Genomic DNA, 144,179 nt, shown 5'->3' with positions numbered 1-144,179 from the left:
ACTCCTATCAGTATGAATGGGATTCAGTCAAACAAATACAGCAAGGAAATGAAGAATGGGAAGGAGAAGAGGAAGGGAAAGGGGCAAGGAAAAAGGAAAGAGAAGGGGAAGGAATTCTGGCATTCAGATATTAACTTCCAATCATGGAATTTAAAGACAGAACTGTGTTTGAACACTGTCCTTGGTGCAGACAGAGCCTGGCACTCCTGATTTTCCCTTGCCTTTCAGCAGGTGCAATCCTGGCCATGAGAACATTGCCATTCTTGTAAGAGATTTTATGCTCATTTTGTAGGAGTCACTTACTAGAGAAGATGGAGAAACAGAAGCAAAGCTCTTAGGACTGAGAACAGGATTCACATGTCCAGGGTGATGCTTCCCCCCAAGAAAAGTTCAGCCCTGAAATCATTCATAAGCAAAATACTGCAACAGTTTAAAGTTCATATTGCTGAAAATGCCTTTTGTATGAAATTCCTACCGTGTATTTACAAAACCTCTACCCCTACTAGATAATAACAGATTACAAATTACAAATGAATGCAGCTGTATTTCATTATTAATTTTAACATGTTCCCAAGCTGTTAAGTCTCATGGTCTGCTGATCGTGCCTGACCCACAAATGGAAATACACAGTGCAATACGATTTCACACACTCTCAGTGTCCTTTCTAATTAGCGAATGAGTCATGCCCTGTATCTGCAGAGCGGAACCGCGCTTCCTTTTTCCAAGAGTATCTATAGATCAGTGTGCAGATGTCAATTCACACACCACAGTTTTGGGAGCATCAGCTGATTGGGAACTGTTTTCCTCCAAAGCTGCAGGCACTTCCAGCAGTCTGCTTTTGAAGCTGTCTCCTTCAAAATCTGGTTTGGGATTTGATTTTATTTTTTTATATTAGGTACACTTGGGAGGTTTGGGCTAGCCTCAGCATAGGCTAATTCTATGCTTGTCCTTCTGTTAGTGTGTGTGACAGTAAAGTGTCCTTTGGCTGGAAGCGGGTGCAAGGAGGCTGTTTCTGAGGGTACTGAATACTGAACATCACCACATGGTGTACACAATGAGTTGTGATGTGCAAGTCACTACTCCAGCTAAAGGGCTCTCTGCTGAGAGCAAGGCTTGCTCTGCAACTGAAGGGACTCACTGACAAACAATTCACTGTTAGGAAAAAGAGTAGGCTAGTATAAATGAGGTCATTAAGTCACTCAGCCAAATTCCTACCCCAGGCATTTATCCTACGTGTCTTCTCCAATTCTCTAGCACAACTCTTAATTGATTCTGCCTGAAAGTTATGCAAATCTCACCTCTACAAGCTCTCTGAACCACCAGGGAACTTGTAAGTCTCCAACGCCCACAGAGGCCAAAGTGACTTTTTCTACATACCGCAAGGCATTGCCTAAATACCCACGGCATAGACTTACCTCCCCAGACAGCGCAACACGCAGGCAGTTAGAAATCGCCCATTGAGTTTCTTGAGCAAAAGCTGAGCTGCCTTCTCTAGCAAAGCCTTCCAGATGGGTTTCATCCGAGCTCTGTTCAGAAGGGCTGATGTGTTTCTGACCAGCTGGCTGAATTGCTCTCACAGCCCACCATGTGGGTTAGAGGAAAGCGGTGAGGTCACAGCAGAAAAGGAAAATAGCCTTAGCTGATGGATTAACCCCAACCTCACCCAATTTGCTCGACCACAGAGCTAAATTTTCCATGCTTCACACGAAAGGGACAATTCTTCAGAGTAACATCAGCAGAATAGAAACACCAACACTCCATTGGGCGACTGGCTTTTGCTGTTGGCCATTTTCCTGACAGGCAAGCTCTGAGGGAGCATGCGGACCACCTTCCTCTGAGCAGAGGTGTAGGACCACACAGCAGCTTCATTCTTTGGCCGAATGAATAGCTTGCCCATTGCAAAACCTTCATGCAAGTTCAAAGAGCTCAGCTGTTTTTCTCTCAAGGTACTTTTATCATCCCCATGTCAGCCCACAGACATAATTACCACAGAAAAACACATATTGGCATACTGGGGGCAGGCAGAGAAATGGAAATTAGGCTGTCTAGGATTTTAATGGCACTAGCATAAATTAATATGTTATTTTTCCATCAGTCCTTTTCTTCCTGCATTTTTTTTTCTAACAGGTCTCTTATAAAATTCCATCTTAATCTAGTTATGTTTCTATCAGTTCAGTAAATTTCCCTGGTGGAATTATTATGCTCATTATTACCAGCAAGTGCAGGCTGAAAGAATGAAAGAAACCCACACACAATGCATGTACGGGGCTGAAGTGAGCTCTCACAAGAGGTTACCGAACACTGCCCTCACAGTGATGGGCCATAAACAGAGCACAAACCACAGAGCATCGTGTAGCCTGTGCAGTTTCTGTGGGTGTTGGCTGGACAGCAAGGTATGGGGGAGGTCTTGCTGTGGAAGGAGGAAATCTGTGGCCTCCACACACCTGAGTCCCTGTCTGTTGTTGCTCTTTTCTTTTCATCTCAGAACTTCCTGAGAATGGTCTGATTCATATAGATCTACACAAAATGCCTTTGAAAGCCATCTCTATGTGACTTGCTTAGAGCCACATATAAGGAGTGACCCACATCAGTGTTCCCTGTACTGTACACATCTCATTGTTAAGTGAGAGCTTCCCAGAGGGGGTCTTTATGTCATCAGGAAAAAAAGAAAAGAAAAAAAAAAAAAAAAGGAAAATCCACAAATGTTTCATAGTTTCACATGACACAGGCTAAAATGTTTTGCCAAGACACACAAGCAGGATGGCTAACCATTTTCTTATTCTCACACAATTACAATTTCTGTAGCACAGGGGAAACAGCTGGTTCCCAGAATGAAGAGGAATAGACACAGCAAAGCTAGAGTTAATTACACTACTGTGGGTCTAGGGCTGCAGTGATTTAGGTCTGCCAAGATAAAAAAAAAAAAAAAAGTTCTCAAAAGATGTGCTTAGAAGTAATCATCTCTTGATTCCTCTGCCAGGTAGCAAAAAAACAGCCCAAACCCCCTCCACTAACACACCACTCAAACTGGGGACACCAGGTTCAGCACATAGGAGCTCTAGAGGATGGATAATTCCCCACTAACAAGTACCAATACTAGTGTTTTAACACCACAAGAATTTTACAGATTGGGAAAAAGTGTGGAATTTGGTTTAAACTTGGAAGATCCTTTTGGAAAAATATATTAATAATATAAGGTGGAATTCACTCCCCACAGCCACAGGACAGCAGGAGTAGCCCCAGCTGTCTCCTGATAATTGGCAGCAGTTAATCACACAAGTCCATTAAGTCGATTATTCCCCACTCAGAAATTTTTGTCCGGCATCAAAGGGGTGCAAGGTACCTCTCTCAGCCCTAAAAGACCTTCTATTCCTAGTCCTGGTTAAAGAGGTGATTTTGTGTAGCGAAGGCTTGCATGGAGCCACTGCTAAAGTGCAATTCCATCAGACGCCTTACTAAAGGCTAAAGGCGGTTGAAATTAATTCCCGTTTTGAAAAGAGGTTGACATCAGTTCCTCATTTTGCTAATGAAATAATAGCACCGCCACATTCCATCAGGAGCTGTGAGGCATAGTAAGCATTTTAAGGTACTTTGTTATTCTGGCACAGAACAATCTTGTGCAAGAAATAAGCATCATATGCACCCCCTCAGAAATAGAAAGAGGAGCTTCATATCGCAAAAGCACAGACCTACAGGGCAATTCAGGTTGGACAGACCTTGGGAGATCTCTAGGTCCACTGTACAAAGGTGGGGTAGATTCCTGATTAGGTCACGTTGCTCAGGGCTGTGGCCAACTGAGTTTTGAAAGTTTCCGAGAACTTTCATCCATCCAGTGCGTAACCGTTCTGTCTCTGAGAAGAGTCTGGCTTCATCTTCCATTATAAGCTCCTCCAAGTATCAGGAAGCTGCTCTTACACCCTCACTTAGCTCTTCCAAGTGAGCCAAGCCAAGCCAAGCCCGGTTCCTTTTGCCTCTTGATAACTTTTGCATCCTAACAATCTGTGACACTCTGTTTGGCTCTGCACAGTTTACTAATAAATGCTTACCTTGGTGTAGAAATACAAGGTTTCTAGACCCAACCAAGACATCACACTTCAGAACTGCCATACAACTGTGTGCTTGAGAGGCAGCTTAAGTGAGTTCATCAGCTTCCAAATGTATTAGCTATATGTGTCTCCATTTTAATCTTCTTAAGTCATGTAATTTGGACACCTGGCTTTACAGATGGTCAGGCAGTAAAAATAAAAAGAAAAATATTCCTGGTACATCTGTTTAAACATTTGCAAAATAGTGTCTCCTTTAAAATGTATAGCATATGTAGCCTAATGCTAATATTCCTAATTTATAACAGTTTCCAAAGGCACCACACAGTCAGGAGGTGATGCTTTCTGGGTGCCACACTTCCCTGCGGGAGGAAACCAAGTTGGCTCGAAGAATTCAGCCCAAGCAGCTTGCGAACTAGGCTACACAATTTACAGGAGTGGAAGGAGAAACACAGAAGAGGGAAATGGAATATCTTGTTCACAGAACTTGTAAACTGAAGAGCCAAAAATAAGACTCAGGTCTTCAGACTCACAAATCACTCTCCTATATGCCTCTTCTTTTCCTTTTGCCCACCTACCAGGGTTTGTTGGGACATCTGTTGAATGACACTTACAGAACTCTTCTTAAGCCTTCAGCTTTTGCCAGAATTATGAAACTGCAAGAAAAATGAAGTGGCCAAATCTGGCTTAACCATTAAACCCCTTATTCTCCATCTCTCCATCATGTATGTTTCTGCTGTGGATTCCTTCCTAGTACTGCATTTGTGCAAGGCCCAATGCTGAACACCACAATACTACCCTACATGCATGTATTTGGAATTGAATAGGGAAAGCATGTTCATGGATTAATCTTATACACATAAATAAAGGCAATATTGCTGGCCTTCAAAATGCTGCTTTCCTCTTGGCAACGCAGACAGTGAGGATGAAAGGGATTTGAAAATTCAACCAGAATGTATTAGCACCAAAAGCCATCAAATGGGTGTTTGGTACTACTCACAGGAATACAGGGCAGAGGGGACCCCTTGGCTCACCAGCTGATGACAGACATCATTCTGATGGGCAATGGCATCACATAATCTCATGCAAAAGTTTGGTAATTTTCTCTCTCTTCCTTTATTAACTCTGTATTTGTCAACCAACTCAGGTGGCAGAAAGAAGACTGACGAAGCCAGAGCCTCATGCAGGATCACTGGGTATGAGCAACGGGACTCTGCAGCTTTCTCCTGTGCCTGTCTGTATGATAAACCAGTTAGTCATCTGTTGAGATATCCACCAAGGCTGCTATTTATAGCACAGTAGTCCTCCATACCATCTTCACATAGGATCTTCATCCCCTGAGAAAGTCTGTCACGTTTAATCTAAGTACATGTTTTCCATACAGAGAAGGACTTCAAACACAGACGGCTGTTGGGGTGTATATCATCTGCTGGTGTTTCAGGTGTGAGTTAATGATTTTGCTACATCTCCCGATGTTCATTCTCCTTACAAGGGTCCCACCCATTCCAGTCGCTGGCCATGCTCTGAGCACCTTGGTGGCCAACTGATGAGGAACCCAACAGTAATTAGAAAAGCTGTTTTGAACAGTGGCAGCTCATACAGGCAAGTGGCAGGCTGGGACAGATCTGCTCAGAGCCTGGTGTATTTTAATAACTCTCCTACCCATGGCACCTGCAATTGAAACACAAGTAGTTTAATGAGAAGGCAACCCACAGTCAGAGTGAGTAGGGACCAAAGAAACAAATCTATTTAATATATTAAGTAAAGCTTCTGATATTGCGATGCCAAATGGATTATCCAGGAGAATGTGCTGAAAGGAAACAAGCATCTCCCTATTCAATATTTATATATCCCTAGATAACAGCCTTCATTGAGATGGATTTGTCAGTTACAGTGCTGAGCATCCTTTTATGGTTAGTTTTTCAATTTTATGCCTAACAATAAATGGCAGCGATGCTTTCTATTAGAAATGCACAACAGCTGGATTTGGCATGAAGTTCAAAATCTGATTCCAAAAATGGCAGAAATTTATGAAGCTTTGACAAAAATATATAAATGCAATAAGAAAATATTGATTTTTCTGACTTCCGCTTCACAGATTTGACACATGCACTTATGGCCCAATATAAATGAATAATAACAACAGTAATAATGATTAATTTCCTTAAGTCCTTTCAGACTTACCCTTTGAAACTCTGCACAGCTTTTTCCTACTTCCATTACTATTCAAATTCCCTCACGTTAATCTTTTTTTCAATATTAGTGGTTATATGTAACACCTCCAGAGGTTGCAGCAGTTTAAGGCTTCATTGTAAAAAAATGGGACCTACTTCTGCTGCCAACACATACAGTCTCCATACTGAAGAGTTAACGACCTAATTACAGGTGAGACAGAAGCAGTCAAACACATACAACATGTGAACATTTCCTATTGTCAGTTGTAATCTGCCTTAATCCCTCATTTCTCTCTTTTATTCATCTTGTTGTATCTTGTATGGATGGGATATCTTCCTACTGTTGGTGTACATGATCTGTTTTGGCTGAATTCCGACCTTAGCTTAAAGCATGTTCTTTGTGAAGCTCCTCATTGACAATTCACCAAAGGAAGACTCTACAGTGACAGAAGCATCGTGACCAGGAACTTAAATTTGGGTTGACACTGAGCATCAACCCAGGAAGAGCTCATGGTGGCTGGTAACAGTCTTGGCATCACAGTTTTACCTGGCTAAGAATTTGCTTGCTCCACAAAAAGTGTGAGATAATATTGACCAGAAGTGCTGCTAAGAACCATTGCTCCTTGTTCCAGCAGTTTGCATTGAACGAATAAGGTGGAGTCCTGGAAATCTGCATTATTTTTTTCAGTGAGGCTTAAGGCAGTCTGCCCTGAGTGAGAACTTCAGCTGACTTAAAGAAGGAAGAGTTTCCATAATTCTCCAGATCAAAGAGGAAAGCTCAGAGAAGTCAGTTAATGCACAGAAGTAAAATCCAGGAGACACAGCAAAAACACATTGCCTTCTTATTTATGGTTTATTTAAAAAAAAAAAAATCCTTTTAACTCTTGGGCCTCATTGATGTTTTCATAAGGGCACAGATCTGATAGCATGGAAGTTCAGATTCTTGGTCTGGGAATCACAAAGGACTTTGAAAAAGCTGGGATTTGTCATGACTTGTGTTGAGTTGAAGACTGCACAGAAACAATGGCACATTGGATGTTTTTGATCAGTGCTGAAACTAGGGAAGTCCATAGACATTCCCAGGAGAATTAATGAAAAGAGGGCCAAGGAGCCCTTTTCCAACCACAATTGAAGAGTAGAACAAAGTCTTGTCTTTTTAGCTAGAAATTATAGACTCTTAAAACTTGCATTTTATTAAAAAGTCTTTATAAGACTGGAAAATTGACATCAAAGAACAAGCAAATGAAATGCCTAAGAGAAGAGATGATTTTCAGCTTTTTAAAACTACTGAAATCCAATATACTGAACACAAATATCACCACCAGGCTCAAGGTTTCTGCCTTGTTTTTCTGTGTCATTCCATTAATTGTCTTTCATACACCTGGGGGAAAAAGTGCTCATAAAAAGCCTTTGATAGAATGTCATTTTGTCCCTACCTTTTTAATAAAGGTTGAACAAAGTTTATCATATGCATCAGAGATTGCCGAGTCACTCTCCAAAATCAAAGAACAGAAGTACTTTCTTAATTTATGAAGATGCATTTAAAAAAGGCATCTTTTTGAGGAAAAGCAAGACAAAAGAACTTCCAGATTTCTTTTTATGCACGGAAAGAAGCCAACTATGGGGGAAAATTCTGGTTACTTTCTTCCTTTATGAATTGCCTTTATCTACTGCAGAATGTCATCACTGAGACGTAGGTGACAACTGCATCCCATCTTGTCTGCTTTGCTGATATTAATGTTTTCTTACTGCCCCCCTGTTCACAGAGGAGGTAGGAGATGATGAGAGCCCAGCAGTCAACAGCTTTGCGGTGAGGTCGCTGTGTGTCTTTGGACTTCAATCTTATGTCATTGTCATCCACTTCAGAGCAGGTCTATTGATTTCATCCAGTGCCTGGGTATTATTTGTAAGGTGCTTTGAGCTCCTCTGAGTGAAACTGCTTCTGGAGTGCATAGAATTACTGGCTTGCCTTTTGGGGGCAGATGACTGAAAAAAATGTGTTTTAAACTATGATTTGAGAAAGGGAGAGAGATAAAGATAAGAATCTGACAGCTATGTTAATCATACAACTTGCAGCAACAGGGTTTTCCTTAATACAACAGGGTTTTGTGGGTATTTCTGATGGATCAGTCTACTCATTGGTATTCTGGAGGGGCTCTACAGGAGTTCAACTCTTATTTCTTCCATCAACACATTTTTTCAGCAACTTCTTAGGGTGTCTGACATACTATGAATATATGGCTGTAGAATCAAAAATATGTCAGGACTGAGACATATGCTTCTGACGCCTGCCATATAGAGTGAAGGTATTTTACTCTCGTAGGAATCCCAAGCATCGTTTTTAGTAATATCAGTCATAAAGAGAACCCCATACATTTCCTAGAAAGCCTTTTAAATATTAAAAAATAGCACTTAAACACATATTTAATTTCCTCTCAATTCCAGTAGCTCTCACCTAATGCTCCTTTTGATTAGAAAAAAATGTATTATTTTACTATAGTAATGAGGTTTGCAGTGCTACAAACATGAAAACAATAAAATCTTTTATTTTCATTTAGTTCCAATTTCATACCACTGGTTTCTACAGAGCTGACCACCAGGCAGACCATGGACTTTCCCCCCTATCCATTTTTCTAAGGAAATACAGGTTTTAAAGCAAACTCAGTACCTGCTTTTCATGGAAATAAAAGACTTTTTCTTAGAGGTCAGTGGGTCAAAGATTTCCTACTGAAAAAACACATACCTTACGAACACCCCCTCACAGATTAGGGAAGACTGGGCTGCAGGGATGGCAGCCTGAGGAAGAAATGTCTTTTTAGAGAAATGTTGAATATTCTGGCTTTATAATGCAGTGGTGTGGTGACGCAAGTCGAGGCGGACTGAAAAGAAACACTATGTCTGCATGGCTGGATTCAGACAAAATCACCTTTATTGTTTATACAAACTATTTATATATCTCAGACAGTACAGGTGTTAAACCCCGACAGGTTTTTGTGTCCTTCTTCTTGCTTGCTATTTGCTGTTGCTGTAGGTGCCCGTATGCTGCTGTTCTAAGTTCCGATTCTTCACACCCTGTTTACATACCTGACAATTTGTGGCAGTCTTAAAGGTACACAGCTAAGTCTTTGAAGTCAACTAACTTGTCTGCAGACCCACTGCAGACCCCAACATAGTGGTATCTTCATAATGCCAAGGCATTTTTAAAATGGATTCCCTTTGCAACAAGATCTGGTTTTGATCTTGCTGTCTGGCGATTATGGATTTTTGTGCAGCTTGCAGAAATGCCTATGGTTTGCCAAGGGAAAAATTGTTCTCAGTGCTTCAAGCTCAGTTTGAGCAAAATTTCCTTTGTGGCATGGTCTCTCCTTCCTAGAGGAGGCTGTGCGCTGGGCAAGTGCTTCAGAGGTGAACTGGCTGGAGGAGGCTGGCTCTGTGTCAGCTGGAGAGCTGGTAGCTTGGCAAGTTCAGCTTGAACTGAAGGCTCAGGCTTCTGCTTGAACTGGGCTGACCATGTCCAGGCAACCAGCAATTACTAGCATGGCTACACCTATGGCAATGCATCATTCCCCCTCCCACATATTTGGGCTGGAGTCGTTCCCCTGCATGATAAAGCTTGGAGCTGGTAAAAGTAGGTTTTCATGGGATGGCCATCAGAGCAGCTCTCTGCACGGGCTCCTGCAGGTATCAGGGCTAAGATAACATTCTCTAATGTTGTCTACTGAAACGGACATAAGGCATTTGAATAGCCCCAATAGTTTGGACCAAAGTTCAACTGATAGATTTTACAGCAGCTAACACTGGCTATTAAGAGAGGAGATTAAGAAACTGTGTGATCCTTACCCTTGGCACCTCCACAGAGCTTCTAACCACCAGCGGCACAGGCACTTCCAAGTCCCATGCTGCTTCTGGGCCATCACGTTTAATAGTACAGGAGGGATGTATTCGCCATTAATTTGTCCAGCTTCTTTTCAAACCCATTTTTAACTTTGGTTTCCCTGATAACTCATTACAACTGCCACAGTTTCACTGGTGCTTTGAGAATACCCATTTCCATTGCTCATTTTAAACGTACTTCTCAATCATTTTGAAGGTGATCCCTGAGCACAGCACAATAAAACCATAAGGATAGATATATGGGTGAGGGTCCATCCCAGTGCCGTGTCTGATGGCGACCAAGAGCTTTCCATGAAAGAGGACAAAAGTAAGACAGAGGGTTGTGAGCCATCCATGAATACTTTCCCCAGACCGAGAAATATGCGGCTTATAGGTTTCCTGACTCAGAGCCTTCGTATTTAACAATCTCTAATGGATTTGCCTTCCATCAACTTTTCTAATTTCTCTTTGAACCCCTGTAAATTTTCACGATCATCCTGCAGCAAGGAGCCACACAATTTAAGTCTATGTTATGTGACAAAAACAGCTTAGTCACTACAGCATGCCCCTGCTGCTGTGCCCTCTTATGTCCACTAGCTTGCTTTCAAACACCTGGGGGGTGCAATTCTTGATGATGAAAGAGCAAGCAGCTGGGCCTGAGGCACCTTCTGCTTTCCACCAAGACACTACAGCTCTGCTCAGCCCTGGCCCTTCAGACACCTCTATCCCAGCTAAGACTGCTCAGTTGTTCTGTACCCTAAACACATCCTCTCTGAGATGCTTGAAGAGCTCTGGCGCATCTGGGGTGTGTGGTTTCTCTCTACAAAAGTCATGTCTATGACCCCAATATATTTATTCATGTGCCCACCAATTATTTTATATTACACTTTCAGCTGATTTTCCTGGTGTGGAAGTCAAACACACTCAACAGACACACTAGTAAACAGACATACTTGCACAGGTATAGTAATTAGCTATTCCAGTCCAAGTAATTTTTCACTGGGCTCCCCAGAGCCGCTTTTTAATGCGGAACTGATTTTTAACATAATTTCTTTACTAGTGCAATTGATTCCAGTGACAGGTTACACACTGCTGCGGGTAGTTTAGCAGTTTCCTATCAGGGTTCCTTTAAACTGGAAGCCTCCTCTGGCTCACTTCCACCCACATACCCTTCAGAGGGACTGAAAACCAAGAATTTGGGACTCACTGAAGAGTATGGGCTCTTTTCCCTCACGCTAAGCTCTCTGATCCTAGACAGCTGCTGATCAGTACAGCAGGGTGTCATCAGAAAACACCTCATCAGAAGCAATTCAGGCATTTAGGACTTAATTGATATCTTTTTTCACTTAAGATTTTGTTTCAATTTGAGTTATAGTGGTCAGGAAATAACACAACCAAACTAGTAAGCAGCCAAAAGCTTACCATTGGTCAAACTCTACTGTCCATGCTCTTTCTCCATTCTCCAGAGGCCAGACCATACTCCACCTTGTCTCTGTTTCATCTAGGCTCTTTTCCCACACTCCTCAGGGCTATTTAACCACTTTGGTGTAGGATCACAGCTGCACATCATCAAAGCAAGGCCACAGCTGTATATTATCAATGTCAATCAACCCACTGTCTTCATTCCCCTACAAGGTTTCATCTTCACTGTCAAGTAATTCAGTGTGGTGGGATATTAGGAGATGGGAGCTGTCAGTGATGAAGCTCTTCAGCTCTACTATGGGTAGCTCAGGGGGATTCAGTCTAGTCTGGTGCCTTGCACTGAATGTCCCCCCAACTCGGGCATTTTCAGGCTATCTGGAGAGCAATTGTTGGTCTCACTGGACCCATATGTCTCCGTGAAGAGCTGGAGAGCACAGAGCTTGCATGTCCTTCAGAAGGAATCCAAGCTGTGCACAACGAACCCAATCTGAAAACCCAAGCAAACCCTGCATGGGGGCTGCTGCCAGGGGAGTCACTTCAAAATCTCACCAAGGCTTTGAAGCAAATGGCTAATGTGGGTGTAGCTTTAGGCTATGTGGTTTCTGAAGAAGAGTCTGCACCTTACCAGGGCAAGGCTTTGTTCCTTGCTGGGGTCTCTTGCATGCAACTTTGGTACACATTATGATCTTGGAAGTGTCACTCTGTCCATTGGGAGCTACGTACAGATCTAGTTTTGCTTCTGTTTCTGTTAACTGAAATAGGAATAGCTCCATTTCCAGGGTCCAAAAAGTGCTATTGGATCTCCATATGTATGGGTGGAAGATTAGCTGCTTGTAGAAACATTCCCAAAAACTTCTGCCCTTATCCAACATGGCATTGCACAGCAGCTTCTTTATCTTGCCCGGAGCAGGATGGGCGTGCAGGGTTCCTGCGTCTGCCCACATCCTCCCCATCTGAAAGCTGGTCCTGGTGTGTGGGAAAGGCGATGCTTGCTGCCTTGCTACATGGCTTCAGAAATGAAGCTGGAGACAAAACAGGGCACAGTCCTGCTTCCCTGAACGGCCCACAGGCTGGTCACCAGTGCTAGGAGTTGTTAAAAGCCCCGGCTCCCAGCTCAACTTTGTTCTTCACCACTGTTTGTGTTTCTGCAGCCAGCTGTAGGCATCTTGGGTGGCCCTGGGCTTCCTGCACTGGGGTGGGAGAGGTGGGCTCACCCCACGGGGCAGGCTGATGGCAGGCTGATGGCAGGAGTTTCCTGTTCCTCTCTGTTGACCAGGCAGGAGGTTGAGGCAACAGATGTGCTTTCAGACCCTGGAAACCCAAACAGGAACCTGAATGGAGATGAGCTTTTTTTGGATCTTTGTGATCCCTTCAGATGGGTATATGTTTATAGACAGTGCTGAGTTCCCCTTCTCGGTGAGGTTCTCTCGATCAATCCGAGCAGAGAGCATAAGGAGCGATGCAGGGATAAATCCTCCCAGAGCTCCATCATAGGGCAGTTCAGCTGAGCAATGGTGCTCATTCTCCAGCTGCGCCTCTAAACTGGTATATGCTTTCCTTTGAGGCACTCCTGATATGCATCAGTGCATGGACACTTTGGGTCTGGCCAGAACTCTGCAGGAGGAGGAGGAGGACAAGGAGTCTCTGCACTGACTTCAATGACTTTAGGGTCAGCCCTACTACAACTCTCTCGAAAATGCATGAAGCTCAGTTACAATGCATTCACAGCTTGTTCCTTGTTACTGCATGAGAAGAAACCACTTTTGTCTCATAACCTAAGATCCTTCACAAGGTATTTTTCAGGTAAAACTATGAAGCAGAAATAATCTTGCTCTTCGAAAGAAGTGTAAGGAAGGGCCTAACAGAGATGCTTCCCTGACACCCTTCCTGCCTGCCATGATTTACCTCCCAGGGTGTTGCTGAGCTGGGGTGATGCCACTTCCCACACTCATTGTGTCAGAACAGCATGACCATGACGGTAGCAGACAGCAATGCATCTGCCTGCAAGAGCGATGCCACCAAAATCTAGAGGTTTGCACAGCAGGGACAAGAGGTTCTCACTGTGATTGTGGGGACATTCAAAAAGCAACAAGAGATCATCAGGTCATTCAAATTCGGGTTTAGTTCTGAAGTGCAGACCATTTATTGCTGTATGGGAGGAGAAGACAGCTTTAGACATGTCTCTTGGGAGCAGCTTGCTTTGGCCAAATAAAGGATTGCTCTACGTCAGGCTGTTTTCCCAAAAGCACACTAGTGTATAGCTGAAAGAGGAGCCTGGTGCTGTGGGGAAATATTTGGTGACCTAGGTGAATCCTGTCTAGTCCCTCAGCTTTCCTCCCAGGAAGCCCGTGGCTGCCACTCTGGCAGAGGTGGTCTTGTCCAGAGGGACGGTGTTCCTGCACAAGGGTCCCACTGTTGCCTCCGCATGTCCTTGCTGGTGCTGATATTTTGGGATATGCCAAAGCAAAGGATAGTACCAAAATGTCAGGCTCTAACAAGATTAACCTTTCTTTCATGTAAACTGTGGTGGTTCCTATGACTCATAAAACACAGATGTGTCAAAAAAGACAGGCTAAACAGAGCTGCGGGGAACAGATTCCTAAGAAGGCATCCTGGAATGAGGGACATGTGTGCCACTATCCATCATGAAACCTTTCATGTGGGGAGCTGTCCTAGGGACACATGGGATACAGCTCTGAAGGGCTGTATTTGGCCCCTTTAGCCACAGGATTAAACCTCATGTGCTGTCTGCAACCACCTACAGCTGCAGCAAGAAAGGCAGGGTACCATGAGCTACCAACCCAGCCTTTTGTTGCTCTGCGTGAAAATGATGTTCAATCACACAAGAAAGCATTATATAAGTGCACTTGACAGGGACAAGATTGGGTTATAACATTGACCTTGCCCCCTCCTAATTTAAAATGCCTGATTTATCCCAATTAATGTTTCAAAGCTGTATTTTATATGTTGTGTGCAGAAAGCTAGGTATTTACAAATCCATACCTGTGTCTCTCCACCTCAAGAAAATACAGTCTCCACATATATCAGACACTTGGACCACTCTCCAGGATCACAAGGCTGCATCACACAGAGCCCTCCTCTCCCTTCAGAGAAATCTCCTAATCAGGGGACGAGCCCCGAATATCGCCCAAGGACAAGGCAGCTCTGCTGCCTCCTTCAGACCTGTCACCACAACAGAGTCCTCTTGAGAGTAAGACGTTTGTAGATGACAAATAGGAGAGAGGGAAAAGGAGCGTAATGGGGGAAGAGTTGTTGGGGAAAAAAAGGAAGCAGCAGTGCTCATTAGAGATACAGGGAAATGATGCTTTTCATACCTGCTTCACTGTCTTTTGCTCCTTCCATTCTTCAGACAAATGAGATACCCACAGTGTGCGCAGCGCACTGGCGTGCCTCCTCAATTATTAATGCGAGATGTTTTGCTTTATTTAATGCCATGGTTTTGATTAGTTTATTCTCTTGGGACATGCTTTTTTCCCCCCCTCGTCTTCTTGTTCCCTCCTCCTTTCTCTGGTCTACCTTTAATCCATCTTTTGTTTTTTGTGGTAACAATGCACCTACGTTGCTGCTTCTGCCAGCTGGTGCTTTGCTAGCACGGCTCAGGTGAGTCAGGCACAACAATCCTCCAAAAGGCCGTATATTGCTAGAGCCCCTTCTTGGGAGAGAGTGAGGCTTGCTAGAAAATAATGAGAACTGGCAGGTCTGATGATCCAAAGCCGAGAAACATATGCCTGGCCTGCCTCTTTCATCTCTGTAATTGGGTTTTTCCACTCCTGTCAATTAGGGCTTTTTTTCCCTCTTTCTTCTGCCCCGGCACGTCTCCTTTCATGGAGCACAGTGTGTCTGCACTGCTGCACAGGGGTGGCCCTGGGGTAACTGGCACAGGGGGGGAATGCGCAGGGGCAGGTTTGTACAGGATCACGGAAGCCCACTAGAAAATCCTACAATTACTTTGACAGGAGAGGGAGGATTGTTTCTGTCAGAGAGAGGCGAGGCCTCTGGGCACATGGAAGTGGGGGTCTTACTTCCTCTTCAGCCTGGGTGCCATGTGATGGCATATTTAAAGACAAGGTAAGGTGGGTTTTTTTCTGCTTCCACTTCCAGCCATGAAATTTACTCCCAGCAGTACGCTTATGGGGGATCACTCCTTGCTACAGCAAAGCTCCTGTGTCAGTGGTCAAAGAGGGGCTTAAAACAAGTTGCGTCTCTTTTGGGAGAGCAGTGTCTGCAGAGGATGACATCTTACCTCCCCTAGATTTGACCTTGCACCTTTTCCCTAGCCCTGGCCCCAGCTCTCGATACCCGGGGCCGCGAAGCTGTAGGCAGCAGGCCAGCCTGCCTGCCAGAGCCGGGGGAAGCCTGCCTGAATTCAGCCTGGAGGTAGGAACCATCCACCCAGTGGCTCATAAAGACAAGCCAGGTAGAAAACTTATTTCTTGCTATTATTTATATTTCTCAAACCTTTTAAAAAATCACAGACTTCTTTCCACGAATGTGTCTCGTAGTGGGAAAATGTCAAACTCAACAGCTCAAGAGTCAGTGAAAACGGTGAGGGCTATAGTTTAATTCTGCCAAATAATTTGAATAGCTCACCCTGTTGCTGAGCAGGAGAAAAGCTTGTCGCTTTCATCTCCCACCGCAAACAGCAGCTCATTTCAGAGGGGAGTGTGAGGCTGGGGACCTCAGCTGCCAGGCTGGAGGTGGTGACCCTGTGCTGGCAGCAGCAGCACCACTGCTGTCACCAGCTCGGGCGCCGGTCTGCACACACTGGTACGACTTGAAAACATTGAGAATTTTTTCCAATAAGTGGATTTGAAGGTATTTTTGTCCCATAACAGAAAAAGAGGTTAAAGCTATTAATTTTGAAAAGCACGTCAAATTTCACATTGCTTAACATGACCTTCTTCTTCCTCATTTTTTCTTGGAAAGCTAAGGTGAAAAATTTATTTTCTTATTTTTCATTTTTCTTGGCAACTGCGAAACAAGTTTCAGAAAGGGTTCCTTACACATCAGTGTAGGCAAAAATTCCAGTTATAAATACAGCTGCCGTAAGCTGACAAAACCCTTCCTTCCTCTTTATCTGTGCTTGTACTTTTTGATCTTGTGCTCAGAAGTCTGCTGAAAGTATCTGATGTTTTATGACTTGGGATGTTTTGTAAGTGGCCAGAGAGCGGCTGCCCAAGGACCCTTCTGGACTATGCATCTAACACCTGGGTGTTTGCAGCTATGGATCCAGCAGGGTCCAAACCCTCCACAACTGCCTAAAGTAAGATACTGATTTTCCAGAGAACCGGGTGATATTACAGAAATTGTAGCTAAAACTCTTCCTCTTTTAACCAGAGACGGTGGAATCACAAATTGGACTTAAAAGACAGTTACTTTGGACATTATACAAAAAAAAATCTGCAGGAATTTTACCGTGCCCAGAAGGCACACACAGGGGTGGGTGGCTGTGCACATCTGCCTGCATATGCACAGGAGGAGACAGTGCTCTTTATACTTCACCAATTTTTCAACTGGAAAAAAAAAGCTGAAATGACGAAGTACTATCTTATTTCATATAATACTCATCTTTGCACAGCTAAATAGATTTATCTGAATGGCTTCCAGTATCAGAGGTCTGGGGGTAGCCTTTATCAGCCTGGCTGATAAAAAAATGTGTTCAGAGTCAGGGAAGCCAAATTATCTCACAAGCCTCAACACCAATTAAATGTGTATTTCATTTTCATATAATATATTGCAGGTATCTGCAAAAAGAGTGAAGGAACATATTGCTGGCGGTCTCCTTGTCTCTGTATGTGACTCCCCCCGCAGCCTGCTCCTCACCAGGAGCAGCAAGGGCAACGCACCAGCAGAACAACACGGGTCCCAGCCCAGACCTTTGCTCTGAGCAGCCTGCAGAGACACGCTGCTGTTCAGTCACTCACAGACACTGGGAAGAGGAAATGTGACGTGGAGAACACGAAAAAGGGGCTTCCCAGAATTGGGCACTGCAGTAATTAAGGTTTCCGAAGAATGAACTCCAAGGAGTCTGTGACTGAGAATAGAGACGTGCTGACATGTCTGTTTAATCAGGGCAGAGAAATTAACAGATCCGCAGAGTCTGTCTAGATCAAATTCCACTTGGATGCTGTGATTGCAATTACGCCAGGCTCTGTTGAATCTTGAGGAATTATTCTAATATTTTAAGAAAAAGTGCCCTACCTACAGGGGGCTGACATTTCTCCAGATCTCATGGGAGTAGGTGAAAATGAGAGAAGAAAACTGAATACAGCAGCTGAGTTCTTCTGCTGATACACAACAGTATAGTTAGGCTAAAACCTTTGAAGCTATGTCAAGGTAAACCAGCTGTCGTTCTTGCTGGCCACTCTGCCTGACCACCAGGCACCCAAAGGGCCACAAAACCAGGTTTTAACCTGGACCTCTACATCTGTCAGAAGCCAGTGGCTTGAATAATAAGCTCAGCCTTAAAGCTATAGCTGGTGTCATGCTGCCAACCCGTTCTTCACAAAGTGATGTTCTGCATAATTAATTTTTAAAAAATTGGCAACAAAATGGACTGTATCAGTTGAAAATCTAGCCCTGAATTTTCTTTAAGAATAAATGAGGGCGTATAATTAGCTGGAACTTGAAGTATTGAGCCTTTAGATAATTTACACCTTTTCAAATTCGTATAATAATTTTATAATGCTTTACATTTGCTGCCCCTCCCAGGCTTTCTCATTTATTTTACCTTCCTCCATCGTCTCAATTATCATGGAAAGTGGATAAACGCCAGCAGAGACAGACACAGCTTACGACATCTTTGAATGCCCAAGAGGTAGGTGAGTCCCTGGGGAGGCAGGAGCCTCGAGTTAATGCACTCTTCTAGCGAAGCAGCAGGGGGACCAGCACCTGGCTCTTCCACACTTGAGAGAATGACCTACTTGCTGGCTATTAATCCTCTATGCAACTCAAAAATCTGGCTGTGCCCAGTGCTTTTCCCTCTTACCAAGTCTAAACCCAGGACCTAATCACTGGAAATTGGAATTAGATGCTTAAACAGCACTGTAGATTTGGCAATAAGTCGGGGGATGAAATCTGACCCTGTCCTTTATTTTGTGTATTGGTTTCACACCTGAAGCACAACCACAACTCAGCTTATGTTGGGCACAGGGGCTTCAGGATTTTTCGTCCCAGTTCTCAGGCACATCAATTTCTGCTTTGGCAAGTAGATCTGATATCCAGGAGAGGCCTTACTGCTACTCCAGAAACGGCAAACATCAGTTTCAGAGTTGCTTTCCAAGGCCACGATGCTTTTCTAAGAAGTGCCCCCAGGTCACATCCCCATCATCTCCTGCCGGTCACAAGGAGGTCCCTCAAGCTCACTTGTCCAAGTGCTGACCCTGACCATACTCTGATCCCTGGCAACCAAATTCAGCAAGATGGGGGATATCAAAAACACAGAACATACAGCTTTTGTAGAAACCAAACTCCTTCACCTTTACCAAAACTTGCTGGATAACATCCAATGTGCAATAGCCATAAAAACAGCAGAGAAGTTGATTTCCCATTACACCTCTGTTTTTATCTTCTTTCCAGCTTGCCTGAAATTCTCTGATCAGCTTCACTAGGTCTTGACAGCTCCAGCATCTCGGTAGCGAGAGAAGAGTCCCACTGAGGAACAATTGATACCTACCTCTCTGCAAACCCTGCCACTCAGTGTGGACCTCCCAGGTCTCTGCAGACTCCTGGTGAGTCCCACCTGTGGTGGCTGGTGAACTCATGCGCTTGAAAGGGGCAAGCAGAGCGTCTGAGAACACCAAGTGCTGGGAATTGCCTGGGGAAGGAGCATACACCATAAAGCCATGGCCAAGCTGTGACTCCTCAGCCACCTCTCCTAGCAGCTGCAGTGCCCATTGCGCTCCCTTGAGACGCAGATTCTTCTTTTTATCCAGAATAAACACGGGAAGGTCATGCTGTGCTAGCTGCAGCGAGATAAATCAAGCACCGGTGTTTCATAACTGAGAAATGTGTAGACACAGGAGGCAGTGGGGAAGGAATGGCTTTGAAGTTTAGCTAATCTATGTGTCCCTCTGGGTTGGTTTTTAGTTTTTTGTTTGTTTTTTTCTTACTCTCATTTTTCACTTTTTAAATATATGTATTTTAAGTGGTTGTGTAAATAGACGAGGATCTGGGAGAGGATCTTCCACAGCATAGAAAGAAAAGAAATTTCTATGCACCAGACAAAGAAAAAAACCATGCGAGTACGTTGCACAGCCCCCTCTCTCGGCAGCAGTCATTAACAATACCAGGCTGGAGCGGCAGTGTTTGCATGTTCACACCTTTGGTGCCCTTCGCTGCACTCTGGTGTACTTACTACTCGCAGCTCCTAATCAAAATTTTTCTCGTGCTGATAAGCTCCAGGGAGGAAACGCCAAGAAAGGAAAGGTCTCCTATCTGCTACCAATCCAAAGTTTGGGGGGAAGCCACCCAAAATCCTTCCTGCCTTTCCAACAAGCTGTAGGGTAAGACATAAAGAGCTCCTCCAGGATCTGGAGTCCCAGTAGTTTGGGATAAAAGAAAAAGAAGCAAGAAAAAAAGCAGCAGGAGGAAAGAGATTCTTGCTCTATTCCATAAGATTGTATTTGCTTCTTAACTGAATTAAAAATCAAACCAAAATATATTCTCTTCAAATGAGAACAATTTTTTAAATTGTCTTTCCAGATTTTTTGGCATTTTAAAAATTCAAAACAAGGAGAAAGGAAGTATTAATTACTTAAAACAAACAGAGCAATGTGTAGCTGAGATCATTCAGTGCTGTGATAGACACACTGCTTATTCTTTTACATCTTCTCCTTTTGAACTGGAGAAAGAAATGCTCATTAGGTGATGAAAAGGAAATCAGAACTGTTCCAGCACTGGAGCTCGATGCATTCTGTGAGATTTTAAGGTCATCTTGTAACACAGAAAAGGAAATGATTACAGGAAATATTACACTTCATGCTTCTGCAGCTGGATTAAGTGTTTTATTACTTACCACTGAGGACACTTCTGTTTGACACAAATATATTTGTTAGAGTATTTTATTAAATTATAGCAAACATCTGAATTCAGAGTGGGGATATTGAGAAGCTAAATGTAAGAAGAATTGACATTACAGTGTCTCAGCAGCAGTAAAGCTGTAATTGGTTTTGACAGATCTTACTCATGTGCTTTAGGCTCAATGAGAAGTCATTCAGATACGACCATGGAGAAGCAGAAGGGAAGGAAATTTCAAGAGCTCCCTAGAAATGCAGCACTATGGAGAACAGCTCTCCAGAGATACTGCTCCCTATTTTTTTTTTCACCAACAGCACTACAAAACTGAGGGCTGTGTGTAAATAACAGTAAATTCTTTGGTGTTAGAAAGATTTAGCATGTTTGCTAATATTCCTGCCTCCTGACCTTACACAACTGCATGGATGGCTTATCTATCACCTTAAAAAAAAGCTGCTGGCCCCCAGAGCTATAGATAAGCTGTAGGCAGAAAATAAAACAATCCCACAGAGTATTTTTCAAGCTATTTTTTCAAGGCTTGTTTCATGAGTTTTGTAGTCCTCATTTGATTTTTTCAACATTTGGAACCAAAAACTTCAGGTCCTTGATTTTGCTGTTTCTGGCAGGACAAATAAGAGGAGCAGGTTGCTGGTGCCTGCTGTACCCCAAAGCAGCTTGCAGCAGCCTGGCAGGACCAAATCCCAGGTACTGAAGGGCAGTGGTCAGTTCTTTCCTTCTCCCTTGGACATGAGATGCAGGAAGAGAGGCATACAAAAATGACGGGCATCTCCCTACCAAAGATGGGGGATCCCCAGTGTTATCCTCTGCTCAGATTTAAGTGATTTTTAATTCCAGGTTGGAATTAAATTATATTCAGCAACACTTAGACCAGTTCTCTGTAACCGTGTGGCGTGCAGTATGACCTCATTAATTACTAGCTCCCACATGAGAACTACTGTGTAGGGAACATTTTTCACATCTGCAGTTTGTAGGAGACATTTTCCAAGGGTTAAAAGCTTCTTGCTCATCACAGGACAATGAATTTCCCAAAGGAATGTTCTCAGACTCATCCTTTATTCCTTTCATTCTGCTTTATAGTCCTGGGAGTCATTAGAGCACAGGTACATCCTGAGTAATTTTTGAAATACCATAGGAATTGCACAGCTGAGATTGCTTCCTCCCTCTAGCATGCAAATCATCCTTAAAAGGGCTTTCCTGGAAAACAATTCCTTACATTTTTTCCCAAGGGTATGCGCTCCTTTATTTGTCAGGCATCAAAATGCTCATGTAACGATGCATAAGGAGCTATTTAAACCTAGAGTACTTTGAGGTGCTAGCAGCTTTTTCTCCTCTTCATTTTTTCTCATTCTTTTACCCATTCATAAGATTGCCACTGAGCCAGAAACTTAGAATAAATCTTTTAGTTGTTGTTCAATGTCTTAGTGTGCTGAAACAAGCTACTTTCTCTGTAAAATTCACTTAGGCACCAGCTGACAAGCTTTTCCTATATAGATGCCTGGAACTTCTATTTTCCCTACTCAAAGTTTGTATGTGACCAAGGGTACTCTTTAAATAAGCTCCATCCTACCTAGGGTCATTGGTGCAGGATTATCCTCAGGCATCTGCTACATTTCTGTTGAAGTCTCTTGGCCATAACCACATCCTTCAAGTCTCCATCCAGAAACAAGCAACAGGTGCCAGACACATCAACCAGTTGCTACACATATTTACTCCTAATCACAGAATCACAGGATCACAGAACCGTCAGGGTCAAAAGGAGCCTCTGGAGACAACCTAGGCCAACTCCCAGGTAAAGCAGGTTCACCTAAAGCAGGTTGCATAGAGTCATGGCCAGGTGGGTTTTGAATATGAAATCTCCATCTCTAATGAAAAATCCTCTTAAAGTATCCAAACCCCTTCCATAGTCAACGGAAAGGGAAAGGTGTCTTGGAAGATGTCCAAGGATCAAACCTAACTGAGGACCCTTGCTGAATTGCATCTGTCTGAAGACAGGCACAGGTGGTCTCTCCCAGGGTGAAATATTCTAGACGGTGATGTTAGATATTCCAGTGATTTCCATAGGAATTAAAGGCCCAGACCCACGTCACAAACAAATTGCAATTTGGCCATTCCCATCAGGACTGAGACTTACCTACCTAGGCAAGAGCTTTGGTATCAAACTTACAGAGCATTTCAGATTCTCTAGTTGTTTCTGAATTCAGACAGATGGCCAGCTCTTTGGGTTGGGTCTTCTGCCCAGTGCCGAAGGCACGGGCTGTGCTAGCGAGGAGGGAGCTGCTCCCTTGACTAATTCCATGGAGAGTCCCTCCTCCAGACTTTGCTTTCTTGCTTCACAAAAATAAAACTGTTAAAAGTTCAGGCAGGATTTCTAGTTCCTGGAAGCCTCCCTCAAAATAAAGCTGACTAACAAAGTTGTGCATTGTTTTTAACCTGGTGTTAGACACTCGGAGTCGGAGCCACTGGAAGTGATAGCACCATGTAGATGAGTTCAAGGTCTAATGCAACAAAGGACCTGTGTGTTCAGCTCTTTTTCTCCCTTACAGGAGCAAAGCCTTATTCTTTTTTAGTTTCCTCTCTGGAGAGAGCTTTATTTAAAATTCTGTTTGTACATTATTATTTTTATCTTTAGTGCCTTTGGGCCTTGAGACATCTGGAAGCTCAAGAATTCAAACTTCAAGGAGGTTGTTTAGAAAAACTTCAGCATGCTACGGCATTTTCTACACCCCAGATGCAGGCTGGTGCCTTTGATTATCAATACATGCCATTCAGACTGCCTCTGTCAAACATTTTTTATTTCCACACTGCTGGGTGAAAAATTCCCCACCTAGTAGTCACCTCATGAAGCAGAAAGTGCAAATGTTTGTGTCTATTGCAATGACCTCAGGCAAGGAAAACAGATGCTCTGTGCAGGGAAACCTTAGTGTTGTCAACCCCACCTTTTCAGGTAGAGTGTGCACCTATATCACTTTTTTCATACAATCACTGTAGGTTAGCCTCAGCAGAGAATAAAGAGCTTAAATTTATGGCTTGCCTGACTGTGGTTGTCCCCTGCAGCTCATCTGAGTATTCATCATGCTCCAGAGTTAGCCCTCCAGCTGAGGATGTCACCTATCCATGTTATACCTGTACGGAGCTGTACCCTTGACTGTCACGTCCTGCTCAGGTTGTAGCTCCTGTAATTACAAGGTATTCCTGCCACAACAGGCCAGGCCTTCAACTGGGTGAAGAGCCAAACCCAACGCGATGCCACGGCTGCAGCTCTGCTGATCCACAGCAGGACGGACCGGCAGCACCATCCCCACCTCCATCCCACCCGGCAGCTCTGGGGGCTCCTGCTCCAGCTCTCTGGGACTGAGCCCAAGCTCAGCATCACCCGTGTGCCTCGGGCAGCCCAGCGCATCAGCGCGGTGCATCAGTGCGGGGAAGGAGGTCAGACCCTTGCTGGGCAGCAAGAGGCTGGGAAGCTGCGAGGCCACAGGCACTTTGGCCAGCCTGCAGACACAGGAGATGCCACTTATCACTTGGTTGCACAGCTGTCCATTGGCATGGTTGTTCATGCCCTCCTGCCGCGCTCCCTGCAGACACTTGAGTTGCTTTCTCTTTAAGATCATGACACCTCTGGCTGCTGTTGCTCCTCAGGCGATGCCTCAGAGAAAGCCCCATGGTATCCCCAGCCACACCTCCGCCGGTGAGCCCACGCTGCCCAGCCACAGCAGCAGTCTTGCAGGACAGTACCACAAGGACCGCAGCAGGGCTGAGCACTGCTGGTGCTTTGCACAGCAGGGTGGTCTCCATCAGAAATATTTCTTGGTCTGGGCTGCCATATAACCTCCAGCTATCCCCACCTCGGGCCCCAGTACAACCCTGTGAGCGGGTATTACCTGAGGTGACAGCCCCACTGGCACTTGAAATGGGACTAGATACCAATATTTAGGCAACTCAAATCTGCCAATGCCCTAACCATATACAAACCCAGAAGGCGAATCCAGGAAAGCGTCTCCATGAGACACTGGAGCAGGCTGCCCCAAGAGGCTGTGAAATCTCCACCCTTGGAGATACCAAAAACCCAGCTGGACAAGGCCATGAGTGATCTCCCTGGGGCCGGCCCTGCTTTTATGGTGCATCAGAGACACCCAGAGGTCCTTTCCAACCTCAGTTATGCTACAAACCCATGACCACAGATGGGACAGAAAAATCAAGATGAAGCCCACATGAAACTGGGGCTGCTGATGGCAGGTCTTGCTCTGGCTCCTGCAAAAGACAGGGAGGCGATGCTATGCATCGCACCCAGTATCATGTTATGGTTTGATTTCCCAGAGAGAAACTACAGCTTAAGAACAAGTGGATTTACTTGATTTTCATTAGCTAGGCAGAGAAGTAACCTGTCTCACTCGAACTCTCCTCTTGCTTTTCAGTTTTACAGATTTTTTTCAGAAAGCTTCTGAAATTTAGAAATATTCCCAGGCAATTTTCCAAAACTCAGAAAGTAGAGAATATTGAACACCGTTTTCCTTCCCCCAGACTACCTCATCAATTTTAATCAGCAGGGAATATATTTTCAAAGTGGCACTTAAAGACAGGCAAATTGCACTAAAAAGTAAGGGGATTTTCATCCCTAAATCACCATGACCAGCTTTAAATCATACCTGAGGGTGGCTCATTTTTCTGTCCAGGCAAAGAGCAAGGAAGAGGGAAAAGCTCTGGGTACAGGAACAAGCTGGAAGCTTTCTTGCTTGAGGAACCCACTTTCTTTGCAAGAATGTCTAAGAAGGATCCCAGGAGCAGCTGGGACCTGTGTCCGGCAGGACCTCTGTGTGACCTGGGTTTGCTACCCGCTCGCTGAGGCGCTCGCTCCACACAACATCAGAGTGTCTGTGGGTTTTCAACATAGGGTGAAAGAGCAGATGTTAACCCTGCAGGTCCGCACCTATGTAAACAATAGCTCAGCCAAAATGGGATCTATCTTCTCGGTACTGCAGACAAGACATCAGCTTTAATTGGTGTTCTGGACTTGCTTTCTCAAGCTGCATTTTTGTTTTAATTGCACTTCGTTAATTTTTGCCTTCTAAACCATCACAAATGGCAAAGAGAAGCTCAGATGCAAGAACATTCACCTCCTTTTTTCACACACATTCCTATTTTTTTTTCATTCTGGGTACATGATATACAGAACATACGGACACCAGAACGCCTGATACCAGGAGATGAAGACCCAAACACAAAAGCGTTTAGTCTGTTGGCTTCCCATTGAACTCAGTGGGCTGTTCAGAGTCTCAACAGGAGCAAAAAGCTGCAATGGTTGGCTGCATCAGAGCCTCAAGGAGGAGACCAGGACCACACAGTGAGCTAGAAAGAGTGCCAAGAATAAAACCCAGCAGCTTCTTGGCTTTTTGTTCCCCATTCAGGACATGGGATCAGGCTTCCTCACTCCACTGTTTACATGTAAGAGCAATAAGGGGTGACATCAGGAGGCTACACACATGGCTTGGAGATGGGCTGTGCCTCTTTGCACTCACAGTCACCAACAGTCCAGGTAATCAGCAGAGAGAGTGCTTGAGGAGAGGGATGTAACCAAATCTGAACACAGTTAATTGAGAGAAAATAAAACAGAGCTGCACAAAGAACTAGGTTGAAAGCTAAGGTTGAAAAATCATAATATACATAGGTCACAATATTATTTAGAACAGCAATATGTGATTAAAACAATGGACTTCTAGGAATGCAACATTTATAGATTTGCAGGATTATTAACAACTTTGTATGAGGCTTAATGCTGTGTTTCTTCAACCCTCCTTACAAAACAGAAATGTCAAAATAAAAAGGAACACTGAATTTTTAACAGAAACTCTTAAAGTGGCTATTCACGACACAAAACTGCTCATTAAAGCATTTTTTTAGCACAAAGGAAAAGAAAAAAATATATACATGAGATGATATAAACAGCGGCTTCTACTTTTTTTTTTGTAATGAATTATCTTGAGGCAGTTTTCCCCTGGCACCCATACAAAACCTCATGCCGCACGAGCCATGCTTATACTACTGTGGACTCAAGCCACATTTAAACACAATGGAGAGAGCTGGAGTCACATGTGTGCTGGGCACCATCTGCACACATCCCCAGCTCCGCTCCTGGCAACTTCCAAAAAACACTGGCGTTTGCACTGCCGGCAATGCAAACAGCTCTGAACTTAAAGATCAGCTGAGATATTTCTGAGCTGACTGCAGCGCACTTTCCATGAGCTAACCCTTGCCTCAGAAGAGGGGAAACACAATAATCAGTCAGTCCCAGCTGGAACAAGGATCATGCATGTCTCCTAGTCCCATTCTCACCACATTTGGGATAACTGTGACATTTTCAAGACAAGGAGTGATTCTGGACAATTCCTCGGCTGAATACTGGCCTGTATGAAGGCAGCTGCTTCAAAGGAGTTGTATGTAGAATAGCATTGCTTAACTATGCAGGCATTTTCTTATGTGCTTTCTGCTTATTTGGAAGCTTATACATTCCAAGTATCTTCAACTTTAAATTAGCCTAAGTATAGGGATACCATCATCGCTGCATACGAACTCAGTGGTAACAAAACCCCACTGCAAACTCAGCCCAGAATCCAGAATGAAATGCAGTAGATTCTGCTAAAATCTTTAAGAATCAGAGCAACTGCTGATAGAAAACCCTTATCTTTTCCTGAATGCTTGACTGCACAAACCCAACGCAAGGTGAGAATGAGCAGATCTGGGGGAAGTTCTTTGACACAGGCTCATTGACGCAGGCCTATAAAACAGCTTTTCTGAAGCGTTGCTCAGGTCTGAAAGCTTGCAGCCAGAGATTGAAACAGGCATACAAGCTATTGAGCCTTAATGCCCTCTCATGTTCACAGTAGCAACCCTACCTATCATGATGATAGTAGGGAACGGAAAAAAATATCCAGCCTCAGAAAGCCACAACTTAGCATAGCCTGGCATTCTCAGATGGATCCTTGTTTTGTGATTTGTGGTATTAAACACTATAAAACTCGTTCGGATAGTCATTGGCTGAAGGCAGATTCTGTCTGATTCTTCCACAAAAAAAACCAACCCACATTTGGAAGTCTCTGCTAATGTCCAAATTGAAGAAGAAATCATGGATTGCCAGAGGAATAGATCACGGATTGGTAGAAGAGGAAGCCCAAGATTGCTCTAACCTGGAACGGTAGCACGAGTCTATGGGGGACTCTGTCCCTATGGGAAATGGTGCACAGGACCAAAAGAGTCCAAACACTTCACCCACATGAACAGGTGACTCTCAGATGCTGTGCTGTGAGATCACATGGGCAATCCTTAAACTAGCGAGGAACAAAGAGACTCAGGCTATAAGAAAACACGGATGCTTTTATGAAATTTTGACGTCTCCCTCTAAAAGCTCTTGAAATGGCAGGTGGAAAGCCAGGATCCATTGTACATACCTATTTGGGTGGGCTCAAAGAAAGAATGATGCTTTCTCTAGAGAAAACAAGTGATGCAGGATTGCTGGTGTCAAGGTGATCTGCTGCTGGGATTTCTTCCATTTCACTGCTTATGTCAACTTGGGTCAAGGGATATCTTCTGTATAGCAGACCATGTCACTCCTTGGCCAGCTGCTCTTGTACCTGCCTCTGGGGCATCCCTATGCTGGGGAAGGCAGGCCAGCACAACTGGAGCTGGAGATTCAACTGGGAAGTATCAGGCTGGTTGACCAACAGGTGTGAGGACCAGAACATCTGGGCCTGCTTGCTGCTATCCAGATGGCGCAGCCTGGACCTGCCACGGATTTCAGCTGAGCCTGCTTAGAGGCACAGAGCAGCTGAGGGTCTCCACTTATGGGAGCAAAACTCTGTCTTGCAAGAGAACCCATAGTACTTACCAGCTTCATCAAAGATATCCTCATTTCTTCCTTGAAGGATGGAAAACTCAGCACAAAGGGGCACTATCCCCTGTGGTTACAGGAAGAACATATGCTTCCTCCTGATGGAAGAGTGGCAGTAGCATCTCAAATTAATCAGGAGCCTTCCCCCAATTATCAAAACCAGCCTGTGTGTAAAGTCCATCTGTACACCGAGGCAAGAGCATTTTGCACTAAAAGTTGTTTTAAAAAAGAAAAGATCAGTAGCTTTTGGAATAAGGGAGCTCTTGAAACCAGCAATCCAAGATGAACTGAAAGAACAGTTCTTTAATCCAAAGCTCCACATATAAGAAGTAAATTTATATTGTGGTTGAGGCCACAAAAACACCAAAAGTATCAGTAGCTGATATGTAGTTCCAGCTGCAGGCAAGGCTGCAAAAACAGTTCACTGCTACAAGGAGCAGAAATTGCCACGAATACTCTAGCTTGCTTTTTAATTTGCTGGTTTTGAAGTGATTTCACTTCAGTTAGTGAGGATGAGATACAAATGTCAGGGGCTGGAGACTTTAAAAATGCACACAAGAATACTTTTTGGGAACAAACTCTCAGCAGGTCTTTTTGGCCGCGTCTAGGCACCTTGCTTGTTGTACCAACACAGCGCTGGAGGAGAGCAGCTCCTGAGGCCCACTAGCCCACCAGAGGAAAATACATGACGGTTTGTTTTGTGAAACCCACAAACTTCCCCTGACCTACAGCCTGGCATGGAAAATGCTACAGGTAAACCAACAGCTGGAATGTTTTGATATCCTGAGGTGATGATATGGCAAAGGACATAGAACCATGGAATCATTTCGGTTGGAAGAGTCCTTTAAGATCATCGAGTCCAACCTTTACCCCAGCACTGCCAAGCCCACCACTAACTCATGTCCCTGAGCACAATATCTACATGTTATTTAAACACCCCCAGGGTTGGTGACGCCACCCCCTCCCCGGGCAGCCTGTGCCAGGGCTCGGCCACCCTTTCCATGAAGGAATTTCCCCTCACACCCACCTAAACCTCCCCCGGCACAAGGTGAGGCCGGTTCCCCGTGTCCTGGCGCTTGTTCCCTGGGAGCAGAGACCGACCCCCCCTGCCTACAGCCCCTGCCAGGCAGCTGTAGGGAGCCACCAGGTGCCCCTGAGCCCCCCCTCTCCAGGCTAACCCCCCCAGCTCCCCCCGCCGCCCCCCCCCAGCCCCTGCCCCAGCCCCTGCCCGGCTCTGGACATGCTCCAGCCCCTCTGCGTCCCCCCTGCCCTGAGGGGCCTGACCCTGAACACGGTACTTAAGATACGGTTCCTGATGTCCCAGCAGCCTGGCATTAGCTCAGGAGGCTGTCCTAGGGCTCCTTCAGCACGGTGGGTAGAAGCCCTCATGGCGGGACTCATCCTGGGAGCAGCAGCCTGCCAAAGGAAAGGCTGGAGCTGAGCCAGGATGAGGAGCTTGGTGCCGTGCCTTCCCTGCTGGAGGGGAACTCGCCATTTCCCACCTGCATCTTCCAGTCTGCCACTGTCAGCCCCAGAAAGGCTTGGAGAAAGGACTTTTAAATGGAGCTCATGATCCAGGGTGGAAAACCCACCAGGGATACCTGTTTGATGCTGGATTTTGCCAGGCCCTCAGGAGCTCCCGGAGCGTATGGCTGGTTTTCATGCTCTCTGCAGGGACAGCAAGGTCTGCCTGAAGAACCCTATATCCAGCTTGCAGTAACAGCAGGGCTTCACCCAGCACCAGCAGATACTCCCTGGGCTGGACTCGAGGCTCAGACCATGGGGCAGAGACTCCCAATGACTCTGCTTTATAATTACGCTGCTGCACTGTGCTGGGCATGCCTTCCAGCTTTCAGACCCCGGATAAAACCCTGGATGTCTCTTTCTCACAATATTTCAGCAATCCTGCCATTTACATCTATTCATAATTCAATCTGCATGGCGTTTATGGGCCAAAACAATGGTGTTTTGCGTGGGGCAGTAACTGTGATCCATGTCGTGTGTGTGAACCCGGCTGGGGGGCTGCAAGCAGTGGGAAGGAGGCACACGGGGGTTGCAGAGGGCTGGCAGCCCCCCGAAGGGAGCAATCTCCCCCTTGTAGGCAGATGGCAAAGACATGAGAAGGAGGCGAGTGTGTTGGCACTTCGGGAGGTGGTTTGGGTGCAGGCAGGGAAGTGTGGCAGGGTCTGGCCGATTTGGCCGGGCTGCTGCTCGTTGTTATAGCAACAGGAGTCGTCTGCTGTCAGCCCAGGGGATGGAGCCACCATGGGGAAGCGGAACATTTTCAGGAAGCACAGGAGGGTGTCTGAACGGGTGAAGAGAGGGACAAGGTCTGGAGACCAGCATGGAAACTACCGAAGGATGGGCAGGATGTGTGGGAGTAGAGGATTCTCCCCACTTGCATTCGGATGGTGGCCCATCGCCCCCTTCCCCGGGACAGACCCCTGGGGTCCCTCTCCTGCCAGAGAGGGGAAAGCCTGTCAGGTCAGGAAGGGCACAGCAATGCTCTCCACAGCAGCAGCAGGACAAACACTGCTGCTGGTAGTGTAGCCGGTGGGAAGGGGGCAGAGGGGAGGGAGCATGGAGGCGTTGTGCTCGCTGCGGAACCACAGTGGTACGTCAGTCCTCCACCACGACCCCCGAGTACAACAGTGGTTGTTCTTGCTGCTTAGGGTAAAGCTGCTGGAGAAGGCTGTCCCAGCCACCACCCTGGCACACCTGGGCTTATCACACCTCCAAAACCACCTGGTAACACCTTCCGTCTCTGCAGTGATCAGCTGGTGTGAAACGGCTCTCGGGACTCCACGACAGCCATCAGAGACCTCTCCACGGCAAACCAGACTGAGTATTCCAACAAAAAATGAGGCACCAAAACAACCTTTGTGAATCCAGCTCCTGAACTACTGAGGTCTTGAAACCCACTCAAAGCTTTTTAGCTTCTTAGCACAGTGGAACAGCTAATGACATTTGCATAAGAAAAATCCCTAAATAATCTTGCATTTCGCCAAGGAAGCACCCGTTTACAACACAGCAAGCGGCAAGAGCTCAGCAGCGCTATACTTTCGGAGGAAAGCTTTGAAGGGGGAAGGAGGAGAAGCCTTTGCAGAGCTCCCCCGCAGGGTGAAATCCCGCAGCCCGCCAGAGCCCCCGCTCCGCAGCGCTTTGCCCAGGAGATGGCAGCAGCGTGTGCGAGTTCCGCGCGGGGCTGCATCCCACAGCACCCCCAGAGCATCCCCAGAGCATCCCCAGGGCATCCCCACAGCACCCCCAGGGCATCCCACAGCACCCCCAGGGCATCCCCAGGGCATCCCCACAGCACCCCCAGAGCATCCCCACAGCACCCCCAGGGCTGCCGGGACTCCCGCTGCAGCATGAGGGCGGGGAGATCAGCAACCTGCACGGTAAATCATTCAAAGAGGCTTTTTATCACTTTAAGTGGGACAATCTGACTTTGCTCAGGGCTTGCTTCTGTGTATTTTAAGGCTTCTTACTCATCACACAACAGACTTCTTCCATCCTCCCTCTCACCCCCATTGGGATGTTACAGTCATGGCCCTTCTTTTTAAGAGGAGCTCTGAGATAAAAAAACCCAACTTTGATGCAACTATACTGGTTGCTCATTTATGCTGTCAGACAGCCGCTCTGAATGTTTCTTCCTACCTGCTCCTGCCCCCAGCATACACGGTGTTTCTCGTTTCCACTCCCCACACGCCGAGGGCTTGGGCTGGGTTTCCCTTCACTCAGCACAGCAGCCTCAAACACCCATTTTAGGATCCATCCCAAGGATTCCTCACTAATAAAATGCCTTTCATTACAAACCAGTCCTGGGAAATAATCCAAGAGCAGGGAGGCCTGAATAGGCAGCAAGAGCTTGGGGTGAAAGGAAACAATAGGAAAGGAATCAAAAGTACAATGAGGCTTCAAGGGTGGGGAAAAAGGCACACGGTACATTAGGTGTGAACACAGGAACACACTGTGCCGTACGCAGGCTGTGCATCATCCTCAGCTTGCTGTTTAACCTTGGGTACGAGATGGAAATCTTCATCAGTCAGGGACCTGCCTTCCTGCTGTCTATTCCTCCTTTTTAACACCACTTTGCTTTCCACCCCCAGCAGCAATCCCTGCTCTTCAGCAGCAGGATGGAGCGGGTCTGCCCGCAGAGGGGCCTCCTCAAGCTGTAGGTAGCTTGCAGCTCCCCTCCAATCCGGTTATCAGCATGATTTCCTAATATGCGAGGAACAGACTTCGCAAGGAATAGACTTCTTGGTGCAGAACAGAAGCAACTCCCTTTCAATAAGGAAATGACAAAAAAATGCAAGATCTGTGTTTTGAAGAGAATTTACTCCTTGGTATTTAATGAGTTAAATTTGATTTGTATTAGAAACAGGAGGAAAAAATTCCCTAACAGACCAGCAGCTGTGAAATATAGGGCCCACTGTGCTCAGCGAATTTCCAAAAGCCACTTTTTTGCGCTCAGCTCGCGCAGGTGGTACCCCAAAGCTGTACAGAGAATTCACCAAAGCCCTTAGCACAGAGGTAAAGCTAAAGACAAGTGCTGAATTTGTACATCAGGGAAAATTACTCCTTATGGTCCAGAACCACAGCGATGAAAGGCCTTCCAGGTTTGAGAGCACAGCTTTAAAGGGTCTCTCTTTCCCTGCTGCTACTGATTAAAGCAAACTCCCGATCAGCTTTTCATCGGAGAATCTTTTAGGCTTCATTTACCAACAGAGAGTTCAAAGACAGATATCCTATTGGACGCAACCCCTTTGTCAGGGAGACCATTTCGGCCGGGCAGGGCTGCCGTGCCCCGACCCCAGCGCAGGTGAGAGCCAGCGCTCCACAGGCAGCTCCCTTTGCCTTTCCACACGCCCTTCAGACGCACCCTGCTAAGTGGCTTCGGCCTGCTGGGCGCTCTTTAATCTTTGAGCACAATGAAGCGGACTTGGCATTTCAATTGCATTATGAAAGATTTGTTTCCGAACAGCTGAAAAGGGGGAAAGAAGTACGTTTCTTCTTCCCACCTAATCAGGCTGAAGGTTCCCTGTGCCAGCCTCAATCTGTGTTAAATTGCTCATGCCATCCAGCGGAGAGATTAGATTTGGGTACATAATAGAAGTTAATTCCAAAAACTATTACTCAGATAATTAAGTACTACAGCTGCAGTGGGGGATTCTGGCTACTGGAGCCCCCTCTCAGGTGCTTTATGTCCTCCTCCCTCCCTCACCAACCACTGTGGATATGCCCCCTCTCCTCCCGCCAGCACTTGGCCTCAGCAGGTCCCTTCTCCCCAGCCCCCCGCAGAGGCCACGTGTCCCCCCAGCACCTCAGGGGCTCAGCTGAAGGCTCCACGGCACCAAGCGCCAGAGCCAGCAGGCACAGCGGAGAGGTGGCTCATCATCAGCTTAGGAACCACATAGAGATTAAGGACCAAATTTACTGAAGGTATCCAGGTGCCTCATCTTTCCTGGGGAGCAAAACTCCATGGAAAAGAATGGCTGGTTCAGAGATGGCATTTGAATTGCCCAGCTTCAGAGTCCTTGCAACATAGATGACATTCCCTCCGAGTCAGGCGTTGCAGGATCCTCCACAGACAAAGAAAGGATCGGAACTGTGCTCCAGAGGGACGATTTTTCTGCATTGATATAAATGAAAAGCAGATGATTATTAGCTCAAATGCACCTACCTGAGGTTCAGCAAAGCGGACCCCCGCAGACCCAAAGAAGCAAAGTAGCCCCCATCTAACCTCGGAGAGGCAACACTGGCAGTGTGAGGGACCCAACGCGGCCTTTACCCAGGTCTAAAGCAATGCCAAAAGGGCTGTGGAAGACAAGCACCGGCGTGGGAGTCAGGATGTCCGTCCTCCACTGCCACTGCCAAATAGTTCCTCTGGCCATGGTTTCCACCACCTCCATCGAGGAGAGTCATATTGACAAGAGCACCACAAACGTTTACTCTGACAGATGAAAGATTTCAAGCAGAACACAAACGGTTTGAAGTGGTGGGGTGAGAGGAGAGTTAACTTTTATTACCAGCCCTCCAGATCTCTTCAAGTATTCATGCTCTTCCTACTGTGATGACTTGAGAACCCAGCTTGCCCTCCTGTCCCTCACCCTAAAGATGTTAGTTCTGATACTACGGAAGTGGCACCACTGCAGCTGTTCTGTCTCCAGTTGTCTCTCTCTGTTATCTTCTGAAGTGTAACTGGTCACCCGAAGTGCCATCAGCCATTTTTCATTACTAATACCATCCACGGACCCTGTAACAGCAGCTAAGGGACCTCAAGGTACTTCTTTCCACACAGCTATGGCATGACACAACCCATCTGCATATGGCCACAGGAGCACAAGCAAAGCCCCCAGCAGACCACTGCTTGCAAAGCCACATGACAAAATGTATTAGCTCAATGCAATCCAAAAAAGCATAGAAAAGGAAGATCATCTTTTCCACCGGGCACGCTACAAAAGCAGATCACGTGCCCTCACTCTTTTCTTTCTGGAGCTGGAGTGAAATATCAAAGGATAATTCAAAACACATTTGGACACACTTGAGGTAGAAGAGCGCAGGGCAGTATCTCCAACAGGCCATAGAAACCCACTCCTCATTAACTCTGTTCTTTCCTACCTCCCCCACATTTGACAGCTCCTGGAGTGGGTCCAGTGCCATTGCATCAGCAGTACTGCCAGGACCCATTACACATGCTGAGCCGTTTCTGAAGGAAAAAGCATTTCCTGACATCTGTTCTGAATTGACTGCCCTTCTCCTCCCCCACTTGGTTTCAACCCCACGCTCCTCTCCAGCTCCCCCTCCATCACCACCTGTCCCTGGCTGACCAGGGCTCATCAGTAAGAGCTGAGTATCTTCCTGGAGATCTGATGACCCACGCCTGTTCCAGCCCTGCTCCTCCTCCTGCTAATTCTCTTTGCCTCCTGTTGACACCAGATTTTGCTCTCAGCAATGGCACTGAGCTATCTGACCCTAACCCAGTGAATCACTTGTGCATGCACTTGCTTTCACATGTCCAAGTTTTTCCTACGAGAACCACACACTTGAGCACTGGCTAAATTAAATGGACTTTGCAGGACTGAACCCAGGACTAGGTTCGTTACTCCTCACTTTCTTTCAGGATAGAATTGTTGCAATGCTAACAATTCCAAGGCTGAATTTTTCCTGGTGCACTTTGATGAAGTTAGCAGGATAGGGAATGATTTCCACAATTATTTGATTTCCATCACAACTTTTCCTTCATGCTCTGCCTCACCTTGAACTAGCTGAACAGCTACATAATCTTTTCAAAATTTTTCTGCATCAAAAATAATTGAAAGATAATAAGACTATGAGACACAACAAGCTTTTTCTGCCAACTGATTTGCCGATAATTTTGCATATACAAACAAGGGATGCAGTTTTAAGGAAGTAAAACTCATCATGACCTTGATACCTCCCCCTGCACTGCAGAATTTTAAATAACTTGGATATTTCAGCACAGTCCCTGAGGTTTTGTTTTTGGCCGGACATGACAGACACCATCGCAAATGCCAAGCATGTAGTAGATTTTATTAAGCATAACTTTGGTTCTAAGTGTTCCACCCTCATTTTCGTAATACCTTTAGTTAAAAACAATTATACAAGAGCAAATACAAAAAATATTAAATTATGAAAACAAATCCATTAAGGCTCCCTTTTTATATTTATATATATTTATATATGTACACTCAAACAAGTGCAGATATTAACAGAAGGTTAAAGCCACAAAAATGCTAAAAAATTTACTACTATACTATCAAAAGCAAGAGTTTTAAAAAAGTACAAAGTGGTAAGTGAGCTATTTTCAAATCACTGAAGTATTTGCCAGATTGCTTCAAAACTCATATAGCTAAAGGGCAGATCAGGAATTGCTTACGCTCACTGGCAAGCAGTTTCTTACTTGCGTAGCCGCACAGGACACTTGTGGTGTGACTAGCTGACCACCCATTCAAGGGTTGCCCATTCTAGCCCAATCCTGACTTTAAAGACAAGCTTTTGCCTGTCCAATTGACAAGAAGGTGGCTGGGATTCCTAGACTAAAGGATCAGCAGGATTCAAAGATGTTCTAACACACACGTTGATGTTCTGTTCACACAGAGAATTAATTCCAACTGAAAACAAAAACCTACTTCACGCTGTATGTACAAGGGAGTTTTCTGGCCTCCTGTGTTTCAGAAAGAGAAACTCTACCCTGAATCACAAGCTAACACGGAGAGAAAGCAGAATGCCTTCAGCCTTGAGGCACCCAATCCAACACATTCACTGAAGCCAAAGAGAGGTCCTCGTCCCCGCCGACTCTGGTGCCATTTGGATTGCACCAACTTCATTTCACTGCACATGCACGGTAGGATTGCCATGTTCACCAAGGGAAAATGGCTGAGAAGCAATGGTCTGCTCCAGCCAGAGAAGGGTTTCCCCACCAACTTCTAGATTCTTCCATACTGAGCAGAAGGTTAATTGTGAAGTGGAAACCAAGAGGCATGAAGTTTGGTAGGCTGAGAGCAGCTAAGATAAAACATGAGCATGGCAGGGAAGGCTCATATATAGTGCTGTCTCAACAACATGAAACAAACCCAATCAGTGCAAGCGTTTGAATAATGTGCTGCCAGAAAGGAAGATCCCCTCCTTCCAGGAGAAGGGAAGGAAGAAGGGAAGAACCTGCAACAGCCAGGGCGTTCCTTTGTTGAGTAAATACATGGAAGAGTCTTACGTTTTGCCTTTGTCTTCTATATGTCCATAATCTGAATGGTCTGGTAGACCATTTTCACTTTTAATCTTCTAGACATGAGTCACACTGCAACTCTAAATCAACGGCAATACACTTACCACAATTCAATTTACTCTCAATCTGATTATGTCCTGATAAAAAATGCCTGGATCTTGACAAATTGAAGCCTGTATCTAGGAAACATTTCTAATTGTGAGCATTTTGTTCCAAGTGCTATGCTGAAATTCTATTTTAAATGTTCAATACTTACAGGAAAGGCAAAAGGAACTAAAAAACAAAGCAACAAACCCTCCACCACCTTTACAATACAAACACGTCACTCTTGATATTAATAAAAAATGTTCTCAAACAGTTATGTCCCATGTAATTACAAAGTAGAAATGATTTTGTTAGTATCCTAAGGCAAAGACTAGGATTAGATCCTCAGCTGATATGGGTGAACACAGCTTCAGTGAGAGCTATGGCTGTGCCAATCAAGCAAGATAAGGATTTATCCCCAGATTCAGAAGATATCTGTACCCATTTGCACCAGGTAAGAATCCAGTTCTATAATCCTACGTGATAATCTGTTCCCTCCTCCTCATTCCAGGCTTTTCTGGATAACTAGTAGTCATAAGCATGAAGGATCAGATTCTGCCATCCCTGTGCAAGCTGAGCAAAATGTTTTATTTAATGGCAAGTCACAGGGGCAACTTGTGGAAAGGCAGAAGGTGACGTAATTGGACCCTAAGACTCAGTGGTAACACACACCTTTCTTGAGGCCAAAGGAAGGATGGGATAAAATGAATTTCATTTTATGCCTCACTTTAGGGAAAAAAAATCCATTTCAGTAGATTCCAATGATCAGTTTGGTCTGGCTTAAACACTGCTCTGTTGCAGGAAGTGCAACAAGTTCCTGCAAGCAAAGAGAGGGAACTGATGGCAGATCAGATTCCTGATTTCAGTTCCAGCAAATGAGTTTAAACACTACCATGTAATGTATTAACACTGTACTTAATTAACATCATGTCCTTGGCGGAGAAAGGCCACAACAGCAAAGTAAGCAGGATCTCAAAACACAAAAAGTAGAAGTCAGGTCATTTTGTACTGAGAGGTAAATTCACATGTATCACTGCACAGGCTTGTACAAAAGGGTGTAAGTTTAGAGACAGAGATAAATTAGCCTCTGGATTCTCCCTGGTGAGAGGTTAATCAGATTCCTGCTCTTTCACAGCCCAAATTCTACATGCCAAACAGGGAGAAATGGGCTTTAAGGCTGCTTAACTTTTCACTGCTGGTGAATTTTAAGCATTCTCATCTTGCCCACACCTGCCTATCCCAGCGGGGATGGGCAGTAGTGATCAACATACCTTGTATCTTCCCAGATTTCATAAAAATTCCAATTAAACACAAATTATTGTGGGATCTACACAGGCTGTAGGTCTAGATGGAGGAAATCTACCTGCACAGCAAAGCTTCGTAAGATATCACAGGAAGATTTTTGTTCTGTTTTAAAGCAAAATACAATCTGTGTATCTCCACTAAACTAGGATCACAAGAGATAAAGCAGTGCAATACTGAAGGAGTTTCTCTAGTATCCCTGGTTCAAATCTCTGAGTAAGCACGTCAGACTGGTCCATGACACTGAACTGACAGACTCCTTATCCACTCATCTCAGGACTGCATTTGGCAAGTCAATCTGTTTATGGTACTGTCTTTTTTAATCCACACATCCCAGGAATTAAAAATCTCATCTTCAGTAAGTGTCAGCTGGATGCTGTTATTTTCCCCTCTTGGGGGGCAAATCTGAGACAACCTGCAAAAGCCTCTCTCTGCAGGAAAGCTGGAAGTCTTAGCAGGCGCTGGCTCTAGGAGTCTGGCGCTTCTGTGGCTTCCTGGACCGTCCTCCTCAAGTTGCCCTTGACTTTGACAAACTCAGGTGCATTTTCCTGCTCTTCCTGTATCTTCTGTTGCTCCAGCTCCAGCTTAAAAAGGATTCACATGTAAAAAAAAAAAAAATCATTATATGTATATAAAAAAACCAGATCATCGCAATACAAGACAAACACCTAAAGGTTTCAATAACTGGCCATGCAAAACTCTTTAAACTGTTTCCTTTCTTTCTCTCATGGAAAAGATAAAGCTGCATTTCTTTGGAAGCATCTGTTCTCATAAACGATCAACCTTTTCAAATCCTTGGCTCTGGTTCATTCCAGATGTCCACCTTTGCCAGATGGACAAAAACTCTGCAACCCCGGCATGAGAACAAGATGAAGCATTTTTTAAGAGATTCTTGATCTTCATCGAAAAAACAATAATAATTCCCTCCTCTGGCTTTTACAACAAGACAAAGACAAATCCGCCTTGTGGGTGAACACATGCAAACAGCCACTACTGAGCATGCTGGTAGAATTTATTGCTGAGTGTCTAGGTATGTTTTTCTCTACCTAACTTGAACCTTTTTTGGTGTATCTGTTTTGTCTACCACAAAAAGCAATTAAAAAAATTAAAATCCTCCTTAGCCCTTAGTTGTTCATTTCTGAGAGCCTATTCACTAACATTTTTAACCCAGTTGGAGCTGCTGCCCATGCAGACACTCAATTACCATGTGATGTTAGACACTGCATTATGAGGCAAGGCTATACAGTGTCCATACAGAACATGGCTTACACATCGCACAGAATACGGATTGCTTAGCAATCCTCAGTGAAGGCAGATAAGTCAGCAGAAAGGAAGAAACAACCCTTTAGAAAACTAACAAAAGCTCCTGAAAGGAGCTGTTTTTTTTAATAGACCAAGGCCTCCCTGATTAATGGGGACAACATACTGCTCACTTAAATAATCTCTCCTTTGTCTCTGTCCCCCCGCTGGCAAGGGACATGCCTTGTTGCCATAAATCATGACAATGTTCCTCTATGAGTCGTGTTGTCAATTAATGCCATTCTTATGATGTTTTCAAAGTCACAACATTGTTTGCAATGGGCAGTCTTTTCCTCTTATAACAGAATTTTTTATTCTACATACGTCCTTGGAAGGCTCAGTTTCAAACAAAATCTTCCCACAATCCAAACCATTTGAAGCTGGGCTCTTAAGATCAGAAAGGAAAAGTGACAGGATGATACACTTAAAAATACAATAGCTTACTCCCTCAAAAAATATTTCTAAGCCAAATTAAAAAAAACCACAAAAGCTAAAACAGAATCCCCAAAGCCTAACTAATGATTGAATCACACTTCATTTTCAATGAAGTAATTATTTGGCTTAATTGATTTCCATTCAGAAAAACAGGAGTTACCTTTTAAAGCATTTATTTAAAAATAAATGTAACGCTTGATGCACAGTGACTTGTTTTGACGAGGTGTTTCACTGTAGAGATACTTCCTCACAGGTACAGGAAGTGTGTTAAGAGGCACTGACACGTTTGGTTGGCCCTGCGCCTAGCAGTAAGGTTCACCACAATGAACTTCAGTTCCACATCATCCTCGTACTCGGGGCCTGAGGACCTTTTCCTTCATTTGAAAATTTCAATGGGCTCACACATTTTAAAGTTATGAAAGATCTTTTTAAAGTCATCTAATTTCTTACATAACCCAGGAGAAAGAATCAATTGATTATTTTTTTTTATTCATTAAGTATCTACAAGTTTTGACTCACTATAACCTAACAGCTATTCTTAGTGGATCATCTCTTAATAGTTAAGACTACAAAAGTTGACTTATTCATCACAGTTTCCATGGTTAAACACGTTTAGTGCTCCACACACATTCCTGTCATCTGGTGCAGGATTCATTTGGCCAAAGGCAGGCACTATATGCAGTTCCTATATAGTAAGCGACAACAAATAGGTAACTGTCAAGTGTGGTTTGACTCATCCTAAAAAAGATATCTGCATTTGATCAGAGGAACTGTGCCAAAATTCAGCTGCTGCTTCTTTCCTGTCTGCAAAGGGAGCCTCGGGTGAATAGCTCAGATGTAGATGTGCAAAGGTAGTGTTATCCCCACCTCACCTGCTCCAGTTTCTGCTGCCGTTTCAGTAGCTCTATTTCCAGATCTGATTTCTTCTTTTGTGCTTCCTCTTCTTTTTGTTGTTTAATAACTTGATCTCGTTTCCTTTTCTCCATCACCTTCTGTAGCTCAGGTTTGTTTTGAGGTGCAAGACCCCTTCAAATTAAATGGGGGGGGGGACACGACAACACAAGGGGGAGCAGGACAGGGAAGAAAGAGATCAGTTTTAATTAGCAGAAATTGACACAGAATTGTAGACAGATTTTCTAAAATCAAGTAGTTGCCTATTTAGATACATTGGAACAGAAATAATTCATTACAAGGAAAAAAAATGCAGACATTTGCCTGGTTTGTAAGCAAAAACCTGAACTAGAATTTAAGCTCTATTATTACTGAGGATAATAAACTTCCCTTTAATGTGCATGCTCGTATTTCTCCTGTATAATTCACTGTTTTGACTTCCACCTTTACTCTTCCCTCTATTCTCTCAATTCCAGAAGAGCGGATTTAAAAAAACATCACAAACAAAGACTCTAGCAGAGCTAGAAACAAATTTTGGACAAAGACTCTTCCCTTGCTGGCCGGTAACTTGGACAGATTGTGTTCAAACACTCCTATGCAGGGTATTATGCCCATAGAAGCTTGCATGGACAGACCTAAAAGCGGTCTCTTTCTGGATTTTGTCACACTTCTCCTGGAAATCATGCGTTCTTGTCCTTCCTTGAGAATATGAGAGCTTTTCCCATGCCTGGCTGCAAAACTATTTCCAGTGAGAGGTCCCAGGTGTTACTCAAAATCACAAAGAGGCTAAGACAACAAAAATCAGGAATAAAAAAGTTGCAGTCACCTTGGAATCCAGGCAAAGGGAGGATTCTCCCTCTCACAAGACTTTAGGCGTTACACCAACAGAATGTTTCGAGTCTGTTCAGCACAAACTGCTTTCCAAGCCAACCACTCTAAAATGAGAAAGCTTACTCTCTGGGAAGATGCATGGCTCTATACAGGCGCACACACACAGATACACACTCACTCCTACTTAGTTTTGTGACTTCAGCTATTTCTTTTATCTCTGTTATGCTATGATGTTTTCAAAATTTGTTGTAAGATTCAAAGCTCTCCCTGTTACTCAGATATTAGCATCACTTAAGTCAGAGCAGAAAGATCTGAAATTTGCCTTTGTTAGTGTCACCTTCCCTGGGAAGACTACTACATGAAAACATCTGGCACTAAGTTTAACATCAGCTGGTTTTTTATTTCAACTTTAAGAAATTCAATAATCCGAATAAGCTTCCAGAAAGCCTATCTTTACCCTTCCCTACTTGCTACCTATCTGATTGCCTACTTCTTCCGTAATACGCATATCTGATAGCATGTCCAATAATACATTAAAATGCCATTTTACGGTGACATCTATGAATGACTTCATGTATTATGCAACACACTATCCCTGTACATACCCTGACAGCAAAATCAAATATTTAGCAACGCCAAATGCTGTTCCCTATTTCTCATAATAGATCTCATGGCCTGAATGCCACAGAAGCTACAAGACTGTGTTCGTATTTTATGTTTCATGTTATTTTAATTACATTTTAACACATAAAGATTAAGTGAGGCAGAGAAAAGCTGGAGTGATTTTTTTATTACTACTACCACTACTGGATCTAATGAAGAGGGGCTGGTAGTCAGACCTGTAACAGAACCACTGTAATGTCAATCCTATTTCCACTCTTATATGCAAAAAGGAAAAGCAACAAACAGACAACTGCTGGATTAACTGGAAGTCTTGTATCACCTCTTAGTGATTGTTCTTGTTAAATAAAAAAATCCTAAAGCTTTGATCTAGAGTAAGCAAAGCATGCTATAACACAAGTTAGAGCTGATAGGGTTAAAACCTCTGGAAGGGACAGGATTAATACCCTGCAGAGCTGAGGTTTACCCCTAAATAAGTAAAAATGGTTTAAGGTAAGTGACCAGTGCCTTGAGGTACCACTACCTGGATCTTTGTTTGCCCAAAACAACTACCATTTCTCCAAGTAAACAACTACATCAGTGCAAGAACCTACAGATGCTGCTCACAGTAGACATGGAGAGGGATTGAACCAGCACTGGCTAACACCTTCTAAGATCCAGAAATGGCTGTTCAGAGCTGACTGGTCAAAAAGTGAAGCTGTTGGTGCCTACACTAAGTCTTCACAATAAAATAAGGTGTGTGTTAAGCTGACTTCTATAAGAGGAGTCCTCCATACATATGACAGTTTTCCATAACAAAATAGAACACAAGCCTAATATTTACATTACTGAAAAGCCTTATATCAGAGCTAGCAAAGTGACACAAAGCACAGAAAAATAACCCTCTTCTCAAAAATACCAGTTTTTCTGCTGGTAAAAACTCTCCAAGTATTTCATTTCTGCACCAATAAATAAGAATTTAAAATTTACAGCTGCAGCTAATCAAAATCACTGGAAGAGAAGAGTGGGTACTGAGGGCTGCAGAACTCCTCTGTGTAATAGGATATTCTACTAGAAGAAAAGAACATACTATTTAAAAGTTCTTTATGCTTTCATAAACTTAAAAGCAAAAAAAAAAAAAGCCTTAATTTACTGCAGCCTCCACATCCTTTAGAATAAGATCCTAAGTTGGGAAACTTCATCTATCTTTCTTTTAATGACTATACACTTCCTCTGACTTTGATGTTTAATCCCATTAACGAAAAATAGGACAAACACCTATTTAGGCCAGTTTCTTCCAATTCAGTTGGCATTCTGTAAAACATTTCTACTTCTTCACTAAAGAAATGCTGTATTGTGCATGCAATTCATTTAGCATTAAGTACCTAAGCCTAGCATTTGTAAGGATTTTGCTAACACACATAAAAAAGACCCCCTCCCCCCTCAAAATACTACCCTGCCAGGGTGGGGGTGGGAAGGGTGGGAAAAGAGAGGAACTTTCTTAATGTGACTCCTCCTGCCAAACAGACAAATCCAGTTGTGCTGGAGTAGTCAGAGCAATAGTTTCCTCCTCTCCTTTATCAAGGCCCTTGGTCTCAGAAAGTCTGAATGGCTGCTACCAGCAACTTTATTCTCAAATGCACTCCGAAATACTGCTCTTCCTCTTGTGTTTTGTGGATGCCCACATCTTTGTCTTTGGGAAGTCGATTTTGGGTGGCTTCAACACACCAAATCACTAATTTATATCATAGTTACTGTCTGTTTAAAGGGAGAAGCATTCACAGGCTTGGTGGCTCTTTCTCCACTGTGTGATCTGGTGGTTATTTTCTTAATATGATCTCTAAATAAGTCCTCCCTTGCTGAAGAGATTTCATAACAGAACTTCAGCTATTTCTGGGCCAACTGCTTGTATCTCTGAAGTTCATGATACAAAGTTCCGGTTATTTACATCTTTAAAAGCAATATATAGAGTAACAGCTGTGCATCCCATCCCAGAATGGAGGAAGCAGCATTTGCATAACATACAAAGAGACACTTGTGCAGCAGCAGAGCAGACATCAGACTATCACACTGCATTGCAAAAAAGATCAAGTAAGTAAAGAACTGTTTCACATGAAATAAAATATATGATTTCTTTGATTTAAAAGTGTCTCATAAACTCAGTGCACTGGCAACAGTGAAAACCCACTGATTTTATGGTCCTGCTGGTAATAGTAAAAATTTTTCAAATACTTGATTAAGTTCAGAGTTCAAGACAAACTACAGTGCCAGGTAACCAATATGAAATGTGACAAGGGAGAACTGAACCGCTTCCTCTTGAAACTGACCCTTTGTGAGTATTCACAAAAACAAAATGAGAAGCCTTTTTCAGGAAGTTTTTGCAGAGCAACTGAAATTCAAATAGAAATAAATGCCACAGTTAAGAATCAGTCTTTTCATCTACAAGCTCTGAATCAACACAAAGTATCTACAGGGTTTTGGATAAAATGTCATTTTGATGAAACTAAAACTCAAGCTGTGTGTTTGGGGTGGGAGGGTGGCACAAGCGATTTTTAGACTTACCTTTTCTGATTCATAAGCAGCTCTCTATGGAGATCTTGATGATTCCGGGATGACTTCACAGGATTAATTAATTTCTGAGGTCTAATTAATTCAGGATTGTCATCATCTATGTAGTCTGGTTCAGCCATAATCTTTCTTGGAATAGGATATGGATCTTTGGGTTCAGTGTCTTTGTTCACAGTATCTGTAAAACAGTCCAAAAACTGCCATAAATCTACATTGAAAGACCTGTTAAATATGTATTAAAACATAAAGGCAGCATATTACGTTGGTAACAGTTATGCTTTTCCTAGATTAATTTTGTCTGTAGCAAACAAAGGCTCGCAGAGCAAACAGACATAGCATCTTTTTAAATAGAGGGCAATTTCACAACAACATCATCTCCAACTGTCTTCACCTATGGACTTGGAGACACAGATTCCCCTGTTTTAAGAACAACTAGACAAATAATTTAGGTTAAGTGCATGAAGAACCCTACTGATTTTAATGAGCTTACTCAGATGAAGCATTTTTAGATCAGCAATACTGAGACCCTAAAGATATTTTAAATACTGACTATATTAAATAGGATGAAAGTGCACCAAACCCACACCAATTTCTCATTTTCTGCCATCAGTATCATGTCAGCTATGGGGAAAATGCCTTCTGTGGATAAGCCCTGTACTGTACCAAGCAAAAGCTTCCATGTGGAAATCGCCAGATCTGCAGCTGCTGGGATGAGGGTCAGATTTCTGAGCGGAAAGGTAGAGGAGAAACACTTGGGTATGGTTGTTTCTTAAACTCCATGTTTCACCCAGTGAAAATCCACAGAAATCCACTGATCTGAAGGCAATGAAGTCTTGATGACTTGTATCATCTGGAAATGTGGCGTTTTCCTATCCTGCTATAGAAAACTTACCTATACACCAAATGACAACACTTTTAATCAACAGCTGACAAGTAAACTATAGTTTTCATCTAATTTATATGTGACTATTCATACCCCTTTCCATTAAAAAGCCTCAGTCACAAAGAGTTCAGCATCCAAAACAAAGCACATTCAGAGCAATTCTGCCTCCATTCGCTGTTGTGAAAACCTGCACACAGAATCTGCAATTATCAATTTGATGAAACACTGGCCCCTCAAACAGACGTCCCCCCAAAAAAAATCTCACAGCATGTGGGTTTACACAGACAAATCAATGAGACGTGAAAGAAAAAGCGAGAGACTTCCATGAGCCTGACTGGCAGAACAGCTGAATGCCGCACACTGTATAGTACAGGGCTACGAGACAGAGAATCACTGGGATTTGCCACGTATTTTCCAGTAAAAGCTGAATATGTGCTTTAATTTAGATCCCATTGTTACCAGCTCTTCCCTCCCTCTCTTACTCCACAGGCTGTAAAACCTGTCTAAATTCAGTCTCAGTTTAATCCCTAAACTATTTTCTTTCATTAGGAATCACATTGTTGCTCAGATCTGATTCAAAATCTGCTTGATACAGTGGAGATTTCCATTAATCCTTCAGTACATTAATACTGCACAGTACCACCACTGCCCTGATTGGGCTGCATGTGCACTTACAGAGGAAGCAGCCAAATAACAGGACAAAGTTTTCCGCAGAGGCAGGGAAGCCACTCTGGATTTGAATGTGTCCAACGAACCCAGAATGGCCCTTTCAGCTTCTTTGTTTGAATGATGTGAATGTTGCTTTACTGGTGCTGCACCTCACACACAAAGTTTCTATGGAGCAAATCTGATGAGAAACAGATTACCAGTGTGAGCTGCTCTCAGGGCGGCCCCTGCAATAGTTTTTCAAGGCAAGTTTATATGTACTGGTTTTGAACCCTGTGGGGGTGCTAGTTATCACAAGGACCTCTGAAACTAATATAAAAATTGCCACAGTTCAAAACAGTGTAAGTATATTGCTGTACATGACATAAACCTCTTACTGACACCGACTGTGCAATAAAAATACTTCTCCCATCGCCCCTTCAGAGTCCTCCTTGCTTCAATCAAGCAACCAGCTATCACCACAGGTGCCAAATATACAGCATCATTGGAAAATTGAGGTCAGAAGAAACTTGGAAGATTTCTAATCCAACCTCCAGCTGAGAGCAGAAACAGCTATGAGATCAGACCGGGTTGCTCAGGACTTTACCCAGTAAGGTCCTGAAGTCCTCCAAGCCTGCACAGCCTCTGTGGGCAACCCTGCTCACCTACCTTTGTGGTGAAGTTTTTCCTTACACCCATATGAACCTCTTGTTTCAACTCATGCCCATTGCCCCTCACCCTCCAGCCATACACCACCGTGAAAAGCCTGGCTCCATCCTCTTGCCCAGGCACAGTGGGCTGCAGTTAGGTCCCCCCAACCCTGCCTCTGCCCTGGGCTGAGCCAGCCCCAGTCCCTCAGCTTCTGCCACAGCGCCTGTGCCCTGGCCCCCTGCCCATCTCCGTGGCCCTTTGCTGAACTCGTATCTCAAATCCCTCACTGTTTAATTGCATCCACATAAAAAACCTCCAAACCCTCAAAATCCTGAACCACTGCATACTTCTCAACACATACCACACAGCAACACGCCATTAATAAAAAGTGCGTGGAAGTCTATTCTCTTTACCATAGACAATGAATAAACTAGCTACAGTTCTTTATTTTTAAATAAGGACACAACGATTCATACTTCCCCAGTGTTCACATCAGGCTTATCACAACTAAAACAACTCATATGTTACACATCCAACCTCCACCCAAAATAAACCTGCTCTGTAAATACTTGGTTTTCTCTAGTCCTTTATCAGTTCCATCACATTGATGGGGCGGCAAGTCTTCTAGAAGGCATTTATCATTGACAGGTCCCTGTTAAAGTAAATCCAAAAATAACCTGCTGGTTCGTCAAGACATTTTCTATTTGCTTAGGTGAAGATGAAAAACACAGAATTACCCTACAACTGCCATAAACAATGTACTATTCTTTTAGCACAAGCTCCTGAAAAACAATTTCACTCAATGATTTCTCAGAAAGCTTGATGTAATATTTTGCAGCACACTGATTTGCTTTTAGCAAGCCCTTAAAATGAAGTCTATTTATTTTTCTTTCTTCTGTCCCATCTCTATTTTTAGAAACACGTATTCATAAAACTCAGAGGTCAGGAATCGTGGTTTCCTAATGTAACATGAACTCTACTAGCAGCAAACTTAAATAAATAAAATTCCCTTGGGAACTGAAGACGCTTTCCACGTGTGATTAAGCTGCAAATGATTCCAGCTAGGATTTCCAAACAGAGCCAGGGAAACAGGGCACCCAGTTCCCACTCAGCGAATCCTCTCACACTCTTTGCAAACTTCAGTCTGGCCAGTGGCCACCAACCCAGTCCTGCAGAGTCACAGTGTAATACTACATGCAAACAATACAATTAAGATAGTGTGATTTCTACCTGTACCCTTTCAAAGCAAACATTTACAAAAGCACGGGAAAGTTTTGCATAAAAAGGAAACTGAGGCACAAAGGATTCACCACATCAACGGCAGACGGGAACAGAGCAGGCAGTGTAGCCCCAGAGTTTCCTTCTGAGATGCAGGCTCACACCAATAAACCAGTCAAGCTTAATAACAGAATCCCTTAAAAGTCCTTAAACAAAGTTTAATCAATGTTCAAGCAATAACAATTAAAAAAATATTAATTCCACGAGTCTCTAGTGCTCATCACCATAAAAGTCACAACCCATAAAGCTGCTTTCAGATCATCACTAGGTGCAACAGTGGGACATGAATAATCCAGATAATCACTTAGCAGGAATATGCTGCCTTAAGAGCATCCAAGAGTCTTCTTTTAACCATCTGCTCCTACATGATCAATTCAGAATACACAATCTATTTCTGTGTTTCCCCATTACCTTTCTCCAAAACAAAGGAAAGAGATTTGGATTCAGAGGATGTTTTAGCTGAGCTTGGCTCAAGTTTAATACAGCCGCTGATTTGGCAGGTGCTTCCCCAGTGCATTTGCTGAATTAGCTGTTCCTGCACAAGCAGCACAAAAGTATTTATCTACCGTATCTCATCCTGCCTGAGTAAGACCTTGTCCATGGCTTCTTATGTACACGTGGATTTTCATCAAGAAAGAATAAATTGGGGATCCTGCATGGAAGAGGAATTTTAACTCTTCAAACAGAACTGCAAAGCAATTTCAATATCCCACTAGACAAAGAAAATGCCTCTGTATAAAAATAACTTGAAGTATTCCCGAGACAGAAGTTTAATGTTTTCAGATACAAAGATGCTCTTAGAGCAATCATGAAGTACCATGCCAGTACCCGTCTTGGAGAGCCAAGACCAAGTGGTCACATACTTGCAATTCTTTGATTTATTTTCCTTAGAGTGCAACTAAATTCAGGGAGAATGGAAGAGACCCTTTGAGTAGATCATTCTGGATAGATACAACTAAACTGAGGCATGCCAGAAGCATGCAAGTTACATTTGGGGGAACATATCCAAGAGACATGTTTGCTTCCAATGTTACTTATGTATTATTCTATCTATAGAAGGGTTTTTTTCAGCAGAAGTCCCTTAATGGTAGTAACACTGGAAACACACACAAATAGAGCTACAGCCAGCCACTAGTGTTTTTAACAGATTCAAAGTAGATCTCCTTAACACCACCAGGTTACGGATTCAGCAGCTGCCAGAGCTTTTTCTACAACAGGGCTCCCATGGCATCAGCAAGAGGGGGAAGTTCATGCCAGAAAAACCCTCGTGTTTATATATAGCATTTAGGGAACTGCATTTATTTTCTATCTGGTATTCCTCATACCAGAAATCACTCTCTACATATGGAATCTGAATGTAAAAATTCCTGTGAGGCATCATATATTTATATTGTTGTACATATATATGGCATTTTCACCTTTCAAATTATTCCTGCAGTAATTTCCAGCTGTGAAAGCAGAGGTAGAGTTGAGGCCCCTTAAAAAGCAGACAAATAAATGCCTAAAAATACCAATGAATGTCAAAATAATAGACTAGTCCAGGATCCAAATGCTACATTAAGGCTAGATTCACATTATGTCCTTTTTGCCTTAATAAATTTTTGAATTAATATCTTCCACAGAAGCATGAGCTCCAACACTGAATGCTTCCTGGAGAAGATTTTATTTGCAAAAAAGCTTCAACATCTGTTCTGAGCTTTGTTGTAAACCATCAAATGCTATTTTTTAAGACTTACATTTTTAGCTCTTTAAACTACCACATAGACTTGTGGTTTGTTACAAGTAACCCAAAGGCATTCTTGCAGAAGAAATACGGTTTTACTCTCCCGCTTCTGATTTTGAGAGGAATTGGAATAAAAATTCTTCAGCCTGTCTCTGCTCAGATGTTACATGACCAGCACCACCTCGCATCAGCCAGCTTGGGTGGAAAGCAAAAGAGCTACTTAAATGCAGTGTGCTTTCCAGGCACCATCTCAGCACTGCCTGCACATGAAGGCTCACCACTGCTATCATTTTTATCTACATGCTTTCAGTGCACTGAGGCACTTGACTAGAGAGATTAGTTTGATTAATCCTTGATTACAGATATCATTAATAACTTCCCACAGTTTACCCTTTAATTCAAAGTAAGAGCTGCTGAAAACTGAATACAAAACTCTTTCCAGCCAAGATGCTCAAGCCAGCCACCATCCAAGGAGTCTGGCTCTTATTCACACATCCTTCAGGGCTGAAAGGGCTGATGGGGTTTGGATCATGGCAAAACACAGCCTATCTGCAGAAGAAGAGGGAAGGACCAGAGAAGTCCTTGTGGCTGCAATTCCTCTCAGCCCCTCACGCTTTGTTCAAAAAGGTTGCACTTCCCAGCTACAAGAGTTTTGCTTCTAGATCAGAAGAATGCCTTCACCTACCTCAAACATGTTTAGGGCAGCATGTACCTACTGTACTATAGGGATCAGTCATCAAACATCACCCTGATACCAGATTACTTACTACACTACTACTCTTCAAACAAAATGAAGACTTTTAAACCCTTTGGCAAGCATCTGGCTTTCATTTATGGCTCCAGCCTTGCAGGTTTTTTCATCCCTGTGTACCCCAGCTCATGCACATGAAAGAGAAGAGCATCTTAAGAACCACCACAAGCTTCTGAAGGCCCATCTCGTTGCTTCCTGTCATGCACATCAAAATCTTCAGATCCCAGCAGACAAAATTAAGTAGGAAGACTGAAAAAGTTCTGTCCATACTATGCCAGGACAGTTTAACTCACAGCACCTGCCTTACACTGGGTATCATCAGTTAATGGCTTCATTAGTTCCATGGCTGCCAACAAGACTGACAGACCATGTAGACTTCTCTCAGGAACCACTCACTTATCAGGGCAATCCAAAGCAATCTCAGTGACGTCAAGGATATGGAAAGATGCAGAGCTTGCTGGCTACCAAAGCTGTTCCTATGGTCACTTCAGAGGATATTAAAATGAACCAAACTGCTGCAAATCTCAAGGAAATCCAGTTAATGCTCATTGTCTTCCCTTAAGTACTGCTAAGAGTGTAATGTCAACAAAGCACACATAAAACATGCAGTAGATGAGAAAACAGAAGAAAGAGGGTCATTTTAAAGATGTTTGCATTGGCACTGACACCTAAAGGGAGACAGAGTGCAAAATTTGGGGCAGTGCTCCACACTGTTACAGTTCTAGCAAATGCGAAGAGCTGCTTATGGCTCTCGTTCAACCTAGCCACCACCAGGCAGTTTCTGTTCCTGTGCTTTGAAGTTCAGTCAAGTCTTGGGTGCTAAGGGAAGAGCCTAGATCCCCCCCAGAGGCTGAAGGCTAAAGAGCAATGCTGGTAAGGACAGTCTACTTGGAAAAGAGATGCAGAAAGACACAAATGGCTGTAAGAATAGCCTCACCTTCCATTAAAATCACCAGGCCCACTGAACAGGAATTTGTATTAATCCAAAAGAAATGTCCCTCAGGCTGCAAGATCTGTGATGAAACTCTCTGCCACCAGCTCTGAAACCAGCTGGAAGTACCAGCTCTAAATAGTTGCATTTCTTTTTTCTCTGCTCAGTTAAAATTCTGAAGAGGTATCAATGCTGTTTAATTAGAGGTAGAAGATGAGAGAAAGCAAGTGCCTCTCCCCTCCTATTGCAACAGGAGGTCTCCAAGCAAGGCGGGCTGTAAGGGCACTGGGAGAGGAGATGGAGACCTTCGTTCATCACCCCAGGCAGATACTAGATCCCCTTTTTGCCAGACATGGGCAAAACACGGATATAGACTTTCCCTGCAAGAAACTACTTAGCATCTAATTTTTAATACAGGCAGTGGGAAAGACAGAAAGGCACAGGATGAAGACTAGTGCACTGTGAACAGTGCCCATCTTCCCTAAATCCCAGTCTGTCCTTAATGCACTGTAACATCACGGTTCCATCTGAGACCAACAGCAAATAAAGCAGACTATGCATCTTACATCACTTCTCTTCCCAAGAAGTCCTGCATGTTTATTAAGGCCTTTATATTCTCCATATTCATTTTGCTCAGGTTCCTGTGATTACTGAAATCCCTAGACAGAGTTGTGGATGCGGAAAGCCATTCTGATGGCAATATGACCCAGTGTTTTGGACACCTCTCATCAAAAAGACCCTTAGTAACTATATTGCTTTCTTCCTGCAAAACAGCAGCATGTCGTGCACATGACCTCCCCTCCATCTCATCTAATGCCATTTGTTTTAAAGGAATAAATCACGACTAGCAAAGGCATGCAACTGAATATGCATCTGGCTTTCACCAACACACTATGCAGGCAATTATTACACCACAGTAAACATGACTTTCAGGAGAAGATCACTGAAATTATGCCTCTTTGGAAATGTACTCCACAGCACAGTTTGCAACTAGATTAATCCCAGAGGGTAACTAGCCATTTATTTACACATGGGTCAACAATGATCCATATGTGATTCTGAAATTATGCATTACTGGAAGAGATTTTAAGATGAGAAAAGCAAATAAGATCAAGTTATACTCCCTGCAGCTACAGTGCACCACCATCAGTGTTCTAGACCAGTCAATTTGGACCACTAAATTAAAAATCAGGGCAGGTTTGGTGTAATCAAATTTAACTACATTAAAATATGGTGGGTGTTACGAAAACTGAGCCTTGATTCAAAATCACAAGTCCAAAGAGTCAGAGAACAGTTTCTTCAGGGCTTCACTGTTGCAAATGTTAAGACCTATCAAACAGTGTCACCCAGTGGTAAAGGACTTCATGCAGACAGGAACAGAGCAGAGAAAGTCAGGGGGGAGAAGGGGGAAGACTGACCAAAATCCATGTTTATATACAAAACCACTAAACTTAAAAGCAAACAGACTAAATCCCACACCACATTTTAGCAGAAAATCTTACTTATAAGTTATTCCATTTCTGAAAACATCAGCATTAGAGGACAGTGATTCTTCAAATTTAAAAGTTTTAACACTGAAGAGGTATTTCTGAGGGAGAGGGGGGAAATCCAGAGCAGCCAGCAGCTTTATTGATTGAGAGAGTGGAAAAATGTCAAACATCTGACTTAAGATGCTTAAAAGGAGACTGGTGAATCTTGAATGCTCTTAAAATACAATCTACAAGACTTCAGCAAGATTCTTCCAGGGAAAAGAGAAACACGGAGGTGGTGGTTGTTTCTGCACTTGTTCTGCATTTTCTTCACAAGATCTAACAAGCAAAACAAGTGAGTAACGTGTGTCCCAGTTAGGCCAAGCAACATCCAAGAACAAAAGAGCGTAGCTCATACTCCTGAAACAGAAATCCTGTTCTAGATGCTATGATGATGACAGATGACAATGATGGAGCATCCTAGCAAATATTCAACCAGGCAGAATCTATGCCAGATTTACGCCAAAAAGTTATAAAATGACCTTTGATAGATGTGACAACATTTTGGGGCAAGAGAAGAGGCAAGTTACTTGGCAACCATGTAAATATGATTGGCACAGCAAACAGTTTTCTTGTTTATAAATAAAATAGGAAGTTAAGGAGCAAATGGAAGAGCAGTATCTATGAGCTGGAGAACATGCCTATTGAGCTATTTCTAAGAGCTCTGTTCATCTGAGTTTTAAAAAGTGAAGATTAAGACCAAACTGATTATCCTATAAGCAACAAGTCTGACAATGAACTTAGAAATTTCAGCGACTGGAGACTGAGGCTAGAAAACAAGTTCCTAAAATAAGATATACGCTTTTATATTGAGGGGAGTAAAACACTAGATTTAGTAAAAGATTTGTATTCCATTGCACAGAGAGACCAAATCACAGGATTATAATTATCCCTTCTTGTTTTACAAATGTATAAATCTATGAATGCAATTAGTAAGTGTTTGCAAGGGGGTCAGAAGATGAAAATCCCTGCATTAATCAGGTTGTTATGCATTCAGTGGCTACAGCAGGAAAAATGAGACCAAGCGAGCTAAGCATTTCACATGCTGCCTAAGTTACACCAGCACTGTAAACCCCCGAGTCTTGTCAGTCAGTGAGCAGTGGGGCTGGTGAACCTCCAGATTTTGTTTCATGCCACATGCTGTTCCTTAGGGCACACCAGCATCCTGCCCAGCATCCTGCCTGGAGTTACAACACAGCACGATCTGCTGAGCTGTCACGTCTCCCCTCCCCTCTGGGTGTTTCTACAACTTAAAAGGAATTCTACCACCCATAAAAGAAGCCTGTTTTCAACAAATTTAAGAACACCAACATAATGAAAAACACACAGTCCACTGCAGCTTGCCAGCTTCCTAAATATATTCATAGGTAGTTATGCAAAAGTTAAGTACTTCTTCAGACCGGGCAGATATGTATCAATTACCCGCCAACTCAACAACGCAACTTCCCTTCATTTTCTAGGAAGAAACCCCTTTCCTAGGAAGGAAGGAGAAGAAAAAACAAAAATAAGGGGGGATGACAGAAAAGAAAAGATAGAATTTGCTTTCATAAAGATTGCTCCTTTTTTTCCTCTCTTTGGTGGCATACAGCGCAGAGCAAGCATCCAGCCTCTGTTCTGATTTCTTAACATAAGGAGTATCTTTTCTTAGAAACAGAGAAAAGGAAACAAAAAGATTTTTCTTAAACCTATTCCTACGCCAAACTAACACACTCCCAGCGTACTCACAGGAAAAAAATAAAACCTTCACCTCAAGGAGTTAGTCTTGGCTCAGGCAACTACATCCACATTCCAGCCTGCACTGTGTCCACAAAGAGACACCCTTCCTTGCCCAGACCTGTTTTATCCACCCAACACTGGCAGAGATGTTATTTTAGGTATGTGGCTCCTCACTGCAACTCAGTCGAAAGTGCCACCACTACAAAGGCAAGGAAGAAAGACCTGAAGGAAAAAGGCAAAAATAAGGTCACCAGTGATGACCTGATCATCCAAAAGTGGAGCAAGAAATTAATGAGAAGGGCTGCTCCACTCCCTTCTCTACTCATGACCTTACCAAAGGCATGGTACCCTAATGGGTTTAAAAGGAACAAGTGGGTGTAAGAATGCATGTCAGTCAGAACAAGCCTCCTGGAAATGTATGTTACAGGAAGCAGGGCATAAACCATATGGGTTTAGGACAGCCAAGCATGATACATATAAAGCTATTAAACCGCAACAGTGATCAACAGGAGACCTGCAAAGAACATGACATGCCACAGGCCATTTAGTGGAACATCATCTTCTCCCTGTTTGATGGAAGAAACGACAGTTCTGAAAAACAAGAATTTATAGAAAACATAAATTGAAAAAAATGTTGACACTGGGTCACATCTGTCAAAGCTAGTGACTTTTTACATGCTCTTTATTATCAGCTACAACCAGCAGCTTCTACTGCAACCTCATAAATCAGGAAGCTCTGACGCCAGGGCAGGGGCTAAGTATCAGTCAGTATGCTGGACATTCAAGGATAACACAGCTTGCCTTGCTCCTCAGACAGAAGGGTGTTGTTTTCTAAAGAAACATGCCTCCATCTGAAAAGTATTTTGATGTGTTGCTCACACAACTGAGTTGCCTTTTAGCCTCCCTGGAATGAAGAACCCAGAATATCAACACCTAAAACAAAAGCAGTCACATAGACTTAGCATGTACACAGAGGAGATTTTAGCTTATACCCTGGCAGAAGAAATTGTGTACAGTGACACAGGACTGTTTCTAGGATGTTTTTTGTCATCTTGTTTTGTTTTCTCAGAAAGGTTTCAAGAGGTTCAGGAAGGGAGAAACAGACCACCACTCCCTAATTCCTCCTGAAAGGAACTGCTCAACAAATTCCAAGTACTTAATGAAGAGAAATAAGAAACTAGAGGGATGACCCCAGTCTCTCCACAAAGGGATTGTTTGTTGAGCTTGTGAGCTGGTGACAGGGAAGGAATTTCCTTCAATTGTTACCTTTCTGCTTGACAGACCACCTGGAGGAAAGTCTCAGACTGTCCTTCCTCACCAGGGCTCATGAAGGGGGCCAGCCACACCACCAGAATCAGTAGGACCACTCAGCTCTGCTCCTCACACCTTGTTCCGGGGCTTTTGAGAGGACAGTTCACTTGCTTTATGTGCTACAGAAGTGGAACTGAACTGTTCTTGATCTGGAAGAACTCTTAAGTATGTAAGTTGAACATGCAAGTAAAAAACCTGAGTAGTCCTAAGAGGCACTACAGGGATCTCCATCAAATTGTTAAAACAAACCACCTGCATCCCAAAAAAGTCACACACTAGTTCACAACGGTCTCATAAAGGAAAATAAAACGTGCATATTCTTATATTTTCATGCTCAAAAATAAAGAAAAAACTTAAAGAAGCCAAAACCCAAAGGACTGCAAAATAAGACTCAAGTGAAGCCAAGAAAGAGGCTGAAAGTCTTTGTCATAAGGTGCCTGCAGCTGAGGAACAAAAGCAGTATTAGGTCACAGCTTGGCTCTTGCTAGTCAAGATTCACAAAAGCAGCGTACAGAGCTTCCAGAGAAGTGAATGCTATTTGTCATTCACATATAGACAACCCGACTGCCAGGCCTCTGAAAGAGGGTGCTGTCAGCCTGAAGAGAAAAGGGTCTAAAAAAAGCCTTCTCACAGGCCTTGAAGCCCTCTTATTAATACCATTTCACAGGTGACTCGGCTTACTTTACAACAAGCAGGCTGAAAAGCTGTCCCCTAGCTCCGGTTTTAACAGCAGCAGCTTAATTAATACAATGAATACCTATTGATAGGCAATCATAACCGCCAATTGCCAGCTGCACCTCTTCACGCCTGAAGCCAGCCCTGCTTTTTGTTTCCCTGCTGAACAGACAACTTAGCACCTGCTAGGGTTGCAACCGAAGAGGGAAAGTTTCAGGCGCACAAACTTTATATGCCGACAACAAACTGCATGTTAAGGACTCCTTAAAAATGTCACCATGCAATGTCCCCAGCAGGATACCATCTTACTGTCCCAGATGTTTGTAGAATGAAGGAAGAGGAAGAAAACAATAGCAAGAGGGGTTTCTGTGGTCTTCCTGCTCTCCTTCAATAGCTAAATGGTCTATTAAAAAAAAAAAACCAAACAGAAAAATTCTAATTAAAAACCCAACAAGCCTGTATGACCCCCCATGGTTTTAAAAAAGTATACCTCTGTTTTGCAACCAGAAGGTACTCCAACAAATGGCCACGGGTGAGTACCCAGCACTCCAGTGAACACATCGTGCCCTATCACATCCCAGCACACACTGCCTTTTGTATTTCCTATCACTAATTTAATTACTAGTTTTCTCCATGACTGCATAACCTACAAAAAAATTATGGATTTATTAGAAGGAGAGGAACTATCTTTGTGATCAAGGGTGAAAGGGGAACTGGTATTTGTGTAAGCATCTCATGCATTCTTGATTCCTCAGGTTGTGCGTCACTACAGAAAAGTGGTCTGCAAATGTGAGCACTATTTCTAAAAAATAAAAGGAGGTGGAAGCCCCTTTACTGTAAATTCTTGACCTGTTACTAGTTTTTCCACAACCCTTCGGAACATTTTTAACCCAAGTTGCTCAAGTTCCTACACACACCACAGCTTGTCCAGCATCTTACAACACAATCACTTTCTCAACCTGCTTGCTTAACAAGTGGTGGAGAATTCCAGATTGCCAAAGTAGAAAATTAACGTTGCTTCTTTTTTTTTAATTAGACAATCAAGTTTTACCACGATTCACTGAGGAATTATGTTTTAAAACTGAAAAAAATTACTGAGCAAGGGGAATTCATCAATAGATAAAGTGCGACCTGTTCATTACAATGGGCTTGGTCACAAGAGAGGCTCGCTCACTCAGCAGGAAAGCTGCCCCGTAATTACAGCGAGGAACCAAGTCGTGACAGAAGAGAGAGGCTCTATTCTCAACACTACCAAAAACTGGATTTGTGATGCTGAGCAAGTCGCTGAGGCTTAAATTAATCTGGAACAGGCTGTGGTTGTCAGCACAAGACAACATGTCGGATACCAAATGCTGAGAGCGCAAGACAGGCTTTTTTGGATGAGCAGATCAGTAAGAAACATCATAAATTATGACAATGCTATGCTTTGTTCTATTACAGGCAGTGTTTTGTCAAAAATTTTGGAGCCATTTCATGTAAAGCACTCATTTTAGGATTGAACAAATGCTTGTTTTAGAATCAAGAAGCTAAATCTAAATAGGTAATATGCTGAATGAATTTTAGAAAATTATGATGTTTAAAATAAGCTAAAAAGTTATGGATTAACAGATACACAGATGAAAAATCAGAAAAGATGTTACAATTAATAACACAGAGGCTGTGAACTTCTTGGTACTGCAAAAGGAAAACCAGGGATTTACGAGTCTTATGCCTGAAGGACCGACGCCATTTTCACCCCCAGGCTATTTTTATTATTATTTTTCCTTCCCAAGTTAGTACCAAAGTCCCTAGTGTTTTCTTTCTTGTTATTTGTCTACATATTTATAATCTTAACAACAAAAAAAGACACATTAAACACATGTTTTGTAAGCTGCACTAGTAAATATGTTCTCAGAAACTACTCCAAAACGAAGATCCACATTGAAAAGCCAGAATGAGAGCTGGGTGCCGGAGGGCTTTCCTATCCCACTGGTGAATACAGCACGTTCTTCTCGATCATGTTAGTAATAAGACAGAGGCCCATTTATCAAAATCTGTCCTCTTTAAAACAGTATGTACTCCTCAACAGGCTCAGTGCTCAGTAGGGTGTAAATACTGCATCTTCAGTCACTATGTTAATGTAAGTCTACCATACATTAGTGTTTAAGATTACAGCAAATGTTTGCTACAGTTAAGGCCCATTTCATCAAGAGAATACTAACAGTCATCCTTTAATGTGAACACTAACAAGTCAGCCATAGATGTTTTTCATATTGAGATATATGATATCATAAACACAGCATTCCTACCCACTAGAATGAACCCAGCACTCTGCCTGCACAGAGGACGTTGCCCCACCTGCTTGAGCATCGATCCCAAAAAAGATTGGAAAAGCTGCACAGAAACACAACAAAAGCAGCACTTTTACTGCCAGACAGCAACAGGATCCACTTCCAGTTTAGAAACACATTTGGTTATGAAAGCAAACAGGCTATCAGAAGTAATCCAGAAGCTTTCCCCTGCACAGATTTGTCATTAATACTTATTTTTCTCTCACCTACACATTTCCAGCACTGCTGAGAGCATCGTCACGGGTACCAACGGCACCAAACTACAACTGGTAAATATTTAAATATGTTTTGAACATAATGCTAGCTCAACTAGATCTGCATCTCAAGGATCTTCCAGCAGATGACAGCTTGCTCCAGCCAGTCCCAAATCAGCCGTATTTGAGAAACTCTACAGCAGTGATCTGCTCGTGCTGCACCCACATGAGCAAACAGGCCCTGCCAGGAAGCAAAACCCCCAGAAGAGACAGACGCAGTCAGCTGGGATCATGCAACTTCCTCCGGTGCAACGTACTAGGGAAATTCAACACACACGTCTACCTCTGTCAGTGTCAAGCAAAGGTACTCTAGACTGGGAACAGCTATGCCAGCATAAACACGATCAGCTAGTGGGGAGAATCATACCACTTCAACCCCACAGACAAAGCACTACAACCTGCAGGAAAAGGTTAGAAACCCAGTAACATGTAAGATCAGACTAAAAAGTGCAGGTGGAAAAGTGAAAGATGTCTACCAAGGATGTGGTCAGAGAAAAAATCCCAGCTCCTTCATCTTTCATGATATATGCAGGCCATGAGGAAGGAGTTACAAAAAGCTGAAAAGACAAGATTTCAGTCATTATTGTTCAAGTTTCATAACAGCTCATGTTATACATTTATTTTACAAACAGCAATTAGAATCAAAATTACAGCACTGTCCACACACACCTGAGAGAGTCATTATGTCCACAAGCTTACAGTCTATGCAGGGGTGTGAATCATTACCCTCATTTTATATCCTGTATCTTCCTGGAAGCCTTTGGGGCTTACAAAATAGGAGAACATTTGGAAATTTTACCTTTGACTGCCCTCAGCCAATATTGCATCTCTCCAGAGACACAACCCTCAGCTCGTCTTTCACACAAAGGTAACATCCTGCTCACATTTTAGGTAACCGTTTAGTTTAGATTCTCTAAACAAAGAGATGTGCCACCTTCATCCCCAAACCTCACCTTCCCAGCACTACTAACCTGTTTGCTGCAAAGTCGGGCTGCATGAGATGCAATATTATGTGTCTTAGAGCAGGGTGACAGTCACCTCCGTGAGAGTCCACCAGCAAGGCATCATCTTGTACATAGCTAAGCTAACAACTCCACAGTTTCAGGTTAAACACCTTCTTTCAAGAGCCATTTCCCTCTCACAAACAAACCTACACCTCAGGGCCTGGTGGAACAAACAGCATGTCTCTGGTTGTACAGGGATTCAGATTTTGATTCAGGAAGTATATGTCTGCAAATTAGTTTTGATCCGCATCCCACTGCACTCACTGTTTTCCTACAGCTTCTATTCAACACAAACATTTACTACCACTGCAAACCCAGTGCTTCCAGGAAACCAATGTTTAGTTAAACCAACACAGTGATTAAAAAATGACAATAAGACCATCAAAAGTTTTAAGTCAATGGATGAACTTCGCAAGACAGCCACAGTGGGTTTGCTAGAGTGCATGCCACCAAATGTGCCTGCCCACCATCAGAAGTACCAGTCTCACTAGTAGGGAGATTAACAAACTTATTAGCTGTTTCCAGTAGAGTCAAAATGAAAGTGTTTGTAGAAGCTAGCGCACAGGCTCTTATCAGGGAAAAGAGATTTATGCACAGAGCTCTTTAATCTTCTCCAGAGGGTATTCCCATTGCTAGAGGGTGCTGACATCAATTTTAGAGAAAACCTCTGAATATGTTTTTTAAATACCCCTTCCCACAAAACTCCCATGGGACAGCCGCATTACTTCCACAAGTGACTTAAGAAGCAGGAGGAGGCAGTATGTTATAATGAGTCAGGCAGCCACATGGAACGCCAAGGCAACAAGAACGTCATCCAGATTCTCACATCTCATTCTCCCCTTCTTTACATCAGATAAATCAACATAGTTCAGTCGTAAACACCTTCTATTAATCTTACCCAAGATCTCAGCTAAAGACCAAAGACATCAACCACTTCCCTCTATCTCACTTCAGACCTTTTCTCTATCCCACTCTAACCCTTGTTTATACCATTATGATTATTATCTATTATAAAGAATTGTTTGATTAAAACATACATACTTACAGAAGCATTCATGTCACCTACCTTTAGGCCTTTAACTGCTGTAACTAAAATAGGAAAACAAGCTCCTTATAGCATTAGCATGGTTATCCTGAGGGCAAATCAAAGTAGCTATACTGAGCACTAATGTTAAATATCACCACTCTCAGGCAGTTTCCAGACACACTTGCCTTCCTCCACTGGGGTTATGAGAAGTCCAGGGAGCCTAGACTCCCAAATTGTTTTTTAATAGCAGTGGGAAAGGTCCCTTCAAAAATCAAAACAGTTAGAAGTTCCAGATTTCATAAACTACAGTAATACTGAACAAATCAAATCTGCTACTGTTTTCTCCAGTATCTCCAGTATGCCAGTTACTTCCAGCTTCACATACTGCATAATACAAAACCGTGGAAAACACTCAGTTTAACAATTTCCTGTATTTTTCACCACATTGTGTGCAATACCTTGTGGATTAATTATCTAGATAACAAAACGACTGCAAGTGCCATTAATGTTGTCAGTCTGAACTAGTCATCTAAAGAATCACAGCAACGTGCTCCTACAATCCACGGCAGGAGGGAAGCTGAACTGAAGAAGAACCCCTCCTACCTGCTACATATGGGGGAAACAAACCCCTTCTTCCCAATGCAGGAAGGTGACTGTGACTAAACCGTTATGCAACTGTGCAGAGTCCCAATGACTGGGAACACTGAAGAGAGGAAAGGGCTGTCATACCTGGAAGCCAAACTGTTCAAAAGAATGGGGAGAAGGGTCACTGAGTCTAACACATTTGGGTCTTCTTCATCAGAAATCCAGTGAGGACCCAGAACTTGTTATCAATTATTGCACGAAGTTACTACGTAGCAGATGCTATACAGTGAAAACTATTATTTAGTCCTGTATGTAGAAGCCCAAAGAACAGTGGAACAAATCCATCCCCAGTGGATTCCCCAGTACTGACTGCTCAGAGGATGTACACACACACCCTACTCACCAAGCACCCAAACTTAGCGAGAAATGCTCATCTCCTGGCATGGAAGTGGCTAGCTAAACACCAGGAGCAGATCATGGATGGAACAAAACCACAGTCACTAAGTGGGACAATCCACTACATCTAACAGTGACATCTACAAAGATACGTAGCCAGACTAAGCTGGTCCTTTCAGCCAGTCTAAGCCAATCTAGACTTTTTCTCTAGAGGAAAAAAAAAAGAGAACAGCATCTCCAAAAACTGACCTGTTAGAGCAGGTCTAGAGGAGGGCCACAAAAATTATCAGAGGGCTGGGAGAGTTGAGGTTGTTCAGTCTGGAGAAGTAAAGGCTCCAAGGAGACCTGACTGTGGCCTTTTGATACTTAAAGGGGGCTTACAGGAAAGATGGAGAAAGACTTTTTAGCGGGGGCTGTAGTGACAGGACAAGGGGCAACAGTTCTAAGCTGAAAGAGGGTAGGTTTAGGTTGGACACAGGGAAGAAATCGTTTATGATGAGGGTGGCAAGGCACTGGCAGAGACTGCCCAGAGCAGCTGTGGGTGCCCCATCCCTGGGGGTGCTCAAGGCCAGGCTGGACGGGGCTGCGAGCAACCTGGGCTGGTGGGAGGTGTCCCTGCCCCCGGCAGGGGGGCTGGATTAGATGAATTTTGAAGGTCCCTTCCAACTCAAACCCTTCTGTGATTCTACAACCGATCACATTTATATCAGGATGGGATAAACATGTTTTTGAGAATGCTTGCACTGATCAACAAAAGCAGTCCAACACTGAAAGAGATACTGCACCCAAGGTGACAGAGCCCTCCTGGTCCCAGGACACCCACACGAGTGAAGGAAGCCCTTGAGCAGAACTACTGCTCTCCACAAGCACAGATGTGGCCACCATCACCAGGTCAGCTCGCACAGCTGGAAACTTCTCACTTCTGTGCATCCTGGTTAAGCAAGAGGCACAGAGTTCTGCTTGAAGGCAATATAAATTGCACCACTGGAAATACCGATGGAAATATTTCTGTTATATCCAGGCCACCAAACACAAGTAGTACTTAGTAGTTTACTACTCTGGTTTCCAGTTTGAGAAATTACTTTAATGGAAGTGTTTTTTTGAATACATACCAAATGCCAATGAACATAATGTACCTAAACTGTGTCTCCAAGAGATGCAGTTTTTAAATTCAGTTTGAGCATGTTCTAACCTAAAAAGGGAGGAGGGGAGGAGAGGGAAAAAAAAAAAAAGCAGAAAAGAAGAAAGTCTCTTGTGGCATTTTTCTTTCTGTGAAGATAGGAGGAAATAGGTGCTGGTACAAGCAGAAAGGAAGACAGATTTACATCTCCCAGCTTCAAAACAAAGTGCTAGCAGCAAAAATATTAGATTATTGATGCAGAGAGAGAGGAAGTTGCAAAGCTGCTTAACGCTTCAAGAAGCTGCGAGGCTTTTCAGTCAGTGCTGCAGCTGGGAAAATAAAAATAGTCTTATAGTATCATAGAATGGTTTGGGTGGAAGGGATCTTAAAGATCACCTAGTTCCATCCTCCTGCCATGGGCAGGGACCTCTTCCACTAACCCAGGTTGCTCCCAGCCCCGTCCAACCTGGCCTTGAGCACCCCCAGGGATGGGGCACCAACAGCTGCTCTGGGCAGCCTCTGCCAGTGTCTCACCACCCTCACAGTAAAGAATTTCTTCCCAGTATCCAATCTAAATCTCCCCTCTTTCAGGTTAAAGCCATTCCCCCTTGTCCTGTTGCTGCAAGCCCTTGTAAAATGTCCCTCCCCAGCTTTGTCAGCCCCTTTAGGTACTGGGAGCTGTTCTCAAGTCTCCCTGGAGCCTTCTGGGCTCGCCCCAACAGGTCCATGTCCCCTTATGCTGGGGGCCCCAGAGCTGGGTAGATAGGAGTAGGATTTAGAAACTCAACAACAAAAGTCAAAGAGATTAATTATAATAACAGATACAGCATTTAAATTAACAAAGTACTAATAGAATCATGCATGTTTTCCCCTTGTGTACCATACCCTGGGGAAAGATGTGCTGTAGCTGTACATATTTCCTGTGTTATAAATTAAAACACATGCCAAATTCACCCTTCCTGCAATGCTATTAAAAATAAAGGAAAATTACTCCAGGGATAAATCTGGCCCAGAGACGTTTTTCAACAAAGATGAGTTTCAGAATAAATTCTACCAAAATAGGTCTGTGTGGAAATACTTGAAAGATTTTCACTGCTGTTCCCAGAGCACTCATTCAAAAACACGTTTGAACAGATAGTTCCCAGTATTAAATAGGTGGAAAAATTTGAAGACAGCGTTTTAAAATACTGTTTCCAGGTGATCAACCTGATATTCTTGCAGTCTGGTTTTATGGGGGGCAGTTTTGTTGTTGTTGCTGTTTATTTTGTTGTTGTTGTTTTCAGTGTTTTGGGGGTGTGGGGAAGGATTGTGGAGTTTTCTGGTTTTCAGTTGTTAGGATTTTTTAATACTTAAGTATTTGCAGTCCTGAATAACGGCCACTTCATACGCAGCTCAACGTCATTACCAAGAATTGAGGAGCTCAGAAATTACAGGTGTACTTGGAGAATCAGACCCATGCATTCAAGAGATTTTGAATTTTGACATTGAGATACACTCAAAATACTACTATAAATAGCATCAGGTTAGAATGCTCAGCTGGCACAAGCTGGAGCCAGTCTACTAAAATTAATGAATCTTCCTCATCTTATCTGACACACTCAGGAAACGTGCACTATATTAATATTACAGTTTTCCACTGAGTTGCATAGGCAGAAGTGCTGGCAAGGTCAACGGCCTCAGTTAACCTTCATACACAGTAGCACGATGCTGGAGACCTGTATGAATGCACCTGTAGCACTTTCCCTACATAAGACTGCATCAACTACAACGATGAAGAGCCATAAAACACACACAAGTTGCTGAAAGCAATTTATCTACAGCAATTTGCACAGCTAGCAACCACTGTAATCACATTTTTGCAGAATCATAAAAAACTGGGCTGGAAGGAGCTTCAAGAGGCCATCCCTTCCCTTCCCTGCCCCAGGGTGAGCTGTAGCACACCTACACACCCCTGACATCTCTTCCTTCCTCAGAAGCATTTGAGCCAAAATCTTTCATTCTTGACCTCAGTCCAAAACAAGATGTGATTTAAACCCAGTTGTTCATCTTGTTTTAAGCTCCAGGTGTTGGCTTTTAATGCTAAACATACAGAACATCAAACTGGCTGGCTAGTTCCTACGTGAATACAAAGCCAAGCCTTTGCTAATGTGGGGACAGCAGAAGATACAAACAGGTCGGATCAATGACTTTTTTAGAGCAAGATCAAACATAAGAGAAATAAAAAATAATCATCTGTTCAACAGATCTCCATTGCAGGAGATATTTTTAGCACATCTGGAGGAGACCACAGAGGTCATGAGAAAATCTGCAATGCTTTCACAGAGGCCATCCTCTCCATGACAGGCACTGAGAGGCAGTGGGTGCACATATCCTCCTGCTGCCATACACAAGAGACCACTCTGTTCCCAGAGAGCACTGTTCTCTCCAGAGTTTCTCTGACCCAGCCTGTTTTCCATCCCTCAGCTTTTACAAGCCCGTGACAAAGTTCCCTTGCAATGGCACTTCTCCCTTATGCCTTCCCACCAGAAGAAAGTCCCACAGATCAGGCAGCTCCTGACTCCTCTGTGGAGGCAGGAAAGGGCAGGCTGGCAGGGAAAGCCATTAAATGTGCCATTTTGCAAAAATAGTGCTTGGATGGTTCTCATCAGCACAGAAAATTCAGGACTAACTGTGCTACTGATGGTGCTTCTATAGTAAGGTAAAGGGCAAAGGGTCTGGACATCAGATCCTAGTCTTAAGAAAGAACTAAATTATTAAAACAAGGCATCTGTAGCTTATTTAAAGAAAATAACACACTAAGAACATTTTCTTTCCTTCTACATCTTCCAGGCATGGCAACACTAGGATTTGTTTGGAAATGTTTCCATTGCTTCTGCCACAGCCCAGAAAACAATCTTGTGCTTGTAAGAGATGCAACCCAGTTTCCTCATTGAGATTCTAAACCAGAATCCATATTTCTTCTATTTTTCTCCCCGTATATTTCTTTGTATGCAATTATTCAGACAAATCATACTCCTCAATCTCCTGGGACTTGTTTTATTCCAATAATTGAGAGGGCTTTTTTCTTCTCTGATGTTCTGTTTCTCAGGGCAAGGTTATTTTTTGTGTGTATGATCCTTTTTCAATTACACAGAACTCAAGGCAAAAGTGTAATAAAAAATGCAACTCTATTGCTTATTTTTGTGGTCTGGCATTTTCATTTTGTGCATAATGAGTCTAATCAATCTATACTGTACTACATACATATCACATTCCTAACCAGTAGCAATCAGAAATAGATACCCAATTTCTTTCTTCCAGCACTGTATGAAAATTAATGTCACTTGTCACAAAAAGAGTTCAGACTACAGAGCAACACACAGAACACTAAGTATTTTAATTTGACACCGTTCATCATACAGCTGCCAAATCAAAAGCAACAATGTTAAATTCTATTATTAGTCATCCTGCTTGGATCATCACCCTGAATAAAGGCATTAATGAGATAGGGACCTGCAAAGTGTTGTCCTAGAAGTCATTAAAAAAAAGGTTAAAAGTATAATTGAACAATTTGATCCTCAGGATTAAAAATCCTCAGTGAATCACGTAATTACCAAGAAAAGGCTAAAGTATGGAACAAGAAGCATCTGTAGTGGCTCTGTTCCTTTCTGTACAAGTGACAGGCAGGGCATCTCTCGGGTGACAAGCGCGAGAGTCTTCCCATGACCCATATTAAAGATGCTGTACCCGTCACGGACTGGGAGCCAGGCTGGCAGCTTTCCATCCCAGGGCTCAGATTCTCACAGCTGCCTACACACGGACTTCCCTGCTCTCCTTCAACACACTTGCTCTTATTTTCTGATAGGCAACAAGCACAGTTGTCCCAGTTAAGCAGGAGGTGTCCTGCACTAGTTCATGCCCTTCCCAAGACCCAACTGGTCTCACACTGGCAGCTGCAATAAAAACAACTGCTCCACTTCGGCAAGGAGCTACCAGTTGCTGCAACAGCTGGCTCCACTCCAGCTGATGGAACTGGGAAGTGGTGACATTTCTTCATATTGGTTACAGAAGTCTTGCCTTCAACTTCACTTGGGAGGTCCTCCCTGCCTATTGGGTTTGTTCACTTGATGCGTTAGCCACTTCTTCCTTAAAAAGACCAAATGAAGGAAAGAAAGGATGTAGAAGCTGGAGTAACACTGAGTTCTGTCTCTCTGGAAGTGGCTGCATCACATCCTGAGTATGTTGCCTTACCACCTCAGAAGTCAGAGTGCTGCCCCAGTTTCAACTCCCAGCTCTGCCATCACCCAGTTGCACACTAACTGTGAAGTACTCTGTGTCCATCTTTGCTGTGGTCACAGTCTGTATTAAAACCTCAGTGATGCAGGCTCAGCTCTCAGCCATCTACTCAGATGTTACATCCATTTCATAAAAACATCCGCCTGTTCTGCAACTGTGTTAATGGGGAGTAAAAAAATTGAGTTTTGCAGCTGCGCAAAGCTCAGACAACCACGAAACAGGTCACTGGTCAGATAAACTCTCAGTGCTTATTCACAGTGAAAGAGGGCGTGCATTTTGTTTCATTGCAAGGTAACAAGACAGAAGGACAGTAACATGTATTACAAAATTGTCTCACAAAAAGCGGACACAATGAGGAAACCAGGTCATTTGTAAACAAACCTGTTTAAGCTGAATCGCATGTAGCATATATAGGAGTGGGGGTGCAAGAACTGCACAGCTGTTGGCTTGCACATTACCTGAATCTTGGACAAAATGCCTGTGGCCAGCCATCCCAGGGATTTCCAGAGCAGACTTACGAAACTCCCACAGCTCACCACTGCTACTAAAACCTGTGTTCAACAAGAGGCTAGAAAATTACCAGGTCATCTCTTATTAGGTGCTGACTTGCCATTGAATAAAGTAACAAGATAGGCAGGATCCAAGGAGTCTCCTTTATTCCAGCGATCACTTGAGGCCCAGTTGTCCAAGAAGTACAGCAACCATAAAGCTTTCAGCAGCAAACCATTAACCTCATAGTCACCAAAAACCTAAAATTTCATGTAGTATGTGAAATTATGATTTAGAAGGGTATGCAATTCTTTCATACCCTTCTAAATCCTTTCTATTATCCATGTATCAGCAATTGCAAGTTACCAGTTCTATTTCCATATAGCAAATGAAATATAAACCTGGTAGTTTAAGAGTCAAATAAAGAAACAATTGCAGCTTTTGAATACCGATGCCCATCCCCCTCCCCTCCCCCCCCCCACCCCCCCCATTATATATATCTTCCAAACACGGAGTAAATCAAACCCAAGAGAGAAATACATGCTGTGGGCCAGATCTTTCAGCAGGTATAAGTCAGCATGGTCTGAATGACTCTTCATACATAATTATGCTGTCAAATACTTGATGAAAAGAACTGAGAGGATGTCAGCATGTGCTTCATGTAAAACAGAAAGAGGACCTTTGTCAGACAAGAATTAAATTAAGATTCACTATAGGAACGGTATCATACGGTTCAAAAGAAAACCACACTACAAACACATGTGCAGGCCTGAAAACAGGGGTAAAAAGCATGAGAGATGTCAGCTGAGGTCTGCTCCTTACAAGGAAGGAGATTCAACAGCAAGAGACACTATTATCCATTGCATCCAGAGAAGTGGTTTTATAGGATCCAGCAGGCTTGCCGCTCCAAAGCAGCTGCTTGAGTATTTAGCTTGAAAGGCAAACTATTCCTTGCATTTTCTGTGGTGTGTCTTTTCACTGTACTGCTAAACCACTCTGCTGACACAGCAGTGCCAAATGGCAATGTGTTTCATACAGGACCAGAGTGCCTTTAGGCTGAATGAATGCCTGGTAAAAACTGCACATGGTTTATATGGCACACTGAAGCAGAGACCACAGCACTGTACCAATGCCAGAGGTGCCTGGAAGCTATAGTGTGATTTTTCAGGATGAGGCTCAGCACGTTCACATCAGCAGGGTGGTTGTACATGAGCCATTTTCAGTGCTGACTATTTTGTCTTAAAGACAGACAAAGGAGGAAGTAGTCAGTTAAGAAACAGAAGCCTGTGCAGTCAGGAGAGTAGTAAATGACTCATACACCATGCGTTGAGATGTATGCAAGACTAGTCCATGCTAGTCAGAGCTAGGTATTACAAATATTAATTCCAACAACCTGCATTACATAGATACCAGGTTTGAAGTCCACACATCTGGCCAGTTTTCTTGCTAGATACTGAAAAACAGCATACATCTAATCACCAGCAATAATTCCCTTTCCTGCTTCAGTCTCCAGTTACACGGTTGTGTCTGGCCCAAGAGACTTGAAATATATAACAATATCTGATTTTTTGCTGGAACAGTGAAACAAAATAACTGATAAATTGAAACTTAAAAAAAAAAAAAAAACAAAAAAAAACCACCCACAAAACACTGAAGTTCACCAACTGAAAATAATTTCCAAAGCAATGATTCAGCTTAGCACATGATTTTACACACACACAGATACAGGTTTTCCACATATTAAACTAATGCTACCTAGGACAAAAAATGTGCTCAGCATTCCTTTGAAAAGCCCATCACACAAGTAGGTATCTAATAAATAGAGAGACAACTGTAGTCTGATACAATATGGCAATTTCAATCTAACGCAAAATCTTGCTGGCACTGAGGCTGAAGTCACACACTTTCAAGGAAAGCTACCAGACCTCTCCTGGTGTGAATATTCAATGTTTTGAGAGAAGCAACAGAATTTTGTGTTTAGAAGTTACTGCATCAGAAGCGCACACAGTTCTCTTAAATACTTTGTTTTAAATTAGGGATAACCAACTTGTAAGATTGCTTACAAAATCTCCGAGCCCTGAAGCAAAGCAAGAACTTCTCAATCAGAAAAGCTGTGAATATGATTACCAGTCTGGCCTGCAAGTGAGAATAGCCTGTTAAAAAAGGCAGAATACGGAAAACCTTAAAATTATTATTACTAAATATAACACCTCAGATTCCACACACACCCCCCGTTCATTTACAATAATACATGTACACTCATCCCTGCTTGTTCCATTAGATAACAACAGGTAGCAGAGCTAAAGTCACATTCTTGTTCAAAATCACTTGGGATCTAAGCACTTGAGTGCTCCCTCCAAGGTTCCCTGAGGTGGGGGGGGGGGGGGGGGGGGGGGGGGCGCGGGGGGCAGGGAGCAGCAACCGTGAGACCACAAGGAAACAGGCAGGCATGTGCAGAAGAGAGGGATAGGAAATACCTGCATGTGGCTTTCAGACCCATCTTCTTCACAGGCCTCAAAATATCTACAAGGTAGCCAAAATTCCCATACAAATACAAACTGGGGAGGGGGAGGGAAATGCTCAAGTATTAGGATGTTCCAATTTGAAAGTGTCATTAAGAATTATAATTCTGAGCTAATTACATTGGGGGTGGGTGGGGTTGTGTGCATAAATATCTAGCAAAGAGGATCCATTTGATATGACACCTAGATGGCAAGAGAGAAGCATTTATTCTACCACACTGATATATTTTATATTCGCAGTCATCGCCACAGTGTTGCATAAGTGAAAGAAAGTGTTGCTGCTTCTTCTTTGTATCATTCTCTGCTATGGCACCCTCTGCCATCCAAATTCCCACACCCTCTCACACCTTTACAAAATGTCACTGCAGTGACTTTCTAGGAATTTGGGCCAAGTTCAAGAATCCCCATCTGCTCCTACTGGAGAGGAATGAGATCAGACTGTAAATGCACGGCAGATTTCTAGCAAGGAGACATGCGAACACAATTTGGATACGTATGAAAGTCAGCCCCAGCTTTCTTCATTCAAATTGAAAACTTCAGGCTCGCGTCTGTCTCTCTGTAATGAAGCATTCATATATTCAGTTCATCAACCATTTAGGTTAAGTGCATGTACAGGCAAGCACTCTCAAGACATTTTGTTAATCTACATTTATCTTAAAGACATTTAGAATTGTAGATGTGCATGCACAAGATGGGTTTTTTCAAGACTTAAAAGCAATTAGCTCTTGAGAAAAGTGGCTTTGGTAGCATGTGTTCTCACATTCAAATCAAATAAATTCAAATCAAATTTCAAATCAGCACAAGACTTCTCATTAGACACCAGTGTTTCTTCCGGTTTAAAGAGCTTTTTTTGAATTGCACTGCGTACTTCAGAGCATGCACTTCTCCAGGTAGTCAGCTCGCAGGATGGCTCCCCTGAGAAACCTACATACACACAACACTGGTTCAAAAACTGAATTTATAAAAATTTGTCATTATAGTTGGTAGCACTACAGAAATATACGTACAAAAGATGTGCTTCATAACAAAACATCAGTCTGCCAAGTGACTTGCAGAAACAGAGCCAACAACTGAAGAGCAGAGCAGCTTGCCTACTTGCTGGAGCAAACCTAGGTCAGAGACTCCCTGACTGCTTGGAAGGAAGCACCCAGAATAGACAAAGGCTGTAACAGTAGAAAGGAAAGAGAGAATACACCACAGCTTATGGGCAACTCACATTCACTTCCTCAGTTATGCTCTGAAGTACATAAATCTGGAGTCACTTTCTGCAGACATTTCTCCCCACCTGACTGGCTATCATGGCAGCCCAGGGCTAAAGTTAGGAGCAAAAGCCCATGTTCATCCACTGAATGCTTCCCAAACTACCTTCATGGCGCTTTGTAGAGCTAAGATCAAACTTCCTTATCTCGCAGGATGGAGAACATTAAAAAAAAAAAAAATTAAAAAGCCCAATCCAAACAGAACTCAAGCTACTTGCCCAAAGCCATATGAGAAATTGAGTAGAACTGGAAACTCATGGTGGATCACGCAAGTCCCACTTGAGCCCTGTAAGATTAGCCCTTCTGCAATTGACCATCTACCACACTTCTAGATGTACAGTAATTTCAAATCCTGCTTGCTTAAACTCTAACAGAAGACTCCATCATTGGGAAAAGACAACCCTAACTCTGCTGGAGAATAGCAGACCTCCTTATAATCCCAAGTGCCTCTCTTGCTTCCATCTATTTATCTTCCTCTTAAGTCCATTTTTGGACTTAGGAGAATAAATAGTCCATTTCTTGGCCAAGAAAAATAAACGTGATTACATTCTCCATGTGGTTAAAGCCTGAAGCCTGCTGTTTTAAAACAGACACATAAACATACATATATGTCACACACACATCTAGCCTTTGTTAATGATCAGAACAGATCTTGATGAAACACCTCTATTTGATATTTTTTTTTTTAGTTATCCTTCTAAAAAGCAATTCCCCAAATGTGCAAACTATTAGGAAAATATGTGAAAAAACAAGTCTGACTGGCAGACTGAAGTTGTAGGCTGAGTAAGATGTAAGCCTGTTTAGCATTAATGCCAGAAGATCCCCTCTCACTCTAAAAATCTGACATACCACTTGCTTTATTAGCTCTAAATCAACTATTCATTTAATTGACATTAAAACCAGGAAATTAGAAATTAATACAGACAATTTAGAACTGGAATAATGCAGAGACAGCACTTCTTTCATAGATTTTCAGTTTGAAGTCAGTATTACAGCACACTGCTGAATTGCTACAACAGTCCACAAGGCCAGCACTAGAAGACTGTCAATAGAACCACGAAGATTTCATTTATTAGGAGTTGAGTAACTCAAGGCTTCTTTTTTTACTAACTTAGTACCACAGACTGCCTCCAACTATTAGAGGTTTAGATCTGGGTGTATGAGCAAGGAACGACTATCTTATGCAGCATCTAGAATTATCATTTCACAGATGCAGGAAAAGAAACTTTTTAAAATTGGGAAAAGGAACAGAAAGGCAAGATAGTACTTCACCCTAGTCAAAAGGTCACTGCAATCCAGATTAACTTAAAATTCATGCAACTTTAGTCAAGAAAGTAAAAATGAAAGTCTGACCCTTAAAAATAAAGGCCAGATGTTCCATTAATTTCCTCTTCCATTTTTCTGAAGCACATGGTTTGAGGTCCCAGAAATGTCTATTACAAGTCACAAACACACCACCAGTAAAGATCCAAGAGTTTCTTTTCCAAGCTAGAAACAGTTACCAACAAAATAGAAGACATGACTCCAGCAGCAAGCTGAATAAAGTGAGCTAGAGCTCTTCATTGGCAATCACATTTAATAGAAATGATAATATAGAGGAGTAGCTCTGCACCCAGAGCCTGCGGTTGGCACAGTTCCCAGTGCACTGCAGCAATTAACTCTAGCAGAACAACATTACTCACTCATACCACCTATTCACTGCAGGAGCCTTGCTAACATTTGTGCTTACTACTCTAGGTCAATGCCAATAATTTCACAGTCCTTACTTAATGTTAAGAGTGCTACCCCACTCTACCTTTAACCACCCCCACATTCCCACAGCATTTAAGGACATTCCCCTTTACTCCAAGCACCTTAAAGTCGCATCTATGCCCATTTTAATCATGCACAGAGACTTTCTTCCCTTCCAATATATTTCATGAACATAACACTGGAAGAGGCTGAACATTTTTCCTTTCTTAATTTTGACAAAACCTTTTTCCGCTAAGTACTTTGTAACAGGGCTGCAGCACAGTACCACTGCTGGAAACAAGGGATTTATAATGGAAATGGTGATGTAACCTTAAACACAGCATCAAGCTCCATGAAAACCCTGTCATGCTTCTGGAAAAAAAAAAAAAAAAAAAAAAAAAAAGCATTTAAAATCTAACAGGCTCTGTCATCATCATAAAATGCACACCCTACTGCTGCATGCTCTCAAAAAACTTCATTAAACGGGGCCGGGCACTGCAGCAATGAACTGTGGACTCCCCTGACTTTGTACGGTACATGGGCTCATTACTACCACCAGCTGTGACCATCTCCACACTAACAAGGAAGGGGAAGATAAAGATCTGCACTAAATTAGAATCAAGTTTTCTGATCACAAAAAGAATAAGGGAGAAGTCAGCACCGGAGGGTTATTCTCACTACCTGGCCATTATATGCTTACTTATTCTTTGCCTAGCATTAACACCTACCCATTTCTCCAAACAAGTGACTCTCCTTATCATCCTCATTCCTTTGTTACAAACTAGCCTTCCTCTGGTGAAGCTTTATCAGCTGCAATGAACACTGGCCACTGTACTTAGCATAAAATTTGGGATTTTTTAAATTATGACAGTAAATCACCACTATCCTCTGCACATAAGAGACGAGCCCAGATGTGAGAAAGATATAAGGATGCTATTTTATTACATGAGTAAAAGAACACCGAAGAGAAGTGAACAAGACTTGTTCTTAGTGAACACCTGAAAGTTAATAACTCTACGTTAATAACCGTGAGAAAGATATAAGGATGCTATTTTATTACATGAGTAAAAGAACACCGAAGAGAAGTGAACAAGACTTGTTCTTAGTGAACATCTGAAAGTTAATAACTCTACGTTAATAACCCTGATGAGGACTGCTGTTACAAAGACAAAGATCTCCAGGAATTTAACATGGGGGAAGTTTTATTATTAAACCTATACGGGCACCTGAGGTGCTCTGGATTATTTAAGATTTATATAAGTGAGAGCCAGGGGACCTCACCTGATCAGCAATATGCTGTAATAGCCTCTGATTCAGAGGCTATCAATTTACTTTGTGTTCAGAGACTATGTACAACATATCATAAAATGAAATAATAAAAAGAGGTAAAAGGAAAGAGCTGATATGCCAAAGGACTCAAGCAGTAGCAAGAGAGGGGGAAGATGTTTAAAGACAAACTATCTTCATGCACCTTTCCGAAACTGTAATTGCCAACTCTCCTATCACATTACTGTGAACGCTGTGGGTGAAAAAAAGCAATGGAGAACAACAGGGCCATGTTGCCTCTTTTGAAATGAAAACTGCCATCATGAAAAGCTAGTAAAGAGAATAAAAGCAAGAAGCAATATTAAGAAAGCAGAGAATGAAAAGTAATAGTATCGATTCAAGTAGTTCATTTTTTATTCATGGATATTCTTTACAGTGGATAACATAGAAGCATTTAATGCTTAATAGGTGCCATCACTGTGCCAACATTTTATAAAATAAAGACTGATTTCTTCTCAAGTACAGGAAAAAAAACTGTTACCAAGGTATTAAATGGCTTCATTCCCCCATCCAAAGCCTGCACAGGAGGAGTATATGAAAAAAAGCAGGTACATGCACGATTTGTCATCATAGGAGACAGCCCCGTGCAGAATTCAAGAACCAAAATTAAGTGTGACCCATGTAAAGCAAAAGAAAATTTATCCTCAGTGAAAGCCCTTTGATGCTGAAACAATTTAATAGAAGGTGGGTACTACAGATGCTGATGTATTCTGTTGTTTTAAATTGCAAAGCAAATTAAAATATGTTTTCATTTTGTAACCGTGGTTAATTTGTCTGTTGGTGATGCTTGACTTCTCTGAGAAGGCAGCATGTGTGTTACCAACCTCCTTTCAAAGGGCTTAAAAAAAATGCATTCTGCATTCTCAAAGGGCAATCGAGATCTTTATCCAAAGCCATTCTGGGAGCCTCACTGAACAGCAGATGGTATACACACGTATTCTTCCCACCTGGTCTAGACCAGTCACCCCAGTTCACTGCAGCTGCTGTAGAGCTGCCACTCTCTGGAGGTGCACCTCTGGCTCAGCTTCACTCTAAAAACATCCTTCTCACCAACTATAAAGGAAGATAGAGAGAGTTCAGTTGGATGGATAGTGCTAGATGGGACGAACACAGGCCTGTATGAACTCTTAAAGAAACCATCAGGTGCTTATGGTACTGACACGACACAATATTGAACGTAGAACATTAAAACTTTGACAGTTAAAAGATGATGCTTTTTGCATAAACATGCGATTCTCCCTTTCTCCTTTTTGCATAAACATGCGATTCTCCCTTTCTCCCTGCTCCATTTGCTCTGTTACCCACTCACTACAAAGTTTATACAAGAACCATTCAACCGCAGGATGACCAGCTGACTTGCAGGGGTATCCTGACAGCAGCCCTCTGTATCCTTGAAGCTCTAGTACACAATAAGGCCTCTTCTCTCATGCCTTAAAGTGCTTGCTTTTTTTTTTTCTTCCAGCCCAAGTTTTCTAACAGTTTGCTGTTCTGAATATAGCTCTAACACAGGAAACACGTCTGTTGTACAGTTAATCACCTACAACGCCAGACAAATCACAGGGATTCACTGCATTTACCCTTTGTAACACTTTATAGTGTTATATTTAATTTTTTGGCTTGCCCCCTGTGTTCAACTGTATTAAATATACATCCGATTTTGATCAGAAGTTTCTGCTTCTTAATTAACCTTCTGTTTGCATTTACAATGGCACATTTCTTATAAATATGAGACACTGTAAACAGAATGTTAACATAAATGATGTACAGAAATAGTATGTTGCTGTTTTCTGTTATTCCTAGAAAAACATGCATACCTTGCATAAGTTTTTTACTTCCTTAAAAGAAAAAAAGAAACGACAATATTCAATAATCAACATGACTGGGAGAAAAAAAAAGAAGAAAAAAACCTACAAAACCTTCAGTTGCATACACAAGTCCTAGTCTCAGGGCCTTACAGAGAGCGAGCCCAACTGCTTCCTACTTCTTTCCTCTTCCTGCTTCTGGTTTAAATACTTGGAATACTTATGGTTCAAATATTTATCCCTAATTCAGTCTGTTCCACATACTTTAACTATAACCCCCTAATTCAGGTAACAGATTAAATCCCACTGTTTAAACTACAAATTTCAATCCATAATTAACGTGCAAACCAAGGTGTGCCTCTATTGGTTTTGCATAAATTACTGTCCTCCTCCCCCAGTCTCACAATAGAGGTTGTCATTCATTGATATTTTACTTCATAATCTCATTAGCAGTCCCTTCTTCCCTCTCCTATCGGTTAGGTTTTGTATTTAGACAGAAATATCTTCAGATATTGCCTGACAACAATTACAGCAATCACACCCAGCTGGAACTGAAAACACTATTTAATCTACTGTGATTTTGTCCATACCAAATATTCAGATTAATAGTCAAAGTGGTGGGAAATTATTAACAGTTTGGGAAGGATGTAACATGCTTGATACCCATTTCCTTTATTTACTGAGCAAACATGCAAAGCACGTGTTTTCCTCCAGTAACCCCAAAAGGCACATGAGAGGATCACAGTGACTGAAAGGAGACCGTGCAGAAGCAGGTCCCTTTCCTGCCCATTCATCTTGTGTGGATCCATGTGTGCCCTGCAGGATGCTGGCTGGAGAGGACTGGGGGAAGCATGAACACCAGGAACTGTCCTTTCTGCTTCCCTTAGCGGTGCCATCCATTACACTAACTGTTGCAATGGCTGCGCTTGGGCGAACGAATACCAGATGACTAATAGTCTTCTGTGCAGAAAGGAGCCAGGAAGCAGACTGTTAACAAAGCCCAAAGGGCACTGGCAAGAGGCACTGGGATAGGGCTGACAATCTTCTTTCAGAAACCAGAGCCTAACTGGTGGCAGCTGACCTACATTCTCCAACTCAGCCTGGAAGGCCTAGCCAAAACATGCATAAATAATAGGTCCATATCAGCTGAATCTACAAGCATCCCATGCTGGTAAAAATAAGTCATCTCCCCTAGTGTACTATGCAGTCACCAGCCACAGGTGCTAAACATGATCCCAAACTGCTCTGTTTTAACTTGCATAAGGCCCTTTACAAACCAGACTGTGTCTTGCCAGAACCTCACATCAGATTGCCATTTGTTGACCCTGGTGGTGGTGAGAAATCCAAGGCTTTGAACAATCAACATAACCCTCACCTTTGAAACCTGATTCAAACCAGTTTTAGGACTTCCCTCTTATGACTAATTCCCTTTATCCAGGCATCTGTTAGATTTTGGTAGATCTAGATCCATTAGATCGTAGAGAGCTTCAATTTTCAAACTTGTTTTTACCCAAGGCAGTCCTTCCTTAGAAGACCACAAAGTTTCTTCATAATCTGCACATCTAAATATCTTCTTGCACAGCCAGGGGCAACTTCTGCATATGGAAAGCTTGCTGCCTGTGGGTTTCAATGTTTCACATCAAGAGCAAAGTACATGCAGGCTCAAAATAATGCCATGCCTCCATTTTTCACTTCAGCTAAAAAGGATTCGGGAAGACATCTCAGAGGAGAAAACAATGGTGTTTATTTGCATTCTAGAAACGAACAAATGCTAAAAATGAAAATTATTTAAGCAAAAATCTTTATTGATAAATATCTAGCATTTTCTACGTTTCAGTTACTCTCTGCAGAAGGGTTGCTGTAACATGAGCCTTTTGTTTGCTGAAGATGCAGATAAATTGCACCACTAATTGATCACATATAACACTTACTCAAATTCTTTATTACACATGGAAAATTACTCAGTTTTAATGTTCTAAGTGAACACACTTTCAGCTATTCCTATCAAGGTTACCTTAAGAGAGGTAAGTGAAGGCAGACGAAGTTCACAAAACCATTAGAGTAAAACAGATTTTGTTTACTTAGATAAAAATCACCTGAAGCAAGCTAGGTACAAAGTGGAACAGACATTTTGTTTATAGATCAGATGTATTAAATTATTATCTAAAATTACCAACTTGATTATTTTTGGTCCAGATTTTAGAACTAGTAGAGGTATCTTTTTCTATCCCAACCATATTCTTGACTCTTCTTCACCTTCTATAAGCAGTTATTCCAAAGCTGAGAATTGAGATAACTAGTTACTGAATTCACTGAATGAAATAAAAATCGAGGGTATCTCTGAATTTGATAGAGTACTGATAAATGTTGCTTGTTTCTCAGAAAAACTGGTTCCAACCTCTTAACCAGTAAATTTCAACAGGTTACAAAGGGGGAAGCCTTAAGGTGGTTAGATCAGGGGGTAGGGGAGGTTAAGTTGGGCTGAATATTTAATTGTGGCTAAACTATACATCTATTTTAAAGTTATTTGCAAATAAGATTTTTTTCCCAATTACTTTTATGTATTTCCAAGCCAGTTTAATGTTTTGATCTATGCAATCCTAAATACCTACCCTCATATATACATTCAACAAAATACTTAAAGATCATCTGAAAGCAGACAAACCAAGGCAGCTCATTCTAAAATAGGTCTTTGCCAATCTTGAATTTACAGTTAGCATTTAAGTCTTACAACCCCAGTCAAGAACCTAAAGTACACTCCCCTGACCTCATTCTGGACAAGACTCACTCCTGTATCACAACACCGGCAGGATGCTTGTACAAAGACAAAAGCACAAATGCAGTGGATGCTTTCATACCTCACTGAGCTACCAGTTAAAACAGCAGAGCAGCAAAGCCCATAGCAGTGCTGCTTTACCACACACCAGGTACCCAGAGCAGGATCAAATTCACATCAGACTACTGTCCAGCAGAAAGTCTTCTGGCTCTGCTCACCTGCATTAATCCTCCCTGGAAAAGCAGAAAACGATTCTTTGAGAGGCACACTACCCCAAGAGCTAGTCTTCCTTTTCTTCCTGCTACAGCCCAGCTACCTGTATTAGGGCGATGACTGCTGCAGGTATTGGGTAGCCCTTCTTTCCCCACGTACCTTTTATCCTCACTTTTACTGGCAGCAACAGGAACCACCTGGCTCACTATATCAGATAGCAGAAGCTGTCCTAATTGTCCTACAGCAGCTGCCACCTGCTTTCCCCATCCCCTCTCTTTTCCCACCTCCCTACATCAGCCCTCCTCCAGGGGGCTGCCACAGGAGTCAGTAATTGCAGAAGGGATGTGAGGGGCATGCAGCTCCAGCCCGAGAGGTTTCAGGGTCTAGAGCAGTCCTGTACAGAGAGGTGGAATCACCTTGTAATCTAGGCCTGTGTTGGCTAAAAAGCACAAAGCAAACATTGTATTGTGTGCTTTTGTGTACAAATCAGAATAAAGGGAGGCAAAGATGGCCAAAAAGATACTGCTGCATAAGTGACTGCAGGAGCTTTTGAGCAAATGCATAAGTGCCAGGGGCACAGCAGACAGCCAGCCAAGACAGGCGTGTTACAATGAGAGCAAGGATAACAGCACTGTAACAGAGAAACCTGAACTGGTTTAATTGGGTCCTTCTCCTTATAAAATAGTTATAGAAAGAAACATGAGATTACAGGACCAGCTGAAACTACCGTGCTAATAAAACACAGGAAACCATTGATCTCAGTAAGAGTCATTTACTGAATGCTTACAGAGAACTGAGTCTGTACAGCTAAAATATCTTCTTGTTTCTCATTTAAATTTTTTTGAACATGTACAGGTCTTTGTAAAAGTCAAACATAGCAACTGGAGACAACGCATACCCAAATGATTCTGCAGTGATCGTGGGCTCACTAAAATTCTGAAGGCAGAAGATACCAAAGCTTTTCCTGCATAAATGCAAGGCTGACCGTTTTAAAAAGCTTTTCACAACCTGCCAAAACAACTTAGACAATATCACGCCATCTCAAAAAACAGGGGTAACAAACTCAACTCAGAAGCATATACAACTTTTTTTTTTCTTCATATGAATGACTGTGCAACTGAAGTCCCTTTAACTTAAGCATCACTAACAGATTTGCCAGTAGCACAGAAAGCCAAAAAGCAAAACAAAAATACAAAAGGAGAGATGGAATTTACTTAACAAGGTCTACAATAGATCTTGGCAAATCTCTGCCTCAGGAAAAGATAAAAATTTAAAGAAATGAAGACACTTACCACAGGATTTTGTAAATATGGGTTGATGCTTGCATACCACTCAGCATTACATGCGGTTGCAAATATTCACTCTGTCTCATGAGATCATATGCATACACTCTAAGTTATAAATTTATACAGGCTTTTACCAGAACCAGTCAGACGTTTTTTCTTTATTTCCACAGCTGCTGAAAAGTATTATCGCATCCATACTCTATCATGTCCAAATTTTCCTGGCTTTTGAAACAATCCACATTTCCTATTTAAAGCTTGAGCTGGAATGGATTGTTTAACTCATTTCACAAAGAGTTTGGTTGTACATCTCCCTTTACGAAAAATTTAAATTGTTTGGCCAAGAAGCAGTGTCTTTTTACCCCAAGATGCTACTCCAGCAGCAGTTAAGTAAATAATACGCAACAAAAACAGAGAAAGGAATCAAAGTGTTTTGTAACCAACACAGAAGAGGGTTTTGGTTTGTTTTCATAAAGTTCAAACAGAAGAAGTTTTATGACTTAACTAAAAGGAGTGCAAAAAGGTTTGCAGAAGGAAGGTTTCCATTAAACAGATCCGAACTGGTTCAACAGTAATTTGAGCTCCGTATGAGCTCACTTTTTGCCCTGCCACAGTCAGCAGAAGCAAGAACTTCACAAAATACAGGAGGGAGCTGATGACAGATGAGAGGGCAAGAGGCAAAGCAGGGGCCATCTCTGGAATAATTACTAGCACTACATTACAGCCTGCCACGAGACCACCTTTCCCACATTTTTAAAACTGCAAATGTATATAGCACTTAAGAGGAAATTTAACTTGAGTGGTGAACCAGGAAATGAAAAAAATGGGCTGGAAAAAAATGATGGATTTTCCTGTGCCCCAAGCAGCAGCCCTGGGAAGTCCTGGCTCTCAACGCTCTCTTCACAATCACCAGGGCTCTCCATCTGTAGGGAGCGGGATTTCAGGGTGATGTCTCCCTTTCCCCACCCTTTGCTGGCTGTCATGAGAGGCTGTCAGCTCTGGTAAACCCCCCCTCTGGAACCAAGAAGCTGTAAGACAGTTCAGGACAGCTAATGTGCAGTAAGCCTCAACTGCTTTAGGGGTCTGGAAGAGACAACCTGGCTTAGGGAGTCATCCCCCACCTGCATTTAAGTCAGCTCTGATTCACAGCAAAGTAATCATTTTGATGGTGAAAAGCAGCTACTAAAAATGCTTTCTTGCAACAACAGCACCAAGAAAAGCTGAGTGGGGAGACTGGCAGCATCTGCAATTTATGGTAAGTGGGCAACCAAGGAGCTGGCTCAGGCCAGGATCAGCAGTGGGTAATGCTGCCTGGAGCTCACCCCTGGCTGCCACACTACAGAAGGGCAACCCGAGCCCAGCCCCACCGGTTCCTGCAGCAGGTGAAGCGGGTGACCCTTTGGAGAGAGGGCCCCACAATCCCACAGCATCAGCCCGCAGGAGGATGACTGGGGGAGAATCACACCAAACACGCAGCCGACAAGAGCCCCAGCTCCCACCTAGTGTCAGGGCTGCACTTAAAGTACAGTGCAGATGCCGCCCCGGCGCTCTCCCCTCATGCGGTACAGGACGGTGCCTGGGGACCACTGGGCTCTGGAAGGAGACAGGAACATGCGGTTTGCCTGATGGACATGACACTGCTTCATCTCAGGCAGCACAGCAAGTCTCCGTTCCGACAGCTTAATGTTTCACCCACAGATCTGCATGTAATCAGCTCAGTGTTAGGATCTGCGGTTAAACCTCATTGGCTGAGCCTGAAGATTAGAGATAAAAAACCGGGAGATTTGGGAACAAAAAGTAAAACAAGGCAGTCAGAGCTGTCATTTCCCTCCTCATTACTCATCGCTGTAACTGCACCCAAAGGACAACCACTTGCAGGCAGCACTGATACCGGTTCAGTCCCTTCTGGAGAGGCAGGCAGGCCATCACCGGTTTCCAGCAGAAAAAGTTGATAACTACCAGAAAACCTCGCACAGGTTTGGAGCAGGAGAGGTTCATTTCTCCTGGGGGAGGCGAGACAAGCCGCCATCTGCGTTGGCAGCCCAGCTGCCCAATACCCGCTCAGACAGTTTAAATCCTGACTTACTGGGTTGAGCAGGACTTGCAGAAAGACCTTGCATCAACAAGAACCAGGTTAACGGTATAGGAGGAGGCAAGGCACTGGCTTTGCTGAACAGGAGTTTTCCTCTCCAAGGAATACTGCAGGTGGCAGCCTGTGTATTGTAGTAAATAGAGACAACCCTGGGCAGACCTTACAAGCAAAGACAACAACAGGGGTCCTGCGGTAGGATCCATACATTTTGTATACACAAAGGTGTTTTACATACTTACTGGCTTAATAAAGGTCACTCTTTAGGACATCAGCGCAAACACACAAGTGCAGGGAACTGCATAACCTAAATAATCAAGTCTCTGCATATAGAGACTTACTAGTCAATTTTTGTTCAGCTTCACTGTGGGATGAAAATGTAAACGGAAACATAAGTATTTTTGATAACAGGTAATGATGATTTAGGATATTCTCTCTGATTTTTATTTATTACATGGGCAAGAGGCCAGGCAGAGCATTTAATTAATTAAAGTTTTATTTACAGTAGTAAGCAGTACATTTCTGAAATCCTTCTTTTTTCCCCCTTCTGTAAGATGTGGTCCTTAGCCTTCCTTTTATGTACAACAACAATAAAAAAATAAGAAAAAATAAAGATGTAACTTCCTGCAAGATCCAAATAAAAAAGCTACTGCTAAAATAAATAAAATAAAACCCAGAATTCATCACTCAACATAGTCACCCCCATAGAAAGACTAGGATGCAGATGAAATGGGAAAGAACCTTGCCTAGGCTGTATTGAAAAGTTTCAAATAAAAAACCAAAGGCAGGAAGTAGGAAAAAATAATGAGATCCTTACACTCTGCACGTTGGCCAAATGTATCAACCCTCATTATATTTGTTTTTCATGTGTTACTCACTAGGCATGTTCATGCACTGGGAAGAATACCAGATAAAACATGTGGTTATTGGCCAGCAGAGATAACACAGTTAGAATGCAAGCTCAGGTCTGCAGCAGCTTTCCTTAATAAGTATTTCCTACTTAAGCAAAGATTGATCCTACATGATGTGACAGGTCACTGATACAAAGAAATAGCTTTACGATGATCCTTAACCATAAAAAAAATCACCCAACATATACTCACTGGGGGCTTACTGAGTTTCATACCACTGTGTCTAAGTTTCCACTTCATGTAAAAATAACTTTCATCTTTCTGTGAGTCAACACAGTAGAGTGCTGAATTCAATGGTTAGTCTCTCAACTCAAAGGCCTGCAGCCAGTTTACAAATATGTAACAATCTGAAATAACAAGTTTCTTAACCGTTCTCATTTTCAAGACTTTGTTATGCACATGCCCTTGAATTACAGGAATAGCTCATTCAGTTACAGCAAGCTTCTAGAAGGAAGTGATAAATGAACACTACGCCCTTATGTTGTAACCAAATGAGGGGACTGAAAAACACAGAGATCTTTCCCGTCTTCAGCTTTACAAAATTTTCATGTGGTTCACTGGTCAGAAAGTTAGCAAGAATGAAAGCATATTTAATGTTCCCCATCTCAGCTACCCACCAAATGACAGTTAAACAGAGCTGAAGGAAATCAGTGTGGTTTGCATGTACAACAGGCTCTCTAAAAAGGTAGCAACCATGTTGTAAAGCGTTTAGACATGAAGTAGAAAAAAATCCAGAATGGTATTCCCATGCCCACACCTTAGTTAAATCAGTATGGCTCTAGGAAAACCGAACTGCCAGAGCTGGGCTACACACAGGGAGTTTCCCTGGTGAAAGCTAAGCTGCAAAAACATATCCAGAGAGACTGTTTCACAGCCAAGAAGCAAATACAGGACCACGTCAGGTATTTAAGTTAAATGACCTTCTTAGATTTCCTGTATGGTAACGCAAGTGGGCACTTGCACCCCTCCTTGTAAGTTTCTGCTTGTTTCAGCCAAATTTTTAAAGCGTTTGATCCTACAAGATCCTACAAGATACAAAGCTCCCCCAAAATTTCATGTAAACTGCTATTTGAGTAAGGAAAGACTCCAGCCAGGAGTCCAGGCTCTGACAGGGCTCATTCCAGTGCTGCTAGACAACAGGAAAACAAAACCAAGGTTTCTGGAAGGCAAAATGGGAGGATCCCAGCACTGACTACATGTGATCTGGATGACAACAGGGAGTTAGTTGTGCAGCATGGAGGAGTTCAAACTTGTGATGCTGCTCTGTAAGGTCCATGCAAACTTATCTCACGCAGATCAGCTAGAAAGTTTACAGCTTCAGTTTGTAGCAGAAATACGTTGTACATGAGATACAGATATATCGCATTTTTTATTTCTTTTTGTTACCTCGCATTTCATTTTCTTTTCAGTCTGGTATTACAGTCTGACCAATTTTCTTCCCCTATCCAGAGGTCAGGTCAAAATTTATTACACATGATGATGATGAAAAGGTCAACTCCAATGTACCTACCTGCCTGCATCCCTTCTGAAAGTAGGTGTCTTGTAGGACACCTCTGGCTTCTGTGGCACATTTAAGTAAAAACACAAAACCAAATAAAAAAGCCCCAAAAGCCAAACTTATTCCAGCTTTAGGTACAAACAGCTCTTTTATTAGGAAAAATACAGCATCACTGCGATGAACATGATTAAAATTTCAGATTCTTGCAAGAACCACTTTCAGTCATTTTACAAACTTCCTGTCATTGGTCAAGTACATAATTGACACCTGTCATCTAAAGCAACTTCCATTTTAGGGAAAAAAAAAAAAGAAACTATTAACCTTTAACAAATTGTCTTATACAGGATAATGCAACAAGATCTAACCCTGCTGCAATGAGAACAAACCCAGTTTAATCCCAGGTCAGATTTTCTGCTGACAAGCAAGTCCTGTCCCCAGAAGTCTTTCCAGTTACTGTCTACTTCACCTTCACTTCTCTTGTTTATTTTGATGCTTACAGCAGAACCAGGCACAGACCCAACTGCAGTCCGACATCAACATTTAGTTCTGGAAGATCCATAGATGCTTGTAATGAGCCACATAGCTTTGCCTTTTCCTAGGCAGGGCGTAAAGCACAGAGCAACACATGGAGTCCAGAACAGGGCTGGGAGGAAAGAAAGCCCGATGCCATCACGAGTTAACAGCTGCAAGGCAGCCTGCCTTTTTATTTAGTGCACACATATGTCTACACCTTAGCCAGATTTCAGCCAAGGGCCTTTAACTTCTGAAGTTAGCTTTTCAGCTTCAAAACAGCTGGCTCTAGATAAAAAGTTTCATACTCTTAACACTACTCAGGCAAACTGGAGAGAAATTGCACTGTAAATTCAAGTAAACTCCTAAAAAAGACATACAAGATATGCACATCAGAAAAAAACCCAGCTCAAAGCAGAGACTATACTGTTAGTGTTGAGAGGAAAACAGAAAAATCTGATCACTGAAGTTGACCACCCTACACGTGAATAGATACGCCCACTCCAATGCCAAATCGACCCTGTAAACTTCAGGCCTTAGATTCAATTACAAACCCTAGGCAAAGATCAAGAAAGCCCTTTTAAAAATGCTCTTGTATTCCCTTTCCATTAAGGACTTCAAAGTAATAACACTTAAGTCCAATCTAGGCTTTCAATGTTCCAAACTTTAAAGATTCAGGCTTTTAAACTTCCATTCATTCGCTCTTCATTCAACAATTGGTTTACAGAAAGATATTTAAATTGTTTTAAAAGCACCAGGGCTCACGGTAGGACCTTTTGATTCTTTAGCAGGCACTACTACGTATTTACTTTCGGCTTTCCATTCGTCACGTGCTGGCTAGTTCACATTCAAATGAATCACAAGCACCAGAGCAAACAAGACAGGTAATGGAAAGGAATCCAATTCAAACAACGTCCAGTACAGTAGTCCAGAACGCTGTTTGCTTCACTTTTTAACTTAGCATGTTTAGAAACAAGAAGTTATAATTAAGAAAGTCTGTAATTGCTTAAACTTATACAGAAACGCCACTAAAAAACTCCCTATCTATTAATAGTCATCAGTGACAGAAAGGCATTGATGGAAAACACAAGGTACTGCAATTAATCAAAAAATAATCAAATTATTTCCAAATGTATCTCCAGAAGAGGAGTGGGGTGGGGTGGGGGTGGGGAGTGTGTGTATCCCAAACCCTGTTACAGAACCACACTATTCTCCCAAAATGCACAAATGCTAAAGCAGTGCAGTAACTATATGAATACTACCACCCCCCAGCTTGCAGTTTACAGAAACAAGCAAGCATTGTGCTTTAAGATGCATCATCCTTTACATAAAAAAAATAAAGCTCATGGCCCTTGCGATCTAGAGAACTCACCAAAAGCAAAAGAGAAATGTTTGTTCTAGCTCAGCTCAAACTGTAATGAAAATTAACATCTGACCAGGACAGAGAGAAAACTGCAGTTTAATGAAACTGCAGTTAGTGACATCCCATAAAACAATGACAATCACTTGTCTTTGAGTCAGCTATATTTCCACATCTAGCATAACTGCTCTGGGTGACTCACACCAATAATCTATCCGAGAGATAAGTAAAGGAAATCTCTACCATGGTTTTGTTGCAGCTTTTCAAGATGAAACGTAATTTGCCTGGTGCTCCTCATCTGAACTTCAGTTATTTGAAAATTGAATTTGAATTCCAATTCGTCTTTAGGAATTTTCTCAGAAGCAACAAGCTTAACTGGGGTAATGTAAGATGCACAAAACTGGCAAGTAAGATCATGGTCTAACCAGATCCTGTTTTCAGTAAGAAGCAGCTTTTTAGGCTGCCTACAGGCCTTTATAGGAAGATGATTTCTGTATTGGGGTAGCCAGTTTCTGCTTTAAATACAAAGTTTATATTATCTTTTCATCATGTTTCCATCTGCAGTGTTTCATTTTGTTTGTTTTTCTCTTGGTTCAAAGTCCCAAGTTCGAATTCTGTTCTTGCACTACTTAGTTATAGCTGTAGGCAAGTCAGTTCAGCCTTTTTTTTTCTATAGGTCTATTTCTATAGATCTATTTCTCAATCTGTAAAAGGACAATCATAAACATTTATCTACTTTAAATAGATATTGGAAGGACTTGTTTATCCTGACAGCTTGTTCTTTGAATACACCACGACTCTATAAATAAAGTCTAAGAAGAAATTACCTAGTTTAACAACATTAACTGGGTTCATTATATTTTTTGTAAATGGTTTGTTACATTTTCATATCCTTTCCTTCCTGAGGGATACTGTTTCCTACAGTATGCTTCTAAGCCTCCCTTCTAGTGAACCATGATACCCTAAGATGAGTTAATGTTAATTATGGCCATTAAAAAATAAAGGGGGGTTGGGTTGGGGTGCAAAAAAACCCCAGTATATTGAAATATAACCATTCAGATTCTTAAAATTTAATACCAGTTTAATCAATGTATAGAATTTTTTTCCAGTCCTCCTCCTGAGGGAAAGTACCCAATAGAAATGGGAGCTCCTTATTTCATTGCTTTTAATGTTATCTCTTCTATTCACTGTTTTGCTGACTAGTATGTGTAATCTCATGCTTTCTAATTCCAGTCTTTGCTTGACCTCACAGCACTCTAAATGTGCACTTGGAAAGTAAACTAACTGTATCTGTAGCTGTTTTAACAGTCAGTTAATCAGCTTCCTATTAGAAAAAATATATTACTCTAAACCAAAGCGTAACTCTGGAGATGAAACAAAGATGAATCTCAAGCCTTGTAAAGCTTCAAACCTGAAGTCAGCTGAGGCTCCTCATCATTAAAGATAAAAAAAGGAATAAATGAACTCACCACAGCTACTAGTCCTGATGTTAGCTGTAATAAAGAGATTAAGATCCAATACTAAAATGGGAGGAAGGAGTCAAAATGATCCCTTAGAGTAGTCATTTAATGAAGCATTGTTTTATCAGTGCGTGCTATGCCCAATTTGATGGGCCTTTCTTTGCAATAATTCAGTTTCAGTCAATGTTGGAAGGAATAAACTTGAAAGCACACCCTCCTCTATGTTAAAGTTCATTCTAAACTCTTGCCTTTCAGTGCACAGAACAGGCATTACAAATGCAGCCCTCCCTTGTATGCTACCAGATGATGGCAGTCAAAAAGAATTGAGCATTAAAACAAAGCCTTCCATCAATACAGAAGAAACACAGGAAAGTAAAACAGGGGACAGCATTGTGCTTCAGCAGCTAGAGCACCTTTTTTCGTGCATAATTGGGGGGGGGGGCGGGGAAGGCTCCAAAAAACAGTTTCACTGAAAGCCAATATGGGGATGCTTCAGCAGTTAGGAATTTTGTACAGCAGACACCATGATGTTAATTAGCACAGCACTGTAAAACCTGTGCATTCTTCTCATCCTTCTGGGTGCAAAGCTAGGTACATCACAGGCTGAGCTGACCACAACCTCAGCATCACAGAAACGAGAGCCTTTCCCAGGCAGATGCTGTCTGTAGTCATCCCGTGCTAGCAATACTGTGACAGCTTTGAGGAAAGGAAGAACTACTCAGCCATAGGAAATCATGGCAGTGGATTAGGAAGAGATCAGATACCTGAATTACAATTTCAGCAGAAAAATTTAGCTACTTAGGTACCCATACGGCTCACTACTACAGCATTCAAGAAGTCCCCCAGGATCTCAATACTTTTGCTTCTTTTTGAAGTTCTTCACCCAGTTCCTTCAAAAGGCTGTATTATATGCATATCACTGATCGGATCAATCTGACTCTGCAATTCAAACTGGCCTCCATTTTTAGAGTTGTCTGCTATAAAATTTCACGTCACAATGAGAGTGACATCAGTTGCAAAAATTTTCTAGCAAAGAATACTGGTCTAACTTTTTTAAGTTCTGCTTTCTTTGAAAATAAGATTTACTGTATAGACCTGTGCTTTTCTTCCTTGCAGTGTTTTTGACTGAAGCTGGCAAATGCATTACATTTAGTTAAAGGAGCATGTGGTCTTGGATCTGTTAATCTTATTAGTTACCGGGAAACAGGTAACAAGGTTGAGGAGATGCCTTTTTAGTGCTTCTACAGAGAAAAAGAAGGCTTTAACTAGCTGGAAAGTATATAGATCCCTATAGTGCAGCTTATAGTGTTAAAATTTGTTCCTGTAATGCAATGAACATGACTGATGAGGCATCTTTATATAGATACATAAAGTTACGTCTACAATGGAAATTTTCAGTGAAAATCTGTCTCTCCAGCAAAGCAGCCGTACTCAGTGCAAAACTGATCTCTGACGCAAGACAAATTTTTCTGCTTCAAGTTTGCAAAAGCACTGAGCTGGTGTCACAAAAAATCCCAACATGCTTCACCTTTTTGTGTGTCTACTGTCTGTTCGGTCCCTCTCTTTTCCCTATTTAAACTGTACATTCCTTGGGGCAGAGACTGTCTCTTTAGGACAGTGTTATGCAGTAAGGGCCCTCACATAGCTGGAAAACAAAATAATAGTTGGCACACTTGCTCTTCTAACTTGATGTGCAAACTTGTCCTCATGTCCTCGGACAAGGAAATTTATTCTATTCTGCTTACGTACTACAGCGGGGGGAAAAATAAAAATAAAAGCCACAGCACATTCAGTAAATTCTTGGATTTTTACGGGAAACTTTGACAGTACAGCACTTTTGCAGGATTAGGAAAATTATGTAGCTTGTAACGCAGCCAGCTGGTACCTCCAACATCTCCCTCTTTTTGCTCAGTTTCATCAGTTACTAGTTACAGAGAAAGCAAGACAGACCCAAGAACTCAGATATGAGCTTCCTCAAGAGACTGAGTGTTTTAATACAATGGCATCTATAACACGTGCTTCAGCCTTTTAAACTAAATCCTGCACCTGAGACTGCTTGGCATGGACATTCAGAGACTACAGTCTTCATTCAAGCTTCAAGGCTGGCCTTCCAGTTGCTGGAACTCCAAAAAAATATTTTTGTAAATATTTTCAGTGGGATGCGGCTTCATCCGCTTTCTGCTTTTCAGAGACATTAAATTTCTTGAATTCTAAAGCTAGCTGTTCAGGTATTTTCTGAAAAAGGAAGAATATGTTTGCTCGTATTTTGCAAGTTTGTGACTTGGCATGCTTAGGCTGTCTTTGAAGAGGCACCCTGCTCCCCACAGTTGCTACCTGTAGTAACAAACAGCATGCACAGGGCAAACCAAAGCACAGCCAGGGCTTCCTTCCAGAACAGACAACTCTGCACCTGAGTGTTTCTGAGTGGCTTCTGGGTCGCTGCACTGCTCACTATGATGAAGGACACAAGAGAAAGTTTGGAGAGCAGCAAGGCAAGCCGTGCTTACTGCCTACCCTTGCCCTAGCAGCCACCTACGGAAGGTCATCTCTTCACCTTAAAAAGCCTACTGCTAGCACAACTGGGAAGCTGGTTGCAATCCACAGCACTTCGGTTTGGTTCTGCACATCATGTAGAAGGGCGGCCTCAAAGGTACTTCTAAGGCTTGGAAGAAAAAGTTGGTTTACTTTTAGAAATATCAAAAAACCACCTCCCATCCAAAGAAAATCCACCATCACCCTTTCCCCATCCTCTCCTCCATTCTCTTAAGATACCCACTGGCTATAAATTTCTGCCAGTGTTTTCAGGGGACAATGGTGATGTACCAGGTATTATGAGAGTTAAATATGTGTATTACTACAGCTTGCATTATATGACTTAGCTCATCTTCAAGGACAAGTTACTTCAAAAAGCTCTGGGATTAAGAAGAAAAATAAATTATCACATAATGCAAAGACTACCATAACCCAATCAAAACTCCTCCCTGTTCCTCCAAAATTAAACCCCCCAGATCCCAGTGGCTTCAGACAAAAATTGGCTTTCTTCCTTTCTTCCAGCCAAGCCCCAAACTGCATCACAGGGCAAGCCCAGACACCCACTCTTCCCTGAAGGGCACCAAGGAGCTCAATTACTGCAGCAAGTCTGAAGGACACAGTAGCTATGCAGTGGAATACTCAGCAAGTCATCTTTTTCCCCAAAGACACTTACGAGAAAACTGAGGCAGTAGAGATGTATTTCAGTTGAAACAGTACAGCAGTGCACGTAATTTGAAAGGCTGCTCAGCAGCTCATCATGCCAGGAAGAAGAAATTTTCCTTTGGCTCAAACTAAATTCCTTGCTCTTCAGAGGTACTAAAGAGTAAAGCTTTTCCTCTATGGTCTTATTAACATGTAAAGCAACTTAAGACCATCCATTCTGATCCCCATCCTTAAGTGCTCTGCTCAGCTAGAGGTGCATTTCACCCACCTGACAGCAAGAGCTCCAGCTCCCTGAAATCTTTTCAGCTTGTTCAGAAGCATCCTGCACAGGCACTGGCCTAGATTAAGAGTGCAGTTATGCACACACGAATGGTGTTGACCCACTTCTTGTCACATCATCTTGACTACTGAGGACTGTGAACTCCGTTTTATGAACAGCACCTGAACAAAAGCCTGTGTACATACATGAGGTCTTACGAATGCCCATTCACTGTACAGGCAAGGAATGAAAATAATCATTCTGTTATTTCCCATCATTACCCTCCTCTCGCCAACCCACCCACAGACCCACTGCATGCCATCACTATTGAAATACCTTTCACCAGCAGTGTTGGGCTCCTATTTGAAGCAGATGCCACCAGACACGGTGAGTTAGCTAGCACCAGTGGGCACAAGCGTGGTGAACTGAACATCTTTCCAACACAGACAGGAGAACTCTTTAATATTAAAGGAAGCAAAAGCAGCTTAATATAGGTTTCCCTCTACACAACGACAAATAATTTCAAGACACTGTTTCCCCTCCCTAAAATATACTGCAGAGCAAAGTAGAGGGTCTGCTTCAAACCGAAGTCAAACATGAGGGCAGTTTCTCCTTCAGAAGCATTTTTGGGTTTTACCTCTCCAGCTTACAGAAGTAGTAAATAATTCCTGGGTACAACGTAAAAAATAAGACCCATCCCACCACAACAAGCAGCAAGGTTGCTGTCCAGGACATTAAAGTACCCCTTATATCAAGGGCACATTTCATGCTTCATCATTGTAAAGACAGTCGTCTACAGGATTCTTAATGCAGCTCATGTGGAGGAGCAGTGAATGGTAAAAGCTGAGATGTGCTGAAGGGCAGAACAGAGGTTTTACAGTTCATCCTGCAGGCACATACACTGCCTAAAATTGCAGTATAAATGTAAAAATAAAGAAATTTATCTCATCTAAAAGAAAGGAATTTGTCCCACTGTTTCTAAATCGCCTGTGCTATTCCTCTCTTGAAGAGAGCATGTATGTGCACAAAAGGCAACCTTCCAGCTTCATGTTGACAGAGAAATTTTTAAAACGTAAGCAAATCCAGGAGTTTTGCTTCTAGAATAAGTTAAACAAGGCAAAGGTTATTGCATTTGTGCTCCCTACTATCATCATGAAACTAGGATCCTTGTCCCATCCAAGCAAGCTGATGACCTGCTGAAGACTCAGTTAACTCCAAGCCAGGCAAGATCTATACTAGCAAGCAAACTGCACCAAGCCACGATAAACCCTATAGACCCAGGCTAAAAAAATCAGAATAACTGCTGATTTCAAATGTTATTTTAAAATGTGATACAGTGGACAGAGCACTGCACAGAACTGATCAAAAAGTCTTTGTGGCTTATTCTTTCACAGACACAACTTGGAAACACTGCTCTCCCACCTGTGAGTTTCCTGCTCTTCATTGCACAAAACTTAAAGTGTTGGCCTAAACACAAGTAGTAGGCTGCCAGCTCAAACCATGTTTTGAAACTAAAGTTAAAGCTATGACAGACTTTGCAATTATAACAGTCAACCACCAAAGTGCAGTAAGGAAAAGCGTTACTTCAAACTTCAGCGTTCCCAATGTGACAAAACAAAGAGGTAGCAGGTATCCTCTGGTATTTTCAAGTTATATAGAAAGGGGAACAAAAGACCACATCCTTCCTTTTCTGGCTCCCTGTCCATATAACCCCCTGTAAGATTTTTGCCACAAGAGTATCGCAACACGCAGCTGTCAGGCAACACACACAGCCCTTCACACCAATGCCCTGAAGCAGAAGAGCAGCCGGGTGAGAACAGAGCTACGTGTCTGTGCATAGCAAAAGCAAGAGCAGCTGCCCTTCTAGAAATCACCTTTGAAAAGAAGTATGAGCCTGGTCTCTTAGGGTGAGGATCTGCACTCGCATCACCTCACCCAGCTGCTGGGGTCACAGAAAAGCAGTCCTGGTCTCACCACAACCCTCCTGGCTCTGCAAAACCTTCTCTTCCCTTCCGCTGGTACCTGCTCACATGCAACTGTACAACAGGCTAGACGAAAGACTTCCCCAAAGATCCAGCCAGAGACACATCTGTAAAAACAGCACTCCTATTTAAAGGCAGGTGTAGAAGGGAGAAGAAATATGTCCCTTACTGTTTTTTCTCTCTCCTGTGTACACTGAATGTCTTTGTTTAAGCATTTATCATTACAAAACCCTCCTGTTTTTCATAGTCTAACTAAGACCAACATGTGTGGTGTTGGTGGAAGAGCAGTCAATCGACCACTAATTGCATCACAGCCAGGTAACCAAACCTATTTTCATGCCATGCCTTTTGGACCATGCCTCTTCTCCTATTCCATTGTGCAGGGGGAAGTTCTTTCATTTCAACACTAGTCAATAGTTCAGGAGACACAAGTTCAACTTCTTGCACCACTACAATTCCCATGCACTCACAGATGACCCATTTATTTTCTTGTGCTTTTATTCCCCATCTGCAAAGGAAGGTGTCTTCCCCACAGTGGGAAGACACAGCACCTTTCCTTCAGCACAGTTTTGACAGGACTGATATAATGAAGCATGCACAGAGATAAGCCTGACGAGAACAAGCAAGATGTGGACAGAGGAAATTACCACTGAGAAACACAGTTCTAGCCAGATAATTTATCTTACTCCTAAAATGTTTTTCCCATCAAATTTGCAGCTTTATGTTCAGGTTAGCATGGGACCGATTCCCTTTCCACAGCTGAAACCTCCCATTGTCTGTTAAAATTAAGCATCAAAACCCCCAACTTACATGCACTTTATGTAAATACACAAGAGTCACAGGCCCTTTGCAACATGTTAAGCCGCAAACCATACTTCCAGTAATACTCCAAGCACACACCAGGTCTGGCCAAGCCAGAATACATTTTACACTAATCACTAAATTGAAAAAGAATTAAGCACATTTTTTCCGAAGTTAGACAATGCATGTATCTTGCTCTTTGACGCTTGATTTTTCCAAGAGCGTCAGGATGGCATCAGCTGTGAGTTGTGTCAAATATGCTCTTTTTGTGTACTTAAGACATGCAAATAGATGCAAAGTTGAACAGCGCAAAGATGTCAGATACAAAAATGGCTCAGCAGAGACTCTGCAAAGCTGAGCAATGAAACTTGCTCTATTTAAAACTATCATGGTGCCAGAACAGCCTTAGAGTTGGCCACATGTATTTAATACTGTTAACTGCATACAAAGATAACAGTTTTACTCAATAAAATCTTTTGTTGTTGTTGAAACTTTGATGGAGCCAAAATTCTGCTAAAGCTAATTCCTGGTTAAACAGTTCCACACTTCCTCCCACAGCTAGCAAAAAGGAGTATTTTCTTCTATCTTCTTTCATTTTTCCCTTTTCCCCAATTTTTAGATATTTTCCTGTCCTTACTGATGATATGAAGGGCCGTTCTCAAAAACAGTTGTTTCTCAACATCCTGAGCATGGCACTATGTAAAAACTGAGGGACTCCCCAAACCCCGCACTACTCGGTTTCTCTCAAGCCTGGTTGTTCCACTGCGTGACTGTCAAACAATCTGCCACTTCAGCAAATGCACTGACCATAGCCAACACATAACTCAGCTTGTAAAGAAGAGGCACGTGCATGTACGAGAAAGATCTCCCAACTGCAGCTGCCACACAGCTAGCTCCTCACTTACCCTGTCACCCAGGAGTGCTGTAGGGGTCAAAACAGTCTCAAAAGTTTTAAACGCTCAAGGGTGAGCTGGAGTTCTGAGAAATTATCTTAATTTTGAAGACAGAAAAAAAAAAGATGCTAAGACTGAAAAGGAAAGAAGATAGTAACTTAAGGGATGTAAGAGCTGAAGCAGAGGACAAAGCAAGTGGGAAAGCATTTAGAGGACCTGATAAGATAACTCTCCCACTCCTTCCTCTTCACTTTTTGGGAAGCATCAGCAACCATGTTAATTAACAATACTTAGGTGCTGGAAGCAAAACAGCAACATTACTCTTGAGCATTTGGGACTCTGAAAAACAGAAGTGACACTTCACCTGCCAAAATCATCCCTGGCAAAAGTCCACTGACATCAGTGGAATTACACCAAGCATGAAATTGGCCCACAGTTGCTTGAAGACAATAAAGGCTTTGTTTTAGGAGATATGGGGTGTTTGTGGTTCTTTTTAATAAAGCCCAGTAAAGTTTTTTAATGTCCCTGAGCAAATATTGCTGACAATAACTGAGCAGCTATCACATTCATAGTATATGCTGTCCGTCCATATATTGCTAGGAAAACATCCATCAATAAAGCAAGAGATTCTCAGCATTCTGCTGATATCACAGGGAGATCAAAGACTGTTTAAATGCCTCTCAAATTGTCCCCAAGATCCACATGCAATTATTCTCATCTTTAGAGACATTCTTCCACGCTCATACTGCTCCGCCAAGTCAACAAAATTTAAACATCCTCATTGGTGCTACAGGATTTAGCACACACATATATGTACCACAATGCAGAATAGCACTGCTGCCAGAGAGTTATTCAACAATACTCCCACCACAAACTATACACAGCAACCACACTATGCTCACACAGAAGCATCTCTTCCTCATTTTGTTGCATTTTTGTTTGACTTTGCGAATTCTCAACAAAACCCAAGAAGCTCACAGGTTCCCACCTCTCTGTTGAGTTTGCTACAAGCGCGCCCTGAACTTCTGGGACCAGACTCTGCTCCAACGCCAGCCACGGGCATACACTGCAATAACACAGTATCGATACATGCCAGAACTCATGAAGCCATGAAAAAAATCCAGCAGAAGCAAACAAGTAGTTTAAGCTACACAGAGCTCCTGTGTTGTGTCCCTTCCCTTTGTGAACCCTCAAAACACACTTATCCATGCAGTCACGCCGGCCAGCCAGGCTGGCTTTCAACCCAACCTGTTAGGAAGAACTGGATATTGGTACTCTCAGGGCCCTCGAGGGAAACTGACAGAGCCGCAGCAGGAGGGCCGGCCGCAGGGTCAGCGCAGGCCCTCGGGGCTCGCCGCGCTCCAGCTCTTACTCTTTTCATAGGTTTGTAAGGAAACATCCACTGTCCGCATCAGAAGTTCAGCTGCTCTGAATTCTCATTTCACAGGGCAGGACATATAGGAAACAACAGACATATCTATATATATATATTTATTTGCTGTTCCTTTTCCACCTCTTCCTCCTACCCACCACCACACACCCCACCAGGCTGCACCCACGGACCCCGCCGGGCCGCGCCAAGAGTCGCCAGAGAAGCTGCCCCCGCCGCACGCCGAGGCGCCCCGCCGACTCCCTTCTACTTTGCCCCCCCACCATCACCCCCTTTTGTTTTTTTCTTTTGCAGCGCCACGGTTAACTCGCCGCGTCTCCCTGATGAAGGAGCAGAGACGGAGGTCTCCCGGCGGAGCCCCACGGCCCCCTCCCACCAGCGGCACCCCGACCCCCGCCGTCCCTCACACCGCGGACCCTCAGCGGGAGCCGCCTTCTCTCAGCCCACCCCACCCCCCCCCGGGCTGTCCCGTCCCTCCCCGCCGGCGCCGCGCCTTTGTGTGAGGAGACACAAAACCTACCTCGCCGGGGCGGCTCTCCCCGCCCGGCAGCGCGGGGGACGAGGGCAGGGGGACCCTGAGGCGCCCGGCGGGAGCAGGGAAGGAGGGAAGCCGGCAGCTGCCCGCCCGCTGGCTGACGGACTGACTGACTGGCTGGCTGACTGACGGGCAGACTGCCCGCCCGCCTGCCCGCCGGCGCGGCCCCGCCACACGCGCGGAGCCGGCCCGGCCTCGCCTGAGGGGAGCGGCGGGGCGGGCCGGGGGCGGGCCCGCCGCTGAGTCACCGCCGAGGCCGGCCGCCCGCCCGCCTCCTTTGTTGTCAGGCGTGGAAAAATCCGGGCTGGGGGGGCTTGGCTGGTTGGAAATCCCGAGAGAAACGGGGGGGAAAGGAGGGGGTGTGGAGGCGGCGGTGAGCGCCGTGCAGCCCTGCCGGAGCGGGGCGGGGGGCTGCAGCCAGGCCCGGCCGCCCCGCACGGGAGGGACCGCAGGCGGGGTGCCCGAGGCGGTGGGCCAGCCTGGCTCCTCCGAGTGCTCCCTCACCTGCAACGGGAGGCTCCCAGCTGCGCCTTCCTTTAACTTGCCCCGAGCGGTTTCTTCCCCCATTCCCGGGCCTGGAGCCTCGTTCCCTGTGGATATTTCCACTGGTCCGTCTAGGAATCAATGTCCCCACTCCGGGAGCGAACCCATACAAATAAAAGCCAAGGAACCCACGGCCGGCCAGCCAACGTGTGCCTCAGCGTGCCCCAAAGTCTGTTTGGTATCAAGTGATACCCAATGGCAGCATGACCGAGGGCTTGGGACACAACACAGCCTGGACAGACCTTGGGAATGAACACACACACAGGAGAAAAAAAAAAAAAAAAGTCCTTTGGGGATGAAATGTGTATTTATACATTGGTGTGCATACTTGAGTTGAATCAATTTCTTTCATACATTTATCACTAGGGTTATTTTGCGTCTCTTCAGAGTAGATGACTTGAATCACAGCAAAGTGACGGAAGCAACTTGAGTCATCCCAGGGATGGAAAGCGTCAGACTGATGTGAGGAGCTCAGTAACTTGAGGAGCTGAGCGTTCAGTGTCGCTTGGGCTGCCTTTCCTTCCAAAAATTCCCAACCCCAAAGAATCCCTGTAGGAAGGATGTTGGGTTCTCAGTAGATGGTGCTGTTTCCGCCAAATCTGTCCTCAATAACCCACTGCCCCAGCATGGCAAGAGGAGCCAGTGGGTAGAGAGAAACATGTTTTCTGCAGGGCAGGGCTGCAATCCAGAGTGCTCGTTTGTCCTAAAAGACTGCTCAGGTCTTTGTGTGTGGCTGTTCTTTCACTAGGAAAAAAAGGCAGCCCGGGTGAAACCTAGCAAATGGATGAAATGCAGAGCATGGGTGGCCCCTGTTAGTTCTGGTTCAATTTGAGTCTGTTGCCGAGCACCGACATAAGCCATCAGAGCTATGCTGTGAACAACAGGAATGTTTTAAAATACTACACGTGCCTCAAAAAGTCACCTATGGCATGCCAAGTTGGACACCCATTTGTGTTGTCCATGTTCACAGTGTCAGCCCTGGTTACGGGCAGCTTCATTCACCAGGTGCTCTTTCTTTTACAGGAGTGTTGTGAGATATAGTTGTTCTGTATGTGGAGCCCATGGATACTGTATGGAGAAAAACCTCATAAAAATTGATTATTTTTTTTTTATTAAATGCAGTACAATGATGTGCCTAGATGAATGAGGGACTATAAATATCGAACAGTTCCCTGTTCCGTAAGCAGCCCTCCATCCGAAGCATGGGAGGGGGAAATGGTGTATGACTAGGGAACTGCAAACAGCAAAGAAATAGAATGAACTGCAAGGCCAGCAGGAATGCCAGATTTCCCTATCTTTTGCATTCTTGACCTTATGCACCTCCCCGTATCATTTCTGTGTGTAAGCATTAACCATTTGTATTCTAAAGATACTTTGTCATCCTTTTATCTCCATTGCCTTGGACACTGCACAGGCAGTTGTCCCTGCTCTGAAATCTGACACTTTACATCAGTGTTTCCCAACCCTTTCTCAGCTCAGACAACTATCTTTCTGCGATATGTACCATCTCCCAGCAGATCCTGCACATCCACACCTTTAAATGGAATGTAACACTTTGCAGAAGCTACCAAAAATTTCTGGGTATCTTGCCATGACTTGTCAAAGGAGCACAGGCATTTTTCATGGTGATAGTTACTTTGTTCCAGTGTTACATTTAGTTTAGGTGTGTGGTTAAGTGGTGTTGTCTTGGCCTTACCAAGTACAGGTTTAGCAAAGTCCCTCCCCACACTTACTGTTGGCACGTGTTCTGTGAAATGACTGTAATGCTGTGCAACTCCTAAGCTACCACAGCTGAACCGAGACTTGAAAACTATTGCTAGGCATAAGCAAGAAAGAGGAAAATCTGGGAGACACAGAAAGTTGAAAAGACTGACCAGGAACATATCTGAGGACCAGCAATGGCTGAGATCAACCTGTTATCCTGGTATCTTAATTGCTCACTCAGTGCCTCACACAAGACAGTGGTCAAATGACAGCTCTGAGTCAAACATTTCACAAGTAATTTAAGGGATAGCTTGTATCATCAGGTTGCCTAGCTGTGGTGCAAGAGCTGCTAGGTGCCCCAGACTCCTGGCTGGGGAGAGAGTGATTCAGCCCAGCTCAGCTGCAGCCCTTAAGGAACAGGGACACATTAGGAGTCGGTATCACCTCCCATCTGTGAGCCACTCAGGTTCCTGGCCTTCCTGTTTCTTCTTTAAGGCACAGTATATGTGCCTCATGGCTCTTACCCACATGAAAATTATAGTGCATGGTTCAAGCAACAAAAAAGTTTGGCCACAACTGCATTTTACTTATGACAAGCCTTCTTCCTCCAGCACTGTGGGTACCAAAACTCCAGAAAGCGCTTGAGAAGGCCTCAGGGGTCTGTCTAGATGAAAAGTGCTATATAAGTGTAAGATGTTACCATTTTATTTTAAATCAAAAGCAGTGTATTGGAATCCAAAAAATGAAGAAACTGGCTGCGCTTTAGAACAACTCTCAGGCAGAATGATGCACTGGAAATACTTAACAAGATAAATCCCTTTTTTATTAATATCACAGCCAAAAGTATATAGTCATTCTATTGTGTAAGTGTCATGGGACGTATGTAGTATGTAATTTGGCATTTTGGTATCTTGCGAATCAAGTATTATGTATTTTAATTGCCTGTTGGTGTTTGCATTTCTTCTCAGTCAAACTGCAGAATTAAAAGCAAAATCATCCTTTAATTACTCGAGTTGTCCTCTTTATGGGGTAGAGGATTGCATTTTACTCTGTGCCTGCACCATACCTGGCCTTTGAGTGTTACCATAATATTACCTTAAATAATAACAACAGTTTCACTGTGGTAGAAACAAAGTGGAATACAGAGTCAGCTGCTGTGGGATTCTGCTTGCTTCATTTCAGCTGTCTGAAAGCAGGCGTCTCGTCTGAGCAGGTCATGTAGGCTGGGGAAAGGCAGGTACCTCCAGAGGGAGAAGCATGCCTCCCACCTTCGGTGTCTGTGCTAGAACTGGCTTAATTGCTTCTGGAAGTGCTTCTGCTGGTTATACAAGGCAGAGGCCTGACAAGCTACAGCTAGATGCCTTCCTCAGAAATTCTTTAACTGCCTGTAATTCCTTTACCCAAAGTGGCAAAACAATTCCTCATTATCTGCTCCCATTTGTAAACAAGAGACGAGTGCTGCCTGTATACCAGTATTTTTACTCATAACACGGAAAAGCGCTGACTTACATCACAGGAGAATGTGGTTTTCCTTATTCCAAAGTAGCCAATTTAAATGGGGGAGGTAGGGGGTGGGGGTGTCTAGATTTTTAATTTAATCAAAGTAAATCAACCAGAATGCAGATTGCTATGAAGGTTTTTCCATACCATAATTCTGCAGAAACATCAGTTAAGTATCTGAAGAAACATCTGCTATGCACATAGATGTATAAATATACATAGGAGCTGAACAATATGACTTTTGAGTTTGAAGGGTTTTCTTTACACAAAGCCAGGGGCATAAAAGGGATTTCCTCTAAGTTTTCCTGTGTATTAATAATGAAGATCAGGATGCCACCTTTGTTTCCTCCGCTTCTGAGAATACAGTGAAAGGAAATGGTTCTGGATCGAATGACAAAGAGCAGTGGAAAAAAACAGACTATTCTCCACGCTGGCACTCAGAAGTTTAATTATCCAGCATGCTGCATCTTTATGGAAGAAGGAGACAGATAAATCCCATATGTTAATAGTTGGCCCCCTGTAGCTGACCTTTGGCTCAAATATTCCATATTGTGATTAATGTTGCACAGTTGGATCCAAAACATGCTCATTCCCCAGGCTGCAGGAAAAAAAAAAGGAGATTTAATTTACCTTCCAACAGCAGAATTTCATTTGATCAAATTTTTGGAGACCGGTTTTATCCCTGCTTGTAGGTTGGCCTCTGAAAAGCTGTTCTGCACTTCCTCGTCTAGGACTCTCAAGACCAAGCTTGTTGTATTGCCTTGACTACTGGCTCGCTGGGCAACCTGAATAAACCATTTTGCCACAGTTTCTGGTCTAGTAGAACAGCAAAAATAGCTGTGACTTCCTTGCTGACATGGTTTGATGTTTGCAGATACAAGACAATAAACAAGGTTCATCTTCAGACAAAATTAAATACTGACCTCTTGAATCTAGAGGTCTCACAGGAGGATTAGGTCAGAAAATCATAGCTGCACCTGGATCATGGTTTTCTGGACACCTTCTCCCCTAATCTTGCTGTTCTTATGTGCCATACATGATATTTGCCTTCTCATGTCATTGTAGCAATCTCAGATCATTCTAGTAATGCGAACTGTACACTGGCCCTGACACAAATAAGCAGGCCCCAAGATCTCTGAGCCTATGTGTCAGTTTGTTCCTGAAGGACACAGGATCTGTGGACACAATATGCATCCCATACATTACAAATACAGAGTGCATAGCACTCCATGGCACTTCTCTGGGAAATCAGATCCTCAAACGCATGGTAATAGGTGGGCTTAGAGTTGTAATGCAGAACATTTTAACAGTTTCAAACAACGTCACTGGCATCTGCTGTAGGCTTGAAGACTTGAGGTGCTGCAATTAATAATATCAGAATTCCTCCCGATTTGACTTCTCTAGAGTCAGGTCTAACACAGAAAGCCTCACCCGTAGCTAATTAAAGCCACTGCTAAAACTGCCGAGAGCCCTCAACTGAGTTCAGACCAAGCCCTCATTTCTGCCTTCCTCCTGGATGAAATGAAGCAGCAAAGCCTGATGAAGGCTTGGAAACTGCTCCTGCTCCTGTGGAGATCACAAGGAATTTTGCTTGGACTGGGCCTATAAAGGCATGCCCAGCTGTCTTCCCAGGGATGACACAAAAAGTCTATAAAAATACAGCTGTAATAGCTGGAGACACGGAAAAACGTGAGATGAAGCCTCTAAGGAGGTCTGTCTCTACCTCCAGCCAGGACACATCTGGACCGTTGTGCAGGCTGGGCAATTTTTTCCATTTCCAAGCTGTTTTATTTACCAAAGATGACAGGCTATTAGCTGTACTCAGGGTGGCTTATGGCAACTGGAGCAGACAATCTTGTATCATTTCCCACTAAAGCAAATAATCAAGTGCTCTTTCCCCCATGAAAGATAGACAGATATTCTCCGTGCTGTGAACCATAAAGTACCTGCAAATTGCAAGTAGCCTTTTTTCTGTCTTTCATATAGTAACGATTGTGCTCCAAGGACTTTCCACGGGCCACATACACACTTGCAGAGGAACATGCACATGGATCCAGACTCCACAGCATCTTCTATCACAGGATCTCAAAGTGCTGGATAAACCTAACAACTGTAAGAAATCAATAACCATGCCATTTCCATCATGTCCAACACCAGAATATATAAGCATGTCAAATTTAGAGATGAAAAACTACAGATCTTCATTTTCCGAGAACTGCCAACTCTAGCGGAACTTAATGGGAGCCTTAGAGATCACCACACCTAAAATAAAATGAAAAAAGAAAACAAAACCCCCACATCACACCTGATGGCATTTGATATTTAAAAGCAGAAAGTTTAATCTCTAGCTGTTGAGTTCCCTGTATTTCTATGTGGGATTTCCTATGCAGAAATCCATGAACACCGGTCATGCTGTGCCAAGCAGCAAGTGTTGTGCGAGCTCAACATCTCAGAACTTCTATGCAAGGTCTGCAAAACTGGTGTGTATGTGCATAGCATGCTCAGATAGTTTTGAGTGTGTCCAAGTCCTCTCGTGTGGGCAGATTAGCTCTGTTTATCATACGTTAACAGTTGCGGAGCACCTAGAAATCCTTAATATTATCTAAATTGCTCTGGTTTTCATAAATTCCTGGATAAACAGAAAAAGCCACAGGAAGGCAGATGACTTAGAGAAGTAGTAGAGCTGATAGAGACATCCAAGTCAACACACTGGGCTAGGAGCAATCCTGAGAACAGGAGTCAGAGCTCCTGGTTCTCACTACCCCAGTAACAGGGCAGCCGCACACTGGAGTGCATCTCCACCCCAGAACGGGTTCAGGTCTGTGATCTGCATGTGACATCTCTGGCTGACTCAGGTATGTCTTAGGGAGCCGCACCATGAAATTCTGCCTGCAGTATCTCTGGCCCTGCATGCTACTAGGACTTCTGGGGTCATTCTTCCTGGGGAAGTTGTGCTAAAATAAGTTCAAAGTCTCTCTGATTCTTTCTCAGTGAGTCATTTGTCATGGGAGTGCTTGCCTTGGTCTTCTAGGCACAAGGGGAAAACTGGGAAGAAACTGAAGAGACAAAGTAAATGAGAGCATCCCAGGGGAAAGCAGAGCCATAGCCTGCACTTCCAACCATGGCTTCAAAGCCAGGTGACGGTGTATTGTGTACGATCAAGATAGAAAATATGGGGAACACTGCACCAGAGACTTCAACAGTGGGTCGTGAAGGCACAGTGTGAGCACCGTAAATCAGATTCAGCTTAGTCTTATGAAACTGAGTGTCTAGTCACCAATTCTAATATAAATAGTAAGAAAGAGTAATGACAGCAAAACAACAATTAGCAGAAACAGGTTTTCAACGTTTTTCCTGGATTCCCACTTGAAATAAATCATTATTCTGTCCCTAACTCTTTGTTTTTATTGTCCATCCCCTGTGGTTTAGTAACCAGCTGGCATTCCTTATAAAGAAATCAGCAGGTTGATTGAGGCTGTGGCTACCCTGAAGCCCTCTGAGGTTTTGTTATTGACTGACCATATCTTAGATAAGGTCGCCAGTAAATTATAGCTCTGCTTAAGAGCATCTGCCTCAGGGCTGCTTTTCCCTCATTATAAAACCTGATCTAATCCTGCATGTCTCTTCAATTATTGGAGAGTACAATTCAAGAATCGGCTTCCCCAGCGAACACGAAATGAGATAAACTATTCCTAAGTAGGGTAAACATGAATACTCAAGAGTGAAGCTAAGCGTTTCCAGGCCAGTCTCCTGATTTCCATGTGGTTTCCAACAGAATAACCTATCACCACTCCTGTTAATGCTGACTGTTATTTCACCACAAAAATGAGTTAAAAATTGGATGCCCACACACCTGCCATTAGAACTATTTGTATTTCTGCCTGCAAGAACCACGTGTGTGACAATTCAGGTGGCAAAGCTAGGAAAGCTACTAGATAAGTCACTTCCTTTGGACTCCCCAGTCTGCTGCAGAAAGCCTTGAAGATGCTTTATCTCCACGCTGAGATACAGGAAGGACATTTAGTTTATGAGATCAGTGAATGTCAGAGAGCAAATGGAAAAGGAACAAGCTTATCTTAACAGTTTTGTACATTAGGCAGACAAATTATGTCCTGGATTGCAGGATGAGCTCAACACATCAGTGCTGATGGAGATGAGTTAGTCCAGCTTATAGCTCCGTGAAAGACAATATCTCAGGTTATGGAAGCATCCTACTGTACGGAATAAAACGTGAATAAAGGAGCCTGTTAGTGCTTCTGATGGGTCAGTACCTGCTCCAAGTTCCAGTAACTGAGACAACTGCCATCACCTTCTTGTGGCCTTCCACACCCATCACAGCACCAATGCCCAGCTTTGCAGGTCCTGCCTGAGATCTGGCCTATATTGGACCTCGCCTTTTGTGAGAACCTTTTCACTGGAGAAAGTGTTCAGTTCCATGTTGTCTTCATACAAATCTAAGAAGTATGTCTAAGCACTAGTAAACGGATTACTTTTATTTACAGCTTTGTATTTTCTTCTGGATAAATAGGAAGAAACAGAAGGGTTTATTGCATTCAGGGGCAAATGTGCATCTAGCAACAAAACTAATGGAACTGTGAGCTCACGCCAAAGTTATATGGCAGTTTGACTTGATGTAACATTAATGATTTATTGTAATTGTGCATTAAAACCCCAGATTATGTTTATTCCACAGCATTTCTTGCTATCTAAATGAAGTCTGTTCCTCACTCAGCTCCAAATACAGAGTGAATTTTGCCATCTCTGATGGGAAATGAACAAGCTGCCTCATTGCCGCTATCATCTGTATGCTGTTCATTAGATCATTAATTTATGCCAAGGAGGGCAAGCTAGATTGGGATGTCAGGTGGTGGAAGAGGAACACTCATTTGAGGACACAGTGGGACTGCACGTAGATAATCCTTCCTCCACCTCAGGCTACGCTACCAGCCCAAGGAAGCACTGTCGTGTGGACAGGCCTCATAGGATCCTCTTGGAAACTTCTTCTCTTCCACTTCCTTCTTACTGGTCATAGTGTAAAGATATAAAAAGACTAAGATCAGCTGCAGTGTGCAGATTAAAAATTTGTATAGACAAGTCTCTGCCAGTGAGCAAAAATAGATGCCCAGGGAATACTACAAGGAAAGGGGACAGATACCTGATACCCCAATCGCAGCCTCCAGCCACCTGCAGCAAGCTGAGCTGTGCGTAGATTTCTTCTAATTTCTACAAATAAATGTTGATTCCTATTAATACCTCACAATAGATATTTGTCTCTTGAACATGTCCAGCCTCCACTTAAATTCATGTAAGATTTTCGCAGTGTCTTTCAGCAAGAAATTGACAAGCTCAGTAGTCTTCTCATGGGAGAGGATACTGTGCTAACACTGGTTAGAAATATGTTTTGTAAATGTTAATCACTAGCACTTAGTATAATTTTTCTTATAGGAAACATAATCCTACAATCAATGGAGGCAAACTTTACAGGCTTCTCTGGTGCTGGATCTCAGCAATACAGTCTAACCCAAACCCCCTCAAAATCAGCATGAGATTCTTAATTTTGGTTAGGTCCACAGTTCCTGGCTGCTGGAAGAAAATATTCCAAATTAGTCAAAGTGAGGTTTAACCTAAGTAGCCAGTATCCTTTAATGTAGTTCTGGCTTTGTAATACTGCTTTAGTTTCTAGCAGGATTCATCAAAACACTGATTTCACTTCAAAAAAAGCTACAGTGTTTCTTAAGGAAAGATTAAAGAAAGAATGATGAGTGGGGCTGCCTCACTACAAACAATTGCAGAAACTAAAAGATGCAATAAAAAGCGCTGCTCTCATGTACATGGCTACAGTGCTCATCTAGCTAAATTGTGGTCCCTTTTGTCAAAGGATTTAAATCCGGATGATCTCCTTGTAATTCCCTCAAATTTATACCATTTGTATTCTGGTTTTGATAAGCTATTTTCTATTGTGTGCTATATATTTTATATTATTATATCATATATAATAACATATAATATATAATATATTATATTATTATAAACATGTATTTTCTATTGTGCGCTATTTTCTGTGCTATTAAGGCAGAGGTGCCCTGTAAATACAGTATACTTCAGTGAAGATGACTTCCTTATATACTTACAGATGACTTCAATATTTCCCCAAACTAGATGTGCCACCATGACCCATATAGTCAACATGTATTGCATTTGCATTCTTTTATAATGCAAGTCAGTTGCAGCCTTAAGTACAAATAGACCTCAGGGGGCCCCGGCCTCCCAGCTGTATTAAATAAATCCCCTTAGCACAAAAGAGGAAGAAAAGGAAACAAAAAGCTTCCTGCTTGCTTTTCCTGGAAGCATAGAGGTGAAATAATTCACTTTAGTGTCCTTTGGAAATTAAGGGTAGTTAGAAAACGTCAGAAATGAACCTTTACAAAAATACAGTCCTAGAAGTGCCTAGAATGGAGCTTTTCCAGTGCATTCGCTCACCATCACAGCCCTGCAGAAAGCACTTAAATCTTTACTCAGACTAAATGTCCTTGTACTGTGGAAATCACAAGGAGAAAGTGCACCACTTTGGTGGACGTAGTTACAGGGTGGGTATTTGGCAGTTGTCTATATATAAATTCCTATGCCTGGTTTTACTGAGATGCAAATTTATGTGTTTTTTGGTACATATACAATATGCAGGCTGACTCTGGTTTGATAAAAGGAGCTGTTTAGACATAATTTCTGGTTTTCTTGCAAAATATTTAAACAAAACCTTGAAAATTATTTTGTTTCAGCTTAAAATCAAACAATTTTTCAGGGTTTGTTCATGTATTAACCAAAACCCACATGCCTTACTAAAACTTTTTAAAAAATATTACCATTTAGTCTAAAAACCTGTTTCTGGGGGGAAAAAAATCTTTTGGAGATACCAATTCTTCTAGAAAAACTGATGTTAGATTTATGGTGATCTCGGGCAGATCCTGTAATGTGGGTGATTCTCAGTTTGTTCTTTCTTGTGGGCATCTTATGGGGCCCTCCCGTGCATTAAGCCCAGCACAAATGGCATATCCATTGCCTTTTACACCAAGCCCTCCCCTGTGTGTATCTCATTGTCTGTATTCCCTGGATTTAATAGCAGTGGCGGGATATTTAATTCATCTCCTATGATGAGTGGTGTTTTTCCATATGTCCCTTCCCAGAAAGAGACAGAATGGGAAATCAGCAGGGGGTGTGTGTTTATGTACATGTTACAGGATAGATTTTGGATAAGGAAGCTCAGTAACATTTAGTCATGGCCATTTGGTTTTGTCCACTGATTTCATTGTCCTGGTCTCACAGCATCCAGAATCGAGACACACATTTTGTTAGTAATTAAGTGAATGCAAAAAGGCTGGCAAAAGTTTGGCCCATGGCACATTTCATTTCCCAGGCCATTGAGATCAAGGGATGAGAGAGAGCAAGCTGAAGCCTACCATGTGTCACTGCTCTCCTAGGACATGCCACGTCTTGCATACAAACGTGATTTTACCAGTCTGAGCACTGAATCTGAAGCCCTGTTTGCATATGACAGCATGTGCCAGATGAGTTTTGTTTTGCAAAATCTGAAGTGGGAATGACTGGGATGTGATCAAAAGTCCCTGACTGGGAAGTGTTACACAAATGGTTCTGGTTTCAATCCATCTCCTTTGTTAATCTTATTATTCAATGACTGCTTAGAGCCATCCCATGCTCATTTAAACTAAATACATAACCCAATTAAAACAATCCTGAGCTATTTAGAACTACAGAAGCAGGCTAAATTTCAACGCTTCTGACATTTTAGATTGTTCAGACCTACAGAGCTAGAATATCTATGCCGTCAGTTCATCTTCTCTCATCTCAACCATCATTAATAAATTGTGCCGATGGGTTAGGAGGTTGTCATATTTCATATATGATGCAATAATTCCAGCCAATTTCCTTAATAAACCAGCACCTAAAGAAAATACTGGATACTGAAATCCCCTGATACAGCTCTATGTCCAACTACAGGATACAGGACTTGGGTCTGCAAATCCACTTGGGTCCCTGAGATCATAGGAAAGTGCTGAAGTGATGGCAAGAAAGGACAGAGGAAGAGGATGGAGCTGAAAGTATTTGGTCCATCAGCTCAATGGATTTCCTAGCAGAGCTGGAGACTCAAAAAAGACCTGATGGCTGTCTTCTGCTGTAGGAAATAACCTGCTAACTAGAGAGTTCACAGTGGAAGGAAACAAGGAGAATGGGGCAGTTAGACTGAAACAATGAAATGCTTTTCTCATCATCTGTACTTAAAGCCAGCTGCAAGTTGATCTGTTTGCTAAGAACAGGCGAGCAAGGTCTTTCCAGGGGATTCTCACAAGGCTGTGATTAAAAACAAGGTATGCTCAAGAAATTAAAGTGAGAACTTAACTAAAACAAGGGCAAGAAACTCATGGCAAACATAGAGCTCAGCAAATAACTGCAGGCATATAATTTGTTCCATGGATTTTGTACCATTTAAGTTCACAAACTGTTCATGAACAGATTGCAAAATTAAAACAATAAAACAAATGAGAAAACATTTATTCATTTTTGGAATAATTGACATACAATATGTTACGAATTAGAGATAATTCATGGTCTCCAAATTATATCAACCAGGATTGTGTGACTGTCATAATTTGCACAGAGTAATGTTGTCACATGAGTCAGATGGCTCTGCAGGGCTTAAAACCAGCACAATTCATCTCAGTGACGAACAGGAAGCTTTTATGTATCAAAGACAGCGGAGAACCTAGAAAGGCAACTGAAGTCAAGGGGATGGAGCAGCTGCCTTACAAAGAGCAGTGGGAAAGGCTGGGACTCTTCAATTTGGAGAAAACGCAGCTGAGAAGGGATATGACTGAGGTCTACCAGCTCACCAGGGTGGTGGGTAAGGTCATAGGACAAAGTTATCCTCAATGCTATAACCAGTACAGCTCCCTGAAAGCACCAGCTGCTTCTTGGGGGGATCCACTGAGCCGATGCACTGCTGCCAAGGGTGCTCTGCCTGGGGACACAACACACCAGGGGAGGTGAGCAGGCCTCCCAGACAAAACAATGGTCATGGCTGGTAGGTGGGGGAGAAAGACTTCCAACTGGACCTGATCTGAGCATTCAGACATTTCTTATGTCTTTTCTCCATTCCGAATGAGGTGCCCTTCACACAGTATAACTAACCTATAAACAAAATGAGTCACAGTTGTATGAATTTCCACAGGTGTGGAAGAACATGCAAGTAACACCATCATAGAATTGCCCATCTTGATTTTGGTTTGAATCATTCAGGTCAGATCCTACATCCCGGCTCATGCGCTTGGGCTAGTACATGGATTCCTTGCTAGTCATGCAGGAGCTGGGCTTCCCAACATCAGAAATGCTATGAATTAAAAGTGGTAGAATGAGTAGAATTCTACTGCTTTCATTAGTAGAATATAAGGAACTCAAAAAGACGGTATATCTGATTTAATTGCTGTATGCACAAAGGCGCAGCTATAGGACATTCTTGTGCCCATCTCTGCTCAGTAGCAGATGTCAAGGGCAAGGAGTTCATTAATCAGCACACAGCCCTCCACTGTGTTTTATCTTCTTGCCCTCCTGCTTTCCTGACACAGCTTTAAATTCCTTACAGTACTGATGAAGGTACTTCTCTTTCTCACCCACGCCTTCTCCTTTCTCTCCCCCATGCCCTTTCACCCCCTAATATGCATTTGAACTTGGCAGATACGAATCCCTTCTCTGTGACAGGGCCTTAGCTTTTTTTCATCCTTATTAATTTTTTTCTTCTTTTGCACCTGCAGATGACTGCAGGTGTGATTTTCTGTCATCAGTTACACAGGAGTATAATTTGTGCCTCTCAGAGGACTTAGCAAAGCTGCAGACACTGCTTTATTTGTGCCCAGTTCTGGAAAACAATGCACCTGCAATTATGTGTCTGCGGGTGCAAATTTTAAGGATAATGCTTAGACGAGATTGAGAATTTTCCAGTGAGGCAGCTTTTTGCTGGGAAACAAAGAAAACAAAACTGATCTACCTGAGCTGAGACTATTTTTTGGGAATGTTCACACCAGTTTCAACAACAATGGCATTTCTGGGAAAATATATACAGCATGATGATCAGCTTGTCCTACCTCAGAACTGAAAGAACTCAGAACGTTTACTTAAGATGAGGGTGCCACCATCAAATCTTGCTTTGCCCAATTCAGAACAAGCAATTGATTCTGAGGTCTCACATCTCCAGTGCATGCCCTACTGTGAGGCTACCAATGATTACTTCTCAATATCTTTGATTGAAGTTGTCTCACTTGAAATACTGAGTCAGCTCAAGGAAGTCTGGTTGGATGCCTCAGCACTCAGGACTTATTAAGACTGAGAGTCACAGCAGGGTTTTCCTTTAGACAGGGCTAAGCCCTGGATGGTGCACACCCCAACCTTTCTGACAAGCCATAAATGAGTTGAGGTTCCAGGTGATTGTCTCCTTCCAAGCATTGGCCTAGGGCTCCTTTTTGGAGGGGTTCACAATGAGCAAAGAAGCTCCCAACAGTCTCTACAGCTCATGCAATTGCCTAAAAACATATAGTATTCAGGCAAAGCACAGAGACCTGACTTCAGAACAAACCCATTAGACTGAAAACGCTATAAAATTTTTCAAACCCTAAACACATTATGCATCTCATCTTCTTGAGGCAGAGCAAAAGAAAGCTTTACTGGTGTTGGTTTCTTAAAATGTCTATTAATAACTATTAAAAAAACTTGAAATTCAGGGAGGGTTAATCCAGATGGGTCTAGGTACTCCAGGAGTATGCTGTGGGCCATTTCTGCTTCCTTTTTTCCAGTAAGAGGATACACACTTGCATTTTTCTCCATGTGAGAAAACAGTGCACATATTTTACAACTCATTTCCCTCTTCTTAGAAGGCTGTAATCACATGAGAAGAAACTAGATGGCCTAGCCTCCAACAAATAGACCCGGCCAGCCGTAGTTGAGGGAAACCTGGTAGCAAAGCCATATGAAGAGGTGCCCATGGCCGTACGTTGAGCTCCTGCTTCCCTTTCCATCCTGCAACATAGCTGAGGTGTGGAGATGAGGCCAAGGCAGGGAGCGAGACACGTCCCTCAGAAAGTTTTGCTGATACAGGTCCTTCACCATGGATGTCCCCTCTCGGATGCAAGAGTGCTACTCCACAGCCAGAACCAGGTACCAGAGCACTTTCCCCCACTAAGCTGCAGACTAGTCCTGACCTATTTGTAAATATGGTGGTGAAAAGCTTTGGTGAAAAGAATGAAGAGCTTAGAAGGAATTTTTTTGTGGTAAGAGCCTCTTACTTCTAAAGAACTAATCAGAACATGATAAATCTTAACCCAGACACTGCTGAGTCCTCAGAGCTTCATTGCTCAGTGGCAGACAACATTTCTCCTCCAGCCTTGTCAAAAAAGAACAGCATTAAAATGAAGCACTGTCTCATCCTGCTTCATTAGAACATAATGAGGCAAAATTACAGGGTTTGCTGGCACTGCTCAGCAATTCAACACTGTGATCATCCTCAAAGCCAGCAAAGTAAGAAAGCTACCAGCCCCTCATGCAGCACCTGGCATTGGCTTGGTCTCAGTGTAGAAGACACACTAAAGCTTTTCTAAGGAGTCTGCCATCATGATAGCATCTGGTATACTAACAAAATCAGAAATAGCCCCAAAGGCACTGGGGGCAAACAGGGCAGATGTAGCAGCTGAAAGACACTGGAGCAGAGCTGCTCAGGCATTGGCATTCCTAAGGGCTGCAAGGGGCGTTAATGGGCCCCATGTGCTACAGGAATGCAAAGCTCTGCGTGGGCCGGGAGATTTATGCTTTTGACATTGGGGGGACTTCCTGACTAGGAGCTAATTGCTTTGGACTGTGAGTGTCTCTGCTCCAAATTACTGTAACTTTATTGAACAGTAAATGTAAGGGAGCAGCAAAGCCAAGGACGGACGGTTGTCCTGTGTAAAATGCCACTGGTTTAATCTCACATTCCTGAGGATGTGGAGCATGCAGTATTTTTGTTTAACACAGATCATATTTACTTGTTGTGTAAGTGTCATAAAAAAAAAGACTGGTCTCATTACGGTTGATTTCTAGTTTATGTCTTCAACAAGGGCCAAAAGTGAACGTATGTGGAAGAACATAGGGGCAGAGAAAAGCTATAGTGCTTTCCTAGTCCTCAACAGGCTATGGCACGTGCTGAGCCACAGATGGTGTCTTTGTGTTTTAGTAACCTTCAGTCATTTCAGTGTTCTTTATGAATTTGTCCATTAATGAACTCATGTAAATTGCTAGCAGCCCAAACATCCCACAGCTCAACCAAATATTGTGTGAAGGGTTTTCTGCTTTTGTTTGTTTTGTACTTGCTGTTTGCTAATCACTATGCTTCCTAAATGGTATTTAGGTGGTTGTGGGGGCTGTAGCATAGTTTAGTTGACAGAATTATATACTTAAGACCCACAGAATAATGCACTTGAGACCAGACTCAGAGATCCAGCTGTCCCACTTTTCGTTCACCTCTGACTGCTAATCATCAAACCCAAAGTGGAACTCCCCATGGGGAAGGAACCAATGGTTTTGAAGGATCTGCTTGAGGTGAGATCACCTGAAGACACGGACATTCAGTAATCAGCTCAATGGTCCAAGAACTTTGCTTTTATCTGTGTAACCCATTGAGGTGCACAACAAAGATTTAGATGCTCAAACAGTGAGAGGAAACATGAAAGCAGGTAGAGGGACATAATGCAAAAGGAGAGAAAAACAACTCTGCAAGAGGGAAAATGAGAGGCTTTAAAAAGATCTGGAGAAAACACATGCACAGAGGGACGGTAATGGATGAAGATGTCAATGGGCTGGAGACAGAAAAAAACCACAATGTTCAGTGATTTAGATTGGTCTGTGCTCAGTTTGCAGTAGTCTGATTTGAATGTGTATGCAGAATTAAGAAAATCACAGACTGTAAGAATGACAAAAACTGAGGAAAACAAGGTCCCTTTTGATGGTACACACACACCCCCCTTTTGCCACCACATGGTTATCAGAACCTTCATTCCCCACCCCCTTATTAACGCATAATTGTCAGGCTTCACTGTGAACATTGAATATTTCTAATTCATTCCTGTGGTTCCCTGAGCATTCAAACAAGACAGAAATTTAGTCAGCTAACTTGTTTAGGAAGGCCTTCTCTTCTTTCCTGTACTGCTCACATTGCAGTATATTGCTGGCATTGTTTGAAGTATTACTGGCAAATAATATTGCTTTGTGCATTATAAATAGAAATCAGGCAGCAAATGAAATTAAATGTGGACTGAAAGACACAAATTCCTGACCAGAACAGTCTGTGTGTCTGACAGGAAATAGAAAAACTTTGTTAAGTTTGCCTGTAACCAGCCTAATTTGATCTTGGATTTCTATTTCTTTCTAACTGTGGTATTACATGTCTACAAAATCTAACAGCTCCTTGAAACCAAAACCAAAACCACCAACATAAGATCTCTCCAGGGCATCCCAAATTACTTAAAACTAAATTTGTTTGAATTCTGCTTTTCTAGTGTTTCTGTGCAACAGATGACAGTAAACAGCAGGTTAAAAATATACACCACCAGGGTTACACAGGCAAAAAATAACAGCAGACATCTGTGAAGGACAGGTTAGCAACAAATCCCTGCTTTGGTAAGAAATGCATTTCATCTGTAGGAAAGATTGTGGTGACGGGACATTCTTTGATGACTGTAGCCTGATAGGGAGGGACAGGATCCACCTGTTCAGAAGAGGCATGGGAATCTTTGGCAGCAGGCTGGCCAGCTTGATGAGGTGGGCTTTAAACTGAAGGACTTGTGGGGGCGAGGTCCAAAATGGCAACACTCACACTATTGAAACCAACTGGGGAATAAGCCAGGCTAACCGGAGCAGCGACAAATGTTCCTTAGCTGCTTCCCAAGATGAGAACCAGAAGATCACCCACCTCAAGTATATGTATACCAGTGCACACAGCCTGAGGAACAACAAGGAGGAACTGGAGCTCTGCACCCAGTCAGAAAGTTACAATATAGGAATAACTGAAACATGGTGGGACAACTCATGTGGCTGGAGGATTGTGATGGATGGCTGTAGGCTGTTTTGTTAAGACAGGCAGGGAAGAAGAGGAGCCGTGCTCCGTGTTAAGGAGAACCTTGAATGTATACAAGTCAACTACAGCGACTGTGGAAGCCCTATTGAATGCCTGTGGGTCAAGATCAGAAGGGTCATCTCTGAGGGGGATCTTATAGTAGGCATCTGCTACTGACCTCCAAACCAAGACAATAAAGTCAATGAAGCAATATTTGGGTCACATAAGCAAGCCTCAGTTCAACAGAGCCTGCTTCTTATGGGTGACTTGAACTACCCAGACATTTGTTGGAAGAACAACATAACACCCCACATGTTCCCATCAAGTTCCTGGAATGCACGGAGAACTGCTTCCTCATACAAGGGTTAGGTGTGCTAACAAGGAATGAGGCACTGCTGGACTTACTACTCAAACCCCAAGAAAACCTGCCTGTAATATCTCAGTTAATGATATCCTTGGTGGCAGCGATCACAATACTGTGGAGTCTGGGATCCTGCAGAGCACACTGAAGGTTAGTACTAAGACAAAGGGTTTAGATTTTAGAAGAGAAAATTTCAGTTTGCTCAGAGCTCAGTTGGGAGAGATTCCATGGGAAGTTTCCATGGAGGATAAAGGAGCTAGCAATTGCTGGGAGTTTTTCAAGAATGATCTCCTGGAAGCACAAGAACAGTTCATCCTCTTTAAAGGGAAGGGAAGTAGGTGGAGAAAGAGACCCCCCTGGCTTAATTGCGAGCTTCTGAGTCATCTCAAAACCAAAAGAGAAGCATACCAGAGATGGAGAAGTGGATGAATACCCACTAGAAACTACAAGGGCTTTGCCAGAGCATGCAGAGATGCAGTTAGAAAAGCAACAGCTGAGCCCGAATTGAAATTGGCCATAGATCTCAAAAACTACAAGAAAGGGTTCTTCAGGTACATAAACAACAAGCAGAAACAGAAGGAAAATACTGGCCCACTGTTAAACAGGAGAGGTGAATTAGTCACCAAGAATGCCAAAAATGTAGAGGTTCTCAACAGCCTGTTCACCTCCATCTATACCAGCACTGTTGGGCCCCAGGCCTTGGTAACAAAATCCAGGTTGATACAAACACAGACCCATCATCAGTGAAGGAAGAGTTGGGATGTGAACGATTACAGAAGCTTGACCCCTGAAAGCTGATGGACCCAACAATATCTACCCAAGCGTGCTAAGAGAGCTGGCTGACACCATTGCGAGGCCACTCTCCATAATCTTTGAGAAGTCATGGAGATTGGGGGATGTCCCAGAAGACTGCAAGAAAACTAATATCACCCCTATCTAAAAGAAGGACTTAAAAGAGGATCTGGGAAATTATAGGCCCATCAATCTTACTTCAGTCCTTGGAAAAGTTATGGCATGGATCCTCCTGGGGGCTATCACAAGTCAAATGAAGCACGTGATTGGGAAAAGCCAGCACAGATTCACGAAGGATGAATCATGCTTGACAAACCTGATCATCATCTACAGCGAAGTAACCTGCTCCGTTGATGTGGGGTGAGTGGTGGACACTGTTTACCTGGATTTCTCCAAGGCTTTCAGTATGGTTTCCCACAGTCTCCTCCTAGAGAAACTGATGCATTACAGTCTAGCCAAGCGGTCTGTGCAGTGGGTGGGGAACTGGCTGACTGGCTGCACCCAGAGGCTGGTGGATTCCCACTGGACACTTTTAAGATTTGGCTGGACAGGCTGCTGGGCCATCTTGTCTAGACCATGCTTTTGCCAAGAAAGTTTGGACCAGATGATCCTTGAGGTCTCTTCCAAACTGGTATTCTATGTTTCTATGACTGTGTGACTTAAACTACATAAAACACCACCTATACTGCAATTTAAGATTCCCTGCAGTGAAGTGGTGGGGAATCACCCATCTTTCAGAATTTTCACTTGTCATCAGGTTCTGTACGACTCAGGCATCTTCCACATAAAATATGAATCAGATGTAAAAGTCCTCACTGAACTTCTGAGAATCTTCAGCTTATTTTTGTATAACTGTTGATTAATTTTAGGGATTTTTTTTTTAGTTTTTATTCCAGTTGTAATTTTCACGAGAACATTGTGGATGTTTTTGACGGCAATTCGAGCGAAGGATGTTGACCTTCCAGCAGTGTCTATCATTTTCTGCTGGGGTAGTGAGGCCTTTTAGAAGATTAAGATTAATCTTCACTGCTTCCTGGCTCCTAAAGATAGCATCCAGGCTGTCCCCTAACTGCACTGCAAGTTCATTTCACAGCTAAAAGCTCTCCCATTATCAATGATCTGTTAGCACCTCTCCCTCACTTCTTCCTCAGCTTGTTTCCTCTCTGGCATTTTAGAGAAAGACTTAGCCACCCCAACAGTTTCTATATCAGTACCCAACCTTGCTGAGTTGAAAGAATACAGTCTGGTAACTGCTAACTGGATGTTTACAGGCACCTTTGGGGTGTTTTGTAAACCTAAAGAATCAAAAAAAGTCAGGCTAGAATGAGATCATTTCAGTTTTGTATTGCAACCCTTGAAACAGAAAAATTTTCATTTTTCTGAGATTTACATCAGAAGTGTCTTGGAAAACATATTTCCTCCAGAAACAAATTCTCTCCAGTCCTGCTGGAAAAGCAGGAAGAATTGATGTCAGCTTTGCTTTGCTGGAAAAAACTATTGCAAACCCTGCTAGGGGATGAAGGGCTGCATGTATCCCCAAAGCACAAGGAGAGGTATGTAGAGATCTGAGCTCTTCAACTTGGCTGGACATGAACCTGCCCTGATCTGAAAGCCAAGTGGCTGACCATTCCCAAACTCCTCGTCTTCACGAGCCGACTGCTCCTGCTTTCCCACTTGGTGTAGCAAAGGAAGAGGCACTGAGTGCAGACACCCAAAGCGGGTGCAGCACTGAGGCACAGAAAGTACAATGCAAGGACTGAGTCACCCTTAGGGCTGTGCAGAAGTCAAAGAGGTTCCTGTGCAGACCCAGACACCTGGAGCTTATTTTGTGGCCATGGCCCGGATCAGTGCACATGACCCTACACGTATGGCAAAGCTCCCACTGATCTTCCTTACATAGCACAAGGACATGAATGAGCTGGGGCAGAGGGGGCAACGCACAGGAGAGCTTTCTAAGTATCTTAATTACAACCTCTTGTTTTAAAAATGTAACCACAATCTACAGTGGTAATTTATACTGCAGATTCGTAGTAAAAGTATTGCACAGTCAGTGTGATACTGCAAATGGGAGTTTAATAATTGCTGATTACTTTAGAAATGTTGTCTTGTAAAAAAGACATAAAATAAGCGATAATCTAGGGTGAAGGGATTACTGCTGTTGATTTAAAAGCTTGCTGAGGCATATTCAAAATCCCAGAGCTAGAGCATTTTTTTAGCAAATAAAAATGCAAGGAACAGAACAGACTGGTGGAGTCCTTGTTTGAACAACTGGCAGACAACTAGCAATAAATCATGAAAAAAATATTTCCTAAATTTCCCCTTTTAATAAATTAGCTGTTGTTTGTGAAATAGCTTGGGATAACATGTTAATACAGAACTGCAAGCTAGGTAACGAGCCAAATCCATCTCTGCATTTTGGCCAAGTTGCACCAGGGATGAATTTGGCTCTGTCTCTCTACAAACATGAATCAAGCTGTTTGCATTTTGTCATTATACTATCCCTGACCCAAGAGGATACATTTCCTTGGCAACAACAATTAAAGGCCTGACAAAACCACTACACATTATCTGCATAATTTTTTTCTTCCTTCACAAAAGTTGGATTTTCCCACCTCTACCCCTCCCTAAGTAAGGAAGATTAAGGGGCCCATCTGATTTCCTGTGAAATCAAATATAAAATTTCCAGTGGTTTTGATAGCTACAGCAGATCCTTCTTAATTTTGTAATTATTTATGGCACTGATAGGCTGAGCCAGGCAGCAGTCCCAGCTCCATTGGCTCTGGTGCTTGCATTTTGGCTTATAAAACTTCTCTCATCCACGGTGAATGCAAAGAGAAGAGGAAGGTGGCTGCACCAGTGATGTGCTGGGAGCCTTCTGGGTTTCCGGGTGTTTGTGGGAGATGACAGCAACCAATGTGGATTTCTTTGGGAAATTCACCAAAAGTAAGAGCTACACAGGTATTTTGGGATCATGCACACATATTTAACCAAGAGATTCGCAATACGCATCAAGGCTTTTCTCTAATCAAACCTTTGGCCAAATGGCTCCTGTTCGTGTACAAGTGACTCCTCTGGCTGTGCAAAACAGCTGGCCCAGATTTTGGGTCCTGCTCTCATAGATAGTCCCTTAAATACAAGTTATGTATCTCACAGATGTTGCATGAAGGAACATTACACTTGGTGGATGTGTCTGACTAAATTTACCATTGGGAAAATGGGGTGAGTCAGCTCTTTCCTTTTCCTAGACAGTGGGATCTTCAGGATCATCTCACAGTTTGTATCTGTACCTCAGAGCTTGGATCCTGGCTATCCCTTTAGGAGCAGCTGTAATCTTCACCACCATTCTTCTAACATGACAAACACAGAAAATCAGTATATATCCCTTCATGTTTTTATTCTCTATAAAATATTTTGATGAATGTAAACCCTCTCCAAAAGCCTTATCAGACTTCTCTTCCTGATCCAATACAAATCAAGACTAAATATAAGTGTGTAGCTAATAATTGCAGGAATTTCCATCATGGCTTTTCCCAGCTAGATACTACATATCAGGATGAGGGGAACAGCATGTGCATCAGTTATAACATATAAGATACTAGTTATTGAGCATCAGCAAACCTTTGCTCAGAGTTGTGCAGAATGCAGTCCCTGTCTTTAAGGAATATTGTATGCAGGAAGGCTTAGTCCTGTCAAAATTCATTTTCAGAGGAAACTTCAATGAGTGTTTCAGGGTTATGTGCCCAGGCTTTAGGCGATCGCTGCATCTATAAGCAGTGTATTTATTCCCTTGCAGTGAGCTGAGCTGTTGACAATGCAAATTGACTGTAAAGAATGCTCACTTCTGTGGGAGATAAAACCTGCTTCTGCTTACTTGAGATGGATGAACCTAACTCATAGCTTTTTAGCTGTCATTGCAAGAGCTGGGACACATGGACCAGCCACCACATCCAGCGGCTGCAGTCAATGGTACAGTATTTCCACATAAAGAACAGTATTTCCATTGACTGCATCTGAGAAACCCATCAAGGTGCCCTGTGAAGTTTTCAGCTGACTGGTGGTAAGAAAAATAGCAAGATAACAAAAGAAAATCTGTTTTCCTCCTGCCTTGCTTGTGTGCATGGCAACATGATAACCCCACTATCAGGATCGGCAGCCCTTTTCCATCAGCAAAACTAAGAAGTCATTACCACCACACCAAAAAAGAGCCCAAATCTGCTTTGTGCTGCTTTTGAGCGATAGTCTGGGGGCAGGGGGAGGATTTTCCACATCTGTTTCCTCCATTCACTTCTCATTCGCTGCCGCGGGGCAGGAAACGCATTGCTCTGTGCACCAGCCGCTGACCCCTTGGGAGTCAGCCTGTGAGCAGGGCTGGAAGTCCTTCACACTTCATCTGGTGGAGCTTTGAAAACACGAATTGCTTACACCCAGCCCAACTCGCTGTTTCAGGGCAGGAGGCTGAACGGAGAGTGTGTTTACTTTGGGTACAGTAAAGAAAAAAGAAAAAGAAAAAAGGAAAAAGTTCATGAAGGGAAAAAGTATTTCAATACCTGTGCATGTCAGTGTGAGGAGTCGGCTCTCTCATGGGTGTGCTCTGGCTGTCCCTTCACACTGCTACATATCAGTGCTGACAACGGTTCCCTTGTTGCCCATCTCTGCCTGAGTCATGAACCTCCCCCAGGATGTCCTCCCTGCAGGAGGAGCTGTGTTTGAGTCATTCCTGCTACGGACAGGTCCCTAAAGGTCTGTCACCTGATGGAATGACCCTAACACCTTCCCTGTCGAACCCCAAAGAGCCTAGCCCTGAAGCAAGGTCAGCCCCTCTCCTCCCTCTCCACCAACTCCTGTGAAATTCATCTTCAACCACTACGTGCTTTGGGGTGCCACTAGCCAGTGTTACCCCCCAACGTGATCTGCCAAGAAACTCTCCCACTGGCTTCAGTGCTTCCAGTGCTGCATGTGGCTGTCACATCTTGTGAGTGTGTTTGCCCTAGCAAGGATGTCTCTCTTTTTCTAAGGCTCCAAACCTCACCCCACCCAATCCCCTCCTAACAAAGAATGCTTATAAGCAAGGAAATGTAAACACCTGTCATTCAAAACCTTTTTTCCCAGTAACTTCTAGGCATCTGCCCCCGTCTCTTACTGCAAAGACAGATAAGTTCCCTTCCTGATTTCATCCAGCTTGTTTTCCCACTACCCCAAACTTGAAACTTGCACCCTGACTGATTAAAAATAGCCTGTGTTAAGCAAAAACACCAGCCAGATCTGCACTGTCCAACAGCTTGTCCCAGAATCTCACGCAACACCTCGCTTAATTGGGTGGAGGCTGGGGTGTCACTTCAGAGGTCAGGTCTTCAGCTTGGGTCTCCCAGCATGACTTGTAAGTGCTGTAAGGGGTCTCCCAGCATGACTTGTAAGGGGGTGCTACTGGAGGCTGACTCCTCTCACCAGCAGGGGATAGGAGACAAGAGGGAAAAGAGGTTGTACTTTAAGAGATTTCTAGCTCCTACAACAGAAACTGAGAAGGCAACACTACATTGCGTCCATAAAGAATGCAACGGCTTCCTCTGCAAGGCAGGCGGAGAACGCAGACAGACCATCGAGGTCTTCCTGCCAGTGTTGTGCCCTTCTGCAGACAGCCGAGCATGCACAGATGCCTGCCTCTGGGTAGCAAAGAGAGCATGCAAAGTGGGCAGGAGGGCAAGAGATGCAAAGGGTCGCAGCGGAGCAGGGGCACAACAAGGTGCTCTGAGATCACATCGTAACTCCCTTCAACATTTGTTACTTCACAAGCAAAATTCAGTACAAGGCAGTGGTGTTTGCCACCCCGCAAAGGATGTGCTTTCATCTTCACCTCACCCTGGCCTTTTAATCCCTGACATTTTCCTTAACGAGACATGCTCTGAATGCTCAGCAAACACAAGTGCAAATGAATCCCTGGTGTGCACAGAACTGCAGGGCTTAGTGTGGGGTGTTCACTATATGTCTAGGATTATATACAATTAGACTGTCTAGACTACATTCAGAGGGGATGTAGATCAGGTGAGGATTACCAGCTGGGAAATCAGATATTCAGTGAGAGGGTGGGGAGCTGGATTGGGGAGGGAGAGGAAGCCAAGTGGAAATGTAAGAAAGCACCAGATAAATTGCCACTGAGCCAGATTTGTTGAACGCCCTCAGATTCCTTGCATTAGCTATGTCCTCTGCTCCTACTGCAACATCTGAGCCCTTTCCAGTCTTGCATGTCTGCCTTCCTCCACACCCCTGTTAGCAAGGAAAGTGGCATTGCCTTTCATTAATGGTGGGCTGGTAAGACACACATTGGGTGATGATGTTCAGGTATGTCGAGCTTCACCTCCCATCTGCCTTCTGCACATGTCCTGGTGCTTCAGAGGGACCAAGCTTAGAGATCTGGGGAAAAAAGCATGTGGTCTTCTGTGTGTGCCTATTCTGTCCTCTTGGTTAATACAGAGGGTCTGTGGCAGACCAAAACCTGAACCCAGGTCCCCAGGCTGTTCTTCTAATCCTTGGGCCACGCTTCCCCCCATGGCCCTTCCCTTCCAGTGGCCTAAGATGTTCGCCTTATTGCCAGGGGTAGGAGTATTCCTTAAAGAAATCCGTACAGAGTCACGATCTATTTGACATGCCACAGTGAATACTTCTCACACTGAAAACAGAAAAATATCCTATTTTGTTCCTCTTGGTGTTCCCTGCAGGCAGCTGGGCCCAAATCTACCCCTGCTCCAGTGCTGAGTACCAGAGAGACACACCAGGGAGATGACTTGTCCCTCCTCAGCCGTGGCTTATGGCAGAGAGACTGGTTTTCCTGGGGCATATTGCTTTCCTACTTGTATCCTGAGCTTTAATAGCCTAATGTTACCCAGGATGACATGAGGTCTCCTGCCTCCGTGGGGCATTCTGCAGGGAAGTCGGTATAGATGTGCTTCGTGGACACTTTGCATGGGCTCTGTTGGGGCATGGTGGCCACAGACCACCCTTTGTGGATTGCTCCTGTTCTTGCTCCTTTGCAATGGACTGTGCTTTGCCTGGTGCAGGTGTTTCGAAGCCAGATGGCCCTGAAAATTTTTGCTTCTTGCAGTCAGGCTCTGCCAGCCTGAGCAGATGGATTGGAGGGGCCTCGGCAAGAGCAGAAAACCATTTTTGCTGAAGCATAGGAGCTATTTAAAACACAACAGCAAAGTCTAGCGTGGAGAAGACCCTGCTGCCTCATAAGCATATTTAGCCAATCTGATACTGAAACCTGGCCATATTTTACAGAGTGTATAATTTACCCCGCTCCAGGCAGGGCCTGGGTTTGGGATGCTTCACGCAGTTCCAGCCATTAGCAAGGAAAGCCCTTTCTCCCACAACCTGTTGAAGAAAAACACATTTTTCACTGGATGAGCTGGAAACCAAGCACCTTAGTTCACCTGCTTCTTTATTTAATCCTCCACCAGTGCTTCTGGATGACCTGCAGGTACCTCTTGGCATCACTCTTGTCCTCTCCCACTCTCCTCATGGAAATGGGAAAAAAGATTGAGGAAAAAGATAAAAATTTTTTGCAGACCTGTTTAATCTATCCGTGCTAACCCCTGTGGGCAGCAGCACTGCATGTAGGTATCCTGCCTGCTCTGACCTCAGAGCAACGGGAGCCTACATCCCTGCCTGGGCTAACTGGTCCTATGCTCAGGGCACGCCTTGGTGCTGGGAGGTGTGGGTGCTTTGATACCATCTATAGCAGAAAATAGAGAAGCTCATCTCTCTCTCTGCTCTCACCAGTCCTTATATCACAGATATTACACAGTCTCCAGCTCTTCATAGTTTCCACCATTACTCCTGGGCTTTGTGGAACATCTCAGTGATTTTCCCTGTCTCCTCTTGGCCCTTAAAGGAGATGTACTGCAGCTCTCTGACATCTCACTTTCTGCAGGGTGGATACAGGAAATACTCTCCTAATCTTTTTGGCACTAAGGAGGCATTTTCCATTCCGAACAAACCCAGGGAGACTTGGGGTTTTATTCTCACTGCATGACAATCAGCAGGCGCCATAGGTGTGGGGTGCTTGGGATGTGTCCCACTGCACTGCAGCTGGCAAAACAAATCTTTCCACAAAGTTTTCACCACCTGTCCAGCTTCCTCCCTACAGGAAATCCAGCCTCCTCTGCTCCCAGAGACAATAGCTGGAGCTTGTGTTTGCAGCTCCCCTTTCACAAATAACACCAGCGTTGACTAGTAAACACAGTGCCACCAAATGTGAAAAGCAATACTCAAAGCTTGGAAGAGAATGACGTTCTTTTCTACTGACTTGGGTAAAAGCAGCTGCCAAATCCTTGCACTGTGTGCAAATAGCAGCTCGTTCCAGTAATTTGCTTTCCAGCAGCACCCTAAAGCCCCAGCTGGGACCGGGGTGGTGCTCCATACCAGCTCCGCAGACCACGCGCGTGCTCCGTTTCTTACATGCTCAGTGTAGAGGTTGCTGTTGTAAGACTAGAGAAGCAAGGCCAGACCGAGCATCGGTACAAACCTGGCTCATCAGGAGGAGTTCAGCTGCAGCGAGTGTGCCGTGTGAATGGAAAGAAGGAACAGGGGGATCATTACACTTGGTCTGATCTGAGTACAGTTAGCTCAGGATCCAATCTCCAAATAAAGCCAAAACCCAGTGGCTTCAAAAGTAGATAAGCACATTCCTTCAGTCATGAGTATTACATTTCTCTTCTAGAAGTGCTGATAACGTAAAAATCCTTAAATCTGGTCTTTTATATCTCTCCTGCTCTAACTGGCCCCATAAAAGCCCTGTATCTCCCAGTAAAAAAAAAAAAAAGGGACACGAGACTGAAAAATTTGAGAAACTTGAATGTTATATGAACCTCCATTTACCTCCTCAATATATAGCACTTCATCACCTTGAGTTAAAAGAAAGCAGACTAGAAAGGGAAGAAATAAAACACAGATATTGGATATTGGTAGGGCTGTAAGAAACAAGCAAAGAGTGTTTGCTGGGACATGGCCATGGCTGGGCGCAGCCTCTAGCAGACAGACACACATGAGGAATATGCCCTAAGTCCCGTTGTCCAGGAGGACCAGAGTAGGAACGTCCCTCCTCCTACAAGCCGACTCCGAGAAGGAAAGTTCATCTTGGTCCTTGCACACAGACATTCCTGAAGTACGTCATGGCATGCAATACTTTTAATATAAACTCTCTTTTTTTAATTTTTCTCTCTTTTAGTCTTTTTCCAAGAATTCTGTTATCTTAGAGCTGCTGGAGAATGCAAAGTGAAAGACCAAGTCTGTAGTGGTAGAGTGGCTGATCTCCTCACTGAGCACAGGGAAAGACCTAGTTCTGGAAAGGAAAAAACTGTGGGGTACAAAAAGCTGAAGGAAAGCTCCTTGGAGGAGCTTCCCAAAGAAGATTTCTGCCTAGCAGGTCTGCCAAAGGTTTAGTGCTACCTAAAGGCCATGCCAACAACAGATTGCTCCCCTGGAATCTGCGTTGGGAAACAACTTTTATGACTAAGAACAAAAACTTTAAATTGTCAGTTTTGCTGACTGTTTCGTGGATACTGGTATTTTAACTGAGAGCATTAGATTCTTGAGTAAGACATTTTTTGATGGCTATGGATCTGTGGTGGCCCAAAAGGAGTTTAAAAAGAAGTGATTTACATTTTCTTTAAAAAAAGGAGGAGGTGAGGAAAGCTTCACCGAGCACAATGAAAGAGCTCTGGATTATATGGAATAAAAAAATAACTAGGCTGAGCTGCCAAACCCCTTAATGACCATGTTCCCTTTCCAGAGATGGAAAAAAGAAGGACCAGCACCTTTTTTTAACCTCACATTTCCAGGAATCTCTTTGCTTTGTTTTTCACACCAGGATTAGAAGGAGTGGGGTTAAGATATCAAGATAAAGGTCATCCTCAAGTATATTTAGTCTGACTGTAAGTAGGAAATAGCAGAAATGCCTCCAGGTTCCCAGGTCCTCTTGGCCATTTCAAGAAACAGATAAATCCCCCAACATCTGCTTGCTTATCAGCCACACCAAAGGGAAACTGCAAACCATCTCCTTTTTGAAAAGCAACATCCAATGGCCATTTGCTCCTGCGCTGGCCAGTGCTTCATGCCCTGCACCTTCTCCGTGCCAGCTGCCGAGGGCAGGGGAAGGAGAAGGGACCCTGCAAAGGGACATCCCCCGCTCCCTGGCAGTGTTTGTGTCTGGTGGAGCTGCCAAGGAAACGCCTGCCTCTGCCTGTTCACCTCCAGATGAGCTCTGATAAAGGCTCCTGCTCAGGAAGGCCAAGTCAGGGGATAGTTTGCCTGTAAACAATATGAAAGGATCTTCTTTCTGAGCCCTGGCATGGTCCGTGGCGTTTTATATTTTGGATCAAGTCACAAGTGCTATGGGGGTTGTGATTTTAAATTACATTCAAGGTGTGTGATGTACGTTTGCATCCTGTGCTGCAGGAAGGGAACTTTTTTTGTAAGTTCTTATTTTTATCTCAATGTAAACAAATGGGCCATAATTTGGAAGGATATTTGTGATGCTGCTGATGCTCTGTGCAAAAAAATACTCAATTTTTGTTACTGGAGGGTAAGCCATGTTGAGGCAGTTCCTTGTAATAAACCACACCCACACCCTGTGCCCTTTCTCCTCCTTTATTTCCAGCACTGCCCATGATTTTCAGCTTTCCATTTGTACATAGCATTGCAGAGGGGAACACACACAGACCCTAAGATGTGGGTGCTGTGTAACAGGCATAGAAACAGAATACAGATCTTCCTACCCACAGCCTCACGCTCTTGTTGCAAGGTCATGACTGGCTCTGCCATGCATGAAAAGAAAACTGCAAAACATACATGCAAAGAAAACTGCACACAGGCTTGGGGAAGCAGAAGGGAGGCAAATCCAAAACATGGGCTATTTTCTGTCTTTCAAGACCCAAATCCATCTCTGGTTAACTCCGCTTGGCACCACTGGGTTACTTTAGCAAAATACTATTTTAGACACTGGTCCATTTGTCATTTTTTAACCTGCTGCTCCACTTCTGCTCACACGGGTTTTTTTGCCAAGGACATAAACATCTCCACCAGTTTAGGCTTTTCTCATGTTAGCTGCTGTCTTAGAAAAGGACAAAGTTCCAGATGACAAAATAGTGCATTCTCCAGCAACTGAAGAAGGAAGCTGTGGCTTAATGGAGAAGTCCTGCGAGCAGCAGAAAGCTGTCAGCAGAGGACAGACCGGCTGAACCAGGAAAACCATGTCCATTTTGCAGCTGAGCAACAATGCAGTTGTTTCAGTGCAGATTTAAAAATACTTGTGGCCTGATTCTGCCCCAATCAAAGGAAGTCTGGCCTGGGTTAAGAAAGGCATTTAAAAGAATTCAGTTTGCAATGGTGCAACTGTTTGCTTTAGTGTCACTGGTAGCATAGGCTGGCCTGAAAAGCAGCAGAAACGACCACACGTCTACGTCTTACTGGGCAGATCACCATCCAGTGTTGGCATTTCCATCTTCTTTATCGCTGTAAGTGATTTAAGCATCTTCGTTCTCTGATCCTGCTGCAGAAGCAGATGAACAGCCCATCCAGCTGGAGTCCTTCACATCTTAAATTACTGCAGCTATATCCACTTGCCGGTTACCTGTGAACTCTCTTGATTTCTGCTCAGAAACGTGCTTTCTGCTTTGCTTGGGTGGCAGCCAGTTCACTTGCGGTGCAGCGTATAACCGCACCATGGCAGCAAGAAGAGAGGAGCCACCCTGTGGATTTTCTTTAGCCAGAAGCCAGAATGTTGTTTTTTCTTTGTTTCCCTTGTTTCCTACTTTGGCTTTGTGTTCAAGGTTTGTGGAGGAGGGATGAGTGGTTTTTGGCTGGTCTATGGAGCTGACCTTTTCCTGGACACTGTGTCCCTGTGGCATTGGCAGCCAGTGTCAGCATTGCTCCTGGTGTCTGTGCTGGGAGAAGTGCTGGACCACTGGTCTTGTGAAGATGCAGTTGTTAGTGGTGGTGAGAAGGCTGCCGAAACTTGCCCTTTGCATCACACAGGACTTATGCTAAAGCCATTAGCACGGATCCCTGTGCCACAGGTGATTTAGCTATGGCCCAGAGCTAAGGAGGGACCTGTCATCAGAGAGCAAGAGGAGGAACAGCGTGGCAGCCTGCTCTAGCCCAGGAAGTCAAGATGGACCAGGCCTCCTCCAGCAAGGTTAGAAGACACTAAGATAAGGAATTTGTGGCAGAGCTTCCTCTCAACTTTTGCTCCCCAGGCAGTGTAATGCCCTCTCCTTTTCCTCTTGGCTCTGCCTGGGGGTGCAATGGACCCCAGCTGCTCCTTCTTCCACTCCTGCCTTCCTCCTTTGCAGCTTGCTGGGACCTGCATGTCCACCACAAGGGTCCACAGCAGTATATGGGTACTGCCTGGAGGCAGAATTAATCCCTTTTTGCCAGTAACAGGTCATGGGCAATCACAGCAGTGGAAGACATTAATCTAGTCCTTACCTAGAGGTAAGTTTAAGGAAGTGCCAAGGGGAAAACTCCCTCTGCTTCAGCATGGAGGACACAGAAAGCAGCTTCACAGCCACCCAGCACATCCCGTGCCAGCTCCATACCAGAATCATGTCCAACCTCACAGAGGTCTGGATGGGAAAAGGCTGTTCCGTGCTGCACAGTTACCTGCAGACAGATGCAGATGGCAGCTGGACATCAAAGTGGTTCCTGGAGCTTCAGTCTCTCCTCCTGGTTCCTCTTGGCATCCTGCTGGTCCTCAACTGGGTTTTGTTCAGATATTTATGAAAAAACAACCCTTTTTTTGTTGTTGTTGTTGTTTTTTAAAGAGTATTTTCTTCACCAACTTGCATTTCTTTTGGCGCTGTCCTGTTTTTAAGCCAGGAAAATATGCAGTTTTTAGTTTTAAACAATGACACGTTCCTGTGAGCAATGCTAAAAAACAATAACAAAATTATGCCTGAACTTTTCAGAATTTACATGGAAAATATTTGCTATTCTTCTCACAGAAAATTAAGTACGTCTTGCCTAACTTCCTCCTTTAGTGGAATTTAGATAAATCACAATTCAGAGGGCAACTCTTCAGGTCGGTATTGATCTCAAGTTGACTCTTCCTACGCCAGTCTGTGCGCTGCTCAGAGCATCTCTCTCACTAATTTGTCTGTTGGATTGCAAATGCAAGAGCCAGGAGGTTTGCTCTCATTGCCCTGCCATAAAAAATAAAAGCAACCTTGCAATTGATTGTAACTGACAAAGGGTAAAAGCTACATCAGTAAAAATGTTTCGTTTCATTGCTGCTTCCTTACAACACTGCCTTCGGGATGTGGCACAGACATTGCACGTGAACCCCCCGTGTCAATGCTAGGCAGATTCAGCACTGACATGAGTGGGGAAGATGGGAGAGCTTTTTTTTATGCTTTTTTCCCCCCTACACATTCAGTCGATGCTGTGGCATTTTCCTCTCTCCAGTCCCAGCATCCTAAATCTCTGCATCTGTGGCTGGTAATAACAATTTACACTGAGGCTTGTATTATCATATATAAACTGGGGGTTCAGGTTAGAGCTCACATATGTTCCACCACTGGATATTACCAAGCAATTAGTTCACTTGCCCAGAAAATTTTAAACACTCTAAAATAGATGCCCAGGCAGCTTTTTCCAGGGTCCTTTTCCAGCTCTGATCTCTTGCTTGCTGTCTGGGTGGGCCCATATTAAATGCTGGCCCTGCTTCAATCTGTAACCACAGATTTGCTGAGAACATTTTACTTTATTGCTCTGCTCATAGCAAACCAGACGGGGAGGGGGAAAGGTGGAGGAGACCCGACACAGCTGAAACCCATGTTGGCCTCTTGTTTGTTTTGCCTTCTCTAGAAAGCTGCAAGGGTAAGATATAATACCTCCAGGTCCAACTTCACACATGGAGCTCCTGTGGCATCGACGCGTGCTCAGCACTTGTAAAGATTATGGGAATCTGTGGTAGTAAGCATCTGTGCAAGAAATACGGATGTTCACAGCTGTACCCATCTGGGATCGCACTTATCTAGGATCTCACCCCTCTCAGTGCTGGCAGGTGGAGTTTGTGTCTCAGAAGGTGAGGACTGAGACATCCTTCCACCCAGCCAGCTGCTACATCAAGTGTGACTAACAGAATTCATGCAGTTTTACCAAATCCCCCCAAATTTAAATACAGCCTGGTCACAGGACGTTAACCACCCCTCTCTGTTTCGAGTCTACAAAGTAGATGCAGCAGGTAGACCTGATAAATTACAATAATATCAATGACGGATGCTCTCTTAGCAGGCCCAAAGTCTTCTCTTTTTAGGGAATACCTGTTGCCCGCCCCCTATGATCCAATTTTGGGAGCAGAAGGTCCACAAGACTCCTGACAGTGAGCCCAGGCAGGAAAGGATAGGAAAGGCAGGAGCTTCCCACCAAAACAGGCTCAGAGTGGCAGGGGACAGACACTGCTGGATGCCTCTTTAACAGATGTTTCAGGAACTGCTAATGATTTCAACAGCCAGATCTACCAAACTGGAGTTAACAGCCTTCAGCCTGGCAGTGACTCATATTCCAGGCTTTACAGAGAGATTTCATGGCCCATTGTTTCTTGTTAGCAAAAAGAGAATGAAGTTCTTTAAAGGGAGAGATGGACAAATCCCTCTTCATTCACGCTGTAAGAAAATGTCTCTGCAGTGTATGGCTGGAAGGAGAGATCAAATACTGCACATACCCATAGTCACTATCTTTTGCAAAGCATGACCTCAAAGCCATTTTTAATTGCATTAGCTGCAAACGCCTGTCCCAAAGAACCACTGTGTTAACAAGTTGAAACAAATCCCGAGACAACAGATAGGCTAAAACAGGCATGCAACAAGTCCCAGGTCTGTTATCACACGTATCTCTCTCTTTCATTTGCCATGATCTGAATGTCATCACATTATCATCTCAGCTCAGGCCAATTGAGAAAAGACAGGTTTTAATTTGCACCACAGAGTGGATGCAAGCTCCGCACATCACTTATACCTGGTAAGGGTTCATTTTCCAAGACTGGCAAATCCAGCTCCTTCTGTGACTCCTCTTCTTCATCTTCCTCCTTTTAATTTGCATTTCCCATGAGAAGGCAGGAAAAAAGAGAGAGAAAATGCAAACCATTAAACTGTTTGTCAAAAAGAGACAGAAAATTTTAAATGATACTAATTACAACAAAAACATCTTTCATCAAACAGTCTTGTGATTCATGCCTAGCATGAAAGCAAGGCTCCCAACAGCCCTCTGTCAGACATCACTTCCCCGTAATGCTGCTAATACAGATGGAGAATGTGAAGCTCAGAAATCATATGAAACATAACAAAACTCACCCAGCATTTGGATGATAGATCTGGCTGGAGATGAAAACCCAAGATTTAATCTTGAGTCTAAGATCCCATGTCGTCTGCCTCATGCTCCAGCTGAAGACTTTAAGCTTCTCTGTCCATTTCAGAAGAGAAATAAAGTTTTGCTAGAATAATTCAGCTCTGCCTTATTAAAACACTAACTCCATTCATTTGAAAATCTCATTGATGCTGAACACAGAACAAAACAAAAGGCAGAATTGTTTTTTCTTCTGAGACTTTTTCCCTTGGGAAGTGGGTATCTTCAGCTTTCGGAGGAACAATCATCACAGCTAAACTTCTGATGTGCCATCTCCCAAAGGTTAGTGGAGAAAAGCAACCCAGTATTTTCTATAAATGGGTTTATATAAATAATGCTGTAACCTGATGGCCTCGATGCTGCCTGTGCAGTAGCCATATGGCTGCATTCGATGGGGTGGAAATGGCTTTCTTACTGCATTTTGCAGAACAAGGGGAAGGTGGGACTTGGGAATGGAGGATCACCGCAGGACTGTGGAGGTGGCTATGCAAGTCCTTGGCTGCACATCAGCTGTCTTATATGTCTTGGGCAAGCTGGCCCAAGAGGGATCCCTTTCTCCTCAGTTTTATCTGCCTCAAGTCTAAGTTTTCCCTGTAGGGTCTAGAGACAGGCACCTCCAGCTGGTGACTTGTCTCATCTGAAAGGACATCTTCTGCAGCTGAAGGAACTGGCATTGTTCAGCCTGGAGCAAAGGACCCTCGGGGGACACTGATCACTGTCTACAACTACACAACAGGAGGCTGTAGGAAGTGGGGGGTCGGTCTCTTCTCCCAGGGAACATGCGACAGGACAAGAGGAACCGGCCTCACGTTGCACCAGGGAAGGTTTAGGTGGGTGTGAGGGGAAATTCCTTCATGGAAAGGGTGGCCGAGCCCTGGCACAGGCTGCCCGGGGAGGAGGTGCAGTCACCATCCCTGGAGGTATCTAAAAGATGTGCAGACATGGCTCAGAGACATGGTATAGTGGTAGACTTGGCAGTGCTGGGTTAACAGACTTCATGATCTTAAAGGTCTTTTCCAACCTAAATGTTTCTATGATTCTGTGATTCTATACTGTGACATAAATCAGTGCTGGGCACTGTACAGATGCTACATGGATGGAGCTTTGCAACTCTTCAAGACTGCAACCAGATACAGTAAAAACTGGTCTGCAATTACTGTGGTGAGGTGTAATTGAAGACAAACAGCAATTAAGATTTTTCTTTCAGCACTTCCAAGACTCTTGGGGTAATACCCTGTCAGAGCATCCATGTGATTTAAAAGGGGAAAAGGAGGAACACATTGAAGAGATCTGGACGGAGGCTTGAGTGCGTGATGGAAGCAGGTTTGAAGGTGCCAGGCTGGAAGATTAATGTCCTGGGGAACTCAGAGCAGCTTTGGCAACACAGCCTCTAACACTTCCTTTGTATAAATAATTTTCCTGTATTTAAAATACCAAGTGCCTTTTCTGCTTTATTTTGCTTAATTCCAGCCAATGGCACAGACAGCTTGACCTCACACAGTAAATACAGCCAAGCAGATATTCATCAAGAAAACCAAAAAGGTGTGATTTCATCCAGCCTATCAAGATGGACAAAAATACTGTCAGCAGAGCTTTCTCAGCAGCAACAACAGAAGGATATAGTGTGGATCACGCATCACGTCAACATGTTTTGCTCGCCACAGTACGGCCCATCCTGCTCACACGCTTCCATGTCTCCATGCCCTAGTTTTCCACCCACAAGCAAAAAACCAACAGCCCTCCTGAAGCCTCTATACCACGCATGCACCTCTGCTGGGATGCCCCATGGTGAGCTGGCCACAGACATGAACATGAGGATGCAGCCTGGTGGAGCCAGTGCTGGCAGTGGCAAGATGCCACGCAGCTGCTGGCAAGGGAGGGAGGAGCTGTTGGTGCAGAAAGCAGACAGGAGATCATATTCGTCTTTCAGAGTAGTATTTCCAGATTAAATATAAGAGGGAAGCTCAGAGAGGTCAGAGGCTGAGACTGACTTTCAGAACAATGCCTTTGACGTCCAAAGAGGGAGGACAGGCTTATTAAAAATGCAGTGTGGATTGCAAATCTGTCACACGCCCAAGCCACCATGCAGAGCAGGAAGATGGATGAGGCGGTTATGGAGAACCTGCTGACACCAAGAGCCTCTTGGGTGATGGGTCAGTGAATAGTTTGCTGCTGTTCAGCACTGTTTTGACAGAAACTACACAGAGCAACGGTGTGGGGGGCAAGGAGCAAACGTTCATGTCCACTTGGAGGTTTGTTTATAATCTTGCGGTGGGGAAATGTGATCATGAATGGGAATGAAGCTGCACCGGCTTAGGAAAACCAGGTTAGTGAGGCAGAACAGGGAGGGAAGAGAAGTGAGGCGGGGAATCACAGGGGAGGAGATGGCAATGGCAATGGCAATGGCAATGGCAATGGCAATGGCAATGACGGAGAGCAAGAGCAGGCAAAGCCAGCGGGACACGCTGGGCAAAGGCTCCACCGGCTTCTGCTGTCCCTCTGGCTTTCCACTGCTGTGTCTGCTCTGGAGCTCACTGGGTTTCACCCGCTGTACCATCTCTTGGCCACAGTGACTTTAATAGGCTAAAGCTGAGGGTGTCCAGTGTAAGGGTAAATCACAGGCACGGAGCCACACAATCTGGAGGCAAAGGTCTTGCACGCTCCCTGTTTCATCCCCCCATTCATCTTTCATCCCCAAGCAGCAAAGGTCTTGCACGCAGACTGTTTCACACCCCCCTTCATCTTTCATCCCCAAGCAGCTGCCTGATAGCTGCCTCACCACCTTGTTGACTACACCATTAACTTGCTGCAATTTGAACCTTCCCCATAGAAATATTGTTAATGGAAAACTCTTCATCTTTGGTGAAAAGGAAAAAAAAAACCCAACAGTATTCATCAGACATTGAAGGCAGCAACCCTCGAAATGTTGCCAAGATGCCTCATGAGCTTTTTATTTGGGTTTGGGCTTATAGATGAGTAGATTATGCTGTAAGTGCTCCGTTCTCATCTTACAAGCAATGCTCCATCTCCAAAACCCTCTTCCTTTTCCAGTAAGTGGAAATTTCAGGCAGTGAAGCACCAGGGGAGATAGAAGCCAGATATCCCAGAAGATACAGATCAAGATGCAGCAGGCATGTCAGATAAGGGAATTATATTCCATGAACCTTTACTGAAGCATACCAGAATTTTTGGTAAGGGAAGCGTTTATTGCAATTGCAAGATGTAACATCAAAGGTGCAAGTAGATGTAACATCAAAGCACTTGAAGAAATGTGGCTTACAGCTAAAGAGGGCCATGACCTTCTCATGAAAAAGTTTAGTCTTAAGTGTCCAAGACTGATGGACTGTTTCCTTTTAATGAGGGAACTGAAAAACATTTCCATTTTATGTACTTATAACAGGATTGGAAAAGGTTGAGAGAAGAGCAATAGGAAGGATATGAAGGACGGATTGCTTCATGCAGGGCAGCTGCCCAACTGCACAGGAGAGAAGCCAGACAGGGGTTCCTGAATATGCAGAAACCACCTCCAGCTCAGACTGTCTCTAAGCTGACTGCAGCATGTGGGGGCGCACCATGTGCACCTGCCTGTTCTCAATGTGAGTAAAGATTTCAATTTATACCACACCAAAGAAATAATATCTACTTAGAGCCAGATGCAGTCTCCAGCAACAAACTGCTTAAAACAGAGCAGTCATCAGGGCAGTAGATATCATTTACCATCTCTGTTATTTATCCTTTAAAATTAGCACTTTTTACCTGCTGTGCACTAGCACTGATGTTGCACCAGACACCAGCCTCTGCAAATACCCCGGCTGGATGCATCAGGCCAACTCAGGGAAAGAAAATCCTCTCTCTAGGCTGTGTCTAGGATCATTAAGAGCATGCCATCATGGTAGCTCACAGCAAAAATTTAATTGCAAGAAGTGTCTTCGTGCTTCCCACTTCTGCTGATATACAAACATATAAATAGATAAGCACATATATATATATATTTATATAAAGGTAGTTGGAGGTGCAGCTTTAACAACATCTAAAAGAATGAGTCATTCCTGATAAAGCTGCTCACATGGGAGCACACATCCATGCACTTGAAACCAAAAAGCTACTGGGAAATCCTTTTAGGTCTCAGTAGCCTGGTCTTGTATGACTTTCTCCATGTATCTCCTGGGACCGTAGGGCAAAGTGAAGCAGTCCCAGTGTGTTGTTCAGCTGGGAATACTTTTTCTCCTCCTTATTTTCTATGGCTGCTTCACCCGTTATTTGTCTTCCACCATCAGTGGGATCAGAGTGCTGGTGGGAGTGGAGAGCAATGTAGCATGCACCAGTCAGGAGCTGCTGAATGGATCCAAGGGGAGGCTGTCACTTTTCCAATTTTTGCAGAATATTTGCATTTTTGTATCTATCAGAAAAGCTGCTGCCTCAGGCAGTAAAGGGAAGCTAGGAGAGAAGCTACATGGAGTAACATACTCGCTGCCCAGTAAGTTCTGTGAATGCCTTCTCAAGGCCAGCCACCAAGGACCCTTCTGCGAGAAAGGAGGATGCTCACATCCCCAGTGGTTATGCCAAGTAAAGGTTTTGCCTGGTTTGGGTCCCAGATGAACTTTTGCAGCAGAGCAAAGACTGGAGGCTTCAAGCACTAAGCCCTGTGTCTTGCCTTGCAGAGAGGGTCACACGCTCAACCCAAAACCAGGGTCATGCGCCCAACCCAAATTGATCAGAAAGCAAAGGGGGACAAGCCCTACACAGGCACTGCTCACTGTTGGGAGTGGGCTGATACAGAAGGGATGGCAGAGTTATTGGCATGCCAAGGGGATGAAACAATGTCTTGAATGAAAGTGTACAGTGATAGGCAAGAGCCATGCGTACAGGGCAAGTAACATTTCATACATATTTCAGCACTTCCAAGATAAAAAGAAAAGGTTTTCTTACGGGCCTTCTGGGACAGATAAAAGGATTTACAATAGCTACATTTCTGGCCCATAATCTTTAGAAATGCATGCATTTGCTCTTTGCATGCCAGCTATGACATAGAGACAAGCTACATGATCAGCTTGTTCCATTGTGTAATTTGGGCTGTAATAATTACAGCTGATCTGTCTGTGCTTCTCGTCAGCCCAGCAGAGCATGCAGCTGTATCATCCTGCAGAGAAGGCATTGTACAGCTGAGAGCAGACTGCAGTTCTGGCAGTGGGGTGCATGTCCCCCACGCCAGGACTTGGCTGTTTAGCTCTTCCCTCTCCCCCCCTGACCCACCTCCTCTAGTAAGTAACCTCTGGTTGCCCACTTCCATGAACTGGTTTAAATTCAGTGGCGCCCTTCTCATATGAGTTATTTAGATATCTGTCCAACATGCACTCATGATCTCCATCCTTCTCCTGCAGCACAGCTGCAACTCCTTGAAAATTCAGGCAGAGGTTTGATGCAAGGGTAGATCCCTGGGGAGCAGAGCCCTCTGCCCCCACAGGTTGGCCCCACAGACAGACAGAGGCTGGAAGGGCTCTGCTTGGGGAAGAAGCATCTTCAGCTGCCTCTTATAACCGTGGGTTAAATCCAAACCTAAGGTTAAGGGAGACCTTCTAGTGACAGACCCAGGGTCAAACCTGAACGGAGAGCTTCCTTTGCTTTAGCTATCAACAGATTATTTGAGCCTGAGACGTTAATCAGCTGATCCCACCCCTGTGCATTAGCATGAGTGCATTGTATTGGCATGCAGCACAGAGCTATGAGAGGCTATAGGGTAAACAATCCTTCCTTCAGCTTTCCTGCTTCAGACCTGCTGAAGCCCATGTGATGGCACCTGTGCACACAGCAGGGCAGCTGTGATGTTGTGCGCTGGAACATGTAGATGAATGTACTTTTGTTTTTCAGAAGCAGAACAAAATCTTCCTTTAGCACCTCTGAGAAAAGCAGCCTGGCAAAAACACCTTGCCTGACAAGTCTGGAGCCTCTGAAACATCAGCTGAGGATCATCTCAGCAGCACTGGCAAAGCCCGCCTTGAAGACTTCAGCCAAGCAATGCTTAGGAAAATGGGCATTTCATCCTGAGCTGCACACACCATGCAGGGGCTGGTGGGGTCTGTAGATCTACAGGAACAGGCAATAGAGAAAGGAAAGTGATGCTGCCCCTGTGCTCTGTATTTGTAAGATGACCCTTAGGGTCACCCTGCCTTAGGTCTTTCTGTTCCTACCTGTCAAGAAGGACATGAAAAAGAGAGTTTTAAAAGTGTTCTAGAAAGAAGACTTGGGATATAAAACTTATGTTGGTCAGTTCAGCCCAGTTAAAAAGATGGAGAGGAGACTGGTCAGAAAGACAAACGCCTGGGAAAAATACAGCTTGCACAGGTTTTACTGGGTGGAGAGCATTGAAGAGGCTTATTTCCCTTCCCAAGTCATTCTCTTGCTCCATGTGGGTGGCCCCTTGGCCTTGTGGGATGTGGCAACAGCATCCATGTTTCCTGCCATGGGATGAGGGCTGGGTCACTCTCCCCAGATCAGATTTGGGGGTGTTTCACTCTCATGGACAAAGACCTGGTAAGATTCAGCGGCTTGCAGCTGGGGCTGGGTAAATTGAGTCTTTCAGTCACACCTTATGTGTGGCCCCTGGACATCTCCCTAGGACACAGGGCTCCATTTTGTATGCCAGGCAGTGGGTTCCTGAGATGTCTTCCAGCCCTGGGAGGGACACCGAGGTTGGAAGGGAGCCCAACGATGTGGTAGATAAGGCACCACCCATGAAGCTTGAACAAAGGATCACTGAAACTTCCTAATTCACCTCTCCATGACCATGTCCAGGAGAAACAGACAGATGATAAGAGGACTACGGCTCTGTCCAGACTTCCAGCTTCAATCACCACCTCTTTCTGAGGTGCTACTGCTGCTCACAGACAGGCCACAGCATTTTCCCCTTGGCAGAAAATCTGCCTTCATGTCTTTCTGACACAGACTATGTCTCTTTGGTCCCTGACCCAAAACAAAACCCACCGAGTCTCCAGGGATAAAAGTGAAGCTTGGAGAAAGCAGTGGGATCCTGAAAAAGCTGTTGATAATGGGATGCACAGGAAGGATGGAGGATGGGTGTTCACATACATGCTGTCTGTCGTATGTTTTAACTGCCCACCAGGCCAGCAGTGAGCACTTGATCTGACAGATGGTTTTCTTCAGCCCAGACAAGCCACAGGGGACATCACACCCCCCATAAACTTCCCCGCTTCCGCTCCCAGGCTCTCCTAAATCCCAGCAAAGAAACCCACTGCCCTTTCACACAAATGCCTGGGAATCAGTCGCTGCCCTCAAAATGTCCACATCCTCCTCTGAGAACTGCCAGAATTACTCCTTCTGAGGAGAAAGGACTTTCTGGCTTGTCTTGGCCAAAGCCCTGATACCTGACACAAGCTCCAAGTGTCCCCTTCATGTACACTGTCCTCAAAGTGGCAGGAAGGTGCCGCTGTGAAGGTCTCTTTGGATCCCATGTTTGCAGCATGATCATCAACATCCTGAGCTCCACATAATTTTGTATAGTCTGTATATTGTTCATGCAAGGTTGAAATTGCCTACAAGGACCACAGGACAGGTGACACAAGCCAAATCAGTCTCCCCAGTACAGGACCCAGTAGGTGAGGCACAGCATCAGCTATTTATGTTGGCTCCACACCATCTGAATCTCTACAAAGAATGGGAGGAAGGATGAAGAGGTGGGTAGGAAACCTACCTAACCAGGATGATTGGTCTGTCTGGATGTTCTGCATCACTCAGGTGAAGTCTGGAGAACACCCCTGCAGTGGAGTACCCAGTAGTGTCTCTGGATCTGGGTTTTGTGACAGCTAACTGAACTGCTGGAACTGCTGGATCACCAAAATGCCAGTATCTGCCCCACTGGGGTTTGCTGTTAGTGTCACTGTAGCTGAGCTTCAGGCCCTTAAGGGCCAGCACCAAAAGAGCTTAACCTACCAATTCGATAGGAAATGCCTACAAACCTGCAGGAAGGCGATGGTCAGGGTGCCACAGACTAATGAAAGGTGTGGGAACAGTCCCATTCTGGGTGTCAGATGTAATCTCTATCTTCAAAGTGGTGGAGGATGGAGCTTCTCTAATCCATCCAGACTGGCATTGTTTGTATGACCTCAATAAATTCGTAAGAACTTTGTTTGGTCAGAGCTACAACTGGGTTTAGTGGGATCAAAAAAATATGTTTATTTCTTTGCATATAAAACTTGCTAAAACACAAAAAAAACCCTGTCTTATTCCCGCAACAAAAAAGCCTTGACAAGTTTTTGAGAAATACTCCACTTTTACCTCATATCAGGAAAACTAATGAGACTTGACAAATGAGTTTGACAAAACCCTAACATGTGCAGAAATCGGGAGAGCAAGCTTATGTTCAGAAGAGGAGAGACACCATGACTGTCACTTTTCTCACTAGCTTCTAAGAAGTTAAAAGCATCAGCACACTTACACATGAACTACCATTGCAGCGTTTTGTACCCTTTCATAGCAACTGAGGACTAGGCTGAAGACCAACTAGAAGTGATGGTCTTCACAGTGCAAAGGCAGGCTCCTGAAGGAACCTGGCTTTAGGAGTGCTGAGACATTGACTTTTCCTCCCAACCCTGTTGTTATCTAAGGGAGTAAAATTAATGAAGAGGACATTTCTCTTAAGTTCTGCAGTTCATGTATCTAAGTCTTGGTAACCACGGCTAGTGTCGCTATCAACACGCTTATGGTTAATTGATTCGAGACAGGAAGTACTGTACTTTGTAGATTGATAGTCTATAGGGAATGTTGAGGTCAAACTTTAAGGTATGTTACATTTCTTGTGTTTTTTGAGTGAATGTAGCTAATTATAATACGAAACCCACACCTCTATAGCTTAGACTACCCACCTCCTTTTTAAGCCCTCTATCCACTGGGCACGCGTGTAACAATAATAAGATATTGAAGCTTTAAATGAAGATGGTTTTAGGATTAACCAATGTTTTTTGCTGGAATTATGGGTGGGACATATTAATTTTGAAGTAAGTAAATATGCTAGAAGTCTTTAACTAGGTGGGCTAACTTTGCCAGGTCTCACCTAGCACCCTTTTCTGTGCAGAACTGGAATGAACAAATACATCGACTCAATGTGCAGATCCGCTTATTGCACACTGGACCCAGAACCCCAGCATCAGGAACAGCAGTGTCAGCTGGTTCCTTACCTTCTTCTGCAAAGCACTTAAGGACTACATCCAGACTTATCACCATACCCCCCAGAGACCACCAATACCACCAGCTGTCTCAAACAAGAATGAGCACTGATGTCTATGTAGATCACATAATCTACCTGATCACCCACCTCCTCCTCTTGGAGGTCTCCAGTCCATTTTGGAGGAGTAGAAGTCCCATGGTATTGCTTGACCTTGCCTTTTCTGCAGAAGCAGCTGGTGCCAGCAGCAGCACCTCTTTACACGTTTTTAAGGTATACTTTGTCACATCATCTTGGACCACTGTGGACATCTTCATCCTTACATTCAGCCTTCGCACGTGGCTGACCATGCAGTCTTGCGGGGGGACAAGTTGCTTTGAAGGCACTACGTATGTAGTCTGCCACTAACACTGACTCCCGTGTGTTGCCCCTCCAAAGGCTCCTCAAGGTCAGAAAACAGCCACACAGCCACCCACCCCGCCCCCGCGTCAGAGGTCCTTGAGAAGCAGAGATTCCCCTTGTCTCTAATTCAGGGCACAGGTCGAAGGCAGGCACATCTGTCTTTAAACAATGCAGGTCACACAGCCCACAAGCATGTGGGAGCCAGAGGCTGTTCTTGGCTCAGGGTTTGCAGATCTAGAAGAAGCTTCCAGATGTGTTACGGGTCGCACGTGTGCTGCCCATGGTTGTGGGAGCTGAGCTCTTTCTGCATAAAATCGATAGCAAGTCACTGGGGAATTTCCTGGACACGTGTTTGCTTCTCTCTCCTTTTCTAAATATGCAGTTATGTGTCTAGAAGGAATTTCTCAAAATAATATCTGGAGAAAGATTTTTGGTTTTGAGAGGATTCACTCCTCACCTCATTTATTTTTTTGGTGGGTAGATTTACGAGCTTAGTGGCAAAGCCAGCATTGCAAAGTGTCATCTTTATGGTAGAAAGGCTTTTTACAAAGAGGGGAGGCATTTTAGGGAGGTTTAAAGCTGGTCAAACTGGTCTCGCCTGATCTCTTCCTACAGTTTGCTCCCTCTTGCTGGTTTTCCTCAAGCAAGAACACTTTGTCACTAGCTCTCTCCAGCCTTGCTCTGGGCTTTGCAATCAAATGCCGAAGCCCATTTAAACAGCTTTTGTACTTTCTGCCTGGAAAACCTCTTTGTCTACTTACAGAAACATTTTTGTCACAATTTCTTTGGACAGAAACCACTTTCCAGTTGAAATAAAAGCCTCACTTTGGCTGACTCTAAGACTCTTGATTGTATTAAAATGCACTGGATGCATCAACAAACTTTAATTCCACCTCAAAATAAAAAAGGCCTCTCAAACACTTAACACTAATGTCTGAGCTTGGGATCATATTCCAGTCTCCATCCTTTTTGTCAAAAATAGAAAGTCATTCCTGGTCTTCCACCCTCTAGGTCTCAAAGATGGCCCTGGGAGAAGGCTGGGGATACAATTTTTGTGTATTTCTAAAGTGAGAAACAGTTTGCAGACACAAACTGAATAAACGGGAGGTGGGAAGATGTCTCGTCTTATAATAAATATAGGAAAGAAAAAAAAAAAAGAAAAAAAAAAAGGGAAAACCTTGCCGGGGACCTGGCATTTTACAGACTTCTTGAAGAATGTCAGATTTTTGTGGAAAATTCTGAAAGCACTTGCTTTTGGACCAGTTTGGAGCAAAATCAAATTCTGTTCCTTTTTGTTTTCCCAGGAAAAAATACCCACCAGAAAGACTGTGATTTTCAGACAGCTTATCTACAACCAACTCACTGCTACAACACAGGGCATTCCCTGGCTCCACTTGTTGGTTTCTATGGTTTTTACTATCCTGGTTTCTGCCTTTCCTGCAATATTTGCTTCTGTACTTGTGAAAACACACACCAACTCCTGGCTACAGGTTGGTCCCACTCCCCAAAGACAGAATTTACTGACAATTGCCTGGAATAGCCATGTTTTTAGTAACGATAGAGTGGCTAAAGTCAT

At 43.5% G+C, this 144,179-nt stretch overlaps 1 protein-coding gene across 4 annotated transcripts; it reads right to left on the bottom strand.

Moving 5' to 3' along the window:
- Window positions 1-35,987: 35,987 nt before the first annotated feature.
- On the bottom strand, window positions 35,988-98,785 carry FAM107B (family with sequence similarity 107 member B). 4 transcript variants are annotated; one of them, XM_055807865.1, is made up of 5 exons: window positions 98,564-98,702; window positions 76,569-76,674; window positions 45,205-45,388; window positions 41,193-41,346; window positions 35,988-39,170 (listed from the first exon to the last, which is right to left on the bottom strand). In XM_055807865.1, the coding sequence occupies exons 3-5, from the start codon at window positions 45,330-45,332 to the stop codon at window positions 39,054-39,056; spliced, it is 399 nt and encodes a 132-aa protein (XP_055663840.1). In that variant the 5' UTR covers window positions 45,333-45,388; window positions 76,569-76,674; window positions 98,564-98,702; the 3' UTR covers window positions 35,988-39,053. The 4 variants fall into 4 exon arrangements, with proteins under 4 accessions (XP_055663840.1, XP_055663841.1, XP_055663842.1 ...); XM_055807866.1 differs by lacking the exon at window positions 76,569-76,674 and having other exon boundaries at window positions 45,205-45,407; window positions 98,564-98,785; XM_055807867.1 differs by lacking the exon at window positions 76,569-76,674 and having other exon boundaries at window positions 98,564-98,783.
- Between the last annotated feature and the right edge of the window lie 45,394 nt (window positions 98,786-144,179).

Source organism: Falco peregrinus, chromosome 6 (assembly GCF_023634155.1).
Source record: "Falco peregrinus isolate bFalPer1 chromosome 6, bFalPer1.pri, whole genome shotgun sequence".
NCBI classification, from domain to species: Eukaryota; Metazoa; Chordata; class Aves; order Falconiformes; family Falconidae; genus Falco; species Falco peregrinus.
The sequence above is the reverse complement of the archived record's forward strand: the minus strand, read 5'-3'. Positions and strand labels throughout refer to the sequence as shown.

Coding starts and splice junctions, on each gene's coding strand:
- FAM107B (XM_055807866.1), bottom strand. CDS start 45,332: ATGGCTGAACCAGACTACATAGATGATGACAATCCTGAATTAATTAGA. Junction 41,347..45,204: donor CTGCTTATGAATCAGAAAAG/GTAAGTCTAAAA, acceptor TTTAATTTGAAG/GGGTCTTGCACCTCAAAACA. Junction 39,171..41,192: donor GGCAGCAGAAACTGGAGCAG/GTGAGGTGGGGA, acceptor ATCCTTTTTAAG/CTGGAGCTGGAGCAACAGAA.